This window comes from Ahaetulla prasina, chromosome 1 (genome assembly GCF_028640845.1).
Source record: "Ahaetulla prasina isolate Xishuangbanna chromosome 1, ASM2864084v1, whole genome shotgun sequence".
NCBI classification, from domain to species: Eukaryota; Metazoa; Chordata; class Lepidosauria; order Squamata; family Colubridae; genus Ahaetulla; species Ahaetulla prasina.
The window spans coordinates 260,920,513-261,027,101 of record NC_080539.1 but is presented as its reverse complement, the minus strand read 5'-3'; the positions used below and the strand labels follow the sequence as shown (position 1 = coordinate 261,027,101).

Here is a 106,589-nt window from a genome sequence, read left to right as displayed (position 1 = left end):
CCGGTTTTCCGGCCTTTCCCTGTTGCCAGTTTGCGAACTTGGCCCCTTCACATCCTCCGGCCTCCTGGGGAGGCTCAGCCATTTGGACAGGCTTGGCCTCCTGGAAGGAGAAGTTTCGGAGAGATCTGGCTTCCGGGATGGTTGGATCTACTAGGGGGGTGTTAGAGATGGAGATGGAGGTAACCCCCTGGACGGTAGTTTTCTGGCCATTTTTGGAAGCAGATGTTGGAGGACTTTGGGGGAGGCGACGGAGGTATCTTTGATCTTTGATTTGTCCCTGCGAAACCATCTCGTGACTGCTGTAATTCCAGCTATGCCTCCCCCCTTGCCATTTGAGATCTTTATGGCTGGGACTGGCCCTATTTGGGCTATTGGGGGGAGGCGTGAGACTTGCTTGGGGACAGAGGAGGACATGTGCCACGACCAATGTACCCCACCCCTGCTCCAGGATGTTTGATGAGGCTTGGGCAGACTGCCATCTAGACTGTCCTCTTTGCTTTGTTTTTCCATCTGAAGCCCATCCTCATTTTGGATTACCATCATATCATGACACTTTTGCCACTCGGAGATGGACCCTTTGTATTGCCGATTTTATATTTTATCTGTCTATCTTCAGTTGTTATGCGCCACTCAGCTTGTGAACTCTTGCGCCTGCAGGTGCCCCGCCTCGCAGGAATGGCCTCCTCGTTATCAAGGGCCGGCCTCCATGACGGGTCTTGGGACCCACAGAGGTGGCATGCGAAAAGAAGAGCCTGTGGGGTTTTAGAGAGGAATTTTAAGGGTGGGAGGGTAAGGGCGGGTAATGGGGTAACCCGTCGGGTAGGGGCCAGTTCCTGCACATGCTCATGCGGTTTTTCTCTACCAGGTTCGGAGGTTAGGGGGGAGGAGTGTGTTCCTATCTGTGAGGGTGGTTCTATTGACACGGTAAGTGGGAGAGGCAGGCATGGCGGAAGCGAGGGGTCATATCAAGTTCCGGGAGCGCGTGCTCGATGTTTGAAAGCGATCACGCGCCCGACCCTTGACTTTTCCGTTCCCGGATGGTCAGGATCCTCAGAGCTCGGGCCTCGGTTGATGTTGTGCAATGCCCGGTCCGTGGTGAACAAAGCCCCTTGTCTGTGATCTTATACAGGGGGTTCCATGGACCTTATGGGCATTACGGAGACCTGGTTGGGCACTGAAGGCGTGCCTTATTGAGATGTGCCCACCGGGTTTCCGTCGTTCCATCAGCCGAGGCCCAGGGTAGGGGTGGGGGGGTGGCGGTTGTGATTAGAGAGAGTCTAGAGCCGAGGGAGACCACTGTACCTCAGATTGCCGGGTGCGAATCCCTCTTTGTGAGATGGGGTCGAGGTGTCAGATGGGTTTGCTGATCACGCACCTGGCTCCTTGCTGCGTGACAGCCGCCCTGCCCGAGCTTCTGGAGATGCTGGCTGGGGTGGCAGTTGAGACCCCAGACTTTTAGTCATGGGGACTTTAACTTGCCATCTTCCGCTCGTCATCGACGGCAGCTCGGGAGTTCATGGCTTCCATGACGGCCTTGGACCTGACTCAAGTAGTTGATGGCCCTACTCACATTGGGGTGGCACTCTGGATTTGATTTTTCTCTAGTCAGTGGTTGAGAGATCTGGACTTAAAGGAAATAGTCATTGAACCTTTGTCATGGTCAGATCACTCTCTTCGCCTGGACTTTCTGACCGCCATTCACCACCGCAGGGGCGCCGAGCCGACACGTTGGTTCCGGACCTGGCGCGTGATGGTCACGGATGGGTTCCCCTCGGTGCTTGGGCCATGTCCTCGCGCTCTGCCTCTGGGCTCGGCTGAGGAACTTGTTGCGGCCTGGGAACGGGCCGCGCGGGGCCTTAGACCGTGTCGTGCCTTTGCGACCTCTGACCCGGCGAGGTCCCAACCGCCCTTGGTTCTCGGAGGAGCTGAGAGCGATGAAACGCCGGAGAAGTCGCCAAGAGAGAACCTGGAGGTCAGCCGCTCGAAGCTGATCGACACTAGTGAAGTCCTATACTAGGACTTACCTAGTGGCATTGAGGAAGCGAGGCGTAGCTACGCCTCCTCCTCATTGCATCGGCAGATAACCGCCCAGCCGCCCTGTTTCGGGTGACTCGCCTCCTCCCTCATTGCATCGGCAGATAACCGCCCAGCCGCCCTGTTTGGGTGACTCGCTCCCTCCTACACCAGGGGAGCGGGATGACCCGCTGCAGGGACGTGCTGAGGAGTTTAACGTTATCTATACGATAAAATCGCTCAGCCGGGATGGTCTGGACCAAGATTGCGTGATGCGGGTGAGATGCTCGAGGCGGTCTTGGTGACATTGTTTGGGATGAGTTTGACCCTGTGGCTCCGAGGACATGGACAGGTTGTTGGGTAGGTTGAATGCCACCACGTGTTTACTGGACCCGTGCCCTCTTGGCTGGTGCTGGCCACTCGAGAGGTGACACGAGGCTGGCTCAGGCGATTACGATCGCTTCTTTGGTGGAGGTGTCTTCCGCCTGCCTTGAAAGAGGCGGTGGTGAGGCCCTCCTTAAGAAGCCGTCCCTGGACCCGGCTGTTTTAGGTAATTATCGTCGGTCTCCAACCCGCTCGCGAAGGTTGTAGAGAGTATGGTGGCATATCAATTTCCCTTGCACCTGGATGAAACTGTCTATCTAGACCCGTTCCAGTCCGGTTTCGGCCCGGCTACAGCACGGAGACGGCTTTGGTCGCGTTGGTGGATGATCTCTGGAGGGCCAGGGATAGGGTTGCTCCTCTGCCCTGGTCCTATTAGACCTCTCAGCGGCTTTCGATACCATCGACCATGGTATCCTGCTGCGCGGTTGGAGGGATTGGGAGTGGGAGGCACCGTTTATCGGTGGTTCTCCTCCTATCTCTCCGACCGTCGCAGTCGGTGTTGACGGGGGCAGAGGTCGGCCCGAGGCGCCTCACTTGTGGGTGCCGCGGGGTCGATCCTCTCGCCTCCTGTTCAACATCTACATGAAGCCGCTGGGTGAGATCATCAGTGGTTTCGTGTGAAGTACCAGCTGTATGCGGATGACACCCAGCTGTACTTTTCACACCGGACCACCCCAACGAAGCTTTCAAGTGCTGTCCCGGTGCCTGGAGGCCGTCGGGTCTGGATGGGGAGAAATAGGCTCAAGCTCAATCCCTCCAAGACAGAGTGGCTGTGGATGCGGCATCCCGGTACAGTCAGCTAAATCCGCGGCTGACCATCGGTGGCGAGTCATTGGCCCCGATGGAAAGGGTCCGCAACTTAGGCGCCCTCCTGGATGAGCGGCTGTCTCTAGAAGATCATTTGACGGCCGTCTCCAGGAGCGTTCTACCAGGTTCGCCTGGTACGCCAGTTGCGCCTTTCTGGACGGGATGCCCTATGCACGGTCACTCACGCACTCGTGACGTCGCGCCTGGATTACTGCAATGCTCTCTACATGGGGCTCCCTTGAAGGGCATCCGGAGGCTGCAGTTAGTCCAGAATGCGGCTGCGCGGGTGATAGATGGAGCCCCGTGGCTCCCGTGATAACACCCATCCTGCGCAGGCTGCACTGGCTACCTGTGGCTTTCGGGTGCGCTTCAAGGTGTTGGTGACCACCTTTAAAGCGCTCCATGGCATTGGGCGGGTTACTTACGGGACCGCCTACTGCTACCGAATATCTCTCACCGACCCGTGCGCTCTCACAGAGGGTCTCCTCAGGGTGCCGTCAGCGGCAATGTCGTCTGGCGGCGCCCAGGAAGGGCCTTCTGTGGGGCCCCACCCTCTGGAATGAACTACCCCGGTCTTCGTCAGCTTCGGACCTCCGGACCTTCCGCGAGCTTAAAACACATTTATTTAATTGTGCAGGGCTGAGCTAAATTTTAAATTTTAAATTACTGGTTTTTAAATTGGCTTTTATTTTATATTTTTAATTTTAAATTAATAGGCGTTTAGAATAAGTTTTTTAACTGTTTTTATATTTCTTACATTGTATTTATGTGTTTTAAATGCCTGTACACCGCCCTGAGTCCTTCGGGAGATAGGGCGGTATATAAATTTGATAAATAAATAAATAAATAAATGTTGAATGGTTTGCCTTGGATTCAAACTGACATAATTCTGTCATTTTGGAGATTGTATCCCAGTACTGCTTTTCCTATTATTTTATTGATTATGAAAGCTACATCATTTCTTCTGAGGGATTCTTGCCCTCAGTAGTATACCTGATGTTCATCTGAATTAAATTCACCCATGCCTGCCCATTTTAGTTCGCTGATTCCTAAGATGTCGATGTTCAGTTTTATCATCTCTTGTTTGACCACATCCAGCTTGCCTTGATTCATGGATCTTACATTCCAGGTTCTTATGGAGTATAATCTTTACAGCATCGGACTTTCCTTTCACCACCAGATAACATCCACAGCTGAGCATCCTTTCAGCTTTGATCCAGTCGCTTCACTATTTCTGGCACTACTAGTACTAGCACTCTGCTCTTCCCCAGTAGCATATTGAACACCTTCTGACCTGAGGGACTAATCTTCCAGTGTCACATCTTTCTGCCTTTTGGTATTGTCCATGGGGTTTTCATGGCAAAGATACCAGAGTGGGTTGCCATTTTCTTCTCCACTGGATCATGTTTTATCAGAGCTCTCTGCTATGACCTGTCCATCTTGGGTGGCCCTGCACGGCATAGCTCATAGCTTCATTGCACTGTGCAAGCCCCCTCACCACGAAAAGGCAGTGATCCATGAAAGGGGTACAGTAAAATAGGTATGCTATAACTGAGCTGTAAAAATCCAAAATTCTATTGGGTTGCAGTAAAGAAATACAGAAAGCTCTAACTGTGCTGTCAGGTGGTGGTCATCTGGATTTTTGCAATCTTGAGATAGCATACCTACTGTAGTTAAAAAGTAATATCTTGAGCCTTTAAGGGTCTGTATATTTAACACCAAGTCTGTTAATTCTCCTGACAGGACTTTGAGCCAATAATATACTGCTGGGTGTAGTGAAGATAATTTTGCCGCGTCACTACCTGCTTCCGAAAAAAATGTTATCACGAAAACTGCATGGATTGTTTTGAGTGCATAAAATAAAACTGACTGAAAACTTTGCCAGACAGCTAACTCTTCGCATAATGTATGAAATAAAATTATTTTTTTAAAAAAGCAATGCAAGCTATACATCCAGAAACAAAGACTACAATTCACTACTCAGTTCACCGCTATAAACATCACAGTTCAAGCAACGCACCTTCAACTTGTTTAATTTAAACTGCTGTTAAAGGCACAGGGACAAAAGCTGAGAAGCCTAACGGCTGTGCCTCCATTCAAAAGCAGTAGAAATATGAATATTGTATACACCTACTATGGAATAAGGGAAAATTAAAGCTACTTTGCATGTATATTAACATACTGATACTTTCAGTTTCTTTTTTACGCAACTATTGGGATCTCCACAGAATAGAAATCTCCCCCCTGGAGTTTCCTCCCAGGGCAAAAGTAGTGGACTTTCATTAGGAAAACAGGTGGGAGGAAGAGTCAGACTCATATCGCTCTTTCTGTCTAGGTTAAGGCCACTGAAACTGCTTTAAAAACAGAAGACAGAATCATTAGTATGATTCTGTCTTTAACATACCATCTACTTTTACCCTAAATCCAGGGGTGAAATGCTTCCAGTTCGGACCGGATCAGGCAATCTGGTAGCAATGGGGGTGGGTAGTTTGGAGAACCGGTAGCAAAAATCCCTGGGCCCCTCTGCCCATGCCCACCCAATTGCCCAGTCCCCACTTGCCTACTTGGCAGCTTGCTGCTTCTTTCAGGCTTGCTCGCTTTTCCTGCCTTGCTTCAGCAGCTGCAATCAATTGCATCAGCTAGCAACTCAAACTGCCTGCCTGCAATCCATCTCATCGGTGAGCAACTCAATCTGCCTGCCTTGTCCCTTGAATTGGGTAAGTAATTTGGGGGGGAGCTTTAAAAAAATAGTTAATTGGGGTTCTTGTTAGGAAGTTTTTTTAGACATAGCAATTTAAAGTGAAGAAAGTTTTAATTTTAGCTGCTTTTATCTAAAAATAAATAAAATTAAATAATAAAATAAAATATTTGTGCAGCTTTCTGAGATTTGGTGTGTTTCTGTAGTGTTTCACTCTAATTACACAAACACCCAAAATCTCACAAAATTGTATGTGGCATTTTGTGTGTGTGTGTCAGTTGTGTTGTGTTGTGTGTGTGTAAAGTGTGAAAGTTGGTTTTTGAGCTTTTTGGGGCTGTGTGAGGTTCCTGCTTGCTGCAGGGGCCATTTTGGGTGAAGTGCATCTGCTTTTACATTGTGTGTGAGTCAGTTGTGTTGTGTGTGTGTGTGTGTGTAAAGTGTGAAAGTTGGTTTTTGGTACCTCTTATTGTATTGTGTAATTTGTTTATTATTTTTATTATTTATTGCTATTGGCCATGCCCACCTGGTCACCAAGCCACACCCACCAATTAAGACACACCCATAGAACTGGTAGGGAAAATTTTTAGATTTCACCCCTGCCTAAATCCATAAAACACAGGAGGCCAAAATTCTGAGCAAACATATAAAGGATTGTGTTTCTATTATCATTCCCCATATATGGCTAACAAGTATCCCATGAGGTCATCTTTAAGGGCTGAAGCTAGCAAGGCTGGAAAGAAGAACTGGATATTATTAATGTCCTGTGAAGGTGCCTTCAACAACCAAGATCAAGAAATACGTTGCCATATAAGAGCAGAGAAATAGATAGATATGAATTCTAGGTCTCCTATAACTATGACTTGGAAGATCCTACAATAGTTATTTCCTTAATTATTAGAGTTTCTAAGTAATAATATATCTAACCAGGCTCGGTCTGTTAGTCTTCAATTGCAAGGTCCTGCATATGTACATCTAAACTCCTAATCTACAGGAGGATTATGGTCCATGCCCCGGGTGAAACTCTGATGCATCTCTGTATAAAGAGTTTGATATCTTAGGCATGCCTCATACTTTTTAAATAAAAAAACCCACAAGTTTTTTATTGAGCTGAGGAAGTAAACAACATGTTTTTTTCATTAGAATATATTTGGCAAAGGTACAGTTTCAGATAAGTTTCACTTCCTGACCTTGTAAGTTTCATTCTACTGGAAGAACATGCTGGTACTTAGTTTTCCAGTTCCACATCCAAGTTTAAAATATCTTTAGTATGTTCCTCAACAGCCAGTGAAAATTAGTTAATACTTCCATATATTTTTGTAATCCTGTGTCTTTTGATAACAAAATTCAAAACAAACAAATTATTAATTCATCAAGAGAGTAGAGGCAAAATTCACATGTATCCATCCCCTAAGCATAATTTTTGAAAAATCTTTCAGTACCAGCACCTTGCTCTACCTATGGTCACAAGCCAAGGTCATACCTATCTTCAAAAAGGGAGACCCTAGCCTAGTTGAAAATTACAAACCAATCTCTTTATGTTGCGTCACCTGCAAAGTCATGGAATCAATCATTAACCAATCTATTACCCTCCACCTAGAGACAAACAACCTACTTTCTATCAAACAATTTGCTTTCAGAAAAAAATTATCCTGTAATCTACAACTACTACATTGCAAAAACATATGGATTACACATCTCAATCAGGGCAAAGCAATATACGCAGTTTACATTGACTTCTGTAAAGCTTTTGATTAGGTGGTACATGACAAATTACTTTTAAAACTAAAATCCTATGGCATTTCTGGATTCCTACATAAATGGATATATGGTTTCCTGTCAAATAGGAAACAAGTGGTCAAAATAGGAAGCGCTCTATCAAATCCTGTACCTGTTAATAGTGGTGTTCCCCAAGGTAATGTTTTAGGCCCAACACTCTTCATACTTTACATAAATGACATTTGCGATCATATTAAAAGCAATTGTGTTATCTTCGCTGACGATGTTAAACTATTCAACACCACAGACAATGCAACTACCCTTCAAAAAGCCATGACTATATGTCAGATTGGTCTAACAAGTGGCAACTTCAAATTTCAACAAACAAATGCTCTGTCTTGCACATTGGCAAAAAAAATCAAAACATAAAATACAAATTAGATGGATATGACCTTATAGATGACCCTCACTCTGTCAAGGACCTTGGAGTACTCATTTCTAAAGATCTAAGTGCCAGAGCCCACTGTAACAACATCGTCAAAAAGGCACTAAGAATTATTAACCTAATCTTGCATAGCTTCTTCTCTGGTAATATTGTACTACTAACTAGAGCATACAAAACATTTGCTAGACCAATCCTTGAATACAGCTCATCTGTCTGGAACCTGCACTGCATATCGGACATAAATACAATCAAGAGAACCAGAGATATTTCACAAGACGAGTCCTCCACTCCTCTGTTCGCAATAAAATACCTTATGCCACCAGACTCCAAATGTTAGGCTTAGACAACTTAGAACTATGCAGACTTCAATCTGACTTAAGCATAGTACATAAAATTATCTACCACACCTCTCAATGACTACTTCAGTTTCAACCACAACAATACACGAGCAAATAATAGATACAAATTCAAGGTAAACCGCTCCAAACTTGATTGCAGAAAATAGGACTTCAGTAACAGAGTGGTCAATACCTGGAATGCACTACCTGACTCTGTAGTTTCTTCCCCAAAGCCGAAAATTTTAAGCTTAAACTGTCTACTGTTGACCTCACCCCATTCCTAAGAGGTCTGTAAGGGGCGTACATAAGTGCACCCGCGTGCCTACCATCCCTGTCCTGATATTCCTTTTTTACTTACTCTTTTCATGTATCCAAATTATGTTTATACTTTTACCTGTTATCTTATATATGATTGACAAAATAAATAAATAAAATAAATAAAAATGTCAAAATGGTTCACACCAAGAATAGGATCTCCAATAAAACAAAGGTACCATGCCTTAGACACAGTTACATTTTAGATCTTTCCCAAGTGGCTCACCTGATTTGGGGCTATAAAATCTATATATATATATATTTAATTGCTAAAATTTGAGACTGATTTATATAATCAATTAAAACAGCTAATATCAAAAATATTCTCTTCATTCACCTACACTGGCTAGATTTACACATTTGCTAAACCCTACAGTGATGGGACTAGGTTGGATTTTGTATATTATATAAATCCAACTTCGATGGCTTAGGAATCCCTAGTGCGATCTCAGTCATAACATTTAAAGTAGCATCTGTGCAACATCACCAATTGTTGAGGAAGACAGGATTATGTAGATATCATTACTGCTTTTTAAGAAAGGAGAATTTTGCAAGCTGTGGTTTCTTTTCCTCAGAGGACAAGCTGGGCCTGCCACAACTACTCCTTCTCTAGGTCACTATTAAACATTAAAAGCCTGGGATGTTTTTGAATCTGATCACAAAACCAGTTATATTTTTTTTTTCTTTATGGTCATAGGGTGAACCAGCCTTGATGCATTCTGAGAGTCCTCTGCTCATTTTGCTGAATGACATTCTAGATTTCAGCCCCCAAATCACTTCCCAAAAGTTGTAAACAACCTCAATTTCCTATTATATCTGAATGACATATAGATTTGGCTATTGGCTAGTTGGGAACTGGCTAAATATGGGTTTTGATCAACCTTCTCCAACCTGGTACTACCTAGATGTGTTACACTTCATATCCTACCATTGTCAACTCTTTGGGAATATAACCAAATGCATCAAGCGCATAGGATGGGCAAGGCTTATTAAAACTAAGCTGCAGTTGGAAACAGTAGGCAGATATACATTTCTCCTTAGCCTATCAGCAGTGGTAGGATTCAGCCAGTTCGCACCACTTCGGGAGAACTGGTTGTTAACTTTCTGAGCAGTTTGGTAAACTGGTTGTTGGAAGAAATCATTAGGGCAGAGAACCAGTTGTTAAATTACTTGAATCCCACCACTGCCTATCAGTACTATGGGCCACTCACTATGTTCTGAGTACAGGAACAGATGAAATCATCCTCACCTTCTCCTTTGCAAACATAGCCTCTGACCGTGATTTCCAGCTTCAATTAAAAACTGTGGTTTCTAACTGAAGCTGTTTTAAGTCCTTCAGAGCAGATGGCCTCCAAAGCTTTGTCCTGCTCTAGCAGGACACTCCCCGTCCCCCGCCATTGATTGGCTGCAGTGTAAAAGCAGGGGAATCAGATCCTGGCTTTTAATCCATGCATTCACAATATTGTCAAACCATGAACACCACCATTGATAAAGGAACTTTTAGGACCGTTTTCAGGATAAGCCTGCATTGTATTTTGTTGTTGTACCCAAGTAGGTAGTAAGAAACTCAGTCCGTGAAAAAACAAACAAACTTTATTTGAACAGCTGAGAATTACTTCATTCCCAGCGTTGTTCAACTCAAATTAAAACAACTGCCTCCCAACACAAATTCCTCAGTTCTATCGCAAACCTTGGTCCAATTAGGCAAACTGCCAAGGGCCTTTCTTGGCAAATGTTCACAAGTCACAAAAATAAAGGCAAGACGTAGATGAAGCAGAAGACGAAGCTACCAACGTTGTTTTCCGGGAAAGCCCAAACGCTATTACTGGTCTGTTTTAAGCCTTATGAGAGGGGCCAATCATCTCTTGGCCCTACTCCCAAGTTGTCCTCTCTGCTTGAGCTGCTCTTGCCTTTTGGCAGCTCTTCTCATGCATGCATTAGGAACAGGTTCCTCCTGTTCCTCTGCCTCATTACTATCAGTCTCTGGAGGCTCTGGAATCCGCACCTCACTTCCCGATGGCCTTGGCCTCACCTCAGCCTCATCGCTGTCCAACTCTGTTGCCAGCTCCGTAGGCTGTTGACAGACCACAACATTTGCAAATTTGAGAAATCATGCAAGATTTTCTTTTTTTAGATTGGAGGTATGGGGCAACCTTTTCAGCTGTCAGCTGTCATTAAAGTGTAATAAGCACCATAATTATGCAACATAATTCCATTTCTCTATTTTGAAAGCAGCCACATTTGTAAAAGTCCTGTTGACTCTTTTGAAAAAGGAGCAAATCTGAGAAAGGCATATCTGTCTGCTAAACAATAAGAAGGAATTAAATACTTATCAACTCTGATGTTTTTCACATATAAAATGATCTGCAAGTTCATTATCAAGTTATTTGGGGTCATCCACAGCTAGTTTATTGCATCTCATTTCTGCATCTTCAGTGGCATTGCTTAATTTCTTTAAACAAGGCAGAAATGGAGTGGCTTTTATGAACAAGAAACTTAGTGTGGGTGGTTATTGGTGAAGTTTTCAAAATTGTCAGACTATCATCTGATCTGACCACTAACCACAGAAAGGAAAGAGTGAAGCCAATACAGCAGAGGGATGGATAGTCCCATTTATGCAAAAACGGAACTCATCCAAATCACAGAATAAATAGCTGGTTTGAACCTAAGAATGATCAAATGCCTTTTTAAAATGTTCTTGCAGTGACTTAACAGTTTCTTACGATGCAGATATAAAATAGGTGGAGATTTTCCTGGCCTGTAATAAATGGAAGCTTTAAGTCATAATGCGGTGTGCTGATGAAAACCCATTGTTGCTTTTTTGTTAGTGTAACAGGATGTGTGAACCTAGCCACTGTCATTGGTATCCCATGATGAATGTTTTAATGCTGGGTTTCAACACATCAGCTATAATTTAATAGATTACCAACCCTAGCTAACAATACTAAATGAACCGAATTGCAGAAACACCATCAACAAAAATTAGAAAAGCAAAGTTTTACATTTAGGCAGGAAAAATCAAAGGTATAAGTACAGATTAGGCGATACCTGGCTCAAAAACAGTAACTATGAGAATGACCTTGGAGTCTTAGTGGATGATCACTTGAAAATGAGCCAGCAGTGTGCAGCAACAGCAAAAAAAGCTAATACAATCCAGGGTTGTATAAACAGCAGCATATAATCAAGATCACATGAAGTAGTACTACCCCTTTATAAAACCCCAGTAAAACCACATCTGGAATACTGCAAACGATTTTGGTCACCATACTACAAAAAAGAAGTTGAGATTTTGGAAAAAGTTCAGAGAAGAGCAACTAAGATGATCAAAGACTTGGAGACTAAATCGTATGAAGAATGGCTGCAGGATTTGGGTTTGGCTAGTCTAAAGAAAAGAAGAATAAGGAGTGACATGATAGCAGTATTCCAGTATTTGACGAGCTGCCAGAAAGAAGTGGGGGTCAAATTATTCTCCAAAGCACTGAGGGCAGGGCAAGAAACAACGGTTGGAAACTAATCAAAGAGAAAAGCAACCTGGAATTAAGGAGAAACTCCCTAATAGTGAGGACAATTAACTAGTGCAACAGCTTGCCTCCCGAAATCGTGGACGCTCCATTGCTGGATGTTTTTAAGAAGAGACTAGACCAGGGGTCTGCAAACTTGGCTCTTTTAAGGTTTGCTGGCTGAGGAACTCTGGGAGTTGAAGTCCACAAGTCTTAAAAGAGCCAAATTTGCAGACCCCTGGACTAGACGATCACTTAACTGAAATAGTATAAGTTCTCCTGTTTGAGCAGAGGGCTGGACTAGAAGACCTTCAAGGTCTATTCTATTCTATTCTGTTCTATTCTGTTCTGTTCTGTTCTGTTCTGTTCTATTCTATTCTATTCTTCTAGGATTTTGCAATAGCAGCCACTAGTTTTAACAACTGGATGCTTTCTGAAAAGGCACCAGTTGCAATTGATGTTCTCAAATGCAGCTGGTCAGCTACTATGGCTTGCCCCTACCATAATAGCTGTGGTAGGGGCAAGTGGTAGGGACAAATGAGGCTCTTCCACACTTGCCCCTACCACCGCACAGAGACATCCACCAGAGTTGTGTCAAAATCAGCAAGATGATGAATCTTTGTCCCACTGCAAGCCCAGCCCCTTTTATACATGCGCATACACATACAAAGACACATTGCACTATGATACTGCCCTGCTACTTTGCTAGTTTTGATCCTTCTGTAGGTGCCTTTGCTGTGTCATGAAGATTCTCTGGGAACCATATCTTGCCTTATCCTCATGGCACTATCTTCATTTCAATCCCAGCCCCCTACTGGAGTGACCTAAAATCACCCTTGGTTCTAAAGGTGCTTTTTCAAGAGGCAACTGGACTTTCTGGTTTTTCTTTGAAGACATTTTGTTTCTCATCCAAGAAGCTTCTTCAGCTTCAGCTTCAAAAAACCCCAGGAAGTCCTCTTGAAAAAGCACCTTTGGGACAACCAGGATCTCGATGACTGAGAACCACCATAGACATCCTTAGTTCTAGTTTTAAAGTAATCTGTTTGCTCTTCTCCTGACCCAATTTTGCCGTGGACATTATTGGGCAATAAACCATGGTACAGTCAACCATGGGTATATTGTGCGAACATAGCAAATTAAAATTTAAATGATAGTATAAGCATAGATAGGACCCAGCAAATGTACCATAATTGACTTCTAAAGCTAAGATTAAACTGCCAAATTGATGTATATAAAGAAGTGATCCTTAGCCGGCACGATTTCAAAAAGGTTTTCTTTTGTGTATGACCTGTTTCTAACGCACTTAAACAATTCTTTTCCCCATCTACAGGCCTGCTGCCTGTTCTCTCAGTGGCTGGGCTTCTCCCAGTGTGGTTTTTACAATTTCCTTTGCTCAGGCTCCCCTGAAGTTGCACAAACACTTGTCACAAAGAGAACTCTGGTCCAGATGTTACAGTATGTCTCTAACCTGACTCACTTCACTTCCTCCTTACTCTGAAAGGAAAGGTTGGGGGTGGTGGGGGGAAACTCCTATTGCTTTTATTCCATAAGGTTGAGGCTATGTGTGATTTGGAATCGAGATCAAATCCTGTGTTTCAGGTGACTCTCATCTGATTCTATTTATTTATTTTATTTATTTTATTTTGTCACAACAATATATGTAGGTATCATACAAAAGATTATATAGTATATAAACACATTCTTTAGGCTGATTTTGTTTCCTTCCTTCTGACATTCCAGAAAGGTGTTAGTGCAAGTGTTAACAAGATGATGTTCTAAAAATTACCAGTGGTGTCCTTTTATTGTCTTTAGACACATCCCAGTTGAGGGGGCGGAGAGGGGGGAAAAAAAGAGGTAATAGAGCTGAAGCATTCTGTTTTGCAGTTGTTCTTTCGTGACAGAGAGTCCATTCCATCAGGTAAATAGCAGTTGGTGAAAGTTTATGTACTAACTTTATCACAGTAGATTTTAAGGTGCCATGAGACTCTTTATAACAGGGGTCTCCAACCTTGACAACTTTAAGACTTGCGGACTTCAACACCCAGAATTCCTCAGCCAGCTTTGCTGGCTGAGGTATTCTGGGAGTTGAAGTCCGTAAGTCTTAAAGTTGCCAAGGTTGGAGGCCCCTGTTTTATAATGTTTACAGGTAGTCCTCGACCTATGACCACAATTGAGCTCAAAATTTGTGTTGCTAAGTGAGGCATGTGTTGAATTTTGCCCCATTTTGCAACTTTTTGTTGCCATGGGTGTTAAGTCAACCACTGCAGTTGTTAAGTTAGTAACACAATTGCTAAGTGAATCTGGCTTCCCCACTGATTTTGCTTATCAGGAGGTCGCAAAAGGTGATCACGTGACTCCCAGGACACTGCAACCATCATAAATAGGAGTCAGTTTCCAAATGTCTGAATTTTGATCACAATGACCATGGGGATACTGCAACGGTTGTGTGAAAATTGGTCATGAATCGGTTTTTTCAGTGCTGCTGTAACTTTGAACAGTCACTAAATGAACGGATGTAAGTCAAGGACTACCTGTATTGCAGAAAACTAACTTGCATGAATAACTTCCTAAATCTTTAAAACAAGCTGGTTTTGCGTATCACAAAAATGCCACTTTATTTGCATCGGGTATTCATTGCCTTCATTCTTGTCAAAGTACAATTCTACGTTTTTTTTAAAAAATGCAGGAAAGTCCTTCACTATCAGAAGGAAGTACTGCTACCACATTGAAATTCGTTTTGTTGGATAGGGCCCTTTGTTCAAGTTTGTCAAGATCTTTTTGGATCTTGAGCTTTTCTTCTGGGGTTTTGGCTATTCCTGCCAGTTTAGTGTCATCTGCAAAAATGTTCTCTCTCTCTCTCTCCCTCCCTCCCTCTCTCTCAGAATTAAAACAGTTTAGTTACATCAGCATGAGTGCAGAACAGATGCATTTAAAATAGGAAGTGCTGAAAAAGTAGCATCTGCAAGTCGGGGTATTTTAAAAAATCAAGATGGAGATTGCAACCATGCAAGCTTCACACCTTTGTATATGCATATGTTACTAACACAAGTGGGAAAGGGATTTGGTTGCATGGTCTCAATTGCCATCTTAAGCTTTTTTGATGCCCCCCTCCCCTCTTAGGACATTGTTCTGGAGAGAAGCCTTCATCTGATAATAGAAAGCAAGTATGATGGAGTAAATTATCCTAAAGAAGAAATGCATGCTGAAATGGATTTGATTCATTTTTATTTATTTTTATTTCCAGTCTATACATTTTTCAAATGAACAAATCTCTCTCAAGACACGTCAGAACTTGGCCTATTCAATAATGAACTCCAGTAAATTTGAAATCTTTTCCGCATTAAATCCATGAGCATTCCAGTTTTCTACAGTTGATTGTTTCAACGTGGTTCCTATCACTCTCTGGACATCTTGGCTCAATACGATAAAGTTGTACAGGTAGCCCTCGACTTATGACCACAACTGACTGAGTCCCAAATTTCTATTGTTAAGCAAGAATTAAGTGAGTTTTGCCCCATTTTACAATCTTTCTTATGATGGTTGTTAAGTGAATCATCGCAGTTGTTAGGAACAAATTGTTAAGTGAATCTAGCTTCCCCATTGAGTTTGCTTGTCAGTCTCAAAAAGGAAATCATGAGACCCCAAGACACTTATTTTTATTTATTTATTTATTTTTGTCACACAGTATATATAAGCATAAGCATGTAATAACTATACAATATATAAGCATATATATGAGTATGTAATAATGATATTAATTGGATATAACGAAAGGAAACAATAGGACAGGAACGGTAGGCACGCTTGTGCTCTTATGCACGCCCCTTACAGACCTCTTAGAATTGGGGTGAGGTCAATAGTAGACAGTTTTTGGTTGAAGCTTTGGGGATTTTGGGAAGAGACCACAGAGTCAGGTCAGGTGCTTTATTCCAAGCATTAACAACTCTGTTACTGAAGTCATTTTTCTGCAATCAAGATTGGAGCGATTAACATTAAATTTAAATCTATTGTGTGCTTGTGTATTGTTGCAATTGAAGCTGAAGTATTCTTTGACAGGAAGGACATTGTAATACCAACCTGCCTTCCATTGAGGACCTGTATACTGCACGAATCAAGAAGAGGGCCGTGAAAATATTTACAGATCCCTCACATCCTGGACATAAATTGTTTCAACTCCTACCCTCAAAACGACGCTATAGAGCACTGTACACCAGAACAACTAGACACAAGAACAGTTTTTTCCCGAAGGCTAAACAAATAACTCCCTCAACACTGTCAAACTATTTACTAAATCTGCACTACTATTAATCTTCTCATCGTTCCCATCACCAATCTCTTTCCACTTATGACTGTATGACTGTAACTTTGTTGCTGGCAATCCTTATGATTTATATTGATATATTGACCATCATTTGTGTTGTAAATGTTGTACCTTGATGAAGGTATCTTTTCTTTTATGTACACTGAGAGCATATGCACCAAGACAAATTCCTTGTGTGTCCAATTACACTTGGCCAATAAAAAATTCTATTCTATTCTATTCTATATGATTCTATGAGTTAAACTCAGGTCATGTCAAAGGCGGCATAGTTCTATATTTTCTAAGCTCAGGATTTCAAGTCTGGTGGCATAAGGTATTTTGTTGTATTCAGAGGAGTGGAGAACTCTTATTGTAAAGTATTTCTGGAACCATCCTAAATAACTAAATAACCATCCTAAAAATAAACCAGTTGTCGAGCATCTGAATGTTGATAGAAGTGTGAAAAATGATCGTCAGTCACTTTTTTAGTGTAGTCACTGTGAACTGTCACTAAACGAACTATTGACCTGCAATCTAACACAGTTGCAGGGCACTTGTTTGGGGAAGTTCAAACACTAGAAAGCCTCGAACTTTCTCTTATGCACACAGTTTTTAAAAAAGCCATTCTAACTGCAGTTTCGCTTCCCGGGGAAAAAAATATATGCATATACTCCTTCTCCAGAGGAACCCCCAGCTGGCGAATAAAAGCTTAGCTTCCTGGAAAGTAAATGATCGCCCTCGACTGGGCGGGACCACCCAGGCGGGAAAGGAAACTTAAAGTTTCGCGGAGTCACGTGGTTTACAGGAACGCACAGAATACAGCCGAAGGCAAGGCCGACCTTCTCTTGGCAGCAATGGAGGCGAGCGAAAGTCAGGCTCCCCGCCCCCCACCTCGCCAGCCAGCCAGCCAGCCAGCCACGAGACTGCCCATTCGAAAGGTGGTTCTCGCTGATTGGCTGTCATTGGCCAATGAACTTGCCCTCCGGTTCGTAATATAAACATCGTGCGAACACCAGTGGGCAGGAGTTTGTTGTTATTTCTGCATTCTCCTCCGTCGCGCTATAAGAGCTCTCCCGTAGTGGAAAAAAGGTAATAATTTGTCCCTTTTATGCAGTGGCTTTCACTCGCAGAAGGGAGTGGGTTAGCTGAGCCGTAGTTGCTTCCACGCAGATGAAGGAAAAGAAGAAAAAAACCCACTTTCTTCTTCTAGGCGGGTATTTTCACCTTTTTTGTGTCTTGCCGGAGCAAGAAGTTTTGCGGCTGCATTTCTCATACAGCGTTCAGTTGTGCCTTTTTTTAAAAATTCAACTAAATTGAAACAAATTAAATTTTTTTAAAGTTTCTTTTTTAAATGCATGTGCAAATATGAGCCGAAAAGAGTACAACACGGAGGCAACATCTTTGTGCACCTGACCCTTTCACCCTCCCCCCATCCCAGGTCGCAGGTGTAGAGATTTGACCGGTCTTGCGATCAGGAAGTACTGGGTGCGATTTGCTCGTCGGTGGCTCCAGGAGCAATGGTTACTCAGTAGATTCGTGTAGGATTTTCTCCTGTTGCAGTGCCCTCAGCACCTGGGGAGAATTTAGATGCGAGTGGTGATAGCAAAGGATTATATGGTAAGAGAGAATCCTGCAGCATATTGCTTTATATAGTTCTGCAGGTTGTATGCAACAAAACTTCTTGTGTGCTTGTAGGAGACCTGCTTAATGTTATCTCTTAATGTGCATATGAATGGGGTATGAAGGAAGTTGGCAACCAATGGTGGGGGGAACAGAATTTTGGAGCCTTTGTTTGCTGCTGTTAATTATCACCAGCATTTGAGCTGATGGAAAGCTATCTCTATGCCACTAAAACACTTGTGTCTGATGGGTTCAGTTGGTTGTTTCAATTGTTGCCATGTGATGAACTGAAAAGGTGCATCAAATGGCAAAAGTTTTTGAATTGACATACTGCAGATGGACTAACTTACAGAATGCATCCAAAATCCAGGACCTATGACTACTGTGGGGTTAAAATTTGGCAGTTGTGGCCACTTCATATGGTTGTCATTTCCAATGCTCTCTGCCAGGAAAATCAGTGAGAAAATTACTCCTGCTCTCACTGCTCTTTTGTCTTCCAGTAATCATTCTGTTTCTCTATTTAGGTAAGGAAATACTATTGAAACGGTAATCCAACAGGGCACAAGTTGTCTAGGAACACGAGGTAAAATTCCCTGCTTTCATTGTCAACCTTTGATCTCTTTCTGTAGTTTCGGATGTTGAGGGAAGGAGATGATGAAATATGATGACATCATGCAAATGAGGTTTTGTATTATAGCTATTTTTCCTATAAGCATGATGACAAACCTGTGGCACGCATGCCAGAGGTGGCATGCAGAGCTGTCTCTTTGGGCACGTGCGCCATCCCCAGGTGCTCTTCTTGTTTCCGGCACACATATGCGTACTGGCCAGCTGGTCTTCGAGCATACGAGAGCACCGGAAACCTGGAGACCAGCTGGCTGGTGCACATCCGCATGCTGGAAACTCAAAACCAGCTGGCCGGTGCACACATACAAAATATCTCAGTTTTTAAAAAGCACTTGAAGCATGTATTCATATACATTGTGTGGGGTGGGAATATTTGGGCTCAGGGATCCTTTAAATTTGAGATTTAAAGGATGGAATACGTTAGATGAAGACTGCATAGATCTGATCAATAGTGTTAGACTCTTGTCTGATGCCAAGTCCAATTTACCTCAATGTAATTTGGAAACCCCCTAATTTAACTTTTGGTCCCTCTTTTACACTCCCCAACTTAGTACCTATCATTTGAAAACTATGTTTTGTGATATAGGCTGGCTCAGAAATCTGGGAATTGGCGACTCAAAATGACTGAATGGTTGGAGAAGGTAGGAATTGTCACCACTATTGGCAAGGACGGCGAGTTTAATTTCTCTATTCCATCTAGAGCCAGTGCGTAGTGGCTTTTCTTCAGGGAGTGTGGCCCAAGCTATGGTCTACTCGTTGAAATTGTGATTGGGCACTTTCTGGCAGGAATGTGATAACCGAAGGAGTTCAATCTGCTATAGTGATAAGTTCACTGAGCTAATTATTACAATATGATGTATGTCTGGTTTTATTTATCTATCCAATGAATATGGCTGCCATATCTCCATTCTGGGCACTGTGGCCAGTGAACAAAATGAGAACAGAAATTCATTAAAAGCCAAAACCTAATTAAAGGTGCATCAAGGCTCGATAAAAATCACCACAGGAGGATTATTATACAGCAGTATCAGTAGCTATCTCATGACAATTTATTTCACGTACACGTGCACCAATGGGGAGAATGCTTAGAGTGCTTTACCTACATGAGATTAGAGAGATGTAAACCCACAGACTATCTTTCTCTGGGGAAAGCCCAAGTTTTGTAGCATCTTGCCTTTATAGCTAAACATTGCAATCCCTTGGTATTTCATATTGCTTAATTATAAATTGATCATTATTGCTAATTAATAAATTGATATTGTATTTTTTGTTGGCTTATTTTGAATGGGCTACCATGATAGTGGGACAAACATTTATTGCTGAATTCTAGTCTGAAATGATTGACTTCTGTATTTCTAAAACTGCTCAGAGTATTTTAAAAGTTTAGAATGTGATATGGGAGCTGAATTTGAAGCCTACTTGGCTAGGAAGATGTGTAATAAAAGTTCATAAACCTGTAATTAACATGGGTTACATCATCTGGTTGTTGTTTTGGAACAGGTTCCCCTTGGAGGGTTCTTCCATTAATCCATAAGTTACTCAGTGTAAGAAATAGAAAAATCTTTCATATTTCACCTGACAGCTACACAATGGCAACATCAGCAAATAAGGGGTGAGTGCTCCTGAGCTAGAATTGTAAAACAACAAGAATAAAAATGTATGTGTGTGCAGAGGAAAAGTAGGCTTGGGTATCCTTACTTTTATTCATACACATTATTCATTTTCAGCTAGTGTATAGTATGATAAATCTGTCGATGAAGCCAAGTGCTTCTCTTTTCTGCAAATAAGAGCTTTTGACCTAAATTACATTGGGGGGCGGGGAAGCAGCAAAGCAAGAAGAGATTGGGACTTCTTTATTCAAGCATTTGGAAGTAAATTCAATAGCATTTTCTTCCCTGTAAATCTGCTTAGAATTCCAATATTGTCCATCAAGCCCTATAAATAAAATAACAAAAAACAAAACAATGGTTTTTACAATTCTATGCTGACCTTACAATGCTGGCAGAAAGTGAACACAATATACCATAAACTTGTCAGGCAGCTTAATATTTCAGCATAGCATCTCTGACATTTTGCATTTACACTTCTGGGTTGGTTGTAAGTCACATTACTTGTGCTGGGATGTATATTTAATATTTTGCCCTCCCCGTATGGATACATTGTGTCTGTTCTATTTTAGATGAATCAGAGAGTCATACACATTATTACAACCTTGGCTAACCCAGCACTTTCCATTTATATTCAACTAGAGTTCCCACTGACTTCCCACTGAAGTAATGGTATTACTTTTCTGTCAGGTAGTTAGTGGATGTTGTAATCTAGTAATGACATTAGATTGGGGAAGACTGTATAATTGCAAGTAGCTTGTGGCCCTACAACCTTCTTACAGCACCTTGGGCTTCTGTGTAGCAGCTGGAAATGTTGGGTTTTTCAGATCAAAAAGAGGACTAAACAATTATACTGTAAAGGGTGGGGGATTTACAACAGCCATAGTTCTGCACTGATGTAATAGTGTAGTATAAGTTACTTATTAATTATTAGTGATCCTGAAAAAGTTTAACAAAAGTAGGCCTGTTTAGTACTGTATGTGAATGGGAAAACACCAAGAAAGTCCAGACTAGATAAGGAAGTTGAAAAACATTCCAGAGTAGTGACAAACCATATTTGAATTGTTACCAAGAGAAGAATGGATGTTGTCTGTTGCATTATCACGTGTTGGTTTGAAGGAGAAAAAGTACTAAGTTAGACAAAGTTACTATACTGCATATTATGACTTAGATTCACCTAAAATGGAAAAGAATGATCCAATCAGGATATACCATGGAAAAAACGCATTTTTATAAAGTTCAGGGAAGAAAGGTTTGATTCTGGCTTCTTTTGAAAACTCTATTATGAAAACTGCACTTCTTTTTCTTAATTAGAGGTTTTATTATTTTGTCTGAAGTCTGTATTGAGAGATTTTGGAGATCATCCTGCATGTGGACTTAAAGTTATTTTTCCTGTGGTTGAGTCTGGGCTATAATTTCCAAGGATTAAAGTTCTTCTATTTGTTCACTCAGGAATCCTAAAAAAGTTGGGTTTTTTGACTGGTTGATTGAACAGATCAACAGTGGAAGATACAAGGGTTTGTTGGACTGGATAGACGAGAACCACACAACCTTTCGTATCCGTTGGAAGCATAATTCAAAGAAGAATCTTGTGGCACATGATTATGAGATTTTCAGGGTATGAACATCTTCTTCTTAAAATGATTATATGTATGTGTTTGCCTTGCCAAATGATGTATTATCTTCTGTAACCATTGCAAGCTTCTAATATTTTAAATAGATCATGATGTAAGCTTTTGCAGATTAGGCCTATTCATTGATGCTGAAGCAAACTAACAGCAATTTTTCTGAAAGCTTGAAGAATCCATTTTACTCAAATATCCCTAGACTGGGTAGCAACGCATGGTTCCATTTACGTGACAGATTACTTTAAAAACTCCTAGATGCATGTAGATAATGTTATGGATTCCAAAGGTTTTTTTGTGGGAAACCTGACCTGGAAATTAAAGGCAATTTCTATTGGAAGCTAGAATAAAAGGGAGCTTTTTATTACGCAATCTTAAGAAGTTATAGCATGTCCTAAAGTGACACTTCCATTGTAGGTCGTTCTTCCAGACTTTTCATTGCTGCTGCATATTTCTTCCTTTTTATTTTTGATAAAGGAGAAAGGGTAGTAGTAGTAATATCTGATAGTTTAATGAAAACCATCTCTGAGTAAAAAAGTATTTTAATCTTTGTTCTCATTGTAGTTATATTCAGAAACTGACCATAAGGAAACACGTTACTTATAATGGATGGAGATTGGCATTAGTGGAAACTTTGCTCCCATTCTGAGTAGCAGATACCTCTCAGTGTATGTGATTACTTTTATTTAAATAAATTTTGACTAAGGTTATTATAACATAAAATACAATGCAAATAAAGATTAAAAACTAGGGAGTGCAGGAGAAAAAAGAGTAGGATTTCCATTTCTTTTCAACACAGTTAAATATTAATATATTAATAAACAACTTTTTACATTACTTATAATTATTACAAGCCAGTTCTATAACTACAATTATTAAATGTTCAAACCAAGTTCTAAAGTTCAGGTTTTTCTGTTTCAAACATAAAAAACAGAATTAATAGCCCAATAAAAACAAACCAAATAAAAATTTCCTCCTCACATCACCACCTTAACCAAATCCATTTTTCCTCTGTTGTAAGAAATGATATATATTTCTGTTTACACTTACTAATCTTTCTAAATTATAATAATCTGTATTAACAAAAATCATACTTTTTCAAATTCTTTAAAATTGGAGGAAAAATTCTTATATTTATTTTAAAACCAAACGTTTTTTAAGAAAGTTCATCTTTATAATTAAAACAATTAATTCTAATGCATCTTTTTAAACTTCCTTTTAAAATATATACATTCAATAATATTTTGTAAATTTAGGAATTATTCAACATTATGTAGAAGAAAAACAAGAATCAAAAACCTCCTTTTCTGTTCCTCTTCCTCTTAAACTTACTTTCCAAATTTAATTTCAATAATATTGTACAAGCTTTAACAGTAACACATTCATCTCATTTTCAAACCCAATTTATAAGTACAAAGCAATGCATTGGAACTTTCTTTTAATTGCATACATCACCCAATAGAAAATCCATCTTGACTCCAGTTAACTTAATTAAATTTAAATCACTCCCTCCAGCTTGTCCACATAAAATAGAATACTTTTCTTTGGAATATATCAGGGGTGAAATGCTCCCAGATCGGACCGGCTCATGCAATCCGGTAGCGATGGCGGCTGCTGGTTCGGAGGACCGGTAGCAAAAATCCCTGGCCCCACCCCTCCTGCCTCTGCTGAGCCCCACCATCAGCAGAGGGTTGTTTTTTTTTACTTTTAAAAGAAGGTTTTGCTTCAACCGAAACATGCCTTTAAAAGTAAAAAAAAGCCTTTGAGGATCCCGCCCCTCAGCTGAGATCAGCAGAGCCTTTAAACTTAAAAAAAAATATTAAAGGCTACTCTGGGGATCTAACCTGAGTTTCTCATCAGCAGAACTTTAAAAAACATGTTTTCTGTAGAAAACATATAGAAAAACTCCTTTTAAAAGTGTCTAAGACACTTACCTGATTACTGATCTACCTCATGGCTTTTTTCCCAGCCAGAAAGCCCCAGTTTCATTTTCAGCACCAGACAGAACTAATCTAACTTAGCTAATCTATTTCATCACTGAGTGATTAATGCTGGCTGGCTTTGCTTGCTGAGGAACTCTGGGAATTGAAGTCCACAAACCTTAATAATAAAATAAAATATTTGTGCAGCTTTCTGAGATTTGGTGTGTTTCTGTAGTGTTTCATTCTAACTACACAAACACACAAAATCTCAGAAAGCTGTATGTGGTATTTTGTGCGTGTCAGTTGTGTTGTGTGTGTGTAAAGTGTGAAAGTTGGTTTTTGAGCTTTTTATGGCTGTGTGAAGTGTGAAGTGCAGCTGCTTTTACATTGTGTGTGAGTCAGTTGTGTTGTGTTGTGTGTGTGTAAAGTGTGAAAGTTGGTTTTTGGTACCTCTTATTGTTTTTTTATACTTTGTTTATTATTTTTATTATTTATTGTTATTGGCCATGCCCACCCAGCCATCTGACCACCAAGCCACGCCCACCAATTAAGCCACACCCACAGAAACGGTAGGGAAAATTTTTAGATTTTACCCCTGGAATATATATTAAATAAATATAAATTTCCCTTTTTTTCAAGAGAGTCTCCAATATGATTTTTAAAAACAAATACATTAAAGTTGTCAATTTCCATTTCGATTTTAAAGTGGAGATCCCAAACTTGTACCCTTGTGGATTGTAGATTCACTTGCAGTTCCTCTTCTTTCAACTGCACTGGGGGACTTGAAATTAAACCATCATTTTGTGGGAACTGTTGATGCCAGATTTATGTTACAAAATTATAGTGAAGTCCTTTGTATTGTCAAACACTTGTGCAGTAGCCTCAGTAGTTTGATAACTTTTCTGCTCTTGGTTGCATCTCTGGATTACTCATCTTTCTTATTTGAGCAATTTGTTTACCTCCTCATTTGTGATATCTTTTGACCATAGTGAATTGAACAATTCAAAAGTGAATTGTTTTGCTTAAATACTCCTCCAAAATAATTTTTGCAATCAGCTATCCAGATTACAAAAAGCTGACCAGTTAGAATCCATTAAGTTGGAAGATTACAGCCACCCACAGCAAGCTATCCAGAATTGCAAGTTATAACTCCCAGTGTCAAGTGAGGGTGGCAAATGCATGTAAATGACAAAACAAAACCCTTACCTTTATTACGAGTAACAGATTGTGACTGCAAAGAACCTCTTTTTAACTTAGGTAATAAGGTAATGAGAGTAGGCCTCCCCCATGTGGCATTCTCCAGATGTTGGATACTTGCACTTTTTAGAACTTGCAGCTCTAACGCACATTAGAAAGGGCAGAAAATTGGGAGAGGTTATACATGAAAACAGGGTGGATTTGATTTAAATCAAGTCAATTTAAATCACTAGTAAAAATCACTTGATTTAAAAACTTAATTTAAATCATAATTTTTAAAGAGCAACTGTCATCTGTCCTCTGACCCGCTGTTGACTCACCGGCAGTCCCAATATTGCAGAATATACAGTCTCATGCTATATAACTAAGCTCCATTTCATGCTGAATAAACTAAATTGTTAATGGATCTTAAATAGCAAACTATCTCTAGATAGATTTTTATTCCAAAAGCATTTTATTAAAATAAATTTGATAAAAATAAAAAAAATCCAATTTAAAATTTAAAAATCTAATTTTCTAAATCATTGATTTTTATCCATCCTGCATGGAGAACTACACAATGAAATATCTCTAGTTGCCTGTTCAGTACACCTTTACCTTTTATCAAGTTTTGGAATATTTGCTTTTTTATTAGATTCTTATTACCTGGATCAGGAATTGGACAAGGTAGAGTCTGACTTTTTATTGAATGAAGAGGTATCTTTTGTGTTTACATTTCAATCTCTTTATTTTTTGTGTTTTCATATGAAAAGGCATGGGCTATATATAGCAAGAAATATAATGAAGATAGATCAGCTCCTAGCAAATGGAAAATCAACTTCCGCTGTGCCATGAACAGTACGAAGAGATTTGAAGAACTGGTATCAAATGAACCTGACTTTCACAAATACAGAATCGTCCCCCTAAATTCAAAAACTGAATCAACAGCTAATCCCTGTTCTGGTACAAGTAAGAGTTCTTGTATTATATTTTTAGCCTAGCGATAGAGAGGGATGCAATTTCTTTCATATAGGAAATAATGAGAAAAGTTAAAAGTCTGAAGTTTTGAAAGGATATAATTCAAAAATAAATGGTGTTTCCTGCCACAATTTTTCCTTTTGGGAATTAAAACGGATTGTACAGGGATTGAGACTAAACTGATTCTGAATTTAATAACAGCAGCAAGACTGTTGATTGGACAATACTGGAAGAAAGAAGAGGTACCTACAATAGAAGAATGGATACTGAAAGTCATTAATTTGGCTGAGATGGCTAAAATCTCAGCTTTTTTAAAAGACAATACGCAGGAAAGATATTTAATTGAATGGAAAAAATGGATTATCTACAAAATAGATATCAGATTAAGAAATATCAGATTGCCTTTGAATAATTAGAAAGTTATTTTATGTAATGGGGAGGGGGTTGGGAGATGAAAAGCTTTGGATGTGGTTAATTGGATTGGAAGGGAAAATTTTATTCTATGTTTGGTTTATGTATAACAATTTTATGTATAACAATACCTCGTGATTGACCCGGGAAGCCGGGGGGGGGGGGGGAAGGCAGGGGGGAAGGGGTTTTTTTGGGAGGAAGGGGGGGAAATGTCTTTGTTTTTTTTAAAACTCTTTCAATAAAAAAAAAATGGTGTATATCCCTACAGGTAATCCTCAACTTATGAAAGTAATTGAGCTTACCCATTTCAATTGTAAGGCAGGAGGAAGTTAATTGAAACTCATTAAGTGAAAGAGCCCTCATCTAGATCACCCCAATGCACACGTTAAATAATGTAGGGGTGAATGCAGGGGGCATTAAATGTGCATGGGTGCCTCAGGGATGCTTGCCCAGGGCCTCCCCCACCCCCTGAGATACCCCCATGCTCTGCTTCCTCTCCTTGGGGTTCCCACAGCCATCTCCACCCCTCACAATCCTTTGCTTACCTTCCAGAAATCTGGAGAACTCAGTATTATGGGCCGTTCTTACTGGGCCCGTAGAGCAGACATTTGCAAACTGACCTTGGTGAAGCAGCATTTCCCCGCTTTCTGCCTTTTTGCATGTCCTCTTTATCTCAAAATAGGATAATGAACCACAGTTTGTGCTTCACAGTTTCTGTATTTCCTGATGAAAAAAGTTTTAAAAGGAAGGGGGAGAAACAGGAGCACGGTGCAGGGAGATGGTGAACAACGAAGAGTTAAGTGTTAAAAGGGCAATGCAGAGGGAGGGGAAGAGCAGCTTTGCCTTCCAGGTCAGGTTTCAAAGATGGGCCCAGTTAGAATTATTTTCTATTTTATTTATTTGTCGAGTACATATTAGATAATATATATATAAGTATAAGCATGAATTGAATACATAAAATGAATACAATTAAAGGGAACATTAGGACAGGGACGGTAGGCACGCTGGTGCTCTTAATGCATGTCCCTTACAGACCTCTTAGGAATGGGGTGAGGTCAACAGTAGCCAGTCTAAGGTTAAAATTTTGGGGGTTTAGGGATGAAACCACAGAGTCAGGTAGGGCATTCCAGGCATTGACCACTCTGTTGCTGAGGTCATATTTTCTGCAATCAAGTTTGGAGCGGTTCACTTTAAGTTTGTATCTATTGTGTGCTTATGTATTGTTGTGGTTGAAGCTGAAGTAGTCATTGACAGGTAGGACATTGTAGCAGATGATTTTATGAGCTATGCTTAGGTCATACCAAAGGCAGCATAGTTCTGAATTTTCTAAGCCCAACATTTCAAGTCTGGTGGCATAAGGTATTTTGTTGCAAGTGGAGGAGTGGAGGACTGTTCTTGTGAAATATTTCAATAATATTTCAGTAATAATAATAGTGAATGGCCCATAATACTGAATTCTGCAGATCTCCGGAAGGTAAATGAGTGAGTGGTGTAATGGGGGTGGGGGGGAAGCAGGCTCAGTGCCTTTGGGATTCAGCAAGGCAAGGCCAGGGGAGGAGAGATAAGTGAGCATGCTGCAGCGTTTCTACAAAATTAGAAGCTGCTCAGTCATTCGTAAGTGCTAACAATCGGATAATTTTTGTAAAATTCTTATATTCGAATCATGGTCGTACATGGCTTTTGGGAGGTTTGTTGTAACTTTGAACAGTCACTAAATGATCTGTTGTACCTTGAGGATTACCTGTATTATTCCAAGCTAACTTTGCCAAGCTTTATCTTAGGGAATTTTGTTGCGATAATAATGTCTGCATACATTATAGACCAGCAAGTGCATCTTAAAGTACTTCGAGTTTCTAAAACCCTTTCATATATGAAAATTTGAAGTGGTACAGCATTGGATTTTTGAACAAAGATTGCCAATTAGGCAATGTGCAATAAGTACATTTCAGTTTAGTAAATGTGAATTAAGATGGTATGATTGGGACTGGAATGAACCAAGAGAGTGAACCAACTTCATAGCTTGCCTTTTTTTGTCACACTTGTCCCAGTGATGGGAGCTGTGTGTGTCAGGATTGTGGAACTCAAATAAATGAGCTTGGAGGTGATCCTGCCTAGGGGGAGTATGGCGTTTTCAAATAAACATAGTAATGTGCAATTTGGATATCAGCTTTTTAAAACCAAGCTTAAACACTCCTGAGTGAGGTTAACAATCAGCATATTGGCAGAATAGTTCTGCTGACGTGAATCCAACTGCAGGAGAGAAATTAGAATTGTACAACATGCTTTCTTGACTCAAAAAACAGTAACAAATTACCCAAACTGAATAAAAGTTGGAGATAGAAGCCCAATCTATTACTAGTACATAGACTGCCAGGTGGTATCACTCGTGACTCAGTATAGTTTATTCTGGACAAGCAAGTATTTGAATTTAATTCTTAACAAGTAAAACAAAATTCTAAATATCTCAATAACAATATTTTTGCTGTTATCCCCTTTTTAAGGTAATGGGAGTGACAATGAAGCTGAAGCATTGCATTTCAGTCCATACAGCGAAGAATGTCCAGCTCTGCACCAATCTACACAGCTATCCCAGGTACAGATCTGTAGCACTTGCTGCAATAACTGGATTTGAAAAGGCAAAGGGGTCACTGAAAACACTGAAAAGTTTTGGAATTAGTCAACGCTGGTAGTAAATTGTTTGGAAAAATCACTGAATGAATTCATAACAAATAATCTAAGTTGGCAAAACTGAAAAGCATATGGCTACAGAGATTATGGGGATCTTTATAAGACTGGAAAAACCCCTATCTCTGGAGCAGGGGTCTCCAACCTTGGCAACTTTAAGCCTGGTGGACTTCAATTCCCAGAAAGCCCCAGCCAGCAAAGCTTAATTAATGTAACTTAATTTGGAAGGCCTGAGGTAGCTTTTGTGCTACTTTAATTTGATAGTGAATGGATTACTGTGTGCCAGAAATGTGCCAATGTCATGGGGTAAGCTTTAAGCAGTACTATCAAGAAAGGTTGATCAGCATATAATGAACATTTTCACATGGTATTTCTCAGTATTTGCAACAAAATTTTTTGTCTGGTTCACAGCTGGAAATTGATGCTGCTTTTCAAAATTTGACACTGGAAAATGGAATGCCAGGTAAAGTTGTTGGTACTCATTTATTGCTATAAGGATAGAGGCTTGAATTTTCTTACTAGGCTGGGGTGAAACATGCTTAATAATGACAAGTATAAATGTGCCCGTTTTCACTACTATGCTTCAACTGGAACCAGTTGCTGGTGACTTTATGCTTATGAAATGGTAGAACCATATTCCACTTTTTTAATTATTAAAATTTAGACCAGTTTTTTAAATTAGGAATTTGGACTGCCAATTATGTCTAATAATGCCTATTGGTCCATGACTGAATTATTGGTGTGAAAATGAAAGGGAGGGTGGAATTCGTAGTATACTTCTTAGGTTTAATCTATTGTGATACTGAACACTATTTGGCCAAGATGAGAACCTGATCAATGTACTTTATTCATAACTTCTGAAGAGACTATATCGGGCCAGCTACATTGGATCATTTGTTAGCAAAAGTTTTTCAGAAAGGGTATAGATGCAGCTGCAAAGTAATCTTGGACAGAATAAATTTAGATAAAATCCCCTTTTGGGGTCAGATTTCGGGGTTGTAGGACTGAAGCTGCACTGATCACTGTGTGGATGATTTTTATTTGCATCTGGATGGCCCGAGTGCATCCCTCCTAGTCCCATTTAGTTTCTTAGAAGCATTCGTTACCACGAATTATGATGTTCTTTTGGGCCCCCTGCAATGTGTGGGAATTGAGGGCATTGTTCTGTACCAGTGTTACTTCCTACCCGGTTTCAGGTTTAATCAGCTGTAAGGGGGATGATCAATTGAATTCCTGGTTGGTTCCATAGGATTCACATATCTCCCTTATATTTTTTTTAATATGTACATGAAACAACTGGCTGTGGTCCTTCTATTTGGAGTAAGCAGATATTATGCTGATGATATCCAGTTATGTATCTCCACCCAAGGCCAGACAGGAGATACAGTAGATCTCCTACCCAATGTCTAGAGACAATCGGGGACTGATTGGGATAGTGCTCTGACCTTGGGTTTCTACCCAAATGCATAATTGATCATGCTTATTTTCCATTGGCTTCCCCTTTGTTAATGCTCACATGCACATAGTTAACAACCATTGCAATCCAATGGTGTAGATTGCAGAGATTCTCTGAGAATCTGAATAATGGATGTTGAATTTTACATCTAATGTTGATTGTCAGGAGGCTAGGTGAGTTTATCCCATACATGCCATTGCAAAAATCTTTTTAATGATGGATAATAATGTGTATGTAGCTTCTGCCATGACAAATGAGAATGCAGGAGGCACTTTTTACCAGACCAATGATGATACACTCCAGTGGATTATTCAGCAGTCCCAACTGAATCTGACTGAAATGCAGCACACCTCATGGGCCCCAACAGTAACTACAGATTCCAGTAATCTTCTAGGTAAGTCTAAACATGGGCTTTAAATAACGAATCATAAAATTATGGAAGTGGAAGGGATCTTGGGATCATCTTCCTGCTTAGTATAGGATGCAGTGGAATGTCTCCGACAGGTGTCTCTCCAGCCTCTGGAGTTTGGATGAAGACCTGTCATGCAGGAGAACTCATCCAGTCATGTAGCAACCTATTTCTAGTAGCTGACAGTTCAGTTAGGAAATTCCTCCTGATGTTTAGCTTGAACCACATTTCTTCTAATTTTACTTTTCGTTCAAGTCCAACACTCTGCAACAACAGAAAATAAATCCTGCCTCTTCCAGATGTTAATCTTTAGATGTCGAAGACTTGTATCATATCAAGCTTTTTTTCCTGTATAGTAAACACTCCCATATCCTTTAATAATTCCTGTTTGCTCACCCACAGAAATGTTTCTTGGGCCAATCACTTAAACTCTTGAGTTCTGGGCTGTCTTTTTGATGCCATTAAATTAGGCATGTAATGCCTTTATGCTACGTTTGTATCCAAAAGAAACAAAGGGAGTCTTATGGAGAAGACCAGTGGCTGGAGAGCATATATTAAGAGGGGCTACCTATAAAGCTCTTTTTATCATCTTTTTTCCTATCTTATAAAGGCTGTAGGTTCTTTCTGCTAATTACCTTGTTTTATTTTTCTAAATACACTAGGAAATGCTATTTTGTATGAGCAAAGAAGTTCCTGTGAAGCCCCTCAGGTCACCCAAAATGGCTGCTTACCCGTAGGGAATGGAGTAGTGGTTGGACCTGTGGCAAGTAACTGTTACCAAGAAGGACCACACTGGCTATCCGCAAACCCAACAAATGAGATTTCCCAGTCAACCATTGCTTTTCCAGTATCACATGCTCAACAAAACTTTCCTGGTGCAAATCAATTTAATCAGTTGGGTGAGTAAAATATTCTGCAGGATACTTAGATGAATTCAGCCCAAATGGAGGCCAAAGTTTTCCTTAAATTGGATCACTGTAGTAGCTTAAATTCCTATTGACACTATCAAAAGATAGTTCCCCTCTTCCTAATTCCATTTGCCCAGACTTTGCAAACTTATTAAAGATGGGAGAGGACTGAAAAAATCCAGTCTAATTTGCTTGTTGAGCAGAAGGTGAGAGCTTACTTGGCTGTCTTCTGGCTCCCAATTAAACACTTCATGCTTGGAGAGGAAACTTATCCTTCTTGGGGAACTAGGAAACCAGTAAGAGAAAAATAAAAAGGGCAGCAGAGGAACATTATTAGTGAATTCTTCAATAAGGCAATGCAGAGATTGACTGTTATCACTGGAGATGCAGAGAAATGTGTTCATAATGTGATAGGGATAAGGCAATATCATGCAATTTTCCTGACTTTCCTCTTATTTTATATTTAAGGCCAAAGTAACTGGTTTGGCTAAACCAAGCCTTATAAGGATTTATACGTCATTTCACTTTTTACCAGCTTCATGACTTCTCTGTATTCTTAGCAGGCATTTTCCCACCTCTTGTTTTGATAGCTTAATATGGTACCGTATATGTGGTATACGGTACCATATACCATATTGTGATATACGGTACTATATACCACAGTATGGTACTGTATATGTGGTACCATAATATGCACAGGTACTGTATATGTGGTACCTTGCTCAATAGTAGTACCTGTGAGAGGGATCTTGGAGTCCTGGTGGACAACCATTTAGATATGAGCCAGCAGTGTGCAGCAGCTGCCAAAAAAGCCAACACAGTTCTGGGCTGCATAAACAGAGGGATAGAATCAAGATCACGTGAAGTGTTAATACCACTTTATAATGCCATGGTAAGGCCACACTTGGAATACTGCCACAATGTAAAAAAAATATTGAGATTCTAGAAAGAATGTGGAGAAGAGTAACAAAGATGATTAGGGGACTGGAGGCTAGAACATATGAAGAAGAGGGAGTCAAGCTATTCTCCAAAGCACCTGAAGGCAGGACAAGAAGCAATGGGTGGAAACTAATCAAGGAGAGAAGCAACTTAGAACTAAGGAGAAATTTCCTGACAGTTAGAACAATAAGTGGAACAATTTGCCTCCAGAAGTTGTGAATGCTCCAACATTGGAAATTTTTAAGAAAATGTTGGATAGCCATTTGTCTGAAATGGTGTAGGGTTTCCTGCCTGGGCAGGGGGTTGGACTAGAAGACCTCCAAGGTCCCTTCCAACTCTGTTATTATGTTATTATTATGGGCAAAGATAAAGCTATCAAATATTTGCATTTATTTCCAAAATCATTGTAAGCAAATCTGTATACAATATAAAATATTCCTAACATATATGTTTTCATAATGTGTGTATTTCCCCTACCCCAGCCCTTGGATCTTCTTACCTATTGACCACTATGGATCTGTTTACATTATACCGGTTGTACTTCAAACACTTCAGCCTGTCTTCTCCCAGTCTTGCCCAATGGTTTATAAATTCTAATTAGAGTCACTTGCACAGTCCATGTTAGGTTTATAAGCCAACATAAAAATAAAAATGAATAGTACACAGTCCATATGCATGAGCTGCTAGAGGTATCTAACCCATGTTGTCATTGTAGGACTTTTAACTTCCAGCCAATGCCTCCATTGTTTAGCTTCCTTTCCCCCAAACTCTCTCTGATCTTCACATGCCTCCCTGGTATTCCCCCAATATAATAAGATTTTTGTGTTCATTGAGCAAGAAGTAGACACGTGTAAAAGTGGCTTTGTGGCTAAAATATAATATTTGCGACTTTTGATTTGAGAATAATTGTTCTTTCTCCTCCGTCTTCAAAGAAGCTGTCTGCGATACTAGCTGTTTCGTTGATAACGTTTATTTGAATGAAGAGCCTCAGGATAATGGAATGAGGAATAATGAAATGAGGAATGACTATCCACTTATAGCAAACCAGGAAGTTATGATGCAACAGAGTGAATTTGTACCTTCAGCTGCTCTCCCAACAGATGAACCAGCCATCAATAATGTTCCTTCTCAAGACCTTCTAGGTCAGTGGCCCCCAGCGTTTTGGGCACCAGGGACCGGTTCCATGGAGAGAGGTTTTTCCACGGACTGGAGGGGGTGTGGTTTTGTGTGCTGCGTACATCCATGGATGGGGCTTTGCTTGTTTGCACCGCCAGGGTTTTAGCATGCCATTGACTGGTACAGGCCCACCAACCGGGAGTTGGGGACCCCTGCTCTAGGTCAGTGAAATAATTTTCTGTGGGCTCATGAAGGAAACTAATAAAAATATCTGAGCAGCAATAGCTAACAAAAAATATACCTTTTAATTGGAAAGTAGGGAGTGGTTCCTTCCCAGATGCCTTTTTCTGTCTTCTTTGTTTTCTGCTAATGCTTAGTCGGCATGCGAGACTTTGCAGACAAAAAGATATTGAGTCTGCTTTCGCTACACTGTGTACTCTTGTGTCTTGCAGAAACTGCTGCATTTAACATAAAGGTCTCTATCTACTATCATAACAAGATGCAGTACGAAGCAGAAGTGAACAGCTGCATGTTCACCTACAACCAGGAGAACTGCCACCAACCACATAATGCACAGGTCATACAGTTTCCAAATCCAGAAGTGCTGACAGATCAAAAGCGAGTTCGACATATCTTGACTGCCTTAAACGCTGCAAGTTTATTATTATATCAGAAAAATGGGAGGATCTGGGCCAAGCGACTTGGCACGTGTCAAGTCTTCTATGCATTCTCCAAGGAGCTGGACAATCGTTCTCAGGACCCTCCACGTAAATTACTGCCAAGGAATGTTGAAACTGAAATCTTCAACTATGAACAGTTCTATCAAGGTGAGGATCTAGAAATGAGGCAATGAGTCTTATTTATTGAAAGGGCTGTGTGCAGTCTTGAGTGTTCAGATCAGGTGCTTTGACATCTGGGTTGAAATAATTAAAAGTAAGGTAATTGCAGGCAGTGTCCCCCTTACAGCCATTTGTTTAATGACTGTTTGAAGTTACAGTGGTACTGAAAAAATTATCTTACAACTGATCCTTGAATTTATGACTGCAGCATCCCCATGTCACATGAGCAAAATTTGGGTGCTTGGCAACTGACAGTTGCAGCATTCCGGGGCCATATGATTGCTATTGGTGAACTTCCCTGGGGGCTTCCAAATCAAAGGGGGAAGTTACCATATTTTTCAGGGTATAAGACGCACCTTTCCCCCCCAAAACAGAGGGTGAAAATCTGGGTGCGTCTTACACTCCGAATGTAGCCCCTCCCAGCCTCTCAAACTGAACTTTCAGAGGCAAAAAAAAAATCCTCTAAAACGGAGCTTCAGAAAAAAAGCCTCAGAAATGAAGCTTCAGAAAAAAAGCCTCCGAAATAGAGCTACAGAAAAAAAGCTGTTTCGGAGGCTTTCAGAGGCAGGAAAAAAAGTGTTTTCTGAAACAGAGTTACAGGGGCTGAAAAAAAAGCAAAGCGCAGAGCTCACAACCAGTGAACCTGTTGCTAAAATTCACCTCTGGGAACAGGTGATTGGGGGTATTCTGGGAGGCTGATCCACCCCCCAATCAGCTTTTTTCTTATTTTCTCCCCAAAAACTAACGTGCATCTTATACTCTGAAAAATACGATAGATTTGCCTAGTGATTGCAGCAAAAGAGATTGCAAAATCACTCAGTTAACAATTGCATTGCTTAGTGACAGAAATTCCAATCCCGTTTGTGCTTGTAAATCGAGGACTACCGTATTTTTCAGAGTATAAGAACCACCGGAGTATAAGATGCACCTTAGTTTTTGGGTAGGAAAATAAGAAAAAAGCTGATTGGCAGGTGGATTGGCCTCCCGGAATACCCCCAATCAGCTGTTCCCAGAGGTGAATTTTAACAACAGGTTCCTTGGTTGTGAGCTCTATGCCTTGCTTTTTTTTTTTTGGCTTTTTTTTCTACCTCTGAAACACTGTTTCAGAAAAAACTTTTTTCTGCCTCTGAAAGCCTCTGAAGCTCTGAAATAGCATCAGAAAAAAAGCCTCTGAAGCTCTGTTTGAGAGCTTCTTTTCTGATGCTCTATTTGGGGCTTTTTTTCTGAAGTTCCATTTGGGACTTTTTTTCTGAAGCTCCGTTTCTGATGCTTTTTCAGCCTCTGAAACCTTCGTTTGAGAAGCTGGGCGGAGCTACATTCAGAGTATAAGACGCACCCAGATTTTCGCCCTCTTTTTTGGGGGGGAAAGGTGCGTCTTATACTCCAAAAAACATTGCAATTGTAAAATATTTCCCTGCCATCTTCTGTTTAATATTGTTTCAGCTATGCTATCACTGTTTTATATCCTTAAAAACTGTTGTCTTATAAGACTTAGTGAAGAGCCAAGGTGCCAAACAGCTTTTTCTCAAGGACTGCAGTGGCTTGCATTTTCAGGCAAGGACCGTAGCAGTTGTAATAGCAGCAGGAGGGAGATGGTTGGAAGAAGCTTTACTCCAGTGACCATGATTCAGCTGGACTCAGGCAGGGGCAGCAAAAGTGCAGCTATGCAAGTATATTCAACGTGGTTTGGCAAAAGCTCTTCAGGATTTCATTCAGGCATTTTTTTTTCATGCCTAATTTGTAGATCAGGGATGTCAACTCGATTTCATTGAGGGCTGCATCAGGGTTGTGTTTGACCTTGAGGGGGGGCGGGTGTAGTCAGCTCAATGTCACTCATGTTGGGGGTGCCTGTGGTGGCCCGAGCGCTTTGCTAGTGAAAATGGGCCCCCGAGCTCCATTTTCGGCTGCGACAGCCTCCTGCAACTCTGCAAGTGAGCTCGGGAGGGCCATCCGCAACCCTCCCCAGCTCTATTTTTGCTCGCATAGGTACCATGGGCCAGTCCTTCATTGTTTCCAGGGTGGTCCTGTGGACCAGATCTAAGCACCCCATGGGCCGGATCCAGCCCCTGGGCCTTGAGTTTGACACCCCTGTTGTAGATGACAGCAATTGAACTTGGGACATTTTATGTGAAGTGTACTTGGTCTGACCCTAGTTACCATCTTATAGTTCAAGAAAATGGAATGTCTTTTAGGCATTCTAAATAGACGGTATGCAACATGCCAAACTATAATGAATTGGCTGGTTTTGGCTTAAGTGATGCTTTTTAAGTTGATATTTGCCTAGCTGCTATCCATTGGTATAGAGGTATTATATGGGGAAACTGTTTCTTTGCAGTCTTTCCTGCTCTGCTAATAGTTTGTTTGTATCTGGGAGAAATCTTGAAATATGGATTGGGCCAGCAGATTTTATGGTTGCATTTTGAGAAAGAGGTCAGAAGGTCCCATTAACCTGTAATCACATTCTGGAAGGCTTGGTTAATGGGTTATTGATGATCAATCGATCCTAAGTTTCTTCTTACTGACACAAAATAACTTTAGATTTTATTGTATTTGTTTGCCCTGTTTTTCTGTTTATAAATCCATCTTTTGGCTTAAATAGCGATGTACCTTTCTCTTTAATAGAACTAATTGAGTTCCGTGATGGTCAAAGACGCTCGTCTCCTGACTATACCATTTATCTGTGCTTTGGACAGCGGTTTACTGCTTCCAAACCCAAGGAGTCCAAATTGATCTTGGTGGAGGTAAGGATATCGGTGTCAGGAAACTTACTGAAGATTGTTCAAGGTGATTTCAAAGGGATCACAGTAGTGGACTTCAGTCTGTTGCCACCCCAGCATGATTTCCTCCTGATGCCTGGATAGAAGGAAAGCATAGCCAAGTGGTTGTGTGGATGAGCCCTAAGAACTAAAACTGTGCAGCATTTGAGACTCTGTCTCCAAAAGCTGTTTTGGAGGGTGCAAGATCACACATACAATCCCCTCCAGACCAGATTTCTTCAGCCAGAAAGTTCAGCTTCATTCAGATCTGAGCTTGCTACAACTGCATGTCTGGATTTGAACATCAAGCCTTACAGACTATAGAGTAATGGCACAGTTACCTTCCAGTTGGATTTGGAAGATTGCTCCGGGGGCAGAAGGTATACCAGGTAAAGAAGGGAAATCTTGCCATGTGGGTTTCAGTTCCTCAGAGGTCAAATAGAAATAAATCAGTTCCAGTTACCCAACATATTAAAATGTCAGGTTATCTATATTTTCAGGTGACTCTCAATTTACATACATCAAACCTCACTCTCTCCTCTCTCCTGTTCCTGCTTTTTTCCTAAAATTTCTGGTGTGCCACCCTTTTGAACCTACCATTCAGTGCACACCAGAGTCTTCTCTGGGGGGAAAAAAAGGGCGGGGGGTAGTGGTGAAATCCATTTTTTTTTTACTACTGGTTTTGTGGGCGTGGTTTGGTGGGCATGGGGTTGCTTGGTGGGCATGGGGCAGGGGAAAGATACTGCAAAAATCTCCATTCCCACCCCATTCCAGGGGAAAGATATTGCAAAATCTCCATTCCCACCCCACTAGGGCCAGTCAGAGGTGGTATTTGCCGGTTCTCTGAACTACTCAAACTTTCCAATACTGGTTCTCCAGAACCTGCTGGATTTCACCCCTGGGAAGGTGGGGGTGGTCTTTCTATAATATTGATCATGGGCAGATTTATTTAACGGAAATATTAGTTAGGCTCTCTGTAAATATTATATATCTCTGTCAATATTTTGTACAGGTTGTTTATTATAGTCTTTGACCAGCCTTTATGATAAAAGAGTACCATAAAAAGAGAAATAGTTTAATACGGCAATGAGTTATTGGGAAAGAGAAAAAATAGTAATAGGGCAATAAACAGCATGCCACCCAATCAGTGAGTATAGGGTTAGCATCCTTTAAATGATAATAAACATAAAATGTATTTGTGTGGCCCTAGTATTTGGAAATGATTAGGGCAATTATAGAGTGTCTTGGGGCATCATAGGGCACCTTAATGAGGACATGGGTGCAAGTTTTCTTTCTCCCTGGATCCACAGGGGCAAAGTCTCTGTGAATAGGGAGCCCTTTGAGATCTTCCCTCTAGTGTATTCTTTGTTGGTACAGCAATACCAGTTACATATAACCTGGGTTTCCCTAAAGCCACTGGATTCTGTTTTGGAAAATAAGGCTAGTCTCTTAATCCCTTTATTCCCTTTCCACAAGTTTCCGCCCTCTGCAAGGTCTCAATCACTAGGTGGATGCCAGCTTGTTTAGCCCATGGTGGAAGGTCGAAGCTGCTTCTACCCTGTGGATATTCCTGCCCTTTCACAGCAATAAGCCACCTTGAGCATCTTCATCAATAGAGTGGCATTTGCAGAGCAGGAATGTGCTCCTCGGTCTCTTTCTTAATTCCCGACGCCTTACAGGACTAGATAAGAACATTTAAGCCTTGCTGCCGGAGTGAGTGGGAGATACAACCCAAGTAAGGATACCTTCCCTGTTCTTCCAGTCACGCTTGCCGATGAACATTTTTTGTTTAGTTATGCATCACTCATTTCTGTATTTGTCATTCGTGGAAGGAGAGATTATTCGATTTATTTATGAATTTATGTACTCATTCATTCTGGAGCATGTAAACTATTGTCTTGTATTCTTGGACTCTCCACTCTTTCTCCTTAATCTCCCAGAATATCTTAACGTTAATCTGTAGCTAATTGGGAAAAATGACCTTTTTTTCCCCCTGAGCCCATTTCTAAGCAGGAAAACCATTTCAGTTTTCTTTTTGCAATTCTCCTAGACTAGAGAGTCAGTCTCGTCCCTAATTGCCTTTTTTTTTTTTTTAGTGAAATGTATCTTTGCACAAGCTAATAATGTTTATTGTCTTCTATGTATCTTACAGCTGGTTCCAAATTTTTGTAAACATTCGCATGAATTCGTGCAGAGGGAAGGCTTCTCATCCCTGAACAGCGAAAGTGTGAGCCTCCAAATCTCCAACAGCCTCTTTGATATGATAGAACAGCTTTCTACTATAATGATGCAGACTGAGACAGCATATTGAGTGCTTTGTTTTGTGTGCCAGTTAGTAGGTTTTGCAGCGGGTGAGGCTGGTTCTCTTCATTTGTTTCACAGGCAGAAGTACTATAATCTCCGGATTGCATCTCAGCCTTGTATTAGGGCAGATGATCTCCTCATTGGGCTACTATTTATTGAGATAATCACACCCAGGGGATACAGATATTCTGCCCTCTGCAATTCTTTCCAAGAATTTATTGGAATATATATCTTGCTACGTGGCTTTACGACAAAGATTCTTCTCTGCCGGGAATAATCATGGCACAAAGTTGAGGAAATTCTTTCCAAGAACATATTTTCATGTGATAAGAATTTCCAGAAACTGCAGGGATGAATTTAGATTCTGGAATGCACTTTTATCCCATCCATTTTGTAGGGAAAAGACATTAAATATACATTCTAATCTGAAACTCAGTTGATACTTCCTCTATTACCAAATGCTATGGGACAGGGCTAGAAGCAAGGTTCTGTATTTTCAGTCCTAAAAAGAAAGAAAGAAACTTACAAAGGACTTCTCTTCCTATGTAGGAATTGAGTATTGTCCACACAGATAGTACAGTTTTAAAATATTTGGCAATTTTTTAACAAAAAACTTTGGGCAAGGCAAACAACTAAATCAATAAACTGTTTTTAAGTATATCAAGTTTCTTAGAAGTGGAAACATTGGAATTTCAAGGGAGCTAATTTCTGAGAAGAAAACGTCCCCAGTCTCTTGGCTGTAAAGGAGATGGGAGAGAGATTTAATTTCAGACTTGCAAGATTGAAGATTCCTTCCAAGATAGATCAGATGGGAAAGATGAGCTGTATGTCTATGCAAATTCTCAGGCATCCAGGTCATGGTTGTCCCAAAGGTGCTTTTTCAAGCTCTGTGGGAGCTCCTGCCCTCTGGAACGAGCTGCCTTCCGGGCTTCGCCAACTCCCCGACCTTCGGACTTTCCGCTGTGAATTGAAGACTCTTTTATTCTGCCGAGCTGGGCTAGTCTGATTAAGTAATTTTATATGGGGTTTTAGTTTTTATATTACTTAGTCTTTAATTTTGGCCACTATTTATACAAATTTTAGTTTTGTTTTTATTGTATATTTATTGTATTTTTAAATTGGCTGTTAACCGCCCTGAGTCCTTTGGGAGAAGGGCGGTATACAAATGCAATAAATAAATAAATAAATAAATAAAGAGGCACCTGGACTTTCTGGTTTTTCTTTGAAGACGTTTCGCTTCTCAAAATTGGATGAGAAGCAAAATGTCTTCAAAGAAAAAAGAAAGTCCAGTTGCCTCTTGTAAAAGCACCTCTGGGGTGACCCAATGAACTTATTCTACTTTATTGCAAAGCTACATTAACTGAATTACACAACCCTGAAATTACACTTCTCCCCTATCTCCTTTAGAGCCCAAGAAACGGGCTCTCTTCTGAGCCTCCTGCCCTGCCCGCCTGTCCTTCCTAAGTGGATTCTGACCGTTCCCTTGGTTGTGTCTCTTTGCCTTATCTCCCAAGATCATTCCCACATATCCTTATAGGAACCTGTTTTCTAGCCTAATTCATATTAAACACACACACACACACACACAGCAGAGAAAAATGGCATTTTGGATGCAGAGTTTCACCGGAGTGGGGGGAAGACAATAGGACTAGTGGACTATATCTGGCCAGTAGGCTGCCTACCCCGAGTTTTAAGTTGCAGGTGATGTAGCTTCATAATATGTGGTCTATGATATGAGAGCATATATCATCGAAGAATGTTAGCAGATCCCTGCTGAATCAGACAAAGTACAGCTTTTGTCTTCTCGTAGAGGTCTAGGACAGTGGTTCTCAACCTGTGGGTCGCGACCCCGTTGGGGGTCGAATGACAATTTTCCAGGGGTCGCCTAAGACCATCGGAAATATGGGAAGTATACTTGCAAGTCGAAGAATCACGCTCCAATGGTTGACTCCACAAGCCAACTGCAGGCTCTTCAAATCGCTAGCCGAATTCGGCTTCAGGCGCGATGAATTAAAAAAGAGAGAAATCTTTGCTCTGATGTCTCCCTCTCAAGCCAGCTGCAATCACTCCCAATCGCTAGCCTAATCTGGCTTCAGGCGTGATAAACTTAATAGGGGAGGAATCTCCACTTCAATGCCTCCCGCCTCAAGGCAATCGCAAGCAGTTCAGATCGCTAGCCAATATGGCTTCAGGCGCGATAAATTCAAAACGAAAAATTTTTTACGGTTGGGGTCGCCACATCGTGGGGAATTGTATTAAAGGGGTCGCCACATCGTGGGGAATTGTATTAAAGGGGTCGCAGCACTATAAAGGTTGAGAACCACTAGTCTAGGACAATTGGCAGTGGCCACATTGCCGTGCCCACTTCTCCGTGGGTCCCTCACCATAGTAGACCCACCACAGGCTGTCATCTTTGACTGGCCCTCTGCCAGTGCTTCTCCCCTGGCAATGCTGGAGCTCCTCTCCTGGCCCCTTTGCTGAGCAATTCACCGAGGGATACTTGCCCCCGGGCAATTCACTGCATGGGACAATTAAATGTGCCTTCCGCATTTAATAATTTCAAAGCAATCTCTCTGTGTGAAATCAAGTATGCATGCAACTTACATGCCCCTCATTAGTAGAAATGAACTTGGTGGGTATGGGTGACCACATTTGCCCTTACCTGCAGCTGGGGTAGGACAAGATAAAAAAATTACTAAGGTAGCAAGTAGTTACAGGCATACTGTCCACAAGATTCCAAGAAACGTTTAGCAAAAATATAGCGTATGAAATATTAAGATGTCTCATTTTGTAACACATGCTGAATTACTTTATGCGTATTAGAATTTGTTAATGCTATTTGTTATTTAAATGTGGGTAGAACTGAAACCACGATGCATTGTTTTTTTGTATTATATTTATATACAAGATGCAATTCTGGAAGAATTCCCAGTGCTTAAGAAATTGGAGTTTTTTTGTTTTATAGTGATGCAATGGTGAATGAATACCAAGCTGCATCCTCTGTTGCACGCTGCACCCATCTCTTTCCCCTTCTCCTTCAACAGCTCCATGCATGTCACCCAAATCTGTTCAGGCAGCTAGGCAGGCAGGGAGGAGGGCTGCAGGGGACAATGGAAATCCATTTGCCAACAGTCTCTGTTCCTCAGGCAGATGGCTGGTTGGACATCCCAGGACCAAATCCACCTGGTTTCATCACTCGGATGATAACCCAATGCCTTTCTTTCTCTGCTTAGCATGACTGGCTACAAATTGGGTAATTTAAGAGGAGGGGATCTAATACAGGTAGTCCTCGACTTACAACCATTTGTTTAGCGACTGTTTGAAGTTACAATGGCACTGAAAAAAGTGACTTATGACCGGTTTTCACACTTACAACCGTTGCAGCATCCCCATGGCCATGTGATCAAAATTCAGGCGCTTGGCAACTGGTATGTATTTATGACAGTTTCACTGTCCCAGAGTCACGTGATCACCATTTGTGAGTTTCCTAGACAGCTTCCGACAAGCAAAGTCAATGGGAGAAAGTAGTTTCTCTTAAGGACCACATGATTTGCTTAATAACTGGCAAAAAAGGTCATAAAATGGGGTGCAACTCACTTTAACAACTGCCTTGCTTAGCAGTAGAAATGTTGGCCTCAATTGTCATAAGTCAAGGACTACCTATATTTAAACCGTCCGTCTGAAGCAGCATCATGTCCATATGTGAGGAGGTCAGAGGAAATGGACAAACTAGTAAATACCTCCCGTTCTTCCAAGATCCAAGGCTGGAAAGAGCCAGGATGGAGTTGATGGTAGCACATGCTCAGAGTTAAGTAAGGGTAGCTTGTCTCAAAAGCAAGACCCGCACTTTTTATTAACTAAAGTAGGAGACCTACAGGTCAGATTACATTCATTTTTGGTACAGCTTTCCTTGTTTAAGGGAAGAGAAGCTTAAATGTTTTGGGTTTTTTTAAATCGGTGCTTTCAGGTTAGGAAGGGCTATAAGCATAGACTACATTTTCCGGTTGCTGAATGATTTGTGGGGGGGGCAGCGGCAGCAGGGGACGCAGGGCAGGGGTCGCAGTGGCGGGAGCAGCCCACCACCACAGTCCCAGGTTGTCATGTGGCCCCTTGGGAAAATTAATTGCCCACCCCTGCATTACAGGACGATGAAATCTAGTCCCTAATTTTGTCTCTCGCACCTAAAGTCCATTTTAAATGGAGGCACGTCAAACTGATATTTTAAAACTCCTGGGCCACAGCCCATTACCGGGCCGTGAGCCATTTGGAACCGGCTGCGGAAGCAGCGCAAGCAGTGGGTGAGCGTATGCACTTCATTTGCATAAGCCGTAGGCCTGCGTGCACGCTGCTTGCACAAATGGAGCTGCTCATGCACGCTTGGCGGCCTCTCACGCGGAACCATTCCCTCCCACCCACCTACCCCACCCATCGGTACACAAAGCCAGAAAGGTTGGGGAACTCTGGTGTAGGAGATTGGAGATTTATTTTCTAATGTTTACTGGATAATAATAAAGTTATAAAGATAACTTTAAAGCAAGGTAGGGGGACCTGGGCCTGGGTGTTGCTGAAGTTTAGCTCCCAGTATCCCTCATTCAGCCGAGGTGTTCAGGGCTGTGTTTATAACACCCCACCTAATAAAATATCCAGGAACTACTGATCTCTTCTATGTACAACTACTGTTATCAGATCCGTATGAAGTAGTTTCTCTGAATGTGGCCAAATTGTGGTATCCTGTATGCAAAATTAGCCAGACTCTTAACTTGCCCGCTCATAAACCACTTCCAATCAGAATATATTATTTTGTCTGCCGTTTATTTTTATTTACTATTACTATTGTTTTTAATGCTAGTCTGTGACCGTAATAAAAATGGATTGTCTAAGGCTCCTGGAAATGCTTGCAATAGTTGGAGGGTGTCCATGGGCTAATCTTCAGGAAACCTGACATAGCTTTGCTCTCCATTAACACTAATTGATTATCTGTAAAAGAGCATTGGCTTTGCCAGTGTTTACAACATGAGTACTATTTTGAGACCACCCAGGAGCAAAATACAGGACATAGAGGTTTGTCTTACAAACAGTGGTTTAGCTACAAGTTACAGACTTCTATATACAGACATACAAGTGGTAGGTACATACCAGACAAGCAGTCAGTCTTCTTCAACTCTACATGGAGAACTACAATGCAAATACACCAGGAGAATGATACAGGAGGAGAGAGAGAGAGAGAGACGCCCTCTTTTATATAAACAGCTTCTTAAAGTGGCAGTAACCCTGCTGACGCATTCTCATTTTATCATCTTGAGTGACAGCCTTACAGTGGCTGGTCAGCTTTAAATCTGCATTACCCTGACAGGCTTACTCAAACAAAATACCTACATTGTGATACATTGATCGGACTTTAAGGGAAGCGGCTTAGAATCCTTTATTAGTTTCACAGTTGGACTATTGTAATGGCTGTGAATTTTATTGTACATTTTTTTCAAATTCTGTTGTTAGTCGCTATTCTTAGACATGAAGCCACTTACTGTATTTTTGGATCTCAAGAATCAAGAATTCTTGATTCTTGAATCAAGAATTTGGATCTCAAGAATCTCAAGAATTCATGTGACTATGAATGTCTGAAAATCTTATTTTGACTGAACTGAATTACAGGTAGTTTTCGACTTACTGCAGTTCGTTTAGTTGCCCATTCAAAGTTATGGCACTGAAAAAAGTGACATGACCATCTTTTCACTTACGATTGTTGCGGCATTCCCATGGTCACGTGATCAAAATTTGGATGCTTGGCAACTGGTTCATATTTGATGGTTGCAGTGTCCCGGGGTCACGTGATCCCTTTTGCAACTTTTTGATGAGCAAAGTCAACATTGACGCCAGATTCACTGAACAACCGTGTTACAAGTTTAGTAACTGCAACGCTTCACTTAACCACTGTAGCTGGAAAGGTCGTAACGTGGGGCAAAATTCACTTAACAAACATCACACTCAGCAGCATAAATGTTGGGCTCAACTGTGGTCGTAAGTCAAGGACTACCTGCATGTTGCAATGTTAGAATTTAATATTAAGTCTTCATTTTTTTTTTTTTTGGGTTTCTCACGGAAACATTTATTTCATAAAATGTGAAATGTCTAATGAGAACTTGTAATGAGAAATCAAATCTTTCTGTAATGTTGTGTAAGCTCACTAAGGTGCAACTTCAGTCAATAATATCTTCTGGAAATAAACTGACATTCCATGTAAATTTAAGAAGTATGTCTTTTGTTTTTTATTTGAAATGGTCATGAAATAACATCGACAGAAATGATGTTGGCTGGTGATTTATCCTTTGTGGCTGTTTTCATTTATCCAAGATGTTCTACAACAAAAAACACCAGAAAATGAATTACAGATTTTGTTTTAACAGATTAAACAGATCTAAAGCCAAATGTTACAATGATAGAATAAAGTTTTCTATTGCTTTTGAGGACATCGGGAGCCCCAATGTGTAACTTCTTAGCAAGAACAGTTTACAAATCTTCTGCAAAGAGGTATTTGTGTTTGTGCTCTTGCATCGTCCAAAGCAGCTTTTGGAGATCCAGTCTCAAATCCTGCAGAATTTTAGTTTTTACAGTTCATCCACACATCGATTTTACCATATGTTGCTTCTACCCAGGGTAGTGGGAGAAAATCATGTTGGGAAAAATCATAGTGTGCCCAAATCTTGCTATTAACGTGTCTCTGCTAAATGATGGTGTAAGATCCCAGCACATTGCATACATGATCTTGGGAGCAAAAGTTCAAGAACAGGATTCAGTAATGTTCAGCTATGGGTTGTACACAGTAAGGTAAAGGTTCCACTGCATATGCGTGCTAGTTGTTTTCTGGCTCTAGGGGTTGGTGCTCATCTCCATTTCTAAGCGAGGAGCCAGCCCTGTCCAAAGACATCTCCATGGTCATGTGGCCAGCATGACTAAATGCCGAAGGTGCACGGAACGCTCTTGCCTTCTCACCAAAGTGGTCCTTACTTTTCTACTTGCATTTTTTACATGCTTTCGAACTGCTAGACTGGCAGAAGCTGGGACAAGTAGCGGGAACTCACTCGGTTATGCAATGCTAGGGAATCAAACTGCTGAACTGCCAACCTTCTGATCAACAAGCTCAGCTTCTTAGCCACTGAGCCACAGTGTCCCTCCGGGTACATAGTACATACACATCATTTCTCCCAAATCCTTATGGACCGGTCAATTAACCATTAAGTCATCTCCCTATCAGATGAGAGGTTCTTTTCTGTTTTTTCAGAGAAAACTATGTATTTCCAGGCTGTTACTCCTTGAACCAATTTCAGCCTGCCTCAGCAATGGGTTGCCCATAATACACAGGTCCTGTATTATAGACATGTCCCAAGCAAAGAGTGTGTGAGGTTTCTTTGCATCATATTGAACAAGCGAATGAAATCTTACTGTCTGTTTCACAGCAGTATAGCTGACGCTAGAATGGTGATACATGAAGGGTCCAATTCGTACCAGAAAGGCTTTACTTTACAGTTGTGACCTGCGCTTTTGATGTCACGGTCAGACTAACATTCCAATTTTCTGGCCAGTTTTCCCTAATTTGATGTCCTCCAGATATGTTGGGCTAGAATTCATAATTCCTAGCTAGTTTAAGGAAGGCTGCTTTAGACTGCCACATTAACAAACCTGTCTTTCCACATGGACAGTGCTGGTTCCAAAGGTAGCATTCCCGTAGCTGGTGATATAATATTGTGCAGGAACCTCAGTTCTGCTTGGTTTGTTTGGAACTGTGAAAAAAATGAAATGCTTAGTAATAGTAGGCCTTTGCAATAATGTTATTGCATGCTATGGCAGATACATGTGGTAGGCTGCCTCCCTATCATCTACATTTATGGTTATCTTAGAGAAATATCAAGTCACTGGGCTATGCATAGGGGATAAGAGGCAGCAACTCTCCTTCCCATTATCCAGTTCAGATAACTCTACCTTGGGAAGATCATTAGCTTGGTTTCCTAAGAGTTTTTCTTTAGTGCGAAATGCAATCCCCAATATTGGAATAATTTAAGCTTATTCTGCTTTAACCCTCCAAAACCGATGGGCTATAGCCATTATACCGGAATTGCAATAAAATACTACAAATAATCTAAACACAGACCATGGAATTTTGTATCTAAAAGCTTTTTGAAGAAAACTAAACCTATATTTTTCTGGACGTTTACCCTAAGGGCAACTCACAATTTCATCATGCAGTATTCTAGTTTATTGAAATGACAACATTAACATTGGTATTTAAATAATTAAGTCAGAGCATTGACATTAATGGCAAATATTCCAATCTCACCTTTGGGAAACAGGAGCTCTGTTTCAAATCGATGGGCACAAATTCCACAAGTTTTAATATCTTCTTTGAACCTGGAAGGAAGTTGGATGAGAAACAGGAGCAAGATCACTAAACAGATTGGCATCTAGTGTGATAGGTTGCTACTAATGTATCTAAAAGGGGACTCAGTGGCTAAGACGCTGAGGCTGTCGATCGAAAGGTCAGCAGTTCAGTGGTTCGAATCCCTAGCGTAGCGTACTTGTTCCAGCTTCTACCAACCTAGCAGTTCAAAAGCATGTAAAAAATGCAACTAGAAAAATAGGGACCACCTTTGGTGGGAAGGTAACAGTGTTCTGTGTGCTTTCGGCACAGACAAGATCAAAGTTCAAATCACTATACAAGCATGGAATTTACTGATTGATCTAGGCCAGTTATACCTATTTCACACCAATTTATCACTAAGATGAAGGCTGGGATAAAATGAAGAGAGACCCTGATGTACTTTATCTTGAACTTTCAAAGAAAAAGGCAAGAAAGTAATTCTTAAAATATGGGTGGCTTTCTTTGTTTGGGGTCAAGTTTGCTTCAGTTACCAATTTTTTTGCTAATGCTTTAAACATGAAAGTTTGAAATGCTATAGAAGTACAAAGTACAAAGGGAGTACAAAGGGATATTTAAAATCCCACTGCTGTAATTTGGAAAAAATGCATATGAAAATGGAAAGAAATTGTCATTTGAGCAATGATCCACTATTCTTTCCTATTTCTATTCCTGGATAAGTACAAATCCCTCAGAAATAGTGTGGCTTATTCTTAATTGTACACGCCAATTTTGTGGTATGGTGGTGGACAGAACAGGAAAGATTTAAGTTTGAATCCCAAGTGCAGCCTGAGCCTCCTAGACCCCATGAGATAGGCACAAATTTCAGGCTGATTTCTCAAGAAGGTCATTTTGGAGACCGTGTATTAGTAACATAACATCTTCAAATAAGTCATTTGAATAAGACAATAAAAACATTAATCTCTTAGCTTGACTATAAATAATATTCTCTATCTTAGGTTTAACAAGTTTTTTTTTTTAAAAAAAGAATGATGAAGCCCTATATCTATAAACTGAAGACAGAACCTGACATAATAGCCATCCTGCAGCAGAGCTTTTTCTGATCTAGTGCCATCCACATTCCCTAATCTCCAGCCTAGTTTGGGCTGTGCTGGCTGGGAACCATGGGAGAGGAGACCTAAAACTTTTCGAAGGCAGCAGATTTGGCGAGATTGGTGCACCAAATGAAGGAGGACTATAAAAGTGATAGAAGTGAAACCCTCAGTAACGCTATCAGAAGAAATGCTTAAATGAAAACAAGCGCCTTATTTGAAATATTTTGGAGGTTTTGTTTTCTTTTTAAAGTCAATTTAGAGGGTACAGAGCCATCTTTCAGTTAAACTTACGAAACAAGGATTCCTAGCGAAGTATCTCAGCTGAGGATCTGCTTTGGAAAGACAAAGGTTATAGTGCAGTGATGGTTAACCTTTTTGGTGCTGAGTGCCCAAAGTGGATGAGCGCAATCCACACGCACATGCCAGAACCCCCAAAATGCAATGTGAGCAACTCCATGCATGCGCCCCACGCATGCCCCACGCGCATGCGGCCCGTCCACCTGCCCCGTTTCAGGCCTGGAAAGCCTCCTGCACCAACCTGGAAGCCAAAATGGGGCACGGGGGCTGCGCGAGGCCCCCCCATGCTATTTTGGGCCTGGAAAGCCTCCTGTATCAACCTGCACCATCCGCATGTGCCCTGCCCCCTGCGCATGCGTGGTTGTGACCCAAAGACTAACTGGCTGGAAGGAGAGGCATGCGCATGCACAGTGAAGCTGGGCTGGGGTGATTGCTGACGTGCCCACAGAGAGGCCTCTGCATGCCAGCTGTGGCACATATGCCATAGATTCGCCATCACGGTTATAGTGTACATTTTCTGGAGAAAGGTTAATTATTATTATTATTATTATTATTATTATTATTATTATTATTATTATTATTATTATTATTATTATTATTATTTAATTTGTATACCGCCCTTCTCCTGAAGGACTCAGGGCAGTGAACAGCCATATAAAACAACAATCAAAACGTATACATACAAATAAAACAATAATTTAAAAACTTATTAAATTTGGCTCCAATTTAAAATACATTTAAAAACCCAAAAAACTAATTAAGAATTAAAACCCATAAAACATCTAAAAATTCTATGCTAGTCCCGTGTGGACAAATAAATAGGTCTTAAGCTCGCAGCGAAAGGTCCGGAGGTCAGGAAGTTGTCGAAGTCCAGGGGGAAGTTCGTTCCATAGGGTAGGAGCCCCCACAGAGAAGGCCCTTCCCCTGGGGGCCGCCAGCTGACATTGCTTGGCTGACGGCACCCTGAGGAGTCCCTCTCTGTGAGAGCGCACGGGTCGGTGGGAAGCAAACGGCGGCAGTAGGCGGTCCCGTAAGTAACCCGGTCCTAAGCCATGGAGCGCTTTAAAGGTGGTAACCAATACCTTGAAGTGCACCCAGAAGACCACAGGAAGCCAGTGCAGCTTGCGCAGGATTGGTGTTATATGGGAGCTCCAAACAGCTCCCTCTATCACCCACGCAGCTGCATTCTGGACTAACTGAAGCCTCCGGGTGCTCCTCAAGGGAAGCCCCATGTAGAGAGCATAATATAGAGGGAACGAAGCAATTTAAACAGCAAATTCTGAAAAACTTTACAGTCTTGGTTTTGCTGGTGCATGTCATGAAATACGTACATAGTCATGTTATCATCCAGATCTGGCCAGACAAATTCAGCAGGACATCCAACTGTCCGGCAAGGAGCTTTTATGCAAAGATGGAGCCCAGGCCATTCCTCCAGGAGTTTTTGGTTGATGGAGATGATTGTTATAATAAAGTCCCAAGTTAACTGGAATCCTGTAAAAGGCAACAGGGAGTGTGGTCTTAAGAAACATTCAGAGCAGCCAGCCTTCTCCAACTTAATGAATCCCAGATGGATCAAATTTCAACTCCTGTAGTTATCATCTACTCCAGGGGTCTCCAACCTTGGTCCTTTTAAGACTTGTGGACTTCAACTCCCAGAGTTCCTCAGCCAGCTTTGCTTTTGCTGGTTGAAGGACTCTGGGAGTTGAAGTCCACAAGTCTTAAAGGGACCAAGGTTGGAGACCCCTGATCTAGTACCAAAGGCTGTGAGTTTGGGTGGAGCTGATATTTGATGCTGTTGGAAAGCCCCAAGTTGCAAAAGGCTGGCCTGAACTTTAAAGGATGCTTTAAAGCAGATGCAATTTTGCTGATTTTTTAAATTTATTTTTTAAACCTTTATTAACATTTAAAATCCTAAAATACAAGTTAAAATATATCTATAACAAAAAATGCATCCGTAATAATTATACAATTCAACGTCACTCTGACAGTACATAATTCTTAACTTTGTACATCTATTCCCACAACATTCCGACTTAATCAACATATTTAAACACATTTTGTATCTTGTTTTATTCTATACGTTCCTTATTTTTAATTTCTATCCATTGATAACAATTTTCCCAAGTTAAATAGTATTCCGAGTGCAATTTTGCTAATTAAGCATCTTGTGCACAAAGATGTTTTTCAAAAGGCAACTGGACTTACTTGGGTTTTTTTTTCTCTTGAAAATGTTTCTGAAGAACTGAGGAAGCTTCTTGGATGAGAAGTGAAACATTTTCAAGGGGGAAAAAAACAAGAAAGAAAAAAACAAAACAAAAAAACAAGAAAGTCCAGTTGCCTTTTGAGACCTTTGGGACAACCATGACCTGGATGACTGAGGATCTCCATAGACACACTGCACACCAAGTTTATCTTGGTCACTGTGTGGCAACAGGAGCTCTTGGTTCATCATTGTTGAGAAGAATGACTGAAAGAAAAGTATAAACCCATTCTCTAAAGTTGGTTCTTCAGTTGCACTGTTTGGTTTAGAAGAGGGTTGAAGCCTGTCTCTAATCTCCCACTATTTGTCAGTGGGTCCTTCTCCCATATTCAGCATCAGTGGGATTTGCCTGAATGAGAAACAGACTTTTTTCAGCTGGCATCCAGAGGTGGGGCTGATCATTCAAGTGGTCATATGCCAAGCCAGCCCAAGAGGCAAAACTGTTGAACGGCTTCCTTTAACTGAGACCCCGGGAGCCATTTTGTTAACAATTATATAGATTCCAGCCTTAGATACAGGTAGTCCTTGACTTAAAATATAGTTCATTTAGTGACCGTTTACAATGGGTACAACGTTACAACGGCACGGAAAAAAGTGACTTGTGACCATTTTTCATATTTTACATGTCAAGGTTCCAGAAAAACCTCTTCTGCATAAAAAAAAACTCAGAAGCCATTGTCTTTCAGAGTTCTTTACTAGCATAAGGAAACTGGCACACGATGAGTAAAATTCCAAAACTGAACTTCCGGATTCTTTTCCCAGTTATACAAACCCCAAGAGTTCCACCCCCCTAACCCCTTTGCTGGTCACATGGTCCCACATTCTCCCAGTTCATTCGAATATCTTCCCGCCACTCCTCCTGCAGATGTGAACACCATCCGACCTTGACCGCTTGAAGAATGTTACCATACCCCTCAACCCCCCTTCTTCCCCTCAGGGGAAAAATGTGGCAGTGTCTGGAACCCTAAGGCCTAGTATGGTTTCCAGGCCTGAAATTACAACCATTTCAACATCTCCATGGTCATGTGATCAAAATTCAGACACCCAGCAACTGACCCATAGTTATGACAGTTACAGTGTCCTGGGGTCATGTGATCCCCTTTTTGCGACCTTCTGATGAGCAAAGTCAATGGGGAAGCCAGATTCATTTAACCACCGTGTTACCAGCTTAACATCTGGAGTGATTCACTTAACAACCGTGGCAAGAAAAGTCACAAAATGGAGTCAAACTCGCTTAACAAAAGTTTCACTTGGCAACTTACATTTTGGATTATTGTGGTAGTAATAATTTGAGGACTAGCTGTAGACTGATTTATTCTATATCGTTTACATTACATTTGAACCAAAAAAGCAGTCAATGCCTCTGTACATACATACCAACCCTCTCTCCTGGCTTTCTGCACCTGAGCTCAATGTAGCTGTACGCTTTTTGGTTATTTGCTTTGATCAGTAAAGGTTTGCCACTGCATATGAGCAGGCAGATGGCTTTAGCAACCCAGTGAGTTGAAAAGAAGGAACAAGCTTTCACCATGAGTCTGGGAAGAAAGAAGGGGGGAGGGGGGGAGAACAGTCAATACTTTCAGATCCTATTTTAAGATGTTCTCTTTTTCCCTAGCATTACTGGCACTGAGCCCAGGCAGTTGCAACAATAATCAACTCAAGAGGGGACTAAACAGCCCATATTCTAGAGCAGGGGTCTCTAACCTTGGCAACTATAAGCCTGGGGGATTTCAACTCCCAGAATTCCCCAGCCAGCTTTGCTGGGAGTTGAAGTCCTCCAGGCTTACAGTTGCCAAGGTTGGAGACTCTGTGTTCTTGAGCAGGGGTCTCCAACTTTGGCAACTTTAAGCCTTGTGGACTTCAACTCCAAGAGTCCCTCAGCCAGCAAAACTGGCTGAGGAACTCTGGGGGTTGAAGTCCACAAGTCTTAAAGTTGCCAAGGTTGGAGACCCCTGCTCTAGAGAGTCCCAAATGCTTAAAATTAGTGGGATGCACTTATTAATGGTGGCTTAGGACTTGAGAGATCAGATTCAAGCTCACACTCGGCATGGAAGCTCCTTGAAGAATTCTGGTCTAGTCACTAATGCCTAGTGTTGAGAAAAAAATTGGAGGTAGAAATGTTCTGTGGGTGGCTTTGAGTTCTGGGAAAGAATGTGATGAAGACTATTGTATCTTTCTGCAAACCTGCTGCAATCAATTCCTAAACTTGAGGCTTCTTGTCCGAAATCGAGCTGCAGAATTAGGTAGCTTGGTTACAACTGCATGGTCCCTATTGTATTTGCAAAATCCTCATAAATTTACTTTTCTGCAGATTAGAAAATACTCGTAACGGAGGATTAGGACAGATTACTTTAAAGATAACAGAGTATCAGTCAAACTACCAACACCCTGCAAAACCCTCACAGTTTTGTAAGATAAAAGTGGCAAATTGTTAGAAATTGTCTAGTAAATAGTGGTGGCCTCATCCTTATATTTGACCCCTGCTTGTGCAAATCAACTGCCCCCTCCCCAGTTCAAAGAGGCCCCTCAGTTGTAGATATTGGCCACAGGACGGCTTATCATTATCTATGACACTTAGCAGATAGTATTCAATACCTTTGGAAGAAGCCCTCTGGGATCTCAGGAGAAAAGTACAAGCGAATATGCAAGTCCTCTTTGTGATCTTCTCCCCACCTTGCTGAAACCTCCTGACTTTGATTGAGATAGTTAGGAAATAAGTAGTGTGTGTCCTTCTCCAGGTTTGGCAGAGTTTCCCAGGGCTCCCCAGGTACAAATGTTCTGGCTCTAGGATTAAGTCCTTCTACATTTCTGATCTCCAGGCAGATCTCAAAGTACTCAAGTAGGCTGAAGAGTTTCCCCTTCTGGAATCTGCTTCCCACCATTTCCTCAAAGATGTCTACCATGTTGTCTAAAGAAAGCTGCTGCTTAAGCAAAGCTCTCATGGCTTTCTGGCATAAGATGGCTTTGGATTTAAATGTCAATGCCCAATTGGCCCGGTCTCGGATGGTGGCATGTTCTCCTATCAAGATGTCCACAGAAATGCTCTCCAGCTGTTGCATTAGGCCATACCTCACAAGAGTCTAGAAAAACAGAAACATATTTGCCTAAGTAGGCTCACAGTTTTGCTAGTGGAGTTGACTGAAGATAAATCAAGACTTACCAGTAAACCTCTCGGTGTCTTGTAGTAGACTGTTTTCTGATTCCTAAATGTTTAATCATACCAATAAAACCATTCAACTCCTGTCCTACCTCCTTTTTAAACAAGTTTATAAATTGAAATCTCAACTCAGACACAAAACTAATTGGCCTACTCTTCCATTCTCCCTGTACGCCCACCCTCAGACCACGCTTTTGTATCTGACCCTTGGGATTTGAGCAGGACGTGAACCTGTCCCACAGGTCTGAAGCGTACCCTAAAATAGTCCACTGCCTTTTAATACCTGTTGGATGTGTAAAGTAAAGGAAATGGTGTCTAATTAAGTTAAGCTGAAACATACAAAGAACATTCAAAAGTTCTCAGTGAGTGGTAAGGGCATATAGTTAAATTAATACATATGTTCAGCTATTTTATCTTGCAACATAATCTGGAATTGTATTTTGAATTCCCGCACCAAACTGGATGGCTGCACCATTTAGCTGGTGCTTCTGGACAGAATATCCACTTCTATTCTGACTAGCTGATTATTACAAACCGTTGGTTTTCTGCGGTAAGATACAGTTGGAATGCCAAGTGACTATCCATACTTCAAAATTATGAACCCCAAGCACTGATCTTGTTTAGATAAAGATACTGGGTAGGAACTTAATACATTGCACTTCTACAACTTGACTTCCATCTGCCTCTCCTACTTCACATATTTTATTCTGTTTTGGGGGAGGGTGTCTCTCAACCCTCAGATAGCTTGTCAGAAAGCCAAGGAAGAAGAGTAGAACACGAAAAATAGGATCCCCACCCCCCCGCCACCCAAATGGAAGCATTTTTCTACATGAAAGTCACCTCATGGGCAGTTTGGTTTTAACTGCAGTTCTCACTCTATTTTGCTTGTAAAAAATGACAGGAAAATGGGAGAAAAGCATTTTCCAATAGACCTTTGGTTTAAATCAGAGACAATACAGAAGAAAATGTAGAGGCTGTTCATGAATGACCCCACCCCTTTCCCAAAATCCAGCACTTTTCATTCATATCAATAATAATCTTTGCTGAACGGGATTTAGGAGTGAACATAAGGGAAAGTTTTGGCAGCTATTGTTGAGTCTATGGAAGATTGTTTATGCCATTATTTCAATGGTTTAAATTTGTTTTTTGGTTTTGTTTTGACTTTGTAGCACCCCGCAAAGTGTCTGTTACAATTGGGAGCAGGTTATAGATACGAGAGAACCATTTTTTTAAAACAGATGGTCTCTGGAAATTTGGCTTCTAGCTAACTTCAGAGAAGCAATGGCCCCTTGGTACTAAGGTGGAATCAAGGAGGTACTTACTTTGAAGAGAGTGATCAGAATAGTTGGACGTAAGAACACTGTGTTCTTCAGCTGCTTGATCTTTTCATACCATACAATTAATCCAATGCGATGTAGATATCTCAAAATATCCTGCAGAAGTTCTCTATCCAAATGATACTGGCGGGAGAGCTTGCTGTGTAAAAGATTGAAACTCACCATCCCTAAAATATTAGCAGAGCACTTGTTGAGGGCTGCTTCGAGGAAGACAGTTTCAGCCAGTCAACCAACAGTACATTCTATGCTCCAAGCTACACATAGTCTTCAAAGTACGACCACAATTGAGCCCAAAATTTGTGTTGTTAAGTGAGGCAGTTGTTAAATAAATGAATGATGTTCCGTTTTATGAGTTTTCTTGCCACAGTTGTTAAATGAATCAATGGTGTTATTTAGTTAGTAACACAGTTCTTAAGTGAATCTGGCTTCCCCATTGACTTTGCTTGTCAGAAGGTTACAAAAGATGATTGCATGATCCCAGGACACTGCAACCATCATAAATGTGAGTCAGTTTCCAAGCGTCTGAATTTTGATCGTGTGACCATAGGGATGCTGCAATAGTTGTACATGTGAAAAATGCTCACAAGTCCCTTTTTTCAGTGCTGCTGTAATTTTGATTGTCACTAAACTAACTGTTTGCAAGTTAAGAACTACCTTGACTTCTAAATGAGCAAAATCAAAAGAAAAATAATACTAGATGAACATTATTTTGGCATTTAAATTAGCTTGCCCAGCTTTGATCTCTGATAGCCAGTTATCAACACAGGTTTGAGAATCATAAGATAACAACATAATAACAGAGTTGGAAGGGACCTTGGAGGTCTTCTAGTCCAACCCCCTGCCGAGGCAGGAAACCCTACACCATTTCAGACAAATGGCTATCCAACATTTTCTTTAAAATTTCCAGTGTTGGAGCATTCACAACTTCTGCAGGCAAGTTGTTCCACTTATTGATTGTTCTATCAGGAAATTTCTCCTTAGTTCTAAGTTGCTTCTGTCCTTGATTAATTTCCATCCATTGCTTCTTGTTCTACTATTATCTACTACTAAGATAATACTACTAAGATAATACTACTACTAAGATAATGTTAAAGATGCCAGTATCGGAAAGCTGCAAAAATGTAACAATGATTTTAACAATGTAAATGCTGAATAAAAACTATTTTAAAAAAGAGAGAATCATAAGATAATGTTATCAATTTATGCATTAAATTCTGAACATTTAGGATAAGGCTTTTTTATTGAAATCTTGTTGCTGTTGAAATTATATGCCTTTAGGGAAAGTGAGATGTTCATCCCCAATGACTTGGTGTAAGAGTTTGAATTTATAATTTTAAGTGGGAAAACAACATGATTAATGTATTATGGCTGCCTAAATTAAGGAGAGAGAGCCAGTTTGTTGTAATGGTTAAGGCATCAGGCTAGAAATTGAGAGATGGTGACTTAGGCACAAAGTAGCTTGGTGACCTTGGACCAGTCAGTCTCTCTCAGTCCTAGGAAGGAGGCAATGGCAAACTAGCAGTAGCAATAGCACTTAGACTTATATACCACTTCATAGTGCTTTTTACAGCCCTCTCTAAGCGGTTTACAGAGTCAGCATATTTTCCCCAACAATCTGGGTCCTCATTTTACCCACCTTGGAAGGATGGAAGGCTGAGTCAACCTTGAGCCAGTGAGATTTGAACTGCTGAATTGCATCTAGCAGTCAGCTGAAGTAGCCTACAGTACTGCACTCTAACCACTGAGCCACCTACTTCCGAAAAATCTTGCCTAGAAAACTACAAAGACTATACAGTCACCAGGAGTAAAAAAAAAAAAATGACTGAAAGATACATACAGGTACACACAAGAATGTTTCCATGAGAACTTCATTCAAAGAGTTCTTTCTGTTTCTAATGTTCCAAATCTTTGAGCCCAATCAATTAACTTTTTTATCCAATAGGTAGGTAGGTAGTTAGGTAGATTAATTTATAAATAAATAAATAAATAAATTGATTTATGTGGACTTTTATGATTTTAAATAAATACTTGCCCTAAATAATCAGGAAACATAGCACCCAAGTAAACCTAGCTTGCACAAAGAGGAGGCATCTACCAGAAGGCCTATTGCTTCAGTGGCTCTGGATACCCAAATGAACTCAGAGTTTTAATTTAGGCCCAGGCAAAGAGTTTAGGAACTAGGCCTCAAATAATTGTTCTGAGCTAGTTGTGGCTATACAGCTGTGGTGAAATACACATGTTCCATTGCACATGTTCCCAAAGGGATTGCTCCCACTTAACAACAACACAGTAAAGAAAAGAAAGAGGAAATCTATAAAATGCCACTAATAATATTTACTTGCCATGTTCGGTCATCTCTTCGTTATTCTGCATCATATCCACAATTGCTGCTTCCACTCGTTTATAGATAGGGGGCAGCACTTGGATGACATTGGGGAAGAGCTCTTCATTCTTGACATGCTCCAAAATGATTTCTTCGAGTTTTTTAATGTCCAGGTAATCCATGCCATTGACAGGAACAAGATCTAGAATCTAAAACAGAAAACGCATATAGACAAAGAGAACTTCAAACAAGCAAGCAAAGAAGAGGGGAATTACTGCTTGGTGTGGAAGCTCAGGGGAAGCCCAGTGGAGAATGGAGTGGAATAGATGTTGTACATGTTTATGTATAGCATGACAAAATTAGAACAATTGTAAAATGTCTTCCTCTCTCCTAAAAGTAGGAATCATCTGATTGGCTAGAGATTTGGATAAAAAAAAAGGGAATCATGTCATCGGTGCTTTAGATTGATTCCTAAGATATCTGGACAATTATGTGCCCACAGTTTCGGGGTCGAAATCATTGTAAATGAAATATATATGACAGCATTCCTTACTGTAAGGGTGCAATTTTCCATTTCTTTCACTCGAGTCCACTGGTCTTCATAGAACTCCGATTCCTCATTGTCTTCCAGGTTAGTAATAAGGTGAGTTAGGTTGGTCTGTCTCTCCTCCAGCATGGCCTGTATCTTGGACATGATATCCTTTTTCTTTTCTTCAACCTCCTCTTCTGAACAAGCGTCCACGTGAGTTCCCACAGGAAGGACTACAGAATTTGGCACTCGCATAAAGAGGTTGCTAATCCAAAATCCAACAAGATCCTTGAAGGAGTCGTTGGTAAGCTGATACCTATGAAAAGTAACGGATCACTGAGCCAACCAACCCGCCAACATGTTCATAAACTAGCTTATTTAAATGCACATATTTTCAATACAGATAGTCCTTCATTTACGAACACAATTGAGCCTAAAATTCCTGTTGCTAAATGAGACATTGATTAAGTGAATTTTGTTCCAGTTTACCATCTTTCTTCCCACCGTTGTTAAGTGAATTGCTTCAGGTGTTAGGTTAGGAATGCGGCTGTTAAGTGCATCAGGCTTCCCCATTGATTTTGCTTGTCAGAAGGTCACAAAAGAGGATCACATGGTCCCAGGCCACTGCAACCGTCATAAGTATGAACCAGTTGCCAGCCATCTGAATTTGGATCACCTGACCATGGGGATGCTGCAACAGTCATAAGTGTGAAAAATGGGCATAACTCACTTTTTTTTCAGTGCCGTTATGACTTTGAACGGTCACTAAGCAAACTGTTGTAAATCGAGGACTACCTGTAGTCCCAATCATCGTGTAATACTGGCAACTCCTCTAGAGTTTCTTTTTCTTCCTCAACTTCCTCAACTTCCTCATTAAAGTTAGACTAATACTTGTAAAATAGTGCAGAGCTCCTTAAGTAAAAATTCAAAGCAAGGAGATTTTTTATTTATTTTTTTGTTTACATTTATATCCCGCCCTTCTCCGAAGACTCAGGGCGGCTTACAGTGTGTAAGGCAATAGTCTCATTCTATTTGTATATTTACAAAGTCAACTTATTGCCCCCCCAACAATCTGGGTCCTCATTTTACCTACCTTATAAAGGATGGAAGGCTCAGTCAATCTTGGGCCTGGTGGGATTTGAGCCTGCAGTAATTGCAGGCAGATACTAGCTTAAACAGCCAACTGCCAATCTTTACCCATCAGTGACACTACAAGCAGTTCATTTCTGCTGAAATAAAAAAGGCTGGCCCAGAGTATCAAACATATGATCTCGGCACACTACAAAATGAAGTGCAACATTATTTAATATATCCATCGTTGGAGGCAAAAGATAAGCCAACAAAAACGAACCATTTAAAAAAGCTGTGCAGAAAAGTATGACGTATCTGTAACTAAATATGAGAAATGCATTCTGTGTGTGCTCAATTGTTTTTCAACTTTAGACAGAAACATAGGGAATCGATCTTTCGATTGCTATGTTTCAGGGGTCTCCAACCTTGGCAACTTTAAGCCTGGGGGACTTCAACTCCCAGAATTCCCCAGCCAGCTTTGCTGGCTGGGGGATTCTGGGAGTTGAAGTCCTCCAGGCTTAAAGTTGCCAAGGTTGGAGACCCCTGCTATATTTGGCTTGCTGAGAATTCAGCTTAGTTATCCATTGTTGAAAATTCAAAACTCTGGGCAGGACTGATTAAAAGGATACCTTTTTTGTGTGTGGTAAAGTTCCTTCTGGGTCGAAAAATCTTACAAGAATTAATTTTTAGTATTAAAATTGTTTATTTTCTTCAGAAACAGTGCAGTGCAACCCTATGCTGGTTTATTAGAAGTGGGTTCAGATGGATTGGCATGACATTTAGCCTTAGATGCCCCACTTATCAGATAGCAGTGAAGTAGGAGAAAAATAGTGATTGTTGCCTCTATAATATCACCACCAAGAGTCAGCCAAAAGTTTTAAGCATTTATGCGTGACTCATTTAGAACTAGGTGTGCTTCTTTAGATCGATCTGTTCCACTTAAATTAATGGGAATTGTCACTGAAAAACATTTCACGCTTCTTGGCATTAGGGCCAGGATCAGGGGTGCTATTCACCAGGTTCTGACAGGTTCTGGAGAACCGGAAGTGGGAATTTTGAGTAGTTCAGAGAACTGGCAAATATCACCTCTGGCTGGCCCCAGAGTAGGGTGGGAATGGGGATTTTGCAGTATCCTTCCCTTGGAGTGGGGTGGAAATGGAGATTTTGTAATATCCTTCCCCTGCCACGCCCACCAAGCCACGCCCACAGAACCGGTAGTAAAAAAAATTGAATTCCACCACTGGCCAGGATGTTGGATGAGCCTGCTTGATGGTATCAAGACTATAAACATGACTGCTGTTCAGCCTTGATTATATTGCATCCTATCTTTGTGTTTTTTTAAATGTATTGGTTATTTTTTGTTGTATGCCCTAAAACAGGGGTCTCCAACCTTGGTCCCTTTAAGACTTGTGGATTTCAACTCCCAGAGTCCCTCAGCCAGCTTTGCTGACTGAGGAACTCTGGAAGTTGAAGTCCACAAATCTTAAAGGGACCAAGGTTGGAGATCCCTGCCCTAAAACATGCACTAGCTGTCCTGAATTACTGTTTATAATTTGGGTGATAATATAAATTTCATTCATAAATAAGTACAATACATGTTCGCAAAGAAAGCCACTTACTGGTGAAGGTTAATGACCAAGATGACAAGGGCCTGTGAAGTAATGAACATATGGTGGGTCACATAGTATTCCAGCTGGCCAGCAAAATCCCAAAAGAGAAAGGTGAAGCCTTGGATATGGAACTCGCTTATCTCAATCCCAACAGTGCGTTCTTCCATGGATAGTCGAACAACTTGTCCCTGCTTTAAGCTTTTGCACACTGTAGACTTTCCTGCTAAGGATGTCCCCAAAAACATTGTCTTGACACGCTTGTCCTCTTCAGCTTGGCCATTCTGTAGCTGATTGAAGTAACTGATGATCTGTTTGATACCCCCTGCACATACCTCGTTTGGGGGTTCCCTCAGTGAGTTCCCATTTACTTTGAACATCTTCAGGGACAGCTCTGTGAACATCTCTTTAGGCAGCTGACGTAAAAGGTTATTTTGCATGTAGAATTCTTGCAAGTTTTTCAACTCCAAGACTACTCGAGGGATGGCTTGAAATACGTTTGTGGACAAGTTCAGATACTGGAGACAGTCCCGGCAGGAACTTAAATCCTTAGGAAGACTGTCTAAATGGTTGTTGTTAAGTCGAAGATGTTTTAACTTAGGGAGAGAAGAGAAGATCCCCTCGGGGATATCTCGGATTTGATTTTGATTGAGCTCGAGCTTCTCCAGATGGATCAGGTTCCGGATTTCCACTGGAAATTCTGTCATTGCATTTTTCGATAAAATCAATTTTTTCAGGTTGTAAAGGCTTGAAATCCCAGTGACATGTTTCAGCTTGTTTCGGTCCAAATTCAGGCTCTCTATACTGTTATTTTGTAGCACTTCAAGTGGAAGAACTCGGAGTCTTAATCTGGAAAGGGTCACTTCGTTGACCTCTTGTCCTGGTGAACAAAGAACAAAGATGATGCCATTAAAGGAGGAAAAAAGATTGAGGGATCCTTGGTGCTCTCTGAACTTGGTTGTTTTCATGCAGACATTTCATTACCCAAACTAGGTAACATCATCAGTGTCGGTGCCAGAAAAAAGACTGAAACATGCTCATTATTAGAAAAGGTCTGTATTAGGGAAGCCCATTAAGATGATGTAGTGGCAGTGGAGGAAGGGAAAGTAGAGCAGACAGAGAAAGGGATGGGGAAAATAGAAATAGAATAGAAAAGAATAGAATTTTTTTATTGGCCAAGTGTGATTGGACACACAAGGAATTTGTCTTGGTGCATATGCTCTCAGTGTACATAAAAGAAAAGATACGTTCATCAAGGTACAACATTTACAACACAATTGATGATCAATATATCAATATAAATCATAAGGATTGCCAGCAACAAGTTATAGTCATACAGTCATAAGTGGAAAGAGATTGGCGATGGGAACTATGAAACGATTAATAGTAGTGCAGATTCAGTAAATAGTCTGACAGTGTTGAGGGAATTATTTGTTTAGCAGATTGATGGCCTTCGGGAAAAAACTGTTCTTGTGTCTAGTTGTTCTGGTGTGCAGTGCTCTATAGCGTCGTTTTGAGGGTAGGAGTTGAAACAGTTTATGTCCAGGATGCGAGGGATCTGCAAATATTTTCACGGCCCTCTTCTATAGTAGGAAGAAGAGCAAGAAGACAGTGCAGTATTGGGAAAATGTATTATATATAGCTTCAAACAGAAGGGGGGGAAAGCTGCATATAGAGATAATTTCAGATTATTCAGGATTATTCAGGATTTTTGTCCCCAAAATTGGAGGGATAATAACAATAATAAAAATGACTGATATTACCCAGTTTAAAAATAGAGTATCTACCTTCAACGCAAGCCATTTTCTCAACAAAACACAAACGTTCCTTATAAATTTAAAATAATAATAACAATTTAAATTATTTCTGTATAACAATACTGAAAATAATTTATTCTGTACTATAGTCCCGGAAATAATATCCCAGTTCTGACAGTGCAATCCAAAATAGTATATTAAGGAATAACTTCTATGAATAACAATGGATAGTTGACCATTTCACAATCACATAAAATGTGCAGCAAAGGATTGACTTTGCTGTGATTCATACAATCTCGTACCATAATTTAGCAGCCTGATTTCAAGAATTCAGGTCAATGATAAGTAAGTTATAAGCGGGTCCCATTGTTGGACAGCTGATTAAAGTTACTGCTTAGTACGTGATGTAAACCATGATTTATGGCTTAGCAACTTGCATAAATCCAAACTGAAAAAAATAACCTTTTTTAAAAAAGTGGCATAAAAGTTGCTACAGCCCAGCCTATAAAATGAAGGGATGGGTAACCCCTGGCTCACATGTGTGCCCTAATGGAAGTATCCAGGTAGTATAAGGCTGCAGACTCCTAGACCACCTCTCACCTAATCTTCTCAACTATACATAGCAATTAATAGGAATTATAGATTGATACTTACTAGGTCTGTGCTCAGACATATTTTGGCCTCTGCTCCCTATTTGTCAAGCAGCAGCTGTGTCCTTGCCTTCTATTTTCATTTCCTGAAATATTTTCATTTTGAAAAGGCTTGAGCTCCACCTCCCCCCCACCCCCCATATTTCTAAATATAGCCCCTCCCTTCTCTTTGTGCAACCCAAGGGAAATGAAAGAGGAAGAACTGGATTCCCCAAAGAGGGCAGACTGAGGGTTCTCTCTGATAATAAAATGCTCCCACCACTTCCAGAAAAATGATGCCTAGAAACTTTTTTTTAAAAAAAGCATCATTTCATATGTTCAGTTGTACAATTGTTCTTTCTTAAAGCTTTGGTGTCTTTTTAAATGTCTAATCTTACCAATTTCAGCTAATGCCATGAAAATTAAGGCATTTTAGGGATCATCTGACCAGAGGTGGGTTCCAGCAGGTTCTGACCAGTTCTGGAGAACCGGTAGCAGAAATTTTGAGTAGTTCGGAGAACCGGTAGATACCACCTCTGTCTGGCCCCGTCCCCATTTTTCTCTGCCTCCTAAGTCCCAGCTGATCAGAAGGAATGGGGATTTTGCAGTAACCTTTCCCTGGAATGGGGAAGGAATGGAGATTTTACAGTATCCTTCCCCTGCCACGCCCACCAAGCTATGCCCATCAAACCATGCCACACCCACAGAACTGGTAGTAAAAAAATTTGAAACCCACCACTGCATTTGATCTAGGGGGAGAATCAGTTGATATTCTTAGTAGAATTTGGTTTTACTTTTAACTTCGTAGTTGCTTTGAGAACACATCCCAGAAGACAGATTGCTTGTGTATACAGGGATCTTGAGTATTTGGGGAGGGATGCTAAGTATTTGATAGGTAGATTCTTTTAGTGGTGTGACAGATGATATTACATGCAACTCTTATGTTTGGTATTCTCCACTTGCATTGTGTCCATTGATTGCAGTATCAAAATTCTGAAATTCGTCAATCAGTGAATCTATTATGTGCAGTGGGGAGAAAGGACAATGAGAATAACAAAGTAAGGTTCTTCTTGTGTCAACTCCATTTTTTAGAACAAATGCCTACATGGGACTTGTTATTTCCACTTTAGAGGCATCATTTTTAAAGAATGATCCTATGAGTGTTTGCCACGAATATTATATATTCAATGTGTTTCCAGGTAGGAATGGATAAAATGGCTAAACTAAATTTTTATTTTGATTAGCAGAAGCAACAAATATTTGGGTTCCAAATCTCAGCTAGGCAACGTGAGAACTTTCTGTAGGTGTCCGTAATGTTTAGCAAGTACCTCATTTAGCTTCACTGAAATTTGAATAAACTGAAAAACGTCTAAAAGTCTATTTGCAGATCTAAATTTAACTAGCGTATTTTAATTTAATACATGATTTAGGATTAAATTATTTATCTTACATGCTTGTGAGAGTTTTGAGATGTTTAATTAGTTGGGGATCTCGGGGGATGGGGGTGAGAATGAGAGCTCCAAAGTAATGGGACAACCAAAGAAGTAATGTTTTAAATTACTTCTGGACTTCAGTAAAGCATTTAATAAAATAGACCATAACCTACTACTAGATAAAGTAGAAAAATGTGGGTTAGACAGCACCACCACCAGATGGATTCATAACTGGCTGACCAACCGCACTCAACGTGTAGTCCTCAACGGAACTACATCCACATGGAGGGAAGTATGCAGTGGAGAACCCCAAGGCTCTGTTTTAGGCCCAGTACTCTTCAACATCTTCATCAATGACTTGGACGAGGGGATAGATGGGGAACTCATCAAATTTGCAGATGACACCAAGCTGGCAGGAATAGCCAACACTCCAGAAGACAGGCTCAAGTTACAGAAAGATCTTGACAGACTTGAACATTGGGCGCTATCTAACAAAATGAAATTCAACAGTGAAAAAAGTAAGGTTCTACATTTAGGCAAAAAAACCAAAATGCACCGGTACTGTATATGTGGTACCTTGCTCAATAGTAGTACCTGTGAGAGGGATCTTGGAGTCCTAGTGGATAACCATTTAGATATGAGCCAGCAGTGTGCAGCAGCTGCTAAAAAAGCCAACACAGTTCTGGGCTGCATAAACAGAGGGATAGAATCAAGATCACGTGAAGTGTTAGTGCCACTTTATAATGCCTTGGTAAGGCCACACTTGGAATATTGCATCCAGTTTTGGTCACCACGATGTAAAAAAGATGTTGAGACTCTAGAAAGAGTGCAGAGAAGAGCAACAAAGATGATTAGGGGACTGGAGGCTAAAACATATGAAGAATGGTTGCAGGAACTGGGTATGTCTAGTTTAATAAAAAGAAGGACTAAGGGAGACATGATAGCAGTGTTCCAATATCTCAGGGGTTGCCACAAAGAAGAGGGAGTCGGGCTGTTCTCCAAAGCATCTGAGGGTAGAACAAGAAGCAAATGGGTGGAAACTGATCAAAGAAAGAAGCAACTTAGAACTAAGGAGAAATTTCCTGACAGTTAGAACAATTAATAAGTGGAACGACTTGCCTGCAGAAGTTGTGAATGCTCCAACACTGGAAATTTTTAAGAAAATGTTGGATAACCATCTGACTGAGATGGTGTAGGGTTTCCTGCCTGGGCAGGGGGTTGGACTAGAAGGCCTCCAAGGTCCCTTCCAACTCTGTTGTTATATTATATATTATATTAAATGCTACAAGTTGGGTTTCATTTCTGCTTGCCATTTCAAACTTAATTCTAGCAGTCACTAAAAGATATTCCAATATGATCTTTGACCTCTTCCCTCCATCTTATTATCTATTGTCTATATCATCTTTCTCTACTTGCAATCTTGTTAATCACAAACATTTTTTAAAACTTCATTATCTGCTTACATCATGCAACAACCAGATTTGGGCAGTGGTGGGATTCAAGGAATTTAACAACCGGTTCTCTGCCCTAATGATTTCGTCCAACAAACAGTTTGCCAAACTGCTCAGAAAGTTAACAACCAGTTCTCCCGAAGTGGTGCAAACTGGCTGAATCCCACCACTGGATTTGGGTCTAGGCAACCTAACCAGTCAGCTAAGGTGCCAAATTTTGGGGGACATCAAAATTGAAAAGGCTTCTAACAAACTGCAATAAACCCATTAAAAAGCAAAAAACAGTAAACTACACTCAGTGTCAGTGGATCTGTTCAAGGGCTAAACAAATTTCACAGAAAATTGTAAGCTCAAAAATTAGGGGGGGGGTAGGCCCATTTTTCACTTTCCCCAGGCTCCAGAGCTCTTTTAGGAGTCTGGGGAGGGCAAAAACTCAGAGGCCCTCCAGAGTCTGGAAATGGCCTGTTTGCCAACTTCCAGTGGGACTGGAAGGCCTGTTTTTTTGCTCCCCCGACTCCTAGAAAGGGTCTGAAGCCTGGGGAGAGCGAAAAACAGGCCTTCACACACACACCCAGAGGCCCTCCGGAGGCCAGAAACAGACTGTTTCCTGACTTTCAGTGGGCCCAGAAGGCCCAAAAAATCAGCTGGCTAGCGTGTATATGCACGCCGGAGCTGAGCTCCAATGCCCTCCGATACGGTTCTGCGTGCCACCTGTGGCATGCGTGCCATAGGTTCACCATCACGGCCATAGGAAATACCAGGATATGTCTTAGCCTAGGGCACCAAAATGTCTACAACCAAGCCTGATTATGTTCCTGCTAAAAACATCTAGACATGGTTTTCTAAGCGTCCACTTTTGCAAAGATGTACATAAGATGTGGACAGCCCTTCCTGTGGTAGCCCCCCAATTTTTGAAACGTCTCCTGTGTAGTATTTCAGGCAGCCACTATCCTCCTTAGGTTTTGGAAGCTAAACTCAACAATGTTCCAACATGCTTAAACCCATCTGATTATGGATGACTGTCGTAGCCATTATTGATACCAATAATTTTTTGTTTCTATTGTCTTTATTGCACATTTTTAATTTGGTGACTTGCTGTTGCCTGACCAAAATCCTTTTGGATTGGAGTGGATTATATATGAATTCGATCCACTTTCTCATTAGCTAATCCAAATGACGGTCGGAAATGGGCTATTTTGTTTCACAGGAGAGAAAAAAAGAATTTTTAAGTATTCTAAAAGTATTGGAAACTGTTCAGGGAATGAAATGTCCTCCAGACGTGATAGTTTAACTACTAACACTGTAAACAATTCCTCCACTGAGCATTAATTTATTTCCCCATGACTTACTCCTCTCTTAAAGGCAGCAGAGTGCTCGTGAGGATGCTATCACTCCTACAAGTCCCTATGAAGGGCACACACGAAACCAATGTAATCTGTATGTTATTCCCAAACTACGGAAGGTGCAACATTAAGCACTTCGCAGAGTACATTTCTTACTCTTAGTTTTAAGAATCTTTTCGCTCATTTTGTTCTGAATGGTTTTAGAAATCATTTCTCTGGATTTAATGATGTATTTGTTGCCTACCCCTGACTTTTAAAGCGAAAGGGGGCAAAAACAGTACATCTTGATTACGCATTGTATTAATTAATTTACACTAAAATTTACACTCAGCAGAACTGGCAATTTGACAGCAGCAATCTCAGCATACCCTCTTCTCCAATTTCTTTGCCACTCCAGCAGGGTTCTTAAGTTTGTGCCGCTTTATTCCAGCAGATGACACTTATGGGTGTTGTTAATTTGGGATGTCCAATAATAAATTGTAGGGGAAAATAAATATCCAGAATTATCTGCACAGTGCTCCCGATGACTACAAGTGATTTAGGTCATCATCTGAACAAAAAATTGTTATATTACAGACAGTAATGTGATGTCTGCCAAATCCTCTTTTTTTGCTATCTACCTGATTTTCAGCCTCATGGATTTTAAATTTTTTGAAAGAAATGCAAAAATATTATTCAAAGAATGATTCTAGGACCTACATCCCTAGATAATAAAATGGTCACTTGTGACAGCCCATTATATGTTTTCAAAATGTGCTTAGCTGCCAAAAAAAAAAATCAATCCCACAATGTACCTGGGAGGGAGGGGGACAGAACATAATGGAAGACTAGAGGGAAGAGGGGTGAACAAGCTCTCCTTTTTGCTTTCTAATAAAACAAAATGAACCAGTTTTGAATATGGTAATTGCTACAAGGATATATTCCTTATACATAAGGTTGGTTGCTTGGTTTCTTCCTTGGGAGAATAGTTAACCAACTTGTGGCAATATACCTGTCTCCAGAATAACTTCCTATCTAAAAAGTAAATCTGACGCAGAATTCAATTCTAAATGGAAACCATTTCTGTGTTGCAATTTGATATATGTATTTGCACCATACCCCAATGTTAAGGTTTTTTTCTAGTTATGCAATTTTTATTTCAATTTTCATGAGCAAGTAGATTTTTAATATCTAATTTATTATAGTATATTATTTTTATCTACTTTATTATAGTTTGTAATTTTAGTTGATTATCTATACTGTATTAACCAGTCAGAATTTCCAGTTTAAAGCTTAATGAATTTCCGGTTTAAAGCTTAATGGTGATTTTTTACTTCTTTAAAAAGTTATATATTTCATAATTTATAAAAAGTTAACTAAGGAGACATTATAAAACTGTAACTTCTGTGACATTTTAAATTCTATTTTACTTATTTGTATTTTACAACTTTATTTTTTTTCTTTTTATATGACTTCTACCTTTCCTTGTGTATAACTTTTTATTTAAATTAAATATTTTAAAGAAAGCGAAGTCCTTGAAACTGTGCCCTTTTGACCTTGATTAACACTAGAAATCAGGAATAAGACCAGAATCAACAAATAAACAAGTATGAATAAGAAACAATTCAAAATAATTTTATAAATTGTAAGATTTCTGCTGTATACATGGTCTGGTTGCATTCCTTGCGTTTGCTTTCCAAACTCTGGTCTTCTCCATCTCTCTTGTTCAAAGACAGCTTTTTGAATGCAAGATGAACTCAGAACCAGCCTTCAGTACATTATTAATAGGGAGCATGACACAACTCAGTTCACTGCCATGCTGTCCCAGAAACCCTAAATAAAGTTCCTCATTGCGACACTGTTAACAGAATGTAAATAATCACCATCTCTATGGCAGGATTTTCAGAAAAAATTTATAAAGGTTAACATACATCTGCATGTCCCATTTGATTGAACAAGTCCAATGTTTCTTTCATAGGACAAGGAAAAAAAAAATACCACGGTTCAAGTATGAAACCAATTTTTGAGAATCACAAAAGAATCTGTATTTTTCATAAATAAGAACAACAATGGAAGGAGCACACACTGTCGTATGCCAGATATAAAAGTGTCTGTTTTAAACTCTGGTGAGTGGTGCTGAAATTAAAAAAAACAAAAACAAAAAACTGAGGCTGAAGTAAAACCATGACAAATAATTAGGCCATCCCCACCATACACACGCACACAGGCACGCATACACACACGCATCCTTTCCCCAGCGTTTCCTCAGAGGTTAAGGAGCCCAAGGGTTCCTCATCAGCAATCAACTCCAAGACAAACAGGCTCCTATGTGAAAGTGTGTCCAGCTGCAAGAAGGTCTTCTGCATCCAGTTTCCAGGGTGGGGGTGAGAAGGGATTGCAACATGCAATGGTGTATTTCTGCCTCCCCCGAAGGGAAGGAAAACATTGTCATCCGGAGAAGCTTTTCTGCTTCTCCCACGGCTGCTTCTCATTTCTTGGTTGAGTCATGAGGCTCTTCTTCAGCCTCAGTCTTTTTTGTGTTTCCTGATATGTTTATATTTCTCCACGTATGCCTTCACGAGATTAGCCACCTTCATGGGATTGATTTCACCGCTTTTGCTGTGACAGATCTGTAGAGAGATCCAAAGGGTAGGTCAGTTCCAGGAGTTAACGCAAGCAGCAATTTCTGTATTCCTTAAGATTGACTAATAGGATATTGCTGTGTCAGCTGCTAAAAACCAGCCACCAAGACAACCACACTCAGACTTTCTTTTCTGTCTTCTCTTTTGTTCACACACGCTAAAACAGCCACCCCAAAGAAGAAAATATAACAATTCCACAATTCCAACCTTTTGCACAGCTTTCCGAAGAATATCTTTGTATTCCTCCTTTGTGATCTCCCTCTTCTGGTAAAAGGGTTTAATTGCGAGTTTCACTTCTTCCACCGCCCTCTCTTGCATATGAAGCTTCTTCATGTACTGCAAGGACAGACAGAAGGCTAATTCAGCGATCTCTGTGCAATAAGAAGCTTACAACGTTCAGTCAAAACATCTGTTACATAAATTTTGGCACATAAATTTTTTTGCTGCCTTTTTCTTTTCTTTTTGTACAAAATTGTTATTTTACTGACTGATCATCAATACGCAACACAACAGAAGTCAGAATTTTGAGATCATTCCAGATGTTAGTCCTCTCCTTTGTTGAGAGGAGAAGGGGTACTATATGTACCAATAAGGTTCTTTATATTATGTACAACATGAACACTTTTTCTCAGGATTAATAGCACAAACTGTTCTTCCTTTAAGTTCTTTGGAAAAGATAAGTGGTTGGATTTTGTAACAGAGAAAGCATTTTAAGTGTGATCTGAATAGAAACTCAGCGCCAATTTCTTCATTCATTTAGATTTGTTGTACAAGTAGTCTTCTCTTACTGACCACTCATTTAGTGACCATTCAAAATTATGATAGCATTGAAAAAGGAGACTTAATAGAATAGAATAGAATAGAATTTTATTGGCCAGCATGCCTTTGCAATGACCGCAGTACCCCACAGTCCTGTGATCACCATTTGTGATCTTCCCTGCTAGATCCTGACAAGCTCAGTCAATGGGGAAGCTCACAAGAAGTCGTAAGTCAGGATCATGTGATGTCATGCTTAATGACCCATGGTGATACGATGACCAGAGGTGACACTCTAAGACAGTGCAGTCAAGTGATGTTTCACTTAAGAACTGCACCACTTAAGTGTTGAGTTGCCAGTCCTAACTGTAGTCATTAAGTGAGGGCTACCTATCCTAGGTAACAACCATGTTGGATCAGACCCCAAACCTGTATAGTCTAGGAATTTTTTCCCCATAGTGATTTCTAAATGGCCCTGGATGTACAGAACATAAGCACAACAATACTGTCTTCTCTAACTTTTCCTATAATTAGTATTAAGGTACATACTGCCACCATACCATTGATACACTGCACACATTTGTCTTAAAATGTAGAACTTGAAAGCCATAGCAAATGGTATATTTTTACCATGTTTGGCCATTCACTGAAAGCAGCTCCATAACATTCAGCTGCAATGGTGGAGTTTGCAGAAACATCTGATAGGTAAGTACATTTAGACAAGTAAGAAGCCTTCCAGAGTCACCTTGTACGGGAGATGGGTGGCATAAAAATAGAAAAAAAGAGAGAGGGAGGGAGGGAGGGGGAGAGAGAGAGAGAGAGAGAAAGAAAAGAAGGAAGGAAGGAAGGAAGGAAGGAAGGAAGGAAGGAAGGAAGAAAGAAAGAAAGAAAGAAAGAAAGAAAGAAAGAAAGAAAGAAAGAAAGAAAGAAAGAAAGAAAGAAAGAATAAATAAGCATAAAGTTAAAACATTGGCAGGATTTCCTATTCCAACAAGGGCTTTAGTGTGAACACTGCACACTTTCCTACCTAAACAAAACTTCTTTGCAATATTGTGTTTAGAATATTAGATTGGGAAGACCTGAGTCCCCAGCTGACTTTGAGAGTGACTGGAGTGACTCTTGAGCTGAGGATTTTTTTCTTAGAAAGAGGAAGAACATGACGCAGATGAAATACTGAATGGACAGAAGCTAGAATCATCCAATGAAACTGATCGGCAATATTTTACAAGAAATATTATGAACTTCAACATTAATGTACTGCAACTTCTGGCCACAACCATGAGTTATAGCAAGTAACTTAAGATTCCATAAAGAAGGTGGCACTTTCATAGAAGACATCTTCAACAATTGCTTCTCCAATGAACGTGTCAGCTGTGTTCCGAAATAACAGGTAAAACCATCAACATTCAAGACCAGCAGTTCAATTTTCAGATTTTATATCCTTAAAAATGGATCAACTGACCTTAACAAGGTCATCTAGCTAGCCACCTACCTCTTCATTTTTTGTTTTCTCCACTGGAGACTTAGATGCTTTGAGTTTTTCTTCTGCATCTCCTGTGGAAGCTGCCTGAATACTTGGTTCTGAAGCCGTGGTCAAATTGCTCCCAGATTCTGGAATTAACTCCTGCTCTGCCATGCAGGTGAGCAGAGGAAGATTCCCTTGTATGATGAACTGAACAGTGGGCTGACTGACTGGTGCATAAGGAGGGAGAGCTGAAGGAAGTGGCACGGTCAACGCCAGGTTCTGATTGTAAGCCTGAAGAAGAGAAACAATAATTAATCACCATTTATGCTTAAACACCGAGTCTTCAGACCCTCTCCCAACACTTCAAGAAGGGCTGTCTTCACCAGAACGTTGTATGACTTACTGCCAATTCAAAAGGCCTCGCTCCTACTACTGATGAACAATGAATGGTCCTTGACTTCAAAAAAAAGTGTTTTTATGGAATTTAAAATGTTGTTCTGAAATATCATCCAATGAATTGGGGAAGGAAGAGATCATAAATAGAACAGGTTGTAATCCAAAGGTCATGAAGTAGTCTGGGCAATATGAAACATACTGCAGGTAGGGGAGGAAGAACATTCTGCAATGAAATCGGGCGGGGCACAAGTTCACAGATGGGAGTGGAATGGCCTTCCATCATGCTCAACTTCTGGAGTGGGAACCAACCTGAGAGGAATCTAGATCGGGAAACATAGGCTCAGGAATCATATAATTGGTTGGAGGAGGCTCAGTTAACTGCACCTGATTTAACGACTGGGTCAAATCCTCAGCTTTCCAGACCCCTTCTTTCGGTTTCTGCTGTTTACAGAATGGTGTCCCTAAAAATTCCCCAAAAGAAAAAAATAATTTCAGCATAACAATATATCCAGATGATCCCGGCAGATAACACATCTTCATCTAAACAACATTTTAGATTTGTTTTAAGAAGCAATTTTGAAGCATATCTTATTTTAGCACAAAGGCTATTCTGTTTTTAGAAATACCTCTACATTCAAATTGACTAGTATATTACATCTTAGGTTGAATGATACTTAGCACACCTGGTATGATTCCAGAATAAGGATGAAGGTAACTGAATCCTAAAGATATATAATATTCCTACTGATTAATAACATACCGTGTATTCATTTTGTGTAGGGAACATGGGTCAGTTAACAATATGCCTGACATTTCCTTTAGCACTTGCATCTGAACTAGAAAGTTATGATTTGCAATTGCCTCCAAATTACAGTCAAACTTTGGTTTACAATACTGGCTAGGAGGTCAATTGCCAGTTCATAAAAGACAAAAGAATGAAGGAGGCCAAAGGAGGAAAAAAATGCTGACTAAAAATTAAAAATCGATCATATGACAGTAGAAGACACAAAAGACATACCTGATCTGTACCTGTCTATCATAATAATCCTCAACCTACTCCTTTATAGACTACATATCTGAAAAGTTTTCAGAACAATCATATGAGACAGGAATCAATAAAGCTGCATCCATGGAACTGTGCACACGTGTTTCCCCCAATCTCCCAGTGTGTATCTGCAGTTCCCACTTTACACTCTGTAAATGTATATTCAAAATCACATCAGCAGTGAATCTCACAAGATGTTAATGTTTGAATCAAGATGAACAAAATTTTTAAAATGGAAAAATTGGACTTTATTCTAAATCGTGCTTCAATATTTTTTTAAAAAAACGTACTTACTTGCTGTTTTATCTATGGCCACCATATCACTTTCTTCTTCTTGAAGATTCCACGTAACTCTCTTCACTAATGCTTTAGATTTCAACACAGGACTCTGAGCTACTGCTTCCAGTTCAGCCTTATTTACATCAACTGTACTTTCAACTAATACAGGCTCCACATCTTTTGACAGTACTGGCATTTTGCTTTCAGGCAAAGTTTGAGATAGACTTGCCTCATCACAGCTTGGTGTATATGCCTCCTTTTCAGGAAGAGAATCTATTAAGAAAGGACATATATCATCATCATCATCTTGTTTAATTTCAATTTCCTCCTGTCTCTCACTGCTTTGGTTATCAAATATTGATGAATCATAGTCTATTGTCAATTCATTCTCAGTGGGGGAATCTATATTATCAGGTAACGCTTCAAAATCTGTGCAATCCAGTTGGGAGGGAAGTACTTCATTATCTAACTTATCATCCACTCTAGTAGAGTCATCTGATGCAACTTTAATTACGTTATCTTTTGAAGAACTCTCTTGTACAGGCGTTAGATCACAATAAATATTTGTTGCTTCTTGCTCTGTGTTGTCCAACTCCTGGTCCCAAGAAAGAGAATGCTCAGAATTTCTGATTTGGTCATCCAAAGATCTAAGCTCTTTTTCTGGAAGAGGTTGTGGAGACATCTTTTTTGGTTTGTGTTTCTTTTCTTTGGAGCAGGATTGAGGTTGTAGTGATTTTTCCTTAGATTTAGATCCTTTTGATTCATGGGGTTTTAATTCAGGAGGTGATCTTGAACGCCTTTTATGTTTCTCCCGAGATCTAGATCCTTTTGTATCTCTTGAGCTTGAGGTCCTCTCCTTTTCATACCTATCATAGCTCCTCTCTCTTTTGTGTTTCTTTTTTTTAGCTCTCTCAGCACTATTTGATCGGGAACATTCTGGATCTCTTGCTCTAGAGTGCTTTTTCTTTTTCTTGATTCCATATATTTCCAAAGAATTGCCAGGGCTACCAGATTGCGAACGAGATCTCTTATGCTCTTTGGGCCAGACACTTGGTTTTTTGTCTTTAGTTTTACTTTTTGCTTTCTTTTTTTTCGATCGCTCGTGGCTACTGGAACAATCACTAGATGACCGACGAGTTTTTGCTTTAACTCCGTGGCTTTTCTTATATTTATTTTCAACTGAGTGGGACGCTGATCTGGAACTTCTGTCCCTTGAATGTGTCCTTGATCTAGATCTTGATTTAGTAGGTTTGCCTTCTTTCATGTCTATCTTTTTAATTTTAACTTCTCTCTGACCCTGAGAACTGGAATTTGATGGGGATCTTGAAAAAGACCGCTTTCTTGCTTGCTCACTTTTAATGTTTTGCTGTTTTTCTATTGAGGGGCTAACTAATTCTCTTTTTACCGTAACTATATCCCAGTCATCTTCAAAATCTAACCCAAGGCTATCTTTATCATCATCATTTATCTGCTCTGCATCAGTAACTTGTTTAATAGCTGAGGAGCTACAGGGTGTATCTGAGTCTTCCTTATCATCAACTTTATCATCTTCTGCATCAGACACCTGTTCCACAAATCTCTCCTTTATTACCATATCTTCATGAGATTCTGCGTTACTTGAAGGTGCCTCCAAGGAATCAACCTCAGATTCAAAGATATTTTCCAGCGGGTAGGGAGTAATGCGGCGCACAGTTTGGAAGGTCTGAACTTTTGAACTTCCTATGGATATCGTTCTGGTAATATTAGTGAGGGGTAGCCTTTCAGGGCTACTGTGTGTCGAGCTTGAGTCGGAGCCTGTGGGATCAAAAGGATCATATATTTCACTTTTGACGGGTTTTGCTTTTTTCAGTGAAAAAAGGGGTGAAGGATTCTCTTTCTGTTGCACTTTATTGTCCACCGGTCGAAACGTATTGCAAAATCCGGGATTAGACAGTCTGTTAGAATGAGCCATGTTTCCAGGGATGTTGATTTTAAAGCTCTCAAAGGAGGAACTGCCAACTCTCCCTCTTGCTGAAGAAAACGAGGAACTGCCATGAGCAACAGCACTTGCAGAAGTGACCCCGGTTGAATGGGTTTGTTGCTGAGTAGCCTGCGGCTTGCTGGTTTCCATTCTGTTGCTTTTGATTGGCTGACTTGTGTTTCCTTTGCCAGTCAACTGTGTTATACAGGAGCTGGGAATGTTATTATTTTGGTCAGTGGCAGGTTGTAGTCCCAGGTGTCTACTGTTTGCTTCCTTCTTAATCTTTGGTATTCTTGGCAGTTCAGAGATATCAGGTCTTTTAGGAGAAGATTTCAAAGGCTGTTTGCCATAAATTGCTTTTGAAACTGAACTGGAGTTGTTTAGTTTAGGAGGTGCAGAAAGAGGGCCCAAAAGTAGTTTAGAGCCTCCATTAAATTTGAATGAGTCACCTAGTTTGCTCCCGATTCTATTCAGATTGGCTAAATTATGAGTCTGAACAGATCTTGGAGTCATGGAGTAATCAAATCGGATTGGCGCCCTCCCAATTGTAGCATGTGGAGGAGTCACTGTTCTGTTTGTTACGCTTAGTGACAATGGCGATGACGAGCAAGGCTTTGAGATTGGAGTTTTAGAGTTGGAAGGCTCAATGCCAGAGTTTGTAATTAAGGTCTCCAAAATTGGTGTCCTTGATTGGGAACTGTCCTCCAAAGCTTCCTCTGCTTGTGAACTGCCACGCAGTAATGGGACTGAAAACAATTAAGAGAAAAATGAGTTTTCATGTGCTCATATTAATACAAAAAACATTACAATGTTAAAATGAAAGAAAATCATTTTGAGCAGCTGTTATCCTAATGAAATGAGCTAGCACTGAAATGTTTTTAGAAAATTATTTTATTGCAAGTATTTTTATATTAGATGAAAATGTAAAAATTCTGGCTGGCTATAAAATCCCCAAGAACTACAAACAAAAATAAAAACCAGAATACAATTAATAAAAAAAGAAAAATTATGGACTATACCTTTACATTAAGTATTAAACAATGTATGAAAATTTCAAATTGACAATAATCTCTCTTCTTGTAAAATATGCAATCTCTGACAAAGAGGAACATATTGCATTATTTTTGATTAATGGGAAATGATTTTTGATTAATGGGAAATGATTAATGGGAAATGATTTTTGATTAATGGGAAATGATTTGTCAAATACTTCTCTTGGCAATTGCTCATGATCTAATCAAAGTTAATTATCACATATTGAAATGCTACATTCAATATTAGTGGCTTTTAACACAGCAATAAGTGATCTGCTCATGCTCAAATCAATACTCTTTTTCTAAAATTAATCTTAATTTTAGAAAAAACCCCTTATATGATAAGCTATTTCAAAAGAACTTCACTGTAATGCAAAACAGTATTTGTATTGCTTCCAGATTTAAAAATAAGTCATCTCCTTTTACAAAATCTAGATATACCATAGAGTTCTTCTTTCAAAACAAATAAGCATAAACATTGTCTAATTGCTTCCCACCCAAGATTTTAATGTTAGCAGAATGGGAATGTAGCAATTTTCTTACTCTTTGACCAAATGTTACAAAAATTAGAATATTCTTCTAAGCAAAACAAAAACAAAAAAACACCCAAAACACATGTATAGATTTAGACTCAATCTGCCTATGCTTCATATTGACAAATGGCTCTGGGTATTTGAACACCCCTCCCCCCCCCCCCGGCTCTGGGCACATTTCAGCTTTGGTTTTTAACAGGATGGCGCTACTTCAGACAAAACCACTGTGCAATCTGGAGTTCTTTCTAGGCTCAAAGCTCTTGCTTCAAGAGTTCCTGGTTTTATGTCTCTTGTACCCTTTCCTGGACCGGGAGACTCTGTTCAGTCACTCAGGCCTTAGTAACCTCTTGATACGACTACTGTAAAACACTGTGCATGGACTGCTCTTAAAGAGTAAGCAGAAGCTTTAGCTGGTACAAAATGTGACATGTGACACCTCTGCTCCAAGACCTGCTGGCGTCACCTCTGAAACCCTTCCTGGCTTGAGGGAAGGCCACCTGCAGAACCATCTCTCCCTGGATATTTCTATCCATTCCCATCAGGCTCAGCAGGAGGGGCATGCTTTAGGTCCTGTCTGCACCAGAGTGTTGTTTGGTAGCGCTCAGGAAAAAAAGCCTTTTCTTCCATGGCATATATGCCCTCTGGAATATCATCTCTCTGGACAGCAGAATGGCCCTGAATGTTTTGGCATTCCACAAAGCCTTGAAGGTTTGCTTCTCTGCTTAAGCCTGGGGCTGTCTCTCCCTCTCCCTCTCTCTCTCTCTCTGTGATATAGCCCGTTTTCTGGTTGTTTGAATTGTGTGATTTTGTTTTTCCCTTAGTTGCTATGTAAATTTTGTTAACCACTTAGAGCAGGGGTGTCAAACTCACAACAACAAGTTGTAGTCCGTATCATAACTTTCCCCTTCGCTAAAATGGGGCTAGGCATGGCCAACATGTGATGCATCCGGCCCGCGGGCCATGAGTTTGACACCTCTGACCTAAAGCCACATTTTTTTAATGGGTGGCTATATGAATCAAAATAAAATAAAATAAGATAAAACTAAATAATAAAACTAAAATTAAAAACAAGGCTTTTAGAAGCTTTAGATCTCACCAGTTTTCTTTGCTGTTAAGGATCCATCTCTATTAATAACAACATCAGAACCACTCATCATAAGGAGGCTCTGTCCAGTCAGGATGCTCCCCAACAAGTCGGGCACAGGGGCTGGTTCAGCTTCTGGCTCCGGTATCAAGGCAGGAACACCCCTCCTGTAAATCAGAGAGTTTTTGTATGGCACGGAAGTACAGTAATTGCATCAACTTAGTACATTAGCTTTCCTTAGGAGGTCAGAAGTATAGTTCATGAACTCAGCACAATGATATGGTTTTACACAGGCAACACTTATTTTAAATGATGCTGCCCGTTCTTTCAAAAAAAAAAAGGCATCACAAAAAATGAAATCAAGCAATTACAATAAGGAAACAAAAGGTCAGGTACAATTTTTTTCTCTAGAGACTGCTGAAAAGAAAGCATTTGAAAAAAATGCAATGTTGTATCCCATAAGTCCATGCAAGATTAGCTATGGACTGGAAGAAGGCCAAGAAAATGAAAATCCGAAAAGGGCTGGAGATGGGCAACATGTGTTTCTGGGGAGATCTCAGACTCTGAATGGGGTGGCACTGATCCGGAAGGGCCAAGTGCAGAGCAAGCCGGTGTTCTCTCTCATCAGCACCCAACTGGCCTGTTACCTGGGATGCAATCTTTTCTGGCCAATAATGGCCTACTTAAAGTAGTCTATTTTCTACTACAGAGGTATCGAACTCAAGGTTTGCGGGCCGGATCCAGTCTGTGGGGTGCTTAAATCTGGCCCACGGGGTCGGCCTGGAAATAGCAAAGAATCGGCCTGCAGTGCCTCTGGCAACAAAACAGGGTGTAGAAGGGCTGGGCGTGAGGGGCCTGTGCCCCATTTTGGCCAGCAGGGTGCTGCAGGAGGCAGTCCAGGCTGAAATGGGACACAATGTCTTCCCCAGTGTGTGACCCCCCCACCGCACAGCATTTTGGCCGGCAGGGTGCTGCAGGAGGCGCCAGTCCCTTCTCCCGCCCCCACCCAGCTTGCAGAGAACTACAATGCTGATCCGGCCCTTAAAGAAATCCAGTTTGACATCCATTCTACTAAATTCATGGTTAGGCTACTGCAATGCACGTTACACAGGGCTGTCCTTGAAGACAAACTGAAAATGCAGCTGGTGAAAAATGCAGGAAAGGCTTCTGTTTGAAACATTTTCCAGAAAACATGTGACACAGGTTTTAAAGGAACATCCAGTGTGCTCTGTAACAACTGATCTTCAAATTTTAAATTAAGAGTCTGAGATTAGCATGTTATATGAGGATGCAGAAGTGGGCCTTCCTTGCTCCAGATTTTGTACAGGTAGTCCTCGATTTGTAACAGTTCGTTTAGTGACCATTCAAAGTTACAAAAGCACTGAAAAAAGTGACTTATGACTGTTTTTTCACTCCTGAAGTTAAGCTATCACCTATACTGTTTATTTTTCAGCGTCAGGTGAAGTCTTGCTTTTTATTCATGCATTTGGGCTTTAACTAGTGAATCATATGCCCAAGTAATCAAAATCCCCAAAGCTTTAACCAAAAACTGTCTACTATTGACCCTACCTCATTCTTAAGAGGTCTGTAAGGGGCGTGCATAAGAGCACAAACGTGCCTACCGTTCCTGTCCTATTGTTTCCTTTCATTATATCCAATTAATATAGTTGTTACATACTTATGCTTATATATATGCTTATATATTATATAGTTACTTTCATGCTTATGCTTATATATACTGTTGTGACAAAATAAATAAAAATAATAAAAATAAATAAAATAAGTACAATGGTTAGAAACAACCAAATTTAAAAAGAAAAAGCCACGATTCTTTATCTGATTGAATTAAATGAGTTGTGTTGCAAGTTTAAGAATTCAATATAAGTTTCACATATAAAATTCAGTTTCTTGTTTAAAAAATTGCAAAATGGGCTTAGATTGTATTTAAGACATGAAGAAAAACAAGTAGAAAAGAAATTGCAAAACAGCAATATGTGGAAAGGAAGAAAAAACAAAGGAGAAATAAATCTTCAAATGATTGAAGTTTTTTCTTTCTTTCAAAATGAGCATTTGCTTGGAATTGGCAAATGAAATATATAGCTTCAATTTTATACCCTCCGTTTTGATTAACAAGTGATCCTAAAATCTATAACGAAGCACCTTAAATCCTCCTCTATCTATACAAATGTATCTGAAACTTAAGATCATACACAAGAGGCCCTGCTTTGTGTTCTCGGCTAGAAATACGATTAATTCAGAGCATACAAAAACATTTATTTTTTTTGCGGTACCACCTATACTATGGTAAGCCCTGCCCAAATAATTTGCCCTGCCTATGGGAACGTGTCTTTTTTTCAGCAAATAATTAAAACCTGCTTTTTTAATAGGATTATTTGGGTATTATTCTCAGCTAGCTCACCCACAGTTGTGTCAGACGCATAAGAAGAAACAAGACAAGAGCTGGGCTCGACAATTATTTTGACTGAGCGGTTTTAGGAAAACTTAGGAAATTTATGTTAACTTCATGGGATCATCTCAAAACATGTCAATCGGCAGAATGGGAGGAGGCGATATTAGTCCATTCTTCTTCCCTCTCTGTCTTTCCCAACAGCAACTCTCCCACTGGTCTGTGATCAGCAAGATGAATGGAGAAACCTGAGAGCATAACTCCTATTCAGCAAACAGCAAAACTGCACCAGATCGAAAATTTTCTGGTAACTGAAGGCATCATTCCAGCCAGGAGAGGCTTTTGCTCCATGCAACCCATTGCTTTAAATTATCTGGCCATTTTGTCACTACAAATATTTATTGGAAATTCCAAAATAATGAAACACAGCTATGTAAATACATCCCGAGTTGATGCTAGATAGGCAATCACTTTGAACAAGTGACATCTAAAACTACTCAGCTAGGCCTTACTTACTGACCATGTTTAGCAACCATCCAAAGCTGTCACAGCACTGAAAATATAACTTTATGACCAATGTTTGCATTAATGGCCATCACGGCATCCCAGAGATCACATGACTGACATCTGAGTGCTTTGAAGGTGCGTGTTTATGACCACAGTCCTGTCCACAGTCATGTGATCATTATTTGTGTGGTTAGCAACTGGGTGGCAACAAGCAAAGTCAATGGAGAAAGCAAGATTGCAAGTCACTGTCATGTGATGTCTTGATTAACAACCGCAGGTGACTTGTTTAACAACCCCAGTGGAAGTGATGGCTTAACAAACGCAGGTGATTTGTTTAACAACCCCAGTGGAAGTGAGTTCAAGAGTCCATCATGGTCATGTGATATTTTGCTTAGCAACCATTGTGCTTAGTAAGAGTTACTAGTTCCAATTGTGGTCACTAATTGAGGACTGTCTGTATTTCAATATCCTGCATCCAAGAACTTAATTCTGAAACCCTTATGTTCAACTAAAGTTCAATACATACTTTGGAAAAAAAACCCAATGAATTGCTCCCAAGTTGGAATGTCATTATGGCATTCCTACTGGTGCCATTTTGGTTTCACCTTACCTGTAGAAACTCACCTTCAACTTGCCTTCTTTGGAGGTTAACATTTGGCTGCATTCCTGCTCTTTAGTAGATTCTCCCCTAAATCTCAATGAGCTTTGGCCCTCTCGCTCTAGAGGGGACATCTCAGTGTATTCGGCTTACAGTATGGCTCCTAATAAAAAGGAAGCAGAAAGCTCCCTAAACTTTAAAACATATTTATTAATAGTAATAGTATTTTACAGGCATGGATCCACATGACAGAAGCTTCATTTTTAAAATATAATTCTTGGGGAGAGGAGCAGGAATCCAGCCAAATGACCCTCTTCAAATCCTAAACATGGAAACTATTTCTTGTATGCCAATTTACTAGTCAAAACTCTAGGATCCTTTCTCTCTTTCTCACCCTCTACTACTTATTTCACAGTATACTTATGATAGTAATATGTGGGGGAAGAGGAGACTGAAAAGAAAGCCAGGCAAAATAAATACTACCAAGTAATTTTTTAAAAAATAATTTGGCATATTCAATATCACTGAGGAATTGTGAATTAGCTACTTTTACTGGAATGTTGAAGGGAAAAAAAGAGCCAAACACATTCACAAAGCTCTTTCTTAAATATATCTTCTAGTATTCCTGATATGGAAAACTGACTTCACTGACTCCCATATTGACTGTGGACAGGAAAGAATAATAAGCGTGATTGCTTCTTATTAGATGTAGTTTGCTTCTATCTGAATTCCCATAAATATCATCATAATATCCAAACTCTCTCTTCAAAGCTGGTTGGCAGAGAGCAGCCTCTGACAACATGGCATCTTCAATCATGCTGACTTGGATTTTGGATACAAATGTTATTACGTTGAAAAAAGCTTCCCAGAAAGACTTAGAACCACAAATTCTGGCATTGCTAGATGACTTACAACCTCCTCTTTTATTCTTCCTAACCAAGAGTGAAAGATTTCACATAGGGTAGTGAAGATCCAGAAACAGTTCTTCGCTCTGAGCCTTCAAGATCTATGATGCCACTTCTCTTATTGCTGTATTCTCAAGTTCTTCCTTAAAATCCACTTTTCCACAAAACGTTTATCAGAGTTTCCACTGTAGCTAAATTTAAGCAATTCATAAATTGCTTTAAGATGATATTGATACATTTCACATAAAAAAAGTGACCACAGTCACTTCAGTTATTTCCTCTAATTAGCTCATGACTTTTATCTCCCTGTATGTCAGTTGTTAGCTCTTTTAAAGCAGGGGCCTGTTTTCTTTTACTGTAAGAAGAACCAAAGACATAGCTGGTACTATATCCAATTAAATAATGGTTTTAGGCTGATAATATAAAACTGTCTCACTCATTCCTCCAAAACTTGAAGTAAGCCCCCTTTTGCCCTTTCCTCTCATACCCAAAAGTAATCAACCTGTCTGGCCAAATCCCCAATCCCTGACTTAAGTCTCCAACTGCAAAAGAACACCCCCAGAGCCAACATTCCTTCTCATATGCCTGTTAAAGGAACATGGTCAATATTTAAAAGGAAGTAAACAAGTTGCATCCTACAAGCTCATCACTAGAAGCGGTTAATCTAAAGATCTATAGGTAACTCAGGAGTTTGTGACTGGCTGTTCTACCAATTTTATTTTATAGATTGCTGATTATATGGAACACTGGATCCTTTAAGTTTTGCATTTTTAATAAAATGCTTGGTATCTAACCCTGACCTAAATAAGCAAACATTAAAAAAAAGGAAATGTTAATAAATATATGTAGTCATAGACTTACAACCATTCGTTTAGTGTCCGTTCAAAGTTGCAACAGCACTGGAAAAGAAGTGATTTATGACCATTTTTAATATTTACAACTATTGCCAGCATCCTTATGGTCACGTGATCAAAATTCAGACACTTGGCAACTGGCATGTATTTATGACGGCTGCTGGTGTCAAGTTATCACCTTTTGTGATCTTCTGACAAACAAAGTCAATGGGGAAGCTGGATTCCCTTAACAACTGTGTCACTAACTTAACAACTGCAGTGATTCACTTAACAACTGTGCCAAGAAAGGTCACAGAATGAGGCAAAACTTACTTAGCAAGTGCCTTGCTTAGCAATGGAAATTTTGAGCTCAATTGTGGTTACAAGTTGAGGACTGCCTGTACGCAGGAGAAATATGCTTACACAAGAACAAAACCATTTCCTTTACATTTTCTATTATAAATTAAGAAACAAAAATGTTTATAGTGAAATGCAGAGTATGTTTAAAATAGAATTTGAGAGAAACAAATATACTAACCATGGCTTGTTTGAAGATGGTTTGTTAAATAACCCATGCTGTGTTTTCCCAATATACGGAGCCAAAAACTATGGCTTGTAAACAAAAATTTACCCACCACATAAAGCTACCTTCTGGCTTGAGTTCTCTAAAATAGAAATCAACTTTCTGTGGTCTATAAATCTGGTTTGTAACATTTCCTCCATCCCCATTCCCCCTCCCCTCTCCCACACACCAAAAAAGGCAGAAGTGGGTATCAAAGAAAGGAATAGAGCTTTGGCCATTCCCTTCCTCGGCTTTCTCCATCAAAACAGAGGATAGTGATGACAATGTCCTTCAGAAATACTCACACGGTACCTTATGTTCATCAGAAAAATATATCCTGCATCCTTTAGGACAAATCCCTAGGCTGCAAACAGAATTGCCTCATTCTGACCATCAATTGTTTAGTAATTATTTTGAGTACTTATAAGATTTTCTATAGAAGAATGCAATTTCTTAAACTACATTTATTTCAACTACCATACCTTCCATATATTGAGAAAACTATTAAATGTTTTCATATTAAACAGAATTAACTAGTATGAAGCTAGTATATATGCATATATTCATGTAAACATTAACCATATATTAATATTAATATATATCACCTAGGCACACGTTGAACATTGAGCATTGAAACTTGAGCAAATTCAAGTTTAGTACAGGCACGCTAAGCTTTTTTTTAAAGAGAAAGCTAGACAGAATTGTAAAACAGTATTTCTCAACTAATTCTAAAGCCATACATGCATGTACAAAATAACAGCAAAAAGATCCACTTTGGCTACTCTGTCAGAAAATTCACTTTTTAATTCAATGTTCTTTTCAGTATTAAAAAAAATATTCTAAATTAAATATTCTGAGGTTACCACCAGTATCTTTCATTCACTTTGTCACATCTTTAATTTAGGGGCTCAAATTAGTACCTGTAGTGCTTTCTCTTATTCCCCCCCCCCAATCCAACACAATTCTGTGTGATCAGTTGGGCTGAGGGAGAATGACTGGCCCAGTTACTCAATGAGCTTCTGTAGCTGAGGGTGGACTAGATTCTGTGTTTCCTTTCTCCTTCGCAATACTTCAATTGTTACATCATGCTGGCTTTTCCCAATATTTTGGAAGTATGTTTTTTAACTGAACACCCTACAAAAAGTTTACAATGGGATCCTATACTTGTTATGTCAAACAGGCTTTATCTTGGAACACAAACTGCTAGCAAACAGCACAATAAATGCAACTCTCGAGAGTTGTTATTATTATCGCGCTACTTCCTCATTAATTTTCTTTTGATTCAGAATTCAATGACAACGTTCCTTTTGTAATATTAGCTAGGTATATCAATTCTTCCATTATATTAGTTGTGATCATTTCAGAAAAAAAATGGAATGAAACCATCCATATCTTATCCAAAGACGATTAACCATCAAGACTGTCAAGGAATATGTTCTGCTTATATTACTTGCACTGGAGGAAAGGGTAGCTTTTCAATGTGGCACACAAAAAAATCATAAGAGATCACCAGGCTGAAGAAAAATTAGTTAGAAAGTTAAAGCAAGTACTTTATACAAGAAAGCATCTTCTCTGACTAGTCTTACCCTGGGAGCCCAACAGCCACCGGCCTAGCAACAGGGCGATGTGATCTAAGTGCTGATTGGGAAAGACCTCTTCTTTTGGTGCTCATTGGTGAGGCTGCGTTAGCAACAGGAAGTTCTTCATTGCTAAAGAGAGAAAAACTCAAAAATCACTGAAAATGTCCAATCATAGCTCATTTTTATTACCTATTATTATGGTGGGTTCCATAGTCAACCAGATGTTTAGACTGGATTTGGCAATTTTGATCCACCTATGGAGTCCTTCCCAAGGACCTGGATAGGCAGACATTATTGTCTGTTGTTCAAAGAATTGTTGCAGGATGTCACCTATTCTAAGTAGAACTGCATTCTGCAATTGACTGATGGTGATTGTCAATGTCAGTGGTGTTCAAATAATGCTATTATTGTTGTTATTGTTGTGATGATGATGATTGAAATAATTAGATGGGAAAATTTTGAAATTGAGGGAAAGCACACGTGCAATACATTAATTTCTCTTGAGTAAATTTCAGAATGTACTTTGGCAATAGACTTAATTTTTTTCCTTTCCTGGTAAGTTCAATGCAACATCCAATCAGCTATATTAGCTGTATTAGCAGTAAGTATTTAAAAAGACACAAATATTTCTTTCTGAGAACTGTTGAAATTGCTATAGGGAATACATTAAACTTTTTTTTAAGAGTCCCAAATAGGAATGTACACAATTTAACATTTAGAGAGTGAAACATTCTGGAAAACTCTAGAACATAACATTTTTCCTCTGGCATACTGATTGAGCTATTTGTGAGTTTTGTCATTTTTCTAGAAGTTAATTTTCTGAACAAAATATAGACAAAGTGTTTTGATAAAACAAGTCTGCTTCAAGGAGGGGCTATGTTCAGAACATCAAACTGCTTCCAGTTGGATAATTCATTTCTGGAAAATCATCAGATCACCCCTAGAGTGGTCATACTGGCAAGGCCCAGGCAGGAAATGGAACGTTCCACAGGTTTTCCGTTTCAAGCAAAACAAAATGAGAAAACCCATTACATTGGAGGTATTGATATGAAACATTTAACAAGCTGCTGTGTTAAAAGAGGAAGAAAAGAAATTCAAGAGGAAGAAAATGCCAAATAAAATGTTCAATATGAGGGAAGCATCAGTATGAGGTTCTCAAAGGAAGAGAAGTAAAGTTGTAATATACTCAGACTTGAAATATGTACCCTGAAAATATCAAAATACACAAAAGAAGAGATACAGAGCCGTGCTGGTACAGGGTGGTGGTTGGAATGCAGTACTGCAGGCTAACTCACTGCTCACTCCAGTTCAATTCTGAATGGCTCAAGGTTGACTCAGCCTTCCATCCTTCTGAGATTGGTAATATAAAGACCTAGGCTGTAAAGCACCATGAAACGCTATATAAGTCTAAATGCTATTGTTATTGCTACACTCAGATTTCATGCTAGAATTTAGGCAACCTTGACTGTTCTTTAAAGAGAGATTCCATTAATTGAAACATTAATCTTCAAGATGAGTAACTTAATAAGGCATTGAAAATTCTTAAAGAAAAGTGAGCATCAGATAATAACCTTGATCTGTTCAAAGCAATTCCAAACATGACATCACTTGGAGTCTTACTCTGGTTTCTTTAAACTTTCACTATCTTCTTCCCACTTACCTGTTGTATGGATCTAGTTCAAAGGGATCCCCAAAGACAGAGAGGGAGGCAGCTCCAATATCAGCTCTCATAAACCCAAGTGACGGTTCTATCGGCTTGCAGATGGAAGGGATTGAAGTACCACGTATAGGCTTGCCAAGATGAAGGGTTTTTGCTATTCGAGAACGAGCTGTCACCTCAGCCTTCACCTGGATAGAACAATGTTAGCTAAGCAAAAAATGTCCAGTTGACTTAAGAGGCAAAACAGGAAATACACAACAGCAGCCACCAACATCCTCTTAAAAATTATCCACTGAATTTTTTAAAAAATCTCAATAAAACATGGTACTTGATTAATCAACCATATCTCTGCACTCCTGAAAACAGTGTGGGAGAGAGAATACCTGGATTTTTTTCCCCTTTCTCCTCTTTGTCCGATGCTTGCGTCTCTTAATCCAAGTTCCAGTGCTTTTTTTCCCAGCAGATGATTTTGTGCGCCATTTTTTACTGGTGGCTTTTCTTCTCCTGCCTATTAAACAAAATATCAAAGATTTTAAAATTAAGTAGCTGCATACACAGGATGCTTGGCACACTTCCATGCTTAAAACAATATATAACAATTAGACACCAACTTCAATTTACACGTCAACGTAGAATAAATGAAAAATACAATAAAGAGATGATGCTCTGTTGGGACTCTTTATTACACTGGACCACCCCAGTTGGCAATTTCAGACAGACTTTCTGGGATATCTGCATGAGCCAGAAAACTTCAAGGTCCCCAACAGGCTGTTGTGCTCACCACCACCCCCTCACAGATCTCTTCTTTACCCACTAGTTAAATTATGATGCAAAACAAAGAACTCAACGCCAGCATTCATTGTATTTTCAGGAATGCTTCACAGTCTCTTTTAGAAAAGAAAAAAGGGGGTGGCTGCTGTACACTTTTTAGTTTAAAAAGGTCCCAGTTTCCTCAGAGAAAACAGAAATCTAAGTCGGGGCTAGAGGGAATGGTAGGGACTATTGCCGCGGTTAGCTACACAGTGTTCTAACAAGCACATGCATTGTGATCAGCCACGTCTCTATGGCATCCCTGCTGACACAGGACGTGTTCTTAAAATTCCCACAGGGAACATCTGTTTGCCCAAAACTATTCGGAGGATTGAAATACTTGATCGTCTGAGTGCATTGACAATTTCACTGACTGCATAATGCAAAACATTAGCTCATGCCACATTTCCCATGTTTACCAAGCAGCACAAGTTCCACACTCCTTACACATCTCTGACCTACATAAATCTCCAATTGAATGGTTTTTCCCATCAAAAGCAATTCTATGCAATAATATAGGGATGCCTAAATTTCATTAGATCTATGGCCATGTATGTATGGTTATCAAAAGCTTATCACCATTAATTAATAAGCTTCTGTATATAGGAATTGCTTTGTTCTTTACTGAAAGCTACGGTCATCACACAGAAAGTCCGCCGCTCACATGTAGTTTTCAGCTGTAAAATTTTGGAAGAAAATTTTTCTACCTATTCTGCCATCCTGAGCCGTTTGCTATTTTCCCCCCCCAAAAGAACGTTTCATGAGAATGTTCCTTTTTGTCTTGTTTATTCAACCTCTGCATTATTAAATAGAAGTTATTTAACTTACACTGGAGAAACACATTTGTGGAATGAAAACATCACATAAATAATGAAGCTGGGGGGGGGAGCATTTGAGTTTAAGGGTAAAGAGATCTGAGTTCAATCAGAACTGTACTAGCACAATGGGTGGACAAGTCAGGCACGTTCCTCCAATTCTACTTTCCAGGACAGGTAGGGGGTGGGAAATGCATGACAAGCTTCCATAGAAAATGTGACTAAGTGCCATCATTATGACTGAATTACCTCCTTTTCGTTTTTTCCTGGTTGTGGTCCGAGCAGTTAATGGTCTCTGGTACACAGCTGTACTCAGACCCGCTGCAACTGCCTCAATTGCTTCGTCAAGAAAGGAAGACATAAAGTATCTTGGTACATGCTAAAATCAAGACAAATGTTTATGATTACTGGCTGAAGCTAATTAATGCTAAATTCGTAAATCTTGCTTGAAAAGATGTAAGAGAAAACTTTCCCCTCTAACTTTTCTCCCAAATTGTGTCATCTCTTTGTTACCAACAGGTGTTTCCCTCTCAATCACTTCAAAGTCCTTCAGCCCAGGAAGCCATAAATTTGTCTCTACCATAAATTATTGGAAAAGCAAATAAATGGTGAATCAGGTCAAAGTATCAATCATTCCATTAGGAAACACAAGTGAACATAACGTCCTGTCCACACAATGATTGTGTGAAAACTATTTTAAGCATTTAAAGCACCTTCTGCACTGATCTGCAGGAAGAAGATATAAATCCAAGGCAAACAGTCTCTCTTTCTACAAGTTAACCAAAGTTATAAGTTTGACAATTTTAGATGTGGAGCAGCTCTGGATGCTTATGTAGTACTGTAGGCACACACACACACACATTCACAGAGGCAGTTCTCAGACTATTCACGTAGCATTCAAAGTTATAATGTGATCACATTTTGGGTGCTCAACAACTGGCCCACATTTACTGCTGTTTGTATTATTCTGCTGTCATGAGACCACAATTTATGGGTTTTTGTTTTTTTTACTGGTAACTGATGTTTATGCCTCCCAGCTAACTAATTCACTTAATGATTGGAGTGATTTATTTAACAACCATTGCAAAAAAGGTTGTAAAATCAGGCACAATTTTGTGGTGACCCACACAACTCAATTACAACTGTTCCTTCAGTGTACACCCCTACACACATTTAAATGAAATTATATATTTAGAAATATATTTATTGAATGTCTGCAGTGACACAAAGTGCAGGTAGTCCTCAACTTACAGCAGTTCACTTAGTGACTATTCAAAGTTGCAACGGCACTGAAAAAAGTGACTTGTGACCATTGTTCACACTTATGACCATTGCAGCATCCCCATGGTCATGTGATGCTTGTATTCAGATGCTTGACAACTGATTTAAATTTATGACAATTGTAGTGTCCTGGGGTCATGTGATCACTTTTTGTGACCTTCTCACAAGCAAAGTCAGTGGGAAAACCAGATTCACTTAATAACAAAGTTGCTAATTTAACAACTGCAGTCATTCACTTAACAAATGTGGCAAGAAAGGTTGTGAAATGGGACAAACTCACTTAACAAATGTTTCACTTAGCAACATAAATTTTGGCTCACTTGTGGTCGTAACTTGAGGACTAACTGTACATATTACCTTAGTCCTGCAGTTATAGCCATCCTAGGAGCTTCAAGATTCTTGTAAAATCTATCCCACTCTAAAATTTTATATTTTAAAATTTTAGAATATAAGGACAGAAAAGTACAAAAAAAATCAGTGGAATTATTTTCTATGTTTTCTATACAAATCTACAAAACCAGATGAGTACTGAATACCAACATTGTATTTTTTTTTTTAAACTGGTACTTAAATCACTGGGACCAATGAACTGTTACCAGAAATCTTCGCACTTTTGATTTACATGCCAGAAATGATTGCAAGTATGCACCCCATTCTTTTCCTATGGCCAAACGGTGCTACGCTGCATACACTTGGTCATTTACGGGATAGCTGTCTGAAGTATATATCATTCCGTCAGATTAAACTGTACCTGAATTCTCTGTGCAGTTGTTATCCTATTTCGGTTCACCGTGGCCCGCACACGCTCACTTTGACGTGTTCTAGCAATAGCTCGTGTCCGGGCACTGGGACGCAGTCGACTGGTGGTAGGGATTACATCAGCGATGAGTGAAGCAACCTCTTCTTCGCTCACCTGATCTGTTTCTTAAAAGAAGATCTATGTCAGTTTTCAGTTATATTTCAATCATTACTTGAGCACCTTTCTAGAGACCAAGCGCTACATTGTTTACAAATAAATGAGATGATATATAGATATTTAGATTAACAAGTTATGTATGCAAGACATTCAACCATTCTGAAAACTTTGTCTATATCTAAGCAACAACATTTGGTTACTGAATTTTGCTGCCATATAATAGCATTACATAGAATACAGGTAAATCTTTTCACAAGATTTTTCATGCAAATATGCCTCTATAAGACTACAGTAATGTTAAAATTAAATTACAGTATGCTTTGTAATGGTAAAAGAGTCCTAATTTCTATCATTCAAAATGAAAATATGTCATAAAGAAAATACTTGCCAGCCTCAGCAGGCATAGCATTTGCAGGTGCACATGGTGGACAGAACCATTCATCTACAGGTACCTCGCTTAAAGGTGGATTAAGGCATTCCATATGGTAACTAAAGAAAGAGTATACAAGGGATTCTTACAAAACTGTAAAGGTAGAAGAGAACACCAGGCCCTTTTGCCTATTATGCAGACTAATCTGCATAATACAGAGTGTGATGTACACACACAATTTCCTATTCGAACCACACCGAGACATTCATGGATGTGGAATTAACAAATATTCCAAGAGCTAAAAAAATACCAAAAATTTATTTTGGTGTTGAACTTATATTTACCGACAAAGAAATAAAGGGAGACTAGTATAGATCTATTTCAGGCTATTTAGCTCTCATCAACTAGCCATACTCTTCTGGGATTCGAACCCGGGCTACTTACATATTAGGTAGATGTATTAACCTCTAAGCCAAGGGTTCTCTTCGCTTTGTCGGCTATTCCAGGGGAGAGTGTGTTTTTTATGGTGAGACCAGTCTATCAGGGCAACCTCGTCTACCCAAATATGGGACGAAGCATACTGCTCCTGCTTTTGCCTTTCAGCCCCAATCCAGGAGCCTTCGTGGGCAGTCGCTTTTGCAACAAGCTATTTTTGATGGTTTGTTGCGAAAGCGACTGCCTGCGAAGGTTGCCCTGATAGATTGGCCTCACCAGAAAAAACACTTACCAAAAATCCCATAAAAAATTGTATGTTCCAATTAGAATTATCATTTACTTAAAATATAACACAATTATAAGTTACGTTAACTAGGAGTGGTGCTAAGGAGAGAGATAAAATACTGTATATTTTGAAATTTTCTGTATGAGGGTACCTCTTTAGATATTCATGACCTCTACCGTAACTGCAGAGTAAAACAAGAAAGCTCACTGTGGCTGCACCCTGTTTGAACAACCCTTCTTTGTCAAAAGATCTAATAGTAAAACTATAATTGTAGGCAAGTAAGTACATAGTGCCCTTTCATCAGAAGTCACAATGCAAGTATGAAGCTTTATAACCAGATTCACCTGAAAGCAATTACATTTCTGCCGAAGGTTTCCAGTGATACAGCAAAAACAACCACCACCATACAAATTATGAATGACTGGAAAAATCTAAAGGAGACACCTGGTCAGGTATGTCAGCAAAAATGTGATATTGTCTATATTAAAAGCAAACTAACACCCTCAAGTGAAATCCTAATCTCAAGAAGCATTTGACAAATGTTACAATCAAGAAAGATTTTTAAAGGCAAGGACTCCTTTACCCTGCATCACATCCGTCACAAAGGAGCAAGCGATCTTCTCTGTCGCTTCGACCACACACTTCACAAAAGGTGGGATCTTCCTCCAGACCATCTTCCTGAGATTTTGTATTCTCAACAGGTATCTAAAGAAAACATTTTAAGGAAATTTTGCATTGTACTTATTTTCACAATAAAACAAGTACAGTTCCTGTAACCACAACTCATCTTTGTCCAATTCTGTCCAAACATGAGCTTTTTGTGTGTTCCTTCAGCATGATGTCAGATTTAAGGAGAGGTGTCACCACATTATAAAGTTAATTTCATTCCCTTTTATATGGATTTTTTTTTCTTCTAGAATGCCCAAATGGTAACATTAAAAAAATTAAACCTAAAGCATTTTCAGTTTAAATATCAGTGTTTCCAAATGTTAGTGTTCTTTCTACATATTCTTACTTGTTGCCTGTTTCTTTTTCATGAATGGGTCAATGAAAGTAAATTAAACAAGGAGCAGTAAGATATTTCTTGTATATATATTTCAAAAGAACTTCAAAAACAGTACTGTAAGAACTTTATATATATTTCAAAAGAATGTTTTCAATCTCAGAAAATACCCATTAAACTTTATTCTGAAGCATAGCCCATTTTACTTAACAGGAAGGCATAAGTTTGTGGTCAGTTGAAAACAACACTAACTTGCTATCAGTGCAATAACACAGCAATATATAGCAATTCATCTCATACATTCATAGAAAGTGCAAATCTCTTTCACAATTACCTTTTATAGAGTGTGATTTAGCATTATCTCCTTTACCATGATTAATACGTATTACTTTAGTAATATTTCTGTTGCAGTAGAAGCCACAATGTTCTCTACTAGAACAATTTTCTCCCAAAAGGCCATGAGAGAAAGTATGTGCAAAATGAACATGTATAATATCCACTGTTCACCAAAAAAAAACAAAAAAACCCTTGCACGTGTTCATGTAAGTAGCTCATGCAAATGGGAAAAAACAGTTCATAAAACTAGAAAATTATATATTCAAAAAAACTATCATTATAAAATGGTGAATACTATCAACAGTGTTATTTCAGAAAGATTACATCCAGAAAAGGCACACACAGTGAACTATGAGTTGATTAGAAATGAGAAAGCAGATACAGAAAACACTGTTTATGTTTTGCAAACATGATTTTGCTGATTTTGGCTATTTTTAAGAAAACAAAATACCTACTTTCTTCAAAATTTCTCCATCAAAGCGCACACGAACACAAATATATTTAAAAATGATTCGATCCACAGGACAAGAGTTGGCATTCTGTAAAAAACGGGGGGGGGGGGGGAGAGAGGAGAGGAAGGGACAGTTTTACCAATTTCAAAAGCATCTCCATTTTTAAATAAACATTCAAAGTTGTTCAACTGGTTAAGTTGAACTGATTAAGTTCTTACTGATTGCCTTAAAAACCTGACATATTTCTATTTTCATAGCTTAACAAGTCTGAACTGAAATAATTGTATGTACATTGTCAGCATTTGTTTCATTGGCTTTATATTTCTCAATTCTAACCAGAGAACACTGAACTACTTTAAGAACAGAAAGCAATTACTAACCGTAAGAATTGAAAAAGAATAATAATTAAAATAATCTGAGTCCACATATATACAAATTAGCTTTCTGGGGGAACTTCAGAGGATCTTTAATGATTAGTAACAGCAACAGAGTTGGAAGGGACCTTGGAGATCATCTAGTCCAACCCCCTGCTCACGCAGGAGTTCTATACTAGGGAATCAAACAGCCAACCTTTCTGATCAATAAGCTCAGCATCTTTGCCACTGAGCCACCTAGGGAGCTGCCTATTATTTGCTACCAAACAAATATAACCTGTAAAGAGATACATTATGAAACAGTCACAGTGCTCACAAAATAACATCAACTCTAGCATAATTTTATCAATTAAATGAGTTCTTACTTTAGACCACTCAACTATACAATCCAAGCAGAAGTAATGGGCACAATTCTCAGGTGTTCCAACTGCCTGATCTCTGAATGTATTGAGACATATTGGGCAGTTTTCAGCATCTTCATCAGTAGAAGAATTAATTTCTCCATTAAGTTCAGGCTTTGTTTTAATAGAATATTCTGGTTGTTCAGAAGTCATTTCCATGTCATCTTCTGCCTCCTCTTCAGCATCTTACGAAAAAACCAAAAAAACAATACTTTCATACATACATATCACCAAACCTGTTCTGAAAGGCTGGAAAATTATTTTATTTGGAACATGACAGAGTAGAAAAGAGGAAGGCAGCTTATGCAACTGTTGAAAACTACCTGTGTAATACTGGATACATATTTATTAGGTATTTCCATTGTCATTGATGATGCAGACTTACTAGCAAGAAATGCATAAATCAAGTATAATTGAATCAGGTGTAACATTTATATCGCCTCCCAAATCCTGATTGCCTATAACAAAGATGAGGGCCAAGGTATCAAACTCACATTGTATGTGACAAAGAGCACCTCTGTGTGTGTGTGTGTGTGCGCGCGCATGCATGTGCTTGTATTCCATGCCTGCATAGCAGCCTGCAAGCAACCAAAACAGTTATAAGAGCAATGTGCTTGTCTACAGTTCAATTATTATAGTGATTTGATGCAAATTAGGCAAGTTAGCAACAACTCTTATTTAAATAGTTTTAAAAATAGCTCACTTATTGAATATAAAACTTCAATTAATATTATTGAAAGAGTTGTTATAATCACCTTCTAGATCTTCATCTTCACTTTCTTCATTCTCTTCATCTCCATCTTCATCGGTATCACCTTCATCCTCACTTCCTGTGTCATCAGAGTCTCCACTATTTCCATCGCTGCTTTCTTTTGAAAAACAGAGTAAAGAAAAACAAAACGGCATTATCAAGTAGACTGTAAAGTAGTAAATACGGCTTTGACTGAATTCTACCTGGAGATGGGTGTTAGCAACCAAATGGAGAATCTGGAGTAAGGATCTCAGAAATTAAGATTGTACAGCTTCTAAGGCCTCAGCAATGTGCCCGAAAATGCAACACTGTGTGCCATATAACAAAACACTTAGCACTCTGGGTTCAAAAAGTTTAACTGCTGCGGGCACATAGTTGTTACCTTTGTGGGCTGAATATCTAAGGATTGCATTAGTGCTGATTGGGATCGCAAAGAAGGGTTTGAAGAGAGAAGCTTCCTGGGAAAATGCCTGGAAATAGATGGCAAGACATTTGAAAGCTTTGATCTCTTCAGTTTGATCATTAATGATCCGCCAGGTAGTTTGGTGAATACAAGGACCTTAATTTTCACATGGTTGATTTCTAACATTTCAGATTGGCAGTAGGATGCTAGGGCCCAAAGACTATGTTGCAGCTTTACCTGGGAAACAGACAAGGTTGCAGCAGCATAGGCATATAGCAGAATGGAGATTGGTTTACTGGTCAGAGGGGTGAAATTTGGTTTTAGTAAGGGCTTGAACAAAATCAATAATGCATAAATTAAATAATAGAGGGGCCAGGACATATTCCAGTTTACTCTCTTAGAAGTTGGAATAGGGTCGGTCAGTTCTCCTTTTGAATATTGGACCTGCACTGTAATCCATTCATGCAAGATCATAATTGGTTGCAGGAGCCACTGGTCAATGGAGATTATGCTGCTACTTTTTGCCACAACCTCTCACATGAATGAATGTAAAGAATGAAAAAAATGCCTCTTTCAGATCAATGAAAGTAACATAAGAGAGAACCTCCAGGAAGGCTAATATACTTTGCAGAGCAACACACTGAACCACAATAGAAAAACTTTATCTAAAACTGACTTGCTGCACTGCTAAGATTCTTTTTTTGACCAGTAAATCAGCAAGGTTATAAAAAAGAAGTTTAGAATATAATCTGCTAATTATACATAGTAAAATGACAGCATGGTGATTAGATTGGCTTTGTTGTCCTTTTTGTAAGGTATTATAATTAATTAATTAAGAGCCAGTTTGGTGTAATGGTTAAAGTACAAGGCTAGAAAAGGAAGGACTCTGAGTTCTAGACATGCCTTCGGCACTTAGCCAACTGGGTGACCTTGAGCCTCTCACTTTAAGTCCTCGGAAGGAAGCAATGGCAAACCATTTCTAAAAATCAGGCCAAGAACTGCAGGGAGTTATCCAGACAATCTCTGAAAATTAGACCCGACTGAATGGGCAAAATAAAAGAATCTGTCCATTCTTTGGAGATTTGCAGAGAGATGTTGATGTTAGTAAATAGAGGGGGGTCAAAACAGGAGCCCACCAATTAGGGTTTTCTTTCAGCAGTTGAAAGAAAAGTCCCTTCCAGTAATTTTACCACTTTTAAGATTGTTTAGAGATTGGATTCCAAGTTAGGAGTGTGCTAGAGATTATTGGATGTATATCATAATTTCTGGCTGTAGTCTGGTACTGCACACAATAGTGAGCATCCCATGTCTCACATATTAGATTATGCATTCTAGTCTTGGACCTGGATAGAAACAAGGAAGCAGAACGGGATATCATTTTAAAAATTGAATGAATTGGTCTGTCCCATTTTGTCAGTTGATGACTCATTTCTTCTTTATATTTTATATATACTTTATAGACTTTATATTTCTGTTTCTGTGAATTAATTTTTTTCGGGAGTGGGACCATTACTATCCATAGCAGCTAACCATCAAATTTAATTTCTCAATTTTAAAGATTCAGCTTCTGGACACTCAAAAAGGGACAGCTCACTTTCTGGGAAGGAAAAGGAGTCAGGATGCTTGATATGTTAATCATTAGCAATCTGATCACATAAATTTTGCAACTACCACCTACCACCACAAGGGTTTTTTAAATCCTTTCTTTAAAAATTAAAAATGTTGACCCTAAATGGCCCAGAAATTTTGAGATATTTTTCTGATCCAAGGGGTAAATAAGCTACAAAATTAAGGTACAAAATGAATTCATGCATTCATTTAGAGATTTTGAGATGAAACAGGTTATATTAAACTAAGTATAACACAGACCATTTTTGATATATTTCCAAGGTATTATTAAATCAACGCAGAAATGTATAATGTCCACTTTTGAGCCAATGCAAAGGAGCCACACTAAATTCCTCCGGCTCTGGTCTGACCAAGGATGTGTTTATGTCAATACCTTAGAGACTTAACCCATAAAGCTGCTAAGGCCTAGAGTAAAAGAATAGGCAGGAGTCCTACAGTATGAATTCCGTACTGTAAATTGCTCTTTGATCTCTTAAACATTTACAAGACCATATAACAAAACTTTCCATGGTCCCAGAAAAGGTCAGTCTGAAATAAAGGAATAGATAAGAAGTCTTTTTTTTTTTTGGAATGCTGCATTCCTTTGTGGGTAATCTCTTGGAACTAAATGATCTCCAAAGGCAAATTCAAAGATATGGTGGATGGAACCAGTTAAGCCCGAGCAGAACTACAACTTTCTCTCACCTAGCAGGGTACCAGAAAAGAGCGCTTGTTCTCACCATACATCTGAATTGATCACTTAAGAAAGGGCTTTGAAAACTGAAGCAAGAGCATCAAGCTCCTCATCCTAATGTGAAAAAAAAGCAAAAGAATTCTCGGGATATTTTTTTCCTGTAGGAATTCTTAGCTCCTTAATGCCAGCTAAACATTAAACTAAATAGGAGTTAAAACCATGTCTATGTTTTAATGTTTACAACTATGGAACCAAGGAATTATCAAAACCACTAGGAAATATTTTATTATAAATACTAGTTGATTAAAGACCAGAAAGTTGGAATGCACACTGAGTAATTTCATTTACCTGCATCACTAAAGAGCAGCGCATTTGTTCTTTTAACTTTGCCTACTGCAGCATTCTTGTTTATGAATTCATCCTGGCTGTCTTCATCCATTGCGGGGCATTTGGAACTGGCTTCCTACAAGCGTAAAGCAGAATGAAATAATTTGAGGGGAAAAAAACAACTCCACAACCCTCAATGAAATAGAGTTTGACACCCTTGTTGTAGAGCAATGATTAGAGTGGTGAACTGAAATCAGGGAGACCCATATTCTAGTCCAGGGGTCCCTAATCTCTGGGCCATGACCTATTCAGAACTGTGCTGAGTGAGTGGTGGGCTGAAGCATTTGCATGCAGCTTGACTTACACAAGTAGTGGATCAGCATTGCATTCTCACATGTACACACTGGCCCACCACTTGCACTGACTGGTTCCCCTCTCCCCCACCTCCAGCTGGGCCACCAAGCCGCAAAAGTTGGGGACCACTGCTTTAGTCCGTCCTCAGAAGCTCATTTGGTGCCTTTGGACAATTGTGAAGAAAAAGACAAAGAATGAATAATATGCCTGCTACCTTAAATGAAAGGCAGAATATAAATTTAGCAAATGTTATATACAATATTTTTCCTTATTTATAATCTGTCCAACAGCAATTATAGCTATAAATACAAAAATTAAAATGCATAGCTACTGCAGAAATATTTCAGCCAACAATACTCATTACAGCCAGAATTTGAGTTCCTTCACACATTTGAGGCCCATGAGCCAGACACATTCTTTTCTATTGAAAAAATGTGTTCAAAAGCAACAAAGAACATATATGCAGTATTCCGATTATATATATCAGGCATAGTTCTTCTAGTCCTATCTGTATCCTTACAATCCTAACAATCCTAACAATCTAAGATTATATAAGTATCCTTAACAAACAGAAATAATCAAGGTTATGTTAATTTTATGGATGCTAGTTCAAAATATAGGGAAGAGGCAAATGAACCCAACAATAAGATTTTCTGTTTCAGTTCTATAGTTACATCACGCTATAATAGCCAAAATTTTCAAAAATATGTTGAATGAAAATTAAAAACTGAACCCTCCTCAGTTCTAATACGTGTGTACACACATGTATGAATCTACTCATAATATACTTTCAGATAATTTACACATTAGGATTTTGTTTCTGTATTTAGACTATGCAATATTATTTTAAAAATGATGTGTTCCTTGCTAATTAAATATTATTTTAACATCTTCCTCTAACATACTCCCTTTGCTGCTACACTGGAAGCCTTAGTCATTTCTGGTTTTGTCCCAACCTACACAAACACAAATCCATCTTCATATTTAAACCTTTATTAAAGAATCTCAGTCCAGAATTGTATGTAATTATATTGAATCTGTTTGGTATACGGAGCAGAAACATTTCCTCTATTCTCAGTATTGGTGCTGATCATTAAACCGCTGAATGACCATTCAAGGGACATCTCTTCCCCACATGGGCTTGGCTAGGCTCTCCAACCATCCTCAGAAACCTTCAAGCAAACCCCTCCTTGCCCAGCGAAGGTTAAAAGACATTTTCCCGGAATAGAAGCTTCAAGACTTTCCCAGTCACGCTGCCCTTCCTAGTTAACATCCTTTCCTGCCCCAAACTGAGACCTTTGGTATTTTTTTATGAACCGCAGGTGTGACTCTTGTATCTCTGCCGCGTCTTCTTTTTTTTTTTCCCCCTACCATTTTTTGTAAGCAGCCTTGGAGCGTTTCTAAGATAAATAACAAGTGCGCACTTTTTACACACTCGACTTAGGGAGCAAACAGGTCGCTTCCTCGTTTTCAGCTCGGTCTTTATGAAGAGTTCCGTGGCATGCATGAGCGGCCGATACTCCCAGGCGAAAACCACGCAGAGCACAAGCGTTGCGGCCACGTCACTAAGTGCGAGACGAAAACATTGCTCAAGAGGGAAACGCGGAGGGAAAAGGCGGGGGGGGGGCGGTCGGCCAAGTTCCAGGCCACACCGGGCTCAGAAACACGAGTGGCGATACAACACAACGACACGGAAAGGGAGGTCCTCGTAGACTGAACACCCCTCCCCCTCCCTTCAGCTCTTTCTGGGCCAACAGCCGCAGATTGCAACATCGCCAGGCTCCAAGCCCGTCGCCGGTTGTACTTCGAAAGCGCCTCTGTAGGGAACCTGCCCGCGTCTTTAATTTCGGGGTCGCCTGGCTGCTTCCCCTACCGGACAGCTGGAGGGTCGTGTCCCGGGGGGAGGGGGGGCATTAATGCAGCATTACCCGGACGGCGGACTTCCATTTACCTGCCAGGAGGCGACCCCGCGGGATAATGTCGAAAAGCGGACGGAAGGTGCTCAGGGGCGCCCGTTACCGTTACTACCGTCTGTAAACGGAAGGAACCGAAGCGACGCAGAGCTGGGCCTCTTTGAAGGCCAGAAAACGCCTCCAATTGCTGCGCTGACCCGGAAGAGGCGGGAACTTCTTCCGGGTAACGTTACTTAATCTGCTAGATGCGAGGAAGAGAAAGTATATAGGACTCTTCCATTTGTTTCGGGGGGAAGGGGCGGAGGGTGATAAAGTATGGATCGTTGTTCCGGCTGCACCAGTTCCGAAGGAAGATTCGCTTTAAAGCTGCATACTCGAATCGGCTCCCGCCACAGGTGGCTCAGGAGACGATCTCGGCGTGAAGTTGGCCACAGGATGGCTGCCGTGGCGTTTGCCGAATTGCTTTATCCTCAATCTTTCTTGGTTTATCAACATCTTACTGTAACTGGCAACTGCTGCCAAGCAGGTCTTCAGCGATATTTTTTAACAGGAGGCATCACCTTTAGCTTCTGATATGGAAAGCTGTGTTTAGTGTACTCTTAAGACGAAGAAGCACGGTTTCTTTCCGTGGACTCTGCATGTTATTCGAGGCGCTTTATTTTTGTCCAGCTGCAAAAGCGAACACACATTTTGCTCCTTCGGATAGCCCGGTCTTGTGCATACTTACTCAAGAAATAATGTGATGCATACAGATCATTTGAGCAACACAATCTTTCACGCAAAGGTCGAAAACCCCTCTTAAAACTTACAAGAAAATAAAAACTACTAATGATTTCGATAGAAAGTTAAAACGTGCCGATTTTCAAATGAGTATTAAGATACTAAGTAATATATTCTGACATAGTCCGTGATTTAACCAAGGTTTGTGGAATAAAATACAATTAGTCGGTTTAAATAGACTACCGTATGCTCTTAAATCGGCTTGTGTGAACCCAGTTCTTATAAACCATGATTAATAAACAGTCGAGTTCACACAACAAACTCAGTAAAAAACAAGCAAGCTGCAATGATGGTTTCGACAGTTGCATATCTGGCTGTATTAATTAGAAAAAGGAAGACTTAAAGCAGTCCAAACCCACTGAGTTCAGGACAAGAGTATGGAATTTCTTGGGATTCTTCAAAGCAGTTGAAGTGGGGGATTATTTGTCCTGCAAAAACACAAATGTTAGTCTTCCTTAATTACCCTCACTAGCTACTTAGTAACGCTGAGTCAAATAAAGTTGCCAAGTAAGATGCCGCTGCACCTTCTCTTAGTTTAAGAGCTCCCTCGTGTTGTGTCCTGTGAACGTCTGAATGTTTACCTCCAGTTAGACGAAACGCGCAAGCCTTCCACCACAAGAGGTCTCTCCAATATCCCGCCCGTGACCCCACACGCTGCAGTCTGACAAGAGCGAGCCGTGCGTGTTAAACCCCGCGGAACCGGGGGAGGGGGGGAGACGACAGGGCTGCACGCCAGCGTTCTTCTCTCGCTAGGGCGTTCGGGATTATAAGGATTACGTCGTTAACCCAAACAGGAACCTACTGGGGTGTAACTAAAGCTCCAAATAGCTCAGCGAGATCAAAATGCGTTTGGTGATATGGAAAGAACGCGGCCCAAAAGAAGGAAAGGTTACGTCGCTTATTGCCTGTATGTTGTACCGTAGACCCCACGGCTGTAGAAGAGTAGGAAACGAATCAAGCTGCTATCAGATGATGCCAGGAGTAGAATACATCAAATTTGGCTTAATCCGGTTTTATGGCTCAGATCGTAAACTAGGCAGCCCTCCGTGCACGTGCTGTCAATGAATTCCATCCATTTACTTAGGTGTTAGAGGAAATGCTTGCTCTTTCTTGCTAAGATGTGGTTTTGTAATTATGAGGAAAAGCTTGCTCTCTTTCATCCTAACAGGCATAATTTATATAACCCTTTTTCATCTTTCCTGTTAGTCATTTTTACAGCACAGTCATATACACATTTACTTCTATTCAGAGTTTATTTTCAGGTAGAAGTTATATTGCAGTTCTAATCCTTAACTTCCTCTTGTTGAGAAGGCACAATATTTCTACCCCTCTAAGTTTCTCCGTTTTGAAGCACCCAGAGAAAAGGAGAAGCAAACCACACCACTTATTCTATAGTGATTTAGTTTTCTGAGCCCTTAGAAGGAATGACTCAAAAATCCAAGTATATAATATCCACTTATTGTTCAGTAACTTTTCTGGCTGAATGATTGTTCAGATGATTAAACAGTTCCCCAAGAAATGGCATCACAATACATTTCTGATTCCAAACAAAACAACAGTCTACATTACTAACCTGCTCCATATCAAGCTGGCGACCTACCATTGCCAGAAAAAATGATTAAATACTTTAGGGCAGGGGTCCCCAACCCCTGGTCTGTGGATTGGCATTGGCCCACAGCATTCAAGACACCAGGCTGCACAAACAAGCAAAGGCTCATCCACAGGATGCAGGTAGCATGCAAAACCTGCTCATGTCCACAAAAAAATCTCTCCACAGAACAGGTCCCTGGTGCCCAAAAGGTGGCCCTGCTTTAGGGTTATTCTGGATCTTAAAGGGAAAGGATGCTTAACTGAAAAATTGAGGAGATCCTAAATGTAGGATTGTCAATTTATATGTGGGAATGAAGCACTTCTGCAGGCAGGGAAGGATAAGCTTCCCATTTGTATCAGTTTATATTAGTGCCCTCCCAGATAAAAAATAAATAAATAAAAAAGCAATCACTACTCCTCAGAACTCTCTCCCCTTCACCCACCCTCAAAGATAAGAGCTACTTTAGCTGATTCCCCCTAAATCAGGCTGGGATTATAACCGTGGGTAAGAGAGAGCCTCTGTCCTTCACACCAGTTTCCTAATTATTTATCTAAGCTGCTGTTTGCCTTGAGGGGTGTGTGTGTGTTCTTCTATTCAATCATGTCCATTTTGTGGAACAAGTCCGTAAGTTTTCCGGGCAAGGGTTTTCAAAAGTGGTTTGCCATTGCTTTCTTCCCAGGACTGAGGGAGATTTCTAGCCCCCCTTAGACAATAAAGCCAGCTGGGTAATCTTGGGCCAGTCACTTTCTCCCAGCATTGGGAATGAGGCAATGGTGAAAAAGTCTGAAAAACCTTGCCTAGAAAATCCAGTGTATTTAGAAGTCCTCAGATTGGGGGGAAAGAATGGATTCCTCGAATAGTTAAGAGGAAGCGGAAATGATAGCTTTGTTAATATCTGTTGAAAAAGTTGGAGCTTTTATTTGTTTTCTTTTTTTTTCTTTGCACTTTACTATCTTTTTCCTTTCTTTTCTCTTTACTTCTCTTTTTTTTCCTTTATTACATTTGTACTTCCTGTCTACAACAAAATCTTTTTAAGAATTTTTAAAGGTTTGGGGAAGAAAACGGGTTAATTAAAAGAAAGACAACAATTTCAATATGGAATACTGGAGTATAATAAAGTTATTACAAAAATGTAGTATGATACATTTTTTCTGATACTGTTATTGGAATGCGTCATCTCAGTCTTTTGTAATAGCTCCCCCTCCCCTTGCTCCCCACCCCCCATCCCCGCATAAGATTAAACAGTAAATGAGAGAGGGAAAGAGAAAGAGAAAGAGAAAGAAAAGTATAATGTTTTGGCACCTAATCAGGAATGAAACTCTCTCTTTCTGGATTAGCGACACAGTGAATAGACCAGGTGTGCCGTCCTCATGTTTGTTTCTCAAAGGAGAGGCCAGCAATTACCCTTTTTATTTGCAGAAGTATTCTGATACAGTTTTTATCCTATGGGATTTAGAGAAACCAGAGCAAAAGCAAGAGAATTGTAGTTTCGGTGGTCCAGATTAAAATCTATTCTGGTGCAAACATTTTCAGCAATTCATCAATTCATCTGGTTCAAACATAGGTTCATCTTCATAGAAGAATCTGCAGTATAATAAATCTGACCATTTATTCCATCATCATCTTATCAAGATTTTCAGCACTACCTGGAACTGAACCTAGGGCCTTTTATACGCAAAAAGAGATTATCTGAAAAGCATTGGATAGAGTTGTTTGCCAGAAAATCTAGTTAGGACAGTATGGGTGAAAAAAATAACACAAGAAAATTGGAACACGTATAAAGCAAGCCATCTCTTTTCTTTCTATACAGGCAGCACAAATTGTGCTTCTGAGACTGCTTCCTTGTCAAATTTTTTACAAAAAGAGAGTGCATTTCCCCAATGATACTAAATACAGGTAAGCATGGTGTAC

General features: G+C 39.9%; 3 protein-coding genes across 15 annotated transcripts; 1 reads left to right on the top strand and 2 right to left on the bottom strand.

Annotated features, from left to right (window-relative positions):
• Positions 1-17,459: 17,459 nt before the first annotated feature.
• On the top strand, positions 17,460-46,118 carry IRF7 (interferon regulatory factor 7). Of its 11 annotated transcripts, none has more exons than XR_009152068.1 (15): positions 17,460-17,605; positions 17,955-18,133; positions 18,661-18,719; positions 19,350-19,404; positions 20,264-20,375; positions 21,823-21,988; positions 25,867-26,062; positions 28,984-29,075; positions 29,579-29,630; positions 30,862-31,017; positions 31,695-31,931; positions 33,812-34,021; positions 34,448-34,822; positions 37,457-37,979; positions 39,743-39,880. XR_009152068.1 is itself a non-coding variant. In XM_058156952.1 (15 exons), the coding sequence occupies exons 4-15, from the start codon at positions 19,392-19,394 to the stop codon at positions 39,899-39,901; spliced, it is 1,881 nt and encodes a 626-aa protein (XP_058012935.1). In that variant the 5' UTR covers positions 17,460-17,605; positions 17,955-18,133; positions 18,661-18,719; positions 19,350-19,391; the 3' UTR covers positions 39,902-46,118. The 11 variants fall into 11 exon arrangements, 10 of the variants coding, with proteins under 10 accessions (XP_058012935.1, XP_058012904.1, XP_058012894.1 ...); XM_058156952.1 differs by having other exon boundaries at positions 25,867-26,056; positions 37,457-37,575; positions 39,743-46,118; XM_058156921.1 differs by lacking the exon at positions 18,661-18,719 and adding an exon at positions 18,766-18,819 and having other exon boundaries at positions 37,457-37,575; positions 39,743-46,117.
• A 13-nt stretch (positions 46,119-46,131) lies between these two features.
• On the bottom strand, positions 46,132-69,833 carry LOC131184959 (malignant fibrous histiocytoma-amplified sequence 1 homolog). Of its 3 annotated transcripts, none has more exons than XM_058156890.1 (11): positions 64,352-69,833; positions 61,953-63,523; positions 59,287-59,578; positions 58,753-58,942; positions 56,396-56,577; positions 54,512-54,996; positions 53,294-53,451; positions 50,988-51,147; positions 48,227-48,297; positions 47,572-47,672; positions 46,132-46,250 (listed from the first exon to the last, which is right to left on the bottom strand). In XM_058156890.1, the coding sequence occupies exons 2-11, from the start codon at positions 62,906-62,908 to the stop codon at positions 46,233-46,235; spliced, it is 2,613 nt and encodes an 870-aa protein (XP_058012873.1). In that variant the 5' UTR covers positions 62,909-63,523; positions 64,352-69,833; the 3' UTR covers positions 46,132-46,232. The 3 variants fall into 3 exon arrangements, with proteins under 3 accessions (XP_058012873.1, XP_058012881.1, XP_058012862.1); XM_058156898.1 differs by having other exon boundaries at positions 61,953-62,820; XM_058156879.1 differs by lacking the exon at positions 64,352-69,833 and having other exon boundaries at positions 61,953-63,894.
• Positions 69,834-70,146: 313 nt separating this feature from the next.
• PHRF1 (PHD and ring finger domains 1) lies at positions 70,147-103,809 on the bottom strand. Its single transcript, XM_058156866.1, is given in 19 exon segments — positions 70,147-71,068; positions 71,070-71,162; positions 71,382-71,510; positions 73,423-73,686; positions 74,101-74,252; positions 75,131-77,821; positions 79,739-79,893; positions 87,125-87,247; positions 88,779-88,966; positions 89,162-89,286; positions 90,653-90,782; positions 92,436-92,608; positions 92,989-93,089; positions 94,275-94,396; positions 95,486-95,569; positions 96,222-96,442; positions 97,013-97,126; positions 100,062-100,176; positions 103,669-103,809. Coding segments are annotated over 18 exon segments (5,004 nt in total). The 5' UTR covers positions 100,153-100,176; positions 103,669-103,809; the 3' UTR covers positions 70,147-71,020.
• Positions 103,810-106,589: the final 2,780 nt, after the last annotated feature.

What these genes read in the sequence shown, in the direction of transcription:
- IRF7 (XM_058156921.1), top strand. An exon ending in TAATCCCTGTTCTGGTACAA is followed by an intron (nt 26,063 to 28,983) that starts GTAAGAGTTCTT and finishes CCCCTTTTTAAG; the next exon opens with GTAATGGGAGTGACAATGAA. An exon ending in ACTGGAAAATGGAATGCCAG is followed by an intron (nt 29,631 to 30,861) that starts GTAAAGTTGTTG and finishes ATGTGTATGTAG; the next exon opens with CTTCTGCCATGACAAATGAG.
- LOC131184959 (XM_058156890.1), bottom strand. Translation starts at nt 62,908, where the DNA reads ATGAAAACAACCAAGTTCAGAGAGCACCAAGGATCCCTCAATCTTTTT. An exon ending in CGAAGAGATGACCGAACATG is followed by an intron (nt 56,578 to 58,752) that starts GCAAGTAAATAT and finishes CTAATATTTTAG; the next exon opens with GGATGGTGAGTTTCAATCTT. An exon ending in CTGGATGATAACATGACTAT is followed by an intron (nt 48,298 to 50,987) that starts GTACGTATTTCA and finishes ACTTCCTTCCAG; the next exon opens with GTTCAAAGAAGATATTAAAA.